At 50.4% G+C, this 135,176-nt stretch overlaps 10 protein-coding genes across 16 annotated transcripts in view; 8 read left to right on the top strand and 2 right to left on the bottom strand.

The window, feature by feature from the left end:
* Positions 1-8,078, top strand: part of SRP68 (signal recognition particle 68) — a 16,540-nt gene extending 8,462 nt beyond the window's left edge. Inside the window, exons 9-16 of the mRNA XM_052807793.1 lie at positions 1,748-1,846; positions 2,166-2,230; positions 2,537-2,696; positions 3,394-3,488; positions 3,731-3,860; positions 4,305-4,380; positions 5,237-5,289; positions 5,767-8,078. Coding sequence (XP_052663753.1) covers positions 1,748-1,846; positions 2,166-2,230; positions 2,537-2,696; positions 3,394-3,488; positions 3,731-3,860; positions 4,305-4,380; positions 5,237-5,289; positions 5,767-5,994 — 906 coding nt within the window. The 3' untranslated portion in view covers positions 5,995-8,078. The remainder of the gene's footprint in view (positions 1-1,747; positions 1,847-2,165; positions 2,231-2,536; positions 2,697-3,393; positions 3,489-3,730; positions 3,861-4,304; positions 4,381-5,236; positions 5,290-5,766) is intronic.
* A 9,938-nt stretch (positions 8,079-18,016) lies between these two features.
* EVPL (envoplakin) lies at positions 18,017-42,931 on the top strand. Its single transcript, XM_052808528.1, has 22 exons — positions 18,017-18,193; positions 24,445-24,544; positions 25,056-25,210; positions 25,844-25,967; positions 26,625-26,750; positions 27,066-27,104; positions 27,858-28,019; positions 28,634-28,741; positions 28,999-29,094; positions 29,568-29,693; positions 30,599-30,745; positions 30,891-31,045; positions 32,578-32,675; positions 33,524-33,705; positions 34,475-34,653; positions 35,096-35,234; positions 35,794-35,987; positions 36,528-36,678; positions 37,272-37,355; positions 37,441-37,551; positions 38,173-38,265; positions 39,109-42,931. The coding sequence occupies exons 1-22, from the start codon at positions 18,120-18,122 to the stop codon at positions 42,556-42,558; spliced, it is 6,093 nt and encodes a 2,030-aa protein (XP_052664488.1). The 5' UTR covers positions 18,017-18,119; the 3' UTR covers positions 42,559-42,931.
* A 3,799-nt stretch (positions 42,932-46,730) lies between these two features.
* Positions 46,731-52,443, bottom strand: CDK3 (cyclin dependent kinase 3). Its single transcript, XM_052808919.1, has 8 exons — positions 52,208-52,443; positions 51,803-51,979; positions 50,758-50,835; positions 50,275-50,395; positions 49,567-49,737; positions 49,037-49,138; positions 48,029-48,232; positions 46,731-47,629 (listed from the first exon to the last, which is right to left on the bottom strand). Exons 2-8 carry the CDS (start codon positions 51,928-51,930, stop codon positions 47,504-47,506), a joined length of 930 nt encoding a protein of 309 aa, XP_052664879.1. The 5' UTR covers positions 51,931-51,979; positions 52,208-52,443; the 3' UTR covers positions 46,731-47,503.
* Positions 52,444-54,631: 2,188 nt separating this feature from the next.
* On the bottom strand, positions 54,632-58,537 carry TEN1 (TEN1 subunit of CST complex). Of its 2 annotated transcripts, none has more exons than XM_052808813.1 (4): positions 58,472-58,537; positions 56,451-56,557; positions 56,172-56,329; positions 54,632-54,848 (listed from the first exon to the last, which is right to left on the bottom strand). In XM_052808813.1, exons 2-4 carry the CDS (start codon positions 56,534-56,536, stop codon positions 54,712-54,714), a joined length of 381 nt encoding a protein of 126 aa, XP_052664773.1. In that variant the 5' UTR covers positions 56,537-56,557; positions 58,472-58,537; the 3' UTR covers positions 54,632-54,711. The 2 variants fall into 2 exon arrangements, with proteins under 2 accessions (XP_052664773.1, XP_052664774.1); XM_052808814.1 differs by lacking the exon at positions 58,472-58,537 and adding an exon at positions 58,358-58,409.
* Positions 58,538-58,571: 34 nt separating this feature from the next.
* Positions 58,572-79,342, top strand: ACOX1 (acyl-CoA oxidase 1). Of its 3 annotated transcripts, none has more exons than XM_052807039.1 (14): positions 58,572-58,756; positions 59,903-60,062; positions 68,902-69,062; positions 70,828-70,935; positions 71,462-71,581; positions 72,150-72,265; positions 72,465-72,634; positions 72,966-73,128; positions 73,856-74,046; positions 74,290-74,469; positions 75,118-75,223; positions 75,307-75,450; positions 76,342-76,548; positions 77,576-79,342. In XM_052807039.1, the coding sequence occupies exons 1-14, from the start codon at positions 58,642-58,644 to the stop codon at positions 77,624-77,626; spliced, it is 1,992 nt and encodes a 663-aa protein (XP_052662999.1). In that variant the 5' UTR covers positions 58,572-58,641; the 3' UTR covers positions 77,627-79,342. The 3 variants fall into 3 exon arrangements, with proteins under 3 accessions (XP_052662999.1, XP_052663000.1, XP_052663001.1); XM_052807040.1 differs by lacking the exon at positions 68,902-69,062 and adding an exon at positions 65,871-66,031; XM_052807041.1 differs by lacking the exon at positions 58,572-58,756 and adding an exon at positions 65,871-66,031 and having other exon boundaries at positions 59,938-60,062.
* Positions 79,343-81,038: 1,696 nt separating this feature from the next.
* FBF1 (Fas binding factor 1) lies at positions 81,039-97,823 on the top strand. 2 transcript variants are annotated; one of them, XM_052807037.1, is made up of 31 exons: positions 81,039-81,167; positions 81,893-82,013; positions 82,349-82,376; positions 83,070-83,111; positions 83,444-83,534; positions 83,971-84,031; positions 84,546-84,596; positions 84,736-84,880; positions 85,436-85,516; positions 86,294-86,413; positions 87,282-87,435; positions 87,662-87,795; positions 88,236-88,338; positions 88,457-88,852; positions 89,519-89,596; positions 89,862-89,956; positions 90,670-90,728; positions 91,494-91,538; positions 91,630-91,764; positions 91,965-92,065; positions 92,506-92,712; positions 93,237-93,344; positions 93,658-93,797; positions 94,080-94,198; positions 94,330-94,452; positions 94,857-95,042; positions 95,793-95,969; positions 96,161-96,298; positions 96,402-96,534; positions 96,906-97,030; positions 97,625-97,823. In XM_052807037.1, exons 2-31 carry the CDS (start codon positions 82,008-82,010, stop codon positions 97,706-97,708), a joined length of 3,465 nt encoding a protein of 1,154 aa, XP_052662997.1. In that variant the 5' UTR covers positions 81,039-81,167; positions 81,893-82,007; the 3' UTR covers positions 97,709-97,823. The 2 variants fall into 2 exon arrangements, with proteins under 2 accessions (XP_052662997.1, XP_052662998.1); XM_052807038.1 differs by lacking the exon at positions 91,494-91,538.
* Positions 97,824-98,390: 567 nt separating this feature from the next.
* On the top strand, positions 98,391-103,091 carry MRPL38 (mitochondrial ribosomal protein L38). The gene is made up of 9 exons (XM_052807519.1): positions 98,391-98,501; positions 98,728-98,907; positions 99,506-99,634; positions 99,718-99,926; positions 100,311-100,383; positions 100,953-100,998; positions 101,380-101,538; positions 101,928-102,064; positions 102,429-103,091. The coding sequence occupies exons 1-9, from the start codon at positions 98,435-98,437 to the stop codon at positions 102,563-102,565; spliced, it is 1,137 nt and encodes a 378-aa protein (XP_052663479.1). The 5' UTR covers positions 98,391-98,434; the 3' UTR covers positions 102,566-103,091.
* A 489-nt stretch (positions 103,092-103,580) lies between these two features.
* On the top strand, positions 103,581-110,045 carry TRIM65 (tripartite motif containing 65). Of its 2 annotated transcripts, XM_052807516.1 has the most exons (7): positions 103,582-104,347; positions 104,842-105,571; positions 106,072-106,167; positions 106,242-106,475; positions 106,966-107,137; positions 107,467-107,547; positions 108,896-110,045. In XM_052807516.1, the coding sequence occupies exons 2-7, from the start codon at positions 105,125-105,127 to the stop codon at positions 109,426-109,428; spliced, it is 1,563 nt and encodes a 520-aa protein (XP_052663476.1). In that variant the 5' UTR covers positions 103,582-104,347; positions 104,842-105,124; the 3' UTR covers positions 109,429-110,045. The 2 variants fall into 2 exon arrangements, with proteins under 2 accessions (XP_052663477.1, XP_052663476.1); XM_052807517.1 differs by lacking the exon at positions 107,467-107,547 and having other exon boundaries at positions 103,581-105,571.
* A 1,454-nt stretch (positions 110,046-111,499) lies between these two features.
* Positions 111,500-121,812, top strand: TRIM47 (tripartite motif containing 47). Its single transcript, XM_052807515.1, has 6 exons — positions 111,500-112,247; positions 114,126-114,221; positions 114,786-115,016; positions 115,606-115,801; positions 116,514-116,588; positions 117,830-121,812. The coding sequence occupies exons 1-6, from the start codon at positions 111,537-111,539 to the stop codon at positions 118,453-118,455; spliced, it is 1,935 nt and encodes a 644-aa protein (XP_052663475.1). The 5' UTR covers positions 111,500-111,536; the 3' UTR covers positions 118,456-121,812.
* Positions 121,813-124,099: 2,287 nt separating this feature from the next.
* On the top strand, positions 124,100-132,332 carry WBP2 (WW domain binding protein 2). 2 transcript variants are annotated; one of them, XM_052808229.1, is made up of 8 exons: positions 124,100-124,233; positions 126,019-126,127; positions 126,678-126,813; positions 128,403-128,495; positions 128,799-128,915; positions 129,142-129,264; positions 130,426-130,502; positions 130,680-132,332. In XM_052808229.1, exons 1-8 carry the CDS (start codon positions 124,175-124,177, stop codon positions 130,731-130,733), a joined length of 768 nt encoding a protein of 255 aa, XP_052664189.1. In that variant the 5' UTR covers positions 124,100-124,174; the 3' UTR covers positions 130,734-132,332. The 2 variants fall into 2 exon arrangements, with proteins under 2 accessions (XP_052664189.1, XP_052664190.1); XM_052808230.1 differs by having other exon boundaries at positions 124,129-124,238.
* Positions 132,333-135,176: the final 2,844 nt, after the last annotated feature.

Below are 135,176 nucleotides of genomic sequence, written 5' to 3'. Positions count from 1 at the left end.
CCAGGTAGAAGGGAGAAGGTTAAAGGGCAGAGCGATGGAAGTGTGCTCCTATCTGGTATTGCCTCAAGGATTCTGTGGTCATCTCTGGTAACTAGGACTGTAGCAAAAATGGGTGGTAATAACTTCTAGGGATGATACACAGTGTTTTAGAACAAAGAAAAAATTAGAAGTGAGCACTCCTAAACTTTCAGAAGTGGGTTCAGTGGGCTTAGTAACCTTGATCTCTTTAAGATGAACCTGTGCTGTTTTATCAGGACACTTGAATCACCAGCTGTAGCACTTGCATCTCAGTTTTATGATATGATATCTCCCAAATCAGAACATGTGTGTATTTATGCATAGAATCAGCTTAACCTTAGGAGGTTTTGCTTCAAAAGGAAAGCCCTTGTTTCATTGCACGGCCCAGCCCTTTCCCTGTTTGTGCTTGACTGATGATCTAGCTATGTCTGTTTTCATTTTTGTGCATACAGTGAAATTGCTGTGCTCCTCTGGGTGAGGTTGAGAATGCTGTCAAACTTGTCTCTGGTTATTCTCAGTAGTTAGTCCCACCTTAAAAATTCTTGCAGCAAATCTTAAAAAAAAAAAACCAACCAACCAACAAAAAACTCCAAACAAAAAACAAAACCAAACCCCCAAAACCACCTTCATCTCAGGTCAAGATACCTGAGGCTTTGTGAGGGACTAAAAATAACATTCCTTAATGGGTTTGCAAACCTGAGAAGCGGAGAGGCAGAGACTGTAGAGCTCTACAGAAGATAAACAAGTGAGCATGTTTTTAGATAGTTTTTTATTCATTTGGACAATTGCAAATTTATTGCAGCAAAGTTCATCTTATGCTATTACATGACATGGAGGTGATATAACACAGTGCTGATACACTTTAATCTCTCCTTTCATTGCTAAGGTTGAGGTTTGTTTCTGGGCAGTTTTCTCTTACTGAATCAGTAAGAGTCTTATGATCCCCATCTGGTTACCTTCTCAGTCACCTGAAATGGAAGCTAAGTTTGCTTTTGGGTGCATTGTTTAATTGGGTACATGATATGCCAGTCCATTAGGCAGAGATCAGGCTTCAACTTGTTTTATAAAATTTGTTTTCAAATTCTGGTTTTGGGGCAGAAGGCCAAAAGCTGCTTAGTTTTTTGACAAAACTTGTGGTGACAGCAGAAAAGCACTCAGTCATTCCTCCTACTAAAATACAGGGTTACTTTAAAAAAATGCTTCAAACAAGCAAATTATTGCCACTGTGAGCTTTACTAGAGTGGGAGTGTGGAAAAGATAATCATCTACATGTTCTTACCACATGAGAAAAGTTAAATCAGCATAACAAGAGCAGTCTGCATTGGTAGTTTGCCAGTTCAGTAATGCTCAGCTCTTCTTCCGTTGCTGGGCCTTTCCCACAGTGCAGTCCAACCTCAGCTGTTCTCAGAGCAATATGGGTGCCATCCTGGAAGGGAAGGCAGTTGCTGGGAAGGTAGCTGTTGCAGGGATGAGGCGGTCAGAGCTGTGTGTGCTAGGCCTTTGGTGCTGGTAATTTCTCAGCACTGACCACGTTTCCCGCAATTTCTGGCAGTTTGCCCTGTAGAACATACTGGGGACAGGTACAGATTGGAGTTGTAGCTACCCATGGATCTTAAAGCCATAATTTGGGAGAAACTTTGTTTAATGTCCTCAGTTAATTCTTGTATCATGGGATGCAAAATACAAAAATTTCTAATAGATATCTGTCTTAACTTTCCTTTTCTCTTAGGCAGAAAATGAGGAGACAAAGGAACGCTTGTTTGAATCTTTACTCAGTGAGTGTAGAGATGCCATTCAGGCTGTTCGGGAAGATCTGAAACCAGACCAGGTAAGCAGCAAACATCAGTGTTCCTACTTTCAACAACATAGCGTTTCTTTGGTACTGATTTGTTATTGTTAAACTTGCTTAACAGTAAAAGTGGCTGGGATTTCTTTAATAAAAAGCTGCAAAAGAGTCTGTCACCTTTGATTTTATTCTCTTCAGAACTGGAGGGAGTGAATAGCGATGTAGAAGCCCTTGTTCTTTTCTCTGGAAGTTTGTTAAAACTTCCATGGTTTACCCAAACCTTGAGTTGTTTCTGATGTTTTCTTCCCTTGGCTGCCAGTTCTAAGTAAATAATACAGTGTTTTGTCCCCAATTTATGCAGAAGCAGCGAGAACACTCTCTGGAAAATGATTCTGGGAAGGTGTCCAACATCCAGTACTTACACAGGTAATAGGCAAACATTGCTGCCTGTACTAATGTGAAGAAGTCATGCTCTTATGTCAAGATTTTATTTTTGGTTTTTATGGAGTTTTTGTTCTGGGCCTTGGATCTCAAAGGATGACTGTATGGATAAGGATCTGATTCATGCAGCTTTGAAAACATTTTACTTAAGACTCACATGTTGACCTTTCAAATGTTTTTTCCCCTACTAGTATCAGCTTAGACTGGGGCAAGGAGTTTTTTCAGAACAAAGAGTAATGTCTGAGTAGTTCTGGCAGTCTGCTAATAGTATTTTATCTTTTATCTTTTTAGTTATTTGACTTATATCAAGCTGTCAACAGCCATCAAGCGCAATGAGAGCATGGCAAAGTCTCTGCAGAAGGCACTGCTGCAGCAGCAGCGGTCAGAAGAGGATGGTAAGCGTGCACCACGGCCTCAGGACCTGATCCGTCTTTATGATATCATTTTGCAGGTAAGGCTGGGAAGACAAATGTAATTCTTCATACCAACTGGAGAACTTTGGTACAAAAAGTTATTGTAGAAAATACAGCAGTGCAAGTGAACTGCCCATGAAGTCTGAAGAGCAACTGAGTACCCACAGTTACCTTGTTGAAGATGTTCAACATCTACATGAAACACAAAAACACGCTTCTAGCTGTGAACAGAAAGTGCTGCTAGAATGGGTGCCCTTGGTTGTACGCTCTAATGCAGTTTTAAGATAGCTTTTCTGACTCTTTTATGCAGCACCCTGATAGCTGCCTTAGTTTCTGCTGGCCAGAGAAAGCAGCTAAAAATACTTAAAAGGCACTTGTTCTTCATAAGCAGCTTCTCAATTTCTCACATGAATTTTCTATTAACTCTGGGAGCCTGTTGCTGAAGCTGTTGTGAATGTGAAAGGGAAATGCCTTATGAAAGAATTACTTCATGTGAAATCTGAGGAGTCTTTGTCCTAATTCCTATTTGTGTCAGGAAATCTGTCCTGAGGGCGAACTTGCACAAGTTTCAATGAGTGTCCTTCACAAGGTTAGCATACTGATAATTAGAAAACTGGAAACTATTTCCATGGGAGTGTACTGTTGACTTGTTAAAAAGGGCAGCTTTCTCTTACTCCAGCAGATTCCAGAGGAAAACAACGCCTGCATTTGTTACTCTTGCTCTCTTTTGCACAGAACCTTGTGGAACTGACACAGCTTCCTGGCCTAGAAGAGGACAAGAACTTCCAAAAAGAGATTGGATTGAAGACACTCGTGTACAAAGCTTACAGGTGACTGAGAAACAGCCAGGTTTTCTTTAGCAGGCATTACATCTTCAAAGCTTATTATTCCAAAGCTCTCTGTGCTGTACAGGACTTTGATGCGGTTTCTTCTGCTCTTTTGTGAAATGAAGACTGGATGCTAAAGGGAAACTGGCCAGTGCTACTTAATAATATCTCCTGTTATCAGTCATTTGAGTTGGCAAAAGGTATGGATAACAAACATGTCAAGGATCCACTCTTTACTGTTGCAGGTGTTTCTTCATTGCCCAGTCCTATGTCCTGGTAAAGAAATGGAGTGAAGCTCTTGTTTTATATGAAAGAGTGCTGAAATATGCCCATGAAGTTCAGTCAGGAGCTGGAGCTTATATGAACAGCTTGAAGGTAGGAACCCAATCCTGTGTGTAGAAGAGAGCTGAAGTTTATGAAAAAGCTCTGTCCTGGTATTTATTGTCAATTAGGTGCCAGGCCATTGCAATTCAAGACTGGTCTTTGGGGAGAAGAGTAATACAAGTGTGACTTCTTGACACATTATAGTAGTGACTTTCTAGTGATGTGGAAATGCTTCAACTGGCCACTTGCTTTGGGGGAGAGGCAGACTTGCTGTAACAACTCCATAACAATTTACCACATTTTCTCACATGTGCATTTTCTGTTATACAACTTCTGTACTGCCTGAAGGGCTGTACTGTAGCTTTTCCCCTTCTGGGTAGTCTTATCAGTGCTAGGACTTAATTTCTTAGTTCTTACTTTGTCAGGTTTTACCTTTGCCCTAACTCTTAAACTGGCACGTTTCAGGCTCTCAAATGATTTTCTTTAATGACCTAGGAGCTGCCTGATGTTCAGGATCTGATCACTCAAGTCAATGCAGAGAAATACTCCTTGCAAGCAGCAGCTATATTAGGTGAGTTGCACAATTATGCTAGAGCTCTAACGTCTCTTGAATAGTGCCCCTGCAGCTATTTCATTCCTTTTATTTAATTTCTGAAGTTCCAAGTGTTTTTCCACTTCACTCTGATCTATGTAGGCTCTGGAAAATGTTTCCTCCGCCCCCAGTTCTAGCTGCTTCTAGCTGTGTGTAGTGTAGCTAGGCAACCAATGAGTAGACATTGGGCATCTTGCTCCCTGCCCAGAGATGTGAAAACGCTTCATGAGGGCGTGTACCTGTTTTGGTAACCTGCACAGAACACTCTGTTTACTGTTTTAATTTTTTTACTGCAAACAAGTTGGCCTTACTCATCCCAGTTTTGCCTAGCTGGGAGAACTACTGAGAAAGGGGAGAGCAGTGATGAGTGAGAGCTCTTCGTCAGTGTCAGCCAGGTTAGCGGAACTTTGGGGGAGTGGATGAACTTTGTGATTTCTTTGGCTGCTGTTTTTGCTGTGCCTGCTGCTGGAAACCCAAGATAAGTAATGGATTGCCTTGTCTTTTATTGCCTTAATCTTGTTTTAACAGACCCCACTGGGATCTTCTCATCATCTGCTGCTTTGTGCTTAACTCAAAATCTGTGCTTCTTTCAGGAGTTTCTCGTGACAATGTGAAGGAGAAGCTTTCCATCACTGGAGAGCTGTGTTGGCTGTAGATGAGTGTGTGTGATCCTCTTAGTCTAGAAAGCAAGTTGATTCTACTGAAAATATTGTCTTGTGTATCCCAGAAAGCAAGGCTCATAGCTACGCTTGGAGGACAGCTGACTCCTGAGACAGTCTTACTTTACGCCAAGATCTAGCCTGTTATTCTTACCGCTTTTTCTTCAATTTTGCAGATGCAAATGATACTCATGAGACTGAGTCTCCATCTCAGGTCAAGGATGGCAAGGTAAGAGCTGAGAGCTCAGGCAAATTCCAGTAGTGTTCTTAATGAACTTTACTTTTAACTTGTTACCTGAGTGTCTCTTGCAACTCAAGAAATGTCATGCTGATTGGAGTTTCATCATGACTAGTATATTTAAGAGATTTTATTAGGCTTGTTTTCATTCTGCAAGTCTGGAAGGTGGCTGACAGAGTGGGGTTCCTTGGGTAGGAGCTAGGCAGCTGCTTGCAGCTTCTAGTATGGCATCTTTTTTATTTTTTTTAATTTAGCTTTCTCCCTGCAAATGGGAAGGTTTTCCAGAGATCCTGCAGCGATGCTTTGACAGGGGTTCAAATAATTTTCAGGGGCCCAAGATGTCACATAAGGGAACTTCAGCTTCTGTTGTCTCAGTTGCTGCTTAATCAATCCTCTTTGCTTGTTTGACACTTGTCAGCTTTGACTCGACATGTGTTTAGTTTGTGTTTCTGCATTGGTCTTTTTCAGCCACTCTCGGAACGGTTTGAGACTTTCTGTCTGGATCCTTCTCTTGTCAGCAAGCAAGTCAGCCTTGTGCACTTCCCTCCAGGCTTCCAGCCCATTCCATGCAAACCCTTGTTCTTTGACCTGGCTCTTAATCATGTTGCTTTCCCACCTCTGGAGGACAAGGTGGAGCAGAAGGCCAAAAGTGGCCTCACAGGATATATAAAGGGCATCTTTGGATTCAAAAGTTAACCAGGACCCCGTGAGGAACAGAGGTTTTATTCTGTATTGAAGGAAAAGCTCCAAGAGGTTCTAGGACGCAAATATCAGCACCTGAAACCAACAGAGGGAAGTTTTACCATCTTCTTCCCTATGTTCTGTGTATATGTCTGTGCACTTATATTATCTCCCAGTGTATTGAAGACAAACAATCTATTCAGAAACATATGTACACTATAAATAGCTGAAAATAACCTGGAGCACAGAGAAATTCCTTTCTGCTTGGAGAAGTTGGAGCTTCCTTTGTGACCAGTGGCCTGTTCAGGGCCAGTACACATCTACTTACCATGGACCAGGGCATAGGCATAATTTGATTCCTCCCTCCGCCCTATTATTTGACACTATAATTTGGTATTTGGGTCTAGAAATCTGGGTGTGATGGGGAAATGGAGGCAAAAGTAGATGCAGAACTAAACCAGCGAGGTGAGGCTGCCTACATCAAGGCTATGAAACAGTAGCCAAGGGGGCTAACTTCTCCTTCCCTTTTGACTCCCAGAAGTGTCTGTATTTTTTAAAAATGTAACATTCAGAAATTACAAAATAGAGCCTCTTTCCTTATTGATAAGGATGGCAAATACCTTACCAAATGCTAATGGTTACCCCAGTTGTGGTAGAGTATAACCTGAATTTGTACTCTGGGCCAATATGATCCTTTATTGAGACACATCTTGTTAAATACCTAAATACAGTATAGAACCTATTCCTACAAGGCGCTTCCTGGGAAACTAGCTTCATGGGTGGCTTTAGAAATATCTACTTGCTCTTCATGGGAAGTTGGGTGTCTCAATGTTTGTTTTGTCTCTGATCTAAACCTTGCCTGAAAACAAGATGATCTTTTTCTGGAGTTCATCTGTTGCTTTTTTCCTCATCCTTGGTCAGTAGATACACCTGAAATGAGGAATAAGCAACAGAAGACCAGTAGGTTCTTGAGTGATAGATCTCTGTCATGCCAGACAGCTTTTTTTTTTATAAAGCGCCCAGGTGCTGTGGTGATAGGCACTTTCAAAATGCGGGTAACTTCATAATTGTGATCATTTAAACAGGGGGGAAAAAAAAAAAAACAACACAGTACATGGGGCAGAACTGTTCCTAAATAAAGTATTTGGAAGTTTCCACCAGCAATGTTTGGGTTTTCACTAAGTCTGTAGCTGGAAGTTGAAACAGCAGTTTGTTCTAGCTGCCTTAACTCTTCTGCACTGGTTGTCTTGACTTTGCATTGTTTCTCCATTTTTAGGCACTGGAGTTAGTAGGGGTGGAAACAGAAGAACTGTTTTAAATGATCAAGTTGTTGTCATGGGAATTTTCCATGCAAGGTGTGCATGTCAGATGAATGCGGGGAATTAACAATTCCCATTATTTTAATATGAATGTTTGCTGCTTTGTTCCAAGTCGATCTGATTTGTGAGTTCTCAAAGTACAAAGCAACCTTCAAGAGGACTCTGTGCTCAGAAAGGGGTAAGAGAAGGAGGAGGAACTTCTTGTTTGTGTTTAATTTTTGCAACATGGAAACAAAATGGGAATTTCTTGTATTCTAGCTAATTCCATTTGCCTCTGGATGCCAGGGGGATTTTATAAGAGAAGGGGAGAGTGTAGAGCTGAAAGAAATGTGGAAGACTATTTATTCGTTCGATGACAATTTCTAGAAAACATGGTCTTGAATGGCAGATTTCTCTTCCCCATAAAGCCTGTTTCCTTTTAGACAAGGAAAGGTCATGCAATAACCGGCACAAGCATCAGCTGGTTGATCTGCTTCATGGTACCTCTTTCTGTGTACGTTAATCTGAGCTTCTCTCTCCTTTTCAGCTTTTATATCAAATCACTTTGAGAACTGTTCTACTGTTTGGTTTGCAAACCAAACTCCTTTCTGCTTTCCTACCACAAATCTATGTGGTGCCTGGATTGATTCCAGTGAAACTTGTACTGCGGCCACTTTCTAATTGGTTACTGTTACAAAAAGCTAAGAGCGATTGGCCTCTTCATGTCAAACACCTTTTGACAGATAACTGATTAGTTGAACGCAGATAAGAAATCTGAAAACAATAAAGTTTTATTCCTGACCTCTGAGGTGTGTAGTTTATGTTGAACATTGAGAACACCAAGCACTCTGCCTCTGAAGCATTCAGAGGATCAAGGTCACGCCGTCACCTGGGGCTACTTAACCCCTGGAGAATGGCCACTTTGTTCTGGAGGAGGATCTTCTGCCTGAAGGCTCAGATAACAACATGCACCACTCTCCGAGGTAACTTGGCTTATTTGTTTTGATGTAATGCTAACGGAAAGTGAGTAGAGTGGGGTTTGTAAGCAAGTGTTGTGACTTAAATAATGTGGAAGGCACCAATGAGGCACTAGGAAAAAACCTAAAAACGTAAAAAAAAAAAAGAAAAAAAAAGTACTGTTATTCAAGTCACCCATATGATGAAAACCAGACTTGCAAAGTTCATTCAGGCTTTTAGCCCAGCACTGGAGATTGGAATGGCAAAGGTGAGGCTTAGATGGCAGCAGTTGTAAGGGAACAGCGCGGGCAAGTGAAGTGTCTGATGTGACATATGGAAGAACCCATTCCCTTGGAACTGCCAAGTGTTAGTTGTGCCTGAAACAGCTGGAGCAAGATGCAGAGTGCTGGTTTGTGGTGCTTGGAAACCTGCTTCCTTATTGCTCTGTTCTTTCATTAGGCTGTACTGTTTGCTTTAAAGTGTTTGCTCTCTTTCCATGAATTAATTGGCAAGTAGGCTGCACGATTGCCCTCAAACAGGAAGCTCCAGCAGAATGGTCAAGATTATTACTTTCAATGAACTTTTCCTATGCAGTATCTTTGGGCTTAGCGCTGGAATTTTAATTACAGGCTGAGCTAGCCATGCCTGGTACCATTGCATCAGTTAAAATAGGAATGAGATGTACATCGTGGCCCTCAGCCCCACCATCAGTGATACACCTGTGTCTTGGGTGATGATCACTTCTGGTCATGCACTCTGAGGGGTCCAGTGACAATGGATAGGTCTTGAGGGACTTATGGGCTATATGAGAAATGATTAGCATGAGACAAACTGGGCAGTTTAAGGAGAGAAATGAGAGGTGATGTGGGACAGTAATAGTCTGGCCTGGGAGCTCCTAAGTAACAGTCTCTGCCTCCTTGAAAACAGGGGAATTGGGGGTATTTTAAACTGAAGGTGTTGTGTTACCAGAGAAAATCATTGCTGTCTAATCCAAGCTGCTTCAGATGGACAGCATCCCAGGTGAGCACTGGCAGCAAGTTCTCTAGGGCCTCTGTGGCTGCCTTATATTGATGAGCTGGTTGCAGGTTCAGCTGGCAGCCTGTATTGGGTGCACCTGGCAGTGAAAGGCTACAGTCCCTGGAATTTCAGTGTTGGAAGTCTTTGTCCAACTACAGTGGCAGTGAGTAGAACTAGTTCTTGGAAGAAGATGCATTTGCTGAGAGATGTGGGTGCTCCCACATAGCTCTTGTCAACTGCCCTGTTAGAGCTGCAAGCACAAATACCCCATGGTCTTGAGCTGGGAATGTAAATTGGGAGTTTGCTCACTTAAAGGAGTGATTTGATGTGATCTTGATTGTATACGGCTGCTCTTTTTCTTCAGGGTGGGATTGCTATTTTCAAGCATAAGAACAGCTGGAGGTAGGTTTGTCGGCTAAAGAAGAGCCCTTTCTGATCCAGGTGGGAGGAATGCATGGTGGGTGCCCCCACTGTGTAATAGGAAGCTCCAAGAGGAAGGATGTAATGCAGCAGAAAGCAGACAATGATCCTGAGAGCTGCTCGGTAGAGGTGGGCTAGCAGCACCCCGTGTGCTCTGAGCTTTCCTGGGGCTGAGGCAGGAGCAGCAGCAGCTCTCGGTGGCTGCTTTGCCTTCTCCTCCCTCCCCTGCTCTGAACTGAGGAAGTGTTGGGCAGCGCTGCGGGCTGCAGCTGCCCGTCCAGCCCAGCTCAGAAACCTGGGTCACTGCTCAAGTCCCTCTTCTTCCCGGGACCTGCTCCGGCCACCCCTCTGGCCCTGGCACTCAGAGGATTTGGTGTGGAGCGACTCGGTGCTCCGGGAGCTGATCACGCAGTGGTTTGGAGGGACACACCTACAGCAAAGGTTCGTGCCGGGCTTTCGCTTCTTGGGCTCACCCAAACTGCGCCAAGGGTGAACAGGTTTGTGAAATGCAGCCGCTCCCTGACCCTCTCCCTTTGGGTGAGGTCTCCTTGGCCTGAGTGTGCTGCTTTGTGTCTGTGGAGGAGAGGCTTGGTCCTTTGCTAGCCTGCTACAAAGTCACCTGAACTGCCGGTCGGGTAACTGCTGCTGTTGCTGCAAAAATCCCATCTCTTGTGGAAGTGGGTCACGGTGGGATTTGGGTGGGGACAGAGCCGGTGCGTCCTTGCTCCCGAGCATCCAGCCTGAATACCTGGAGCGTCCTCACTCTTCGTTTTTGTTTGCATTGGGGATTTGCTTTTTGCAGCAGGGTGTGAATTAGTGCCTTGCTCTGTGCTGAGCACTGGATTACAGTGTTTGGGTTAGAGCTAAGCCCAAGTGCAAATTCCTGTGTGCGAGGGAGGTGGTTGTGTCCATCCCCCCCCCGCCAACCGTGTCCCCAGCCCTTCTCTGGGCTGCTGCAAGTAACCTGGGGTGAAAACCTTCCCACCTCTGGCCTAAAAAGCGCTAATGTCTCAGAGGAGGAGGTTTAAAACCACTTTCAAAGGGCGTAGTTTGCATGTCTGTTGTGCGCACGTGGCCTTGGGCGCAGCTTTCATGTTCTCTAGTGCCATCGAATTCAAATTTGGACCCAGGTCCTAGTGTGTACTTAGCATTTTTAGGCACTGCTGTACTATGATCTTTGGCAAACTCCTCCACAGCTGGGCACCTGTAGTGTTGGAGTTATTAAAGTTAAAATTCTTGCTCTGGAAATAATCATCTTGTCCTTCCCTTGCTGGGCTGTGGGACGGTGGTGTCTGTGCACAGAACAGACACGGCGGTTTGCCCGAGGCTCGCACGCTGTACATGAGGATTAGTGACTCTCATCCACAGCCCGTGGTCAGTCCGGGGAGCGATGCTGTGGCTGTGGTGCCCGAATGACTAAAGAGCAGCATCAAAGCCTCTGAATTACCTTCAGTGCTTGCCTTTTTCCACAGAAGCGGGAGAACATCTAATTTTCTCAGAGCATCAAATTAAGTCAGGGAAGGCGAAGTCTGGCTGCACAGAATTAGTTGTGGCAGACAGATTCATCCCGCTCTGGTCCCTGCCTGTGACACAGAAACATTCACCGCCAAATCATGCAAGAGCAGCTCAAAAATGGAGCTTTGCAGGAGATTCACATCCGATTGAAAAGCACTCAGGGCTTCTGGGCTTGCAGGCTGTGGTTGGGAGGTGTGAGCCACCTTGGCTCAGCAATGCTCCAGGCTGCTGCACCCTCCGTCCCCAAAGACAGGCTGGGGTCCAGCGCTGCCCTCCCACCTGAGAGGTGGTTTGCAGGGGCTGTCACTGCTCTGGCCCCTGCTCCCTGCCTTGGTGGCCCAGGAGGGATTTGTCTCCTCTCCTTGCTAGCCCTGCACCACGAGCGGAGCCTTTCCGTGGGCTTGGTTTGGTTTGGAGGGAGACTGAAAGCATGATCCTTCCTAGCTGGTGTGTGAGCATCTCCTTCCTAATGCCCTTCAGGTCTTGCCAAATGGGGTGCTCCAGCCTGGACCCCTCTTTTCTGAATGCCTGCTCTTTCAGTCACCTCTTTGTATTGAGGCCAGAAGTTTTTTCTCCCAAGCAGGTACACCTTTGAGCGTTCCAGGTATACATGTTTCAGCTGGCCGCCACCTGCAATACAACATCCTGCAGGTATTTTTGCACATTACAGGGCCTTTGCGTTGCAGTTGAGTGTGGAGGCACAGAGGAGAGCAAACCTGTCCTCACATTTAACTTTCCATCACCCCAAAGTGGGCCGATTGCCTCGTGCTTTAGCCCAGGGTTTGTAGGGGACTCTCTTCTCCAGGGCGCTGCCATTTGAGAAAAGCAGCTTTTCTGGGAGACACGAAAGAAACCTACCCCAAAAGCTCTGCTGTCCTACCCTGATTTCATGGGGTGTTTCTCCAGCTGTGCTGTGTGTGTGAAGGTTGCCTTTCCATGCAGGTGTTTAATTACCTCTTATTGCCTGGTTAATGATCTAGGACACATCTTGTTCAGATCCAATCACTGTGTTTGGGGAGCAGCTCCCTTTAGCAGTCACTGGATAATAAAGCCAAATTTGCAGGCTGCATCTTCTAAGTTATAAACAAGTTTTCCAGACAAAGTGTCTTGAGAATTTGCTATTAGCGAATTTCTTTAGTGCTATTACAGCCTTGCTAATCCTCTGGGGAGAGGAAAATCAGGCTAACGCATAGCTGCTGTAGGGAATTGCCGTGATGTCCTGCTCATTAGCCCTAGGGCTTAAACTCAGAAGAAGCTGTGGGATGCTGTGATGAGCCTGGAGAGGCGATGGGGTGGGAAGCAGGCAGGGCCTTTTGATGTCTGAAGGGTCTAGGGATGAGTAGTCCATAAAAGCCTTGGGACGGAGCTGTTAACGAGATGGTGTGGTGCAGAGGTCCTCTGTATTTAGAGAGATAGGACTTCCCATTCGTGCTGGGGGAGCTGTGCTGGATTCGGCCTCCTCTGGTCTTCTGGGGAAAGGTCCCTGTGGCTGAGCCGGCTCTGAAGCCAAAGCCCACTTTCCTCCGCTGACTCTGGCAGGGCACTGAGCCCAGCCCCGTCCCAGGAAGCTTTTTAATGGGTCTTAATCAGACCTGCAGGGAGAAGGGGTGGGGGCCTTTGCACTTCTCCTCTGCTTACCGATTGGTAAAGATAAAGCAAAGCAAAAGAAGTTTTGAGGACTGAGTAATTTTAGACTTAAGAAAATCAAATATCCTATTTTCCCAGTGGGGTAGCAATTTTTTAAAATAGGTGGGCTATTCTGAGGCTCTGGAGTTTCACTTTGGCTTGTATGAAAACTGCTCCACAAGTAGGAAAAAAGGCTGGGATAAAACTGATATGAAAAGGTGCTGTCCTTGGCATCTGTGAGGCAAAGGAGGCTGACCTGTGCATGCACGGTGGGAACAGGCTCTGATACCTCCCAAGGGGGTGAGCGACCAGGGGCCTGCGGCTCCTGACTCCCTAGGGTGCTCTTCATGCTCTGCTGTTCTCCATGGCTTTGGAGACTCTTAGGAGGGTTTCCTTCTTGCTGAGGACAGCCCGAGTCTTATAGCCTCTATCTCCAGTTGCAAAGACCATGTATCCTTTGCAACAAGTCTTGGTCTGGGCTGGCTGTAGCTGCTGGTCCTGTTGCCAGACAAGCAGCATCTCTGCATAGAAAAGCATGTCAGCCTCATGCATCTCTGAAACCATTAGAAATAATCAGATGCTGAGTGCAGGCAGGAGCAGCTGTGGCTTACCTCCTGCTTCTTCATGGGAATGAAGATAAGAGGTGAGATGACAGAGTAGGGAGCTTTTCTCCAGCTGCTGGGCGCTGCCTGTCTGACCACACGGCCGTGAAGCTCTTCCTTTGTCCTTGGGGACGTGGTGGTGGGTGCTGCTGGGCAGGGTGGTTGGTGAGATGGGCCTTTGGTTTTATTTGGTGTAAATACGAGTGACCATTAGCAGGGGCTTTACAGGGCTGAGGAGATGCATGAACTGCTCTTCCATAGGTGGTGTTTTATGAACAAATCAAGGCTGTTTCCAGGTGTATTGAAGACTAAACCCTCCTGCATCTGTGCTCACTGATGGTGCCTACTTTTCTCCTCCCACCTCCCAACTGTTCAATTTGTTGTAAAGGTCCTTCCATTGCTCTGCCACAGGCACCTACCACTTCTACAGGGTCATTTAAGACCTTAATGGTGGAGTTTTCCCTGCAGTGTCTGGCCAGCAGCAGCTCTTGGTGGTGTGTCGTGGGAGGCTTGTGCAGTGTAAGGGCTCTGCTCGTTGCTTTGATTTTAGCACATCGCTTGCCAGGAGAATGATTTCAAGAATGAAGAAGTTCAAAAGCAAGGAGGCTAAGTGGGAGGAAAACTCATCCAGAGTACTAGGTGTGCAGAGGGTGGTCAGGAGGGGAGAGGAGAGGTGCAGAGGAGGCAAGTACATTGTCATCCAGAAAGGCAAATGGTCTTATCAGGTAATAGTAAATCATTTATGGGTCATATTAAGCCATCATCTCCTCTGTAAAAACTTGAGAGGCCTGTCTGATAATGAAGACAAGCCATCCTTTAAACTCCTCTGCCAATTTCTTATGAAAGATTATTCCAGGATTGTTCCTGCAATCTTCCTTCCCTGAAATGTTACCTGTTCACCAAGGTCCTCTACACAGCTGTGCCTGCTATCTGTCCCTGCAGGCAACCTCTACTCATCTGTGTGAGCAGCAAGAAGCATCTGGTTATGTGACTGCTCTGTAAAACCAGGCATCTGCATCCTGGCACAGCTCCAGGCTACTGAGATGAATCCCCAGATCCTCTTCTGGAAAGCAAATAAAATTATTATGATGTGACTTCCCATATGATCTCCTGTTGTGCCTGGAGCCCTGCCAGAGCAGCCAGCCTCAGGTCTATAACCCCAGGAGATAAGTCTCAGCCCCCAAAGTGAGCTGTAGCCTAGCTGGGGACTTGCCTGGGCAAGATGCAACCTGCTCTTGGACTGGCTTTGTCTGTAGATCAATGGCAGTGTTTCAAGGCTGGTCGACCTGGAATGAAAGGAAGGCTGCCCACTCCTGGCCTGTCCTCCCCACGGATGATCTCGCCCGGGCAAGGCAGCTCTGCCCGCTGTGGCAGCAGGAGCTTAGTCCCTGTTGCAGTGCAGAGCGATCTGGTTAGAAATATAGCTGGAGTGGGGGAATGGCCGGGAGGTGGGAGGCCCCGGTAATGCTGTTTTGGATGGTCATCTTGGCCACCTGTGCTTGGGCTTCCAGCTGCAGAGGAGCAAGTATGCTGTGGGGCAGTCCTGCCCAGGGTTTTGGGGCTCAGGTCCAAGTGCTGGGCACAGCTGTATGGGTGGCTGTGGTGGAGAACTGGTTGAACTGGTTTCCTTGCCTGTTGCTTCTTGCAGGGCCTGGGTTAACCATCAAACTCTGCCCTGGCACAGCTGGGGCTGGTCTGAACAAAACCCGCTGAGGATCTGGAATTGACCTGGGCTGAAGCAAGCAGTGCTGGTTGCAAGTGTTCCCCTGAGGATTCTTGCAGCGACATCCCCTTCACCTGCGCAGGTCGTGGTGGTTATCGCAGCATGGGAGAGGCTGGGCCGGCAGCAGGCAGAGAGAGCATCCCTCCCTTCGCAGCATGCATTGGACTGCAGCAGAAACTTGCTCTGGGCTGGATGTGGTGGCAGGGGTGGTGGGCTGGCAAGACCTGCCGTCTTTGGCTCTACCTCCAACTTTCCCCTCCAACTCTTGTTTCCTGAGGCTGGGATGGTGACAGACCCCTTGGGGCTTTGCTGAAGGCTGGGTGAGTCCTGCTCCTCAGGCAGGTGAGCAGGCAGCAAAGAGCTGCCCACTTGCATGGGCTCTGTGTGGGATGAGCACGCTGGCTCTGCCTCTTCTCCTCCCACCATGTCTGCCTGAGCAAGGATGAGGCAGGTCCCTCTGCTGCAGTGAGGCAGGCTGGATGTTTGGTATCGCTCCTGGACCAGGGCTCAAAACCGGGCAGGATCTGGCCCAGTGCCCTAGCTTGTGTCTCGCACTGTCTGCGAGCGGACAGGTTCTCCTCTGCCAAGCACGCTGCCTCTTCTCGCATCAGCCCTGAGATCAGCCCCGTGTTTATCTGTCCCGTCTGCGTATGGCACGGAGGTTGCCACTGCCTGCCAGAGCGTGTGTCTGTGTGTGCACAGGGGCAAGATCAAAGAGTATCAGCTTTTGAAATGCTCTGTCTTTCCGAGGGATCCTTGCCAGGTGGGGACTTGGCCAGGGGAAGGATCACACCTCCGTCTTGTTAAACAGAGGAGAGGAAGGTGCTGTTTTAAAGCTTTGCAAGGGAGAAGCTCCAGCCCTCAGCTCCAGGCTGTGGGTGATGGATAGCTTGGGAAGCAGGTTGTCCAGGGCGGGGGGTGTGTTGGTATGTGCCTGGTTTGCTTTTTGTGTTAATTTTTAGAACTTCTTCCACGTGTGAGCACGCTGTCTTCCAGGGGATTACAGGCAGTCAATCTTGTTCAATTTAGTTTCCTTTGAATTCACAGAGGATTGATCTTCTCCTGGCTTGTGCAAACAGCCCTGCAGAGAAGGGGTTGTCCTGTGTGACCGTGGGCTCCTGCATGCTCCTGTTTTGCGTGGGTACAAACGGAGGTCTACTTGGCCTCGGATGCTCTTAACTCTTGTCCTTGGCAAGGTTTCAGCATGCTTTAAGCCTTTGAATGCAAATGCAGCAGGGTCTGGTCCTGTGGTCTACAGCTGATGTGCTGCACTGGTTTCTCCTCCCTGGGGCCCTCCAGCAGCTCCGTTCAAAGAGCATCATTGCTGTCATTGGTCAACTGGATGTTAATGGCAAAGGGGTGATATCTCAGCAACTGCTTTCCATCCTGTCTCTAGACCTCCACACAGCAAAGACAGGCCCTGCAGCAGGTCTCAGTTAACTCCAGACCCCTTAGAGGAGAGGTCACCCCTCCTCCTAAGGTCCACACTAGCTGCCTCCCAGTGCTTTGAGGTGGGGAGACCTCCTGTCTTCATTCTTCTGAGATCCTCGTGTGACAAGCAGGGCCCAAGCTATGATAGCCCCAGGAAGAGGTAGGGCTTTGCAGCTTGTAGAAGAGCAAAACCATAGCAGAACGCAAGCACCTTGCAAAGGAGTCTTGTCCCACACGCATCTTTCCCTCTCTCCTGAGACAAGTGTGATTTGTTCTGTGCCAATTTAAAGAGGACAAAGATATCACCCAGGAAGTGACGAGGGACCCTAGGCCTTTGTCTCTGGCCACGGGCTGTCCTTGGGCCACAAGAAATGAGGAAGAACAGCCACAAACCTGTGGTAGTATCATGGGTGGCTGGTGCTTACGTAGGGGCTGTGGTCACCGTCCGCTCCTGTCCACTTCCTCCTCCATCCTCTGCCCTCCCTCCCTGGTCCTGCACTGGATAAGATCCCCACGTTGCTGTGGGATCTGTGCTGGATAAGCCTGAAACACGGGGTTCCTGGTTTGTGGGGAACTTTGAACTCTGCTTTATCTGAAACCAACAGGATGTAGACAGTAGCCAGCCCTTGCTGTGGCTTAGGAGAGCTGTGGGGCTGGGCAGCCCCACCATGCAGCACAGCCTGGATGGGCATCCCTAGGAGCCACAGAGATGCCAGGGTGTTGTTGGGCTGTACTGGGAACCAGATGGGACTCTGAACCTTTGCTCCACAGGGGAAAGAGCTGCCCAGAGGCAAAGCCTGCTTTAAGATCTCGCATAGACAGGGTGTCTAGGTAGAGCCTCAGACCCAGGTCTCGGAGGCTTTGCTACCCGAGTTTGTCCCAGAGCCTGAATCCCTCTGACTGAGGCTCCTGTGATGCTGCGCTGGAGCTGCTGACCTTCGTTCTGCCATGAGCCCTCAGTGTTTTGCTGGGACCTAGGGCCACCTTGTGCTAAGTCTGGGCCAAAAGCTTACTGAACTGCAAAATAACATCAAGTTTTGGGAATTGGTGGTTCCCAAACTGCTGCTGCTGCCTTGGAAAACTCTTGGGGCTGTAGGGCTTCTGCTGCTTCTCTAGCATTTTAAACAGCTAATGCAAGAAGTTGCTTTAAAGTGTGTTTCCGTAGTTGCAGTGTACTCCCTCGAAGTCGCGTTTGCAGACTTTTCCTCCCTGCAAAGGCTATGCTCTCTGCCACTCCGTTGGGAAACTGCTGCACAGTTGTGGCTGTGTGTGCCAAAACACTCTCCAAGCCAGGGCGAGGTCTCCCATTCTCCCTCTGGGGCTCTGCTCTTTCCACCCCAAACTGGTTTTTCAAGTCATTTTTTCATATGTGCCTCCATCTCTGCTGCTGCTCACCTGCGTTCGGGGAGGAGCCTCCCAGAAACTGCTCTTTAGCGTGCCGCCAACCTTCCCTCGCTGAGTCTTGTCATTCCATCCCAACAGACCAGAGCAGGGAGCCAGCACCCACGACGACTTTGCAGACTCTGGGAGACCAGCTAGGACCTCGCCAACATGTTCAAGGGGGTGGGCAAAGGCTCCCCGAGCAGAAGTTCCCCCAACAGAGGTTCCCCTGTCAAGCCTAGCAAGTAAGTGCGACTCCTCTCCTCTCTCTATGCTGTCCTGTGGACCCTGGGGGAAGATAAGGGAAGAGCACTCAATGTTTCCTAAGCCACCCTAAAAACTATCCCTCTTTGTGGAGCAGCCAGAAAGTTGAGGTTTGCTGGGAGCTGATGCCAAGATGTGCTGCCCTAGCTGTTGTCCTGGGCTTTGTGCTCCAACCCAGAAGTATCTGTGCAGCCCTTGGGATGTGCAGTGCCTGAAGTGCTCAGAGCTGTGTTAATTGAGCAGGGAGGTGCAAAGCCCCTTTTGGGCAGGTAGGAGTAGGGAGAATAAATGCAGCCTCTTTGCTTGGGTGGAGCAAGACCTGCTTGATGGTGAAGCAGATACCAGCCTGGATTTGAGATCCCAGGACTCGCTGGTTGTGTGAAGTTGGTGTGATGCTGCCCTGGGACCTGGGATCCCTGGAGAAGGATGCTCAGTTTGGTGCTGCTCAGGTGGTTAAGATGGGTAAGGAGAGGGTTTGCTGGTAACTGCTCTAATCCATCCTGGTGACGGGCTGGGTCTCTGCAGGTTGAATAGCTGAGGTTGCCTCTTTCAGGCCTGTCTGAGGCAGCACCAAAAGGATCTGACAGCCACGTCCCCTCTGAAGAGACTCCTTAAGCTCTGGGGAGCAAGATGTGTGATGGGACCAGGATGCTTCCCTAGGAGCCAGGGTGTCCTCTGGGAGGGGGTGCTCCAGAGAGAGCAGAGAGAGCGCTCATCCCTCCCTTCAGCTGCAGTTGCTAACTCAGGGTTATTTTCCACCTTCCTCAGCAATTTTGCATTTCGTAGTGTTAGAGGACTGATTCTGTGGGAATCCCTGTCCCCAGCCAGGGTTAGAGGCTGAGGAAATTGCAAAGGGGTTTGTTCTAAGGAGGAGACGACCTGCAGGGAGAAAGGAGTGCTGGCCCCATCTTTTGGGACCACCACCACCAGCAGCCTGGGGTGGTGTGTGTACAGACGCCTGGGCGGACGCAACACGGTGCTGGCATTCCGCTGCGTCGTTTATGGGGGCCAAGCCCAATGTTAGCAAACAGCCACTGTGGAGGGTGATGGCCCAGTGCTGCTGGGCAGGGCAGCGGGACCTGGTGAGAAGGTGGCCCCCACAAAGGCTGTGGCTTCCCTGTGTGGATGTGGGGAGCTGGCCCCCTCCCATAGGGAGCTTCTGCTTCAGTGGAGCTGAGCACTCACAAACTCATCTCAAAGACAGGTTTGGGGGCTCTCTGAACACTAAGTCTTTGTCGGGACCTGACTGCAGTGAGACACCTCCCCAGAACCCCCTGGAGCTGTGTCAGCCTCTGATTTTTAGTCTTGCTAATGCAATCCATCTGCCTCTCCAGCTTCCAAACCTGGGCTGGGGATTTCTCATGAGGCTTCCTGGAACAGCTCGCTGCAGCACTGCAGGAGGGTCTGGACTAGGTTCTCCCCCGGCGTAAGCCTCTCGGGATAACTGGAGTTGCATCCTGGCGAGACCTCACACCGCTTCCCTGTGCAGGATGGAGGCTAGAGCCAGAAGTGTGGCAATTACTGAGCTAGTTGTGCTTGTTTTAGGAGGCACCAACCATCAGACAAAGGCTAATTTGTTCAGCCATGGCCCGGGGCTTGGTCAGCACCCATATTAGCTGAGAAAATGAAGGTGAATGAGTTGTTGCAGGAGCAGCCGTCAGCACACTCTCTGCAGATGGCCCCGAGAAAATGTTGGTTGCCCATAGCTGCTGTTGGTGGCCCTAAGGCCAGAACCTCAGCAGCACTTGAGGTTCCCCGCCTCTGGGTGTTCACAACTAGCGGGTACCACTGCTGGCACAGACCCCTAGAGACGTACGTCACCTTGGTCCTTGGGACCATAGTGTTGAGCATCGCAGCTCGCAGGGCCCTTTGCTGTGTCCGTGTGGTGGATGCATCCCAGGGAGGCAGTAGCAAGCGCAGGTTTGTCCCTGAGGAGCATCCTCGCTGTGCCCTGGTCTAGGAGGAGGCACATTGTGGGGCTGGAAGGGAAAACTCATGAGGAGGTGGAATTGAATCGGATCTGGCTGGACTGGCTGCCCGGGTGTGATCTTGACAAAGGCTGTGGGTGGTTTTGGAGGTAGATGGCAAATCATCTCCTGGTTTAATCGTCTCCTGGGATTGCTGCTTCTGCCACTGCCTCCTCCTGCTTCTCCCCGATCAGTCTAGAGCAGCGTGGCCCTGGGGGGACAGGCATGGGCTCAGGGGACTAACCCAGCACTGGCAGGGGGTTGTTGGTGGTCCGCTGTGAGCAGCTTGGGCTGGCAGATCAGAGTGTTCGAGGTCTTCCGCGTGTTGGGGAGAACAGACCCAGCTTTGGGGTCTGCCTTGTGGCCATAAAGCAAAGTCCCCTGGAAGGAAGGGACAGAGGGGGCCAGGGACTGAAGTGGGTGGGTGCTGTGGTCCTGCCCAAAAGTGCTCTGCCAGGAGTGACCAGGAGCGGGGGACAGTCCTGCTCCTGCTAAGAGACACTGTCCCTTGCATGCAGTTGGACTGTCTAGGAGGCAGAAAGTGGTATGAGAAATGAACCAATTAATAATGATGGTAATAATAGTGCTCTGCCTCTTCTAGGCATGAGATAGCCCAGGGAGGAGGCCTGCCCTGGCTCTTGAGCAGGACGAGCTCTGCCGAGCCTTGCCCTCAGCCATCTTAGCCAGTCCGGGGCTGTGGCTGTATGCACCCACTGTGCGCAGAATCGGACCCGAGCCCCGGGAGGCTGAGGGATGCCCAGTGTGAGCACAGGACAAGCTCGTGGCTCCTCGTATCCCACCCGATGCCAGGCTGTCTCTCTGCAGCCCAAGTGTCGGCACGTTCACCCTGAAACGTGGGGCCGCGCTGCGGTCAGCTCTTGTTGAGGGAGGGCTTCTGCCCAGGGGCAGGAGGGACAGCCCTGAGGGAGGACCGTGATGCATCCGTGTCACGGCAGGCTGCGTGGATGGGTGTTGGCACGGACGGGAGAAGCTCATGCTCCTCTTGGCACAGTCCGTGGTTGGGATGGGAGGGTCTGTGGTGGTTTGGGCACTTCTCCAAGCGTGCGTGGACCAAGCGAGTTCCTCAGCATCGGTCCCACCTTGACTGAGGGTGGAAGGCTCAGCTGAGGACAGATGGCTTCTCTGCTTGTGTATCAGGCCTTACTCTGGCCCCTGTAGACACCCCTCTCCTGCCAGGATATCCCCTACCTGGCTTCAGTGCTCGTCAAGCATCCAGACTACTCCTTTGCGGACTCTGAAGTGGTTCGGCTGCTTGCAGGGCTGGAGAGCCACTTCCAGCGTGGCTGCTGGCTACAAGGTCTCAGTCTCCTCCTCTGCCAGGCTTCCTCCCTTGGCTGACATGGAGACATCCTGACTCTCCACTCCAGGAGAGACCCCCTTTGCTCCAGAGACGATGTTTTCCAGGAAGCATCAGTTCTTCCCTGAAGATCGGGTTGTTTGCAACAGCACCCTTGTTTCTAACGTCAGGTGCTCGGTGCAGTGCGAAGGCCGTGCAGCCTGGGGATGGGCAAGGCTGAGTCCCCGTGACCAGGAGGTTGCTGAGGTCTCTTCGGTCCATAGTTTTGTTTTGGCTTGACCTAAACAAAACTGATATGTGTGTCCAGCCTCGTGAACCAAGAGATGGGGTGTCCCTGTGTTTCCTTCAGCCAGGAAGGGGGTGCCACCAGAAATAAGCAAGTTTTTATTGGCGATCTACCCTCCCTGGGAAGGATGGATCCTCACTTCTCCCCTCTTGGAGCGGCACAAAGGTATCCCCAGTCACATCACAACGGGGCTCAAACTGGACACCCCATTCACACTCTTCCCAGGCAGGAACTGAATTCAGCCAGACCTCTCAGGGTGGATGGACTCCCCCCGGCACATGGGGAGAGGCGTCCATCCCCTGGGATGGCGGCCAGCCCGTGACTCACTCTCTCCTCCCTACGCAGAGAGCCCGGGCAGGAAATCTGGGTGGTGCTCAAGTATTTGCTCATGGGACACCACCTCATTCCAGGCGTGTCGGGGGATGAGTTGGAGATTGTGTAACCTCCTGGGGAGGGGGGACTTCCTAGAGCTTCCAGCCTGCTGTGCCCGCTCAGGCTCACGGGGACCGAGTCGTGACTCTGCGCTGCTGCCGTCCACCCCGTTGTGCTGGGACTTGGGGCCACTGTTCATCTGCCTGAGGACTGCGGCTTACCCCAGGAAAGGCATCCATGGGGCACAGATGGGGTAGGAGGGATGTTTAACAGGATATAAAAGACAGGTTGTAGCAGGCAGTGATGCTTTGATGATGAGGAGGAATGCCCTGCTTGGGCTCTTTGGCTCCATAATCCCTGGAACTAGACCTTGTAGAAGAGGGCACTGCCAGAGCGCAGCAGTCCCCTGTTTACTTTGCTGACATGCATTTTGCAGGCAGGGAAGCTGAGGCATGGCCAGGAGATGCTGCCAACCCAAAGCCCCCGAGGGAGCTGAGAGGTTCTACGTCGCAGGCCCACACCATCCTCTTGGGAAATCAAAAACAAGGGAGGAGCTGGAGAAAGGGGACAGGAGGATGCTGTGAGCAGGAGCACTGGGGCTGCGCCTTCTCCGGAGTTACACGGGCTCGGCTGCAGTCAGTGGGGACTGAGCTGACTTGAAACATGAGCTCCGTCTGTGGCATCTGAGTGCTTGGCTTGGGGTGACCGTAACACTCACTGGCACTTTACAGTCACTTGGGGCTGTAATAAATGAACATCCCAGCATCTGCTCTAGCCTTTGGTGTGAACTGTGGAATAGCTGGAGCCATGATGAGGAGCTGGAGCAATGACAGAGCCATTAAGGGAACCACTTCCCCCTGTACTTTGCTGTAGTCAGGGGCTAGGAAGGAAACCACATGGCTGGAGAGCAGATGTGGGTGGCTCTGCTGCAGGACATCACCTTTCTCCTACCTTCTTCTCCACCAAAGAGGTACCAACCAGCCCTGAAGAAGTGTCCCCCCCTTCTACTGACCCCCGTGCAATGTCCCATTGTCACTGCTCAAACTCTTTCCTTCTGGTCTCAGACCCCAGAGTTGGCACACAACCAAGCTGAGTCTCTGCTGAACTTTGTCCCATCAGCAGCCATCCAAGGGCTCGAGTCCCTGGATGATACTATCGGTCCACACCCTCCTGCCTCTGCTTGCCCACATTCTGGCAGCGCTGCACTCTCCCTGCCTGGAGGGTAGGGCCGGCACTGTCCTCAAGGGCAGGTGCTATTAGAAACAACAGGACACAAGGACAAAGGTAATACCAAGGCTTATGCTTCCTTGTCCGCAGGGAGGTTTGGGAACCATCCCATGCCTTGCTGCAGGCTCTGGATCCAGCTGTTTCGGCAGGGCTCTTGGCACTCATTCACAGTAGCAGTGCTGGAATAAGGGCTGTGATGGTATCCGACAGCTGTGTGATGGCAACGAGGTGAGACACAATAGCGAATGGTCTGATGGGGACCTTCAGTGAATCTTCACTGGGGTGAGGAGGACTGGTAGTTGTGCTATGGTCTTGAGAAATTTGTCCCCAAGCCCTGAAAGTAGCATGACTGCAACAGCCTACATAGTGCCCAGAGAGGCTTGTAGTCCACGTAGCAAGTCCTTGTCCACTGCAGCCCAGTCCTGGGGTGGCACTGGGCCCTCCAGTATCTCAGTGGGCTGAACTGCAGAGAACTTTGCATGAAACAAGACCACAGAATGGCAGTTCTGGGTTAGGTGAAAAGCCATCTCGCCCACCTCTATCAGCAGCCAAGGGCAGACACCCAGGGAAGTGCCTCCAAACAGGGCAAGCATGTTGTGCTGCTTCTGCAGCGTGTTCTCCTGGCCTCCAACTGTCTGTGGCTTTGGGTCTTCCCAAACCAGATGTGGTTTCGGTGCATTTGGGAGCCCTAGAGCGATTTTTTTTTTCTTCTTTTTTTTTTTTTGGTTCCTCCAATGCTTTTTGAATCCACGTGAACTTCTGAGCATCTGCAGTGTCCTGCGGCAAGGAGTTGCTCAGATGAGCTGCATGGTGCACAAAAAGCCACCTCCCACTCTCCCTCAACACACCACCTCTTACCTTCACTTGGCGGAAAGCAACAGCCAGGCATCGACCGCTTGTGTGCATCTGTGCCCTTGGCCACAGCTTAGACTCTTTCTTTGGAGACCAGGAGGACATGGGGGAAAGGCCTGAAGAACCACACCTGTGTCGGGTCCTGGGCAGTGACGAAGAGGGTGAGAACTGCCTTCACCCACCCATCTGCTTTGCTGTTCCCTCTCTCAGGTCCTCAACAAATGAGCTGGCTGTGCTCATCTCGCGCATGCAGACGAATGCTGACCAGGTTGAGAAGGACATCCTGGAGACACAGTCCAGACTCAAGCAGGTGAATTGTGGCAGAGGGTGGTGGGAAGGTGAAAGGCTTTGCCTAGAAATGCAGTGTCTAGGATAACAGGTCAGGTGTCTGCTCTCTGCATCAGCTTGCCGGTGCAGGTTTGGGAGCTGACTCAAGGCTGGGGAGGAACAGAGCACCCCGCAGAGCCTCCCAGCCCCTGGGGCTGCATACCAGGGCCTCCCAAATTCCAACCTCCATGCTTTCTGCTCAGTGCCTCATGCTTCGCACAGCCAAGGCTGTCTCACCTACAGCAGCACAGTCCTGTGCCTCCCAGCAATCACAGAGGCAGGCAGCCAGCCTGACCCACACTGGTCCCCTGGGTGGGAGAGATGCTGAAGCAGGCAGCTTGGTGGGGCATATGCTCCCCAGCTGTACCCTTGCACCAGGGTTCTTCTGTCGTCAGTGTGTTGAGCATCCAGGCCCTCTGAGGTGGCCAAGGAGAATGTTGTGAGGTCTGTGTGGTCCAACCAGGCTTTTTTTCTCTGTCTTCCCTTGTCTCCAGGATGCCAGCAATCACCAGAAGAACAAGGCTTTCGAGTTCCAGCCAGAGAATGCCAGGAATCTGAAGGAAGCAGAGACTCTGCTGAAGGACCTCTTTCTGGATGTGGACCGTGCCAAGAAGCTGAAACACCCTCAGGCTACTGAGATAGAGAAAGAGTAAGTACAGTGGGAGGACTAGTGTGGTGGGGGCACCAAGCAATTGGCAACCCCCCTAAGATCTAGACCGAGCTCCAGTTGCTGCCATGAGAGGTAGAATTTCACCCTTTCAGAGCTTCTGCCAGCATATTGTAAAGATAGTGGTGTGCAGGGTTGCTGCCAGAGTGATTGCCCAGTCTTATTTGGGAGTTCTTGTAAAAATGCAGAGCTAAAATGTGGCCCCACTCCCAGGGCAAATCCCCTTTTCCTCTGCCTTTCCTAAAATGAATGCCTTTCATTCAGGCAAGCAGAGTTGGGTGTCTGAATGGGAGAACTACTTCAATTGGCCTCTGGTGCTTTGCTCCCCTTTGCTCTCCAGCCCTTCTGTGTGGAAATCAGGAGGGAAGAGTTGTTTCCTAGCTGGGAGGGGACAGCCCTGATCTCCTTGCAGCTTTCTCCTGGGTTGTAATTCCTGAGACATGCCTGGAGACGGAGAGCACCAGGACAAGTGCCTCCACTGCTGAGGGAGGCCAGTGTCACAAAGGGACAACAAAGTAGCCTGGGTCTTAAAGTGAAATCTAGGCTCCACAAACCCCACTTTGGTTCTCCCCCCTCCAAACTGACAGAGACACATATGCCTTTTCTCCTTGGCAGCATCCAGCAGCTCCACGACCGCATGACGCAGCTGTGTGCAGAGTACCGAGCCCTCTATGAACAACTCAACATCCCTGATGTGGGGCCCAGGGTAGACTGGGCCAGGATCCTGGACCAAAAGATGGTAACAGCAGCTGGTTTTAGATGTATCTCCCAACACCTAGAAGGGCAGATAATGTCCGCTATTGCCTGTAGGTCTCTGCCAGCCATCGTGTGCTCAGCATCATGCAGGGACCTTGGGGGTGGTGGAAGTAACTCTGAGTAGGAGGAGGACTCTCCTCTCACCTCTTAAAATCCTCTGGAGGACCCTCTTGATTGACCCCTTCAGATTAAGAGCTATCGGAGGGGGATTAGGTAGAGATGCCCTGCTGTGGGATGAAAGGATGGAGAAGGTGATGTCTTCAAGGACTTTACAACCTTACATCCTAGGGTTTCATGCTGCAAGGTCTTGGGTATGTGCAGTGCCCAGTTTGGAGTCAACTTGGATTCCCTTGGAAGTTAGATGGTAACTGTTCCCATCCACTGCATATCACCATAGGAAGGGTGGCCGGTTCAGCTTAGGTTGGTACACCAGGGTTTTATGGCCTGGTTATCATCTTGGCCCCTGTGTATGCCTGGGGGAATGGCAACCAACAGCACTCACAGTAAACAACAAGATCCCTTCCTTTCTTCCTGGACTGGCATCAGATCTCAGATCTTTTCATACCCTGCCAGTACAACTGGGGTTTCTCACTGAAATAAAGTCTTTTGCTTTAGTCTCTGCCTAACTCCTTTTGCACAGAAACAAGTCAATGCAGGACAGTACGGCCCTGGCATGTCAGAGCTGGAAAAGCAAATAGCTGAGCACAACATCTTCCAGAAGGAGATTGAAGCTTATGGCCTCCAGATCAAGAACCTCCACTCTGGGGTAAGGCACCCTCCATCCCTTGCTTGTTCCTGTCGGCTTCACTCAGGATCCTGCGGGGTCTGCTCGCTGTCTGGCTGCATGTCCCATCTGCTTCTCTGCATGGTGAATATCCACCCTTGTTCTGCAGAGGGCGTGGGGAGACATGAGCTTGGACAGATCAAGCCATGCAAGGGCCACAGAGGTGGTTCCTGAATGGTTTCTAAAGCCACCTTCCTTAAATCAGCTCATCGGCATCTACCACATGTTTTGGTAACGGATTTTTTCTGTTTGTTTTTTTGTTTTTTTTCCCTTGGTCTTGGCCGTGTTGTAACCCAGGATGTGGCAGACTTAAAAAGCCAGTACAAGGACTTGCTGGTAAGCTTCTTGGTGGTTTTCTGGACAGATGGGGTCATAGAGCAGAGTAACACCATCCCTGATGGACAGGGAATGGCCAGCTCAGGGCAGGAGCTACCTTTGGTCCTGCACAGTGAAGTTGTGTCCCTCATCTTTCCTCATTTCCTCCCCACCTTGGAATGGGTGTAAATTGAGACCACGCTCACTGCCCTCAGGGCAATGCTGGGGGTGAGATCTGTGTCTCTCCTCTTCATGGATTGTTGATCTGGAGTTGCCTATGTGTCTGTGAGCGCAGGGTTACAGATGTGGCAGCAGGAATCCCTGTCCCAGCCCACACACTGTTCCAAATCAGGATTGCAAATGTTGAGGCTTGCACTGCTCCCTAACAAGGGCTCCAGAGAGGAAATGAGCAGCCAGAGCAAAGGAGGTGGCTAGGAAGGTCCTGGGTTTAGCCAGCTGGGCCCATAAAAGTTAATGCTGAAGAATGGCATTTGTGAGAAATATAGCAGAGCTGGGCCAGCTCTCAGACTGCCCGAGGCACCAGCCCACACCTGAGATTCTGGTTAGACAAACATATCCTGTCTGTGAAGGAGGGAAAGGGAACGGCAGCCCCATCAGATAAGAGCGAGCGGGCGGCAGATGTCTCACCAAGGTCTCTGGGAATCTCCTGGTGGATGTGCAATGCGAATGGGGTCCTGGGAAGGAGGAGGAGGACAGGAAAGGGGATCCTCAGCCTGAGCACCAACACCGTTTCTCTCCTGTGTGCATGGGCAGAAAGCCTCCGTCTGGCGAGGGCAGAGCCTGGGCAGCCTGTACAACCATCTCCAGGGCTGCACCAAGGAGCTGGGCTACCTGACGGACCAGCAGACCAGGATCCTGAAGCGGGACTGGAGTGACCAAATGATGGACGTCCAGAGCGTGCGTCGGGAGTACGAGGTGAGCTCTTGGGGGATGGTAGCATGTCCTGGCTGTCGCAGGCTGGCCAAGCCCAACGTGCGAGATTTGCAGAGTGGATCCCAGCCTCCTGGACATCGACCACCAGCCCTGAGCCTGGTGCTTTCCCAGGGCAGCCTTATAGTGCTGGGCACAGAAACAGAGGCAGAAGAGACGCTCTGGGTGCATGCTGGAGTTAAGGATGAGCCACTCTGTGTGTACCCTCCTGTTCCCTGAGCTGGCATGTGGGATCATACATTAGAGAGCTGTTGATGAGGCTGTCCATGGTCAGAGGGGAGGGGAAGGCTCAGCGTCATGTCAGCCTCAACGTCCAAAGTACAACACCCAGTGACTGCTATATGCTGGGACCAGGAAAGAGAGGGATAATTGCTTAGGAAAATGCTCTTTGAATGAATGCCCTGATGCTTTCTGAGGCCCAAGCGTGTCTAATTTGTTTTACCTTTGCCTAGCCCCTTCTCTTTTTAAAAACAAACAAACAAACAAGGATGTCTACGCTTTGGGAGCCTTTTCTCTGCTACGTGGGGTTTGGTGCCCCAGGAGACCACTCTCTGCTCCCTGCATGCTCCCACGTCCATGAAGTTTCTCTTCCCCTTCAGGATTTCAAGGCCAATGAACTGCTCAGCCAGGAGGAGTTTGTGAACAATCTTCAGGATGATGGGGATAGGATGATTGAGCTAAAGCACCCAGCTGTCAAGCCTATCCAGGTAGGCAAAGGGGGGGTCTCCTCCGCTGGAGCTGAGACCCCTTGAGAAATGGTGGCTGCACTGTATGAGCCAGGTCCTTGTCGAGCAGTGTCCTTGCTCAGGCTCAGCATCAGGCAATGCCTGGGCATAGCTTTTTCTCTGCTCAACAGCAGTCTTTACTCTTAGTCTGATCTCTGGGACTTCTGGAGAAAGGAGACCAGTGGTGGAGGAGGTAGGACTAGCTGGAGCCCACTGAGTTGTGCTTTGTCCCACCACAGGCTCACCAGGAAGCCTTGAAGAACGAGTGGCAGAATTTTCTGAATCTCTGTATTTGCCAGGAAAGTCAACTGAAAAGCGTGGAGAGCTATAAGAAGGTAAAAAGTAATGAGGAGAGCATGGGTCATAGGGCTGCAGGGTCAGGCCTGAGTGGGCAGTCTGGGAAGAGAGACAGCAAAAGGACGAGGATGGGAGATCCTTTGCTTGCACCTAGTCAGGGTATTTTGGGGAAACACCCCTCAAAACACAGTCCTTTAGTGCTACAGTGAAGGACTGGCTCCCAGCTTGTCTCATCAGCCCTGTTGCATTAGTGTGCTGGCTTGGAGAAGAGGGGTAGGGGCGGGTTTGTTCGCTGTCATCACTTGGGACTTGTCTGTTGATTGGGATTATTTGCCTGTGGCTCAGGCAATGGAGGATCCTTGTCCAAGGATGCACTCTGAGGGTGGTCTGTAGGGCCTTGTGAGCCCCAGACAGGGTGTGGGAGAGACACTGGGAACTGAGACACCCCACTGGACTTGGAGATAGTAATGTCCTCCCATCTCTGTGACTGTTTTCCTACCCACCCCTCCAGTTCCAGGATGATGCTGAGGCTGTGAGCCGCTCTCTCAAGGAGATGAACTCTGACCTGGACACCAAATACAGCAAGTTCAACAAAGACAGCCCTGGGGTGGTGTCAGATCTGCTGCTTCAGCTGGAGGTGAGGTCTTCAGGGCTGGTGGCACTAGCCAGACCTAAGGGGCAGACCAAATGTTACAACCTCCCCAGTAAATAACAGTGGGGAAGGGGAAGAGGTGGGTAAATAATCCTACCCGGACAGCTCATCCCAACTCTGTGCTATGGAGGGGGAAGCCCATGGCAATACTGTGCTCTGGACACTGCTGCTGTGGGGCACTGACCCCTGGGAAGACACTTATCTCCATCAGTGACACACAGCCAGGCCCCAGGTCACCATCAGAGTAAAGGAGAATCACAGGGAGGAGCTGCGCGTTGTCCTAAACTTGAGACACTTGGATTAGAGGGCCCGCAGAGAGTGTGAGCTGCTGGCATCAGGGCAGTGGAGAAAGGTCCTTCCATCTCCTCAGCACTCTCATGAGCCAAAGGCACGGGAGGGAATAAAGAAATCTGACCTCGGGGGTGAGATGCAGATAGGAAAGGAACGTTTACCTGGGAGAGAGGGAGGGGACACATTCAACACGGTATCTTCCCATGCATGCAACACATTTTGCCCCCAAGAGGTGCTGGGATCTTGGCACCTTCTGACACTGGAATGCAGCCACCTCTTGGCAGGTCTCTGTTCCATTTCTGAGAAGAAAAACTTCTCCAGGAGATTTAATATGACAGTGTGGGATCACCTAAGGTTAACTCAGGCTGTGCCTTCAAGGGCAGATCTGCTGTGAGCGAGGGAAACCAAGGAGAGCATTGATAATGAAAAGGGGAGGAAGGGACATGGAAGGGTCAAGAATGGCAAAACTCCTGACTCCACCCCAGCAGTGACCACACAAGGATGGACAACTGGCCCCAGCATACCTACTGTAGTGTGACTCTCCCCTTCCTTCTCATCCAAGCCTGGTCACAACCACTTGTCTTCCCTGTTTTGGCTAGAATGAAGAGAAGGTGGTGAAGCAGGCAGAGAAGAGCATCACTGACCTGAAGAGAAGGAGCAAAGAGATCAGCCCACTGAAACTGCGCAGGATGTGTCCCTCTCAGACCCTTACCTTGGAGACCCTCTGTGACTGGGATGCTGGGGAGGTGAGGGCTTGACTAACAGTACCCTCAGAAGAGGCAGGCAACTGGATTCTTATTTGGTTGCTCTAGATCTTGGCTCCATGATGGGCAGAACTGGCCTAGTGCCAGGAAGCCAAGCCTTTCACTGGGTTTTGTGTCTTTGTCCCAGGTGCAGCTGACCAGAGGTGACAAGTACACTCTGAAGGACAACAGCAACCCGGAGATGTGGGTGGTGCAGAGCAGCACTGGTGTGGTCCAGGAGGCACCTTCTGCTTGCTTCTCCATCCCTCCACCAGACCCCGAGTCTATAGACAAGGTCAATAGGTGAGTCTGCAGGGGAGACCCTGACCCAGAGAGATGTTCAGACCTGCTCTTAGGTCATAGCCAGCCTGACTGCCTCAACTGCAGAGAAATAGCAGCTGGGAACAGACCTCTTGACTGTCTAGTACAAAATCCCTCCCAGAGAGGGATTGTTCTCTGCACCCAAGTATCTCGTCTAGGTTCCTGCCATTCCTCGACAGCACTGCATGCTGCATGGACCTTGCTGTCAAAGAGTTTTCTGGCAGTCAGGCTTGATTTCTTCACCCAAACATGTGACTCGCATAGGTTTGACTAAATTCATTGCAGAATCAGCCTGGAGCTTGGGACTTGCCAAACAGGACAGAGTTATCTGTGGCATCTCTTCTCAGCCAGCCCCAGCTGGAGACTGAGAAATGTTTCTTGAACCACAGTGTAGTCTACTGCCTGGTTGCTTGCTCATTCAGCTTCTGTGGTTCCCACAGGATGGGGTTGTGGTGCAGGGAGCTTCAGCATTACCTTTTTAATCATGTCCCTGAGTGCTTGGATAAATAGGTGCTGCTCAAGTGCTGTGGAAAGGCCCACAGCCCAGATTCAGAGTTACTTGGGCATGCCTGTTGTGATGGGAGCTTGGGTCTCCAGTCACACAGGTGTGATTACTTCATTGTGCTGCTCTTCCTGAGTGCATACCCCTCTTCACATGTCCCAGACTACTGAATCCTTTGGATTTATGGGTTTCATGTGTGTTTTAAAACAGAAAAGCAAAAGTTTGCAACATCCTCCTGGATAACAGCTCTGCAGGTGTTGCCCGGAAAACTCTCGCCCTTTTCAGGCCACATCTGACAGCTTGTTTCATTTCCTGGTGTTTGCTTCCCTTCCTACAGGCGAAATATTTGTCTTTGTTTTATTTCCCAGCCTGTTCCACCATTCAGTCCCTCTGCGTGGAGCTATGTCCTGGTCCCACACAGGGACAGCCCTCGTCTGACAACAGCCAGCAAGCTGGAACCTGCTGGTTTTAGAGCACGGTGTTTAGTTGGAGCAGCCATAGCAGGGATGTGAACTAGCCTGGTCCTTCAAAGGCCCCTCTTCCTGGTTCCATCAGTCTTCTCTCACCCGGAGATTTTTTTGGTCCTTCTGGCTCCTGCTGATCCTAGCTCTAGTTTTGTTAGAAGGGAACCATCCTTACAAATGAGACTTGGCATTTCTAGTGCAACAGCCACAGAAGCAGCTACTTGTACTTGCTTCCTGTGAAGCTGCAAAGCACTGCAAGTGATATGAAATAAATTTCCAGCTTTAATAGCTTCTGCTGAGAGTTGGAAACACTGGTTCCCTTGGGAGAAATCAGCTGCTCAAATCAACTGGCTGCTTTTGCTGCTGTCCCCTTTCCTAAGGGACATCTCTGAGTTACAACAGGCTGCAAGCTCCCAGCCTTCCCCTGCCTTTGGGAACACCCTCCCCAGCAGAGGCACGAAGCTGCTCAGAGGCTGGGCTCTGTCATGACTTGCTCAGTGCAGCAATTTCCCATCCTGCTGGCTGATGATACTCCTCTCTGCTCACAGGCTGGAAGGGGAACTGAACACGGTGAAGCAGAAGCGAGCGGCAATTCAGAGCACCCTGAGACACAGCCAGAAGGAGCAGGTTCCACCCAGCCAACAGGGTACGTCAGCTGGTTAGTCAAGCCCTCTCCAAAGCAAGCCCATGCACCTCCCTTGCAGAGCTCCCAGATGTGGCTGGAAGCAGAGCACCCGCTCTGGCAGGCAGAGGTACCTGCGGGTCAGTGCGAGGATGCCTTCTGCTCTATGGAAAAGAGCAGCCGGTGGGATAACCTGACTCCTAGTGCTGCCAAGGACTCACCATGTGTTCTCGGGCAATTCAGTTATAATATCCATTGCCCTTCTTACACCTCTGAGATTGACCTCCAGCTCCATGAACAGTTGCAGGGTATTTAGGGTTGCAGGGGGATGTGCCTATCCAGAAGCCTTAGTTAAACCTTCTTTGTATCTGGGTCCCTTGCAGTTCTCTTCCCTAGCTGGGGGCTGTGGAATAAGCAGGCAGCCATGGCTAAATCCCGACCCCTGGCTAGCTGTGTTACTCCCACAGCGGCAGTTCAAAAGCTCTCAGAAAAGCAGAGCAGGGATGTGTCTGCATGGCAACATGTGGCTGTCTCTGTCCTTCCTTTGGACCTGAGCTCTGGCTGGCTGGGGCAAAGCTAAAACCATTTTCCTAAGCCTTTGCCATGGGTAGGCACACACATGTGCATGATGCTCTGCAGATTAGAAATGTTAACTGACTTGTTAATGGTTGCATCAAAACCCCATGCTCAGAAGAAGCCTGCATGCTTCAGAGCTGCAAAGCACAAAGGGCAGAGCTTCGCGGCAGGGCTGTCACGAGAGGCAGTTGGAGCTTTAGGGACCACATATGGGAGAGCTCGGGGAAAGGGCTGTGCACCAAGACTGGGATGGCAGATGAGAAATGGGGCTTAACCTAAGCTGTGTCTCACTGCAGCTCTGTCCAGGAGCTCCCCTGTAGTCCAGGATGATCCCCAAGCTGACCAGCTTCTCAGTAGCCTGGATCACATTGGCAAGGACCTGGTTCAGGTAGAGAAAGAGATCTTGAACCGAGTGAGATCTCCAGTGAACTACAGTGACCCCACGGATGACCTTGCCAGGAGGATCAAACACCAGCAGGTGGGTGCTGCTGCGGGCGGGTTGGAGAGGATGAGTTTGGTAGCATTGTGTCCTTGGCCCAAAACAGAACTGACATAGGAATTACACAGGAGATGACAGCTGGTACTTCGAAGGAGAAACCTGTGCTGCAGCTTGCAAGGGTTTCAGGCTGGCTTGAGCCCTTGAAATGGGACAGATTAAGCCAAACCCTAGAGAAATGCAGGCTCTTCCCTTGGCTCAGGTCTGCAGCAAGATGGTCCATTCATTTCAGAGCTGTGGACCAGGTGCCAGTCTTGGGGAGTCCTCAACCTTGTCATAAGGATGCTGTCACCCTTCACTCTCAAGTCTGTAGCATAAAAGACAACAGGATAGAGGGAATTAATCCAATGACCAGCTTTGGCTCACCTGATGAGGAGTACAGACTGGTAGATGTGAAGGGACAGGAAAAGAGGCAGTGCCCTGGAGACCCCTTCCTTTCCTCTGGGATAAGGTCTGGGTCTGTAGTAATTCAGCTTGTTATATCTTCATCTGTGGGTATTTATCCAGCCCTGGCAGAAGGAGGGGATCAGGCAGATAGGCTTCTTCCACCTTTGTTTGGGTCTCTTTCCCACACCCTGCCATTGCCAGACAGCCACAGTCTGGATAGGGCTGTGCCCCAAGGGCCAACACCTTATGAGAGGGCTACCGCACCCTTAGCCCCACAGCAAAATCTGCCCCTGAGGGAGATAACTTTTTGCAACAGCACTGTTATGACTGTGTTGGGTGACTCTGCTCCCATCTGCTGTGCCAGGAAACAACAAAGAAACTTGAGAACCTGGGGGCAGCCAAGGATGCCTTGCAGAAGGAGTGCGAGACCTACCTTTCCAAGAAACCCACCAGCACTTCGGCTTCCCAGCTCCCTGTCACGTTGAATGCCCTCAGGAGCAAATACAGTGATGTCAATATGCTTTCCAGCCTGTACAATGAGAAGTGAGTGATGATGGCAAGGCCTGATGGGGATGAGGGGAGGAAGTCCTTGCACAGAGGTGTCAACACAGAATCATGAGAGAAAACGCTTTTAGTCTGTATGGGCGTTGGTTGAGGTCCATCCAGCCCAGTGCAGGCTGGAAACCTCCCATCCATCATCAAAGGTACCTCTGAAGGAGTTCCTGTATGGAATCTGTGGTCAGATCCCCCCACTGTGGAAAGTCCACCACAATGGATGTGTGTTCCAGCTCTGCTGTGTGTGGTGAAAAGCAATATATCTAACTTCTGGGCAGCATGACAGGGTTGTGAGTGCATATTGCTTGTTCTCTGACATGCTGCAGAAGCTCTGATGTTAAATGAGTTTAAACATGCAAAATCAGAGAGAAAAGGAGAAAAACGGGGTCTTCTGTAGCTAACCTTGTCCTGCCATTTTTCCCTTCCCCAGGGCTAAGGCTTCCCTGAACCTGGAGACTCAGATTGAGAACACAGACAAGATCGTCAGCACATTTGAGGCCAAGCTGGCTCAGGATAGCATCATTCCTGCATCCCCCAATGCCCTGCAGAATCGGGCCAACGATCTGCAGGTAGGAGAACATCAGGCTCTTTGCTAGGGAAGGGAGATCTCTGAGCTCAGGTAGCAATGGTGGGGAGAGCTGGAATTTGCTTACTTGAGCACTCCAAGGCACCAGCGATTAAGCCTTTCTAAAGACTTGTTCTTTGAAGGCTTTACGTTAGTGTTGCAGGCTGACCTGCACTGACTAGCTAGCAAAAAGCTCTGTCCCTCCCAGGGTACCTTTGGGGTCCTTAAAATATACAATGAACCTCTTAGCATCTGTTCTAAACTCTGTTGCTCTGCCACACACCCATCCCTGTTCTTTCCTGCTGCCAATCTCCCTGCCCCATCATTAGCTCTCACCCTTGACTCACGCTGACCCTTTTTTTGCCTTCCTCAAAACTTCTCCTTTCTGCTCCATGCACCATTCAACCCACTTTCTTTACTAAGTCTCACTGTTCTCTCTCTTCCACGTTGCGCGTCTATCTTTGAGAACCTGACTAGCCCCCAAGTACTGCATGGTTAAGGAGGGTATTTCTGGTTGATTCATTGACTGGTACAGACCTGGAGGTGTCTTTTTTCCCTTGCAGAAGATGAAGCGGGACCTGGTGGCCCAAGAGGACTGTGTGCTGAAGCTGAACCGGGGGCTCAAGGATGCTGAGCACAGCTGCAGTGCTGTGCAGAACAACTTCCAGGAGTACTGCCCTGACCTGCCCCGGCAGAAGCGGGAGGTGCAGCTCCTCAATGACCGCTATCATGCCGTTGCGGACCAGCTGGATCAGCGGTGAGGAGCTGTGGTGTCTTCTCCGCGCCTGTAGTCATAGCTTTCTCTTAGCTAGCATGGACCAGCGTCTGTCAGAGTCCCAAGAGTATGTTCTTCATTGCAGGACCCTGATCCTGACCACCCTGCTGTAATACTGGGGACCAGGTCTGTCCTGCTGTGTAGTTGCCACCTTCCACTGCACAGCACAGGCTTTGACCTTCCAGATAGCTGTGAGAAGGCAGTCTTAAGTAGCTGACTGCTGGCCTCTGCCTGACCCATTGACCCTACCCAGAGAGACTCTGGTGCTTAACACTTCTCACAGGCATTGCTGCTGGTTGCCTGCCTTTTTCCTTCTCATGTCCCAAGCTGTGTTCATGCTGCGGTAGCAAACCTGATGTGCACAGAATTGTGCTCCCCACTCAGGGATCAGTTGTCACCCCCTTGTTTTTGTTATCTTGGTGTTTGTTGCGGTGACATTCTCACCATAGTGTCTTTTTAGGAACTTGCACATGAATCTTTGCCCTTCCCCTTAATGTTCCTGTTCACCTTCATGCTGTGCAGAGAGAAGACCCTCAGAAATATCAGTCTCACCTACCAGCAGTTCCAAAACTCCAATGAGAACCTGATGTTCTGGATGAACAACGTACCCAAGCACCAAGTGAAGACCACTGATGGGCCAAGCCAGATCAACTACAAGCTGCAGGCACAGAAGGTGTGTTCCAGGACAAGCGCTGTAACCTGTAACGTTACAGGGATGGGGGACTGTGCTTGTAAACAGTATGCAAAATAGTACCAACCAGCTCCTACTTGTGTGCTCCACCTGTCACAGTGAATGAACTAGAACAAGGAGACAATGGATTGCAGCCCACAGATGATGTATTTTGCCCCACTGCGTTCATCTACAGTGCTGGTGTCCTCATCTGTGCTAGTCACCCCCAGGCTGATATCCTCTCCATGAAAAGGACACATCTAGATCCTGAAAGATTGCACCTTGGGCTGAGATGTTGCATCTGGGTCCTGCATCTTTCTCTCCTTGAGCAGATCCTAAGCTGACTAGCTCAAATGATGAGATGTGGAGGTCTCTGTGTGGGCTGGTATTTACCTCATACATGATAAATCAGTGTGGCAGCTCCTGGGCAAGTGAGAGTGCTGTTGAGATCCTCTAAAGCCCTGGAGACTTTTCCTAAACTTCTTCCTGTTTGCACCATTCCCTCCAGTACTAGGCTGAGCTACTGCTCTTGGCTGCAAGAGTATTACTGGGTTGCTGCATTCCAACCTGTTCTTAACATCATGTGTCTCCTGCAGAGGCTGGTGGAGGAGATCGAAAGCAAGGAGCCCGAGAAGAACGCAGTGGTCAGACTATCCCGGAACGTGCAGTCCACGCTCAATGTATGGCTGGGTTTTCCCATGTAGCACTCCCTTAGCATCTCACCCAAGAGATCCCAACTGATTCTTCTGTTTCTGCTCTGAACAGGACTATGAACTCCAAGCAGGCAAATACAGCTCTTCTCTGGACCCTACCCTGACTGACTTTGCTGCAAAGAGGCTGCGTGTGACCCCCCTACAAGAAAGCATCCAGGCCCAGGTAAAATGTTAAGATGAAGGCATGGAAACCGTTGTCTAGCTCCTTACCCAAGCCCCATGTCCTCTGCAAGGCCTTAATCCACTCTTACAGCCACAGTTGATCATGGTCCTAAACCCAAGGACAAATGTCATCAGGGATCTCTTTGTCTATGGGGCCAGCATGTGAGATCCAGAATTAGGGGTGTGTCTGGTACCTTTGGTTGAGATTGCTGATGATGCCTCCTTCCCATATTGTGTATGCAGATAAAGCCTACAGGGTAGGTGTGTGGGGACAAGACTGAGCCAGAGCTCCTGTGTGCTCTTCCCAGTTACACCTCAGTTCTCCTGTATCACCTTGGGCTATTTGCCAACATCCATGTATGGCCCAAGGTGAATTTCAAAGTCTGGACCCTGAGTAGGCTAGCAGGTATCTAACAGGCATTCAGATAAAGGGGACAGGATCTCCTATGTGAGTCCTTAGACTCTGTGTGTTTCTAGAAAGTCAGATGTGAAGACACTAATCCCTGGAATAGTGCAGTACACCAAGTGCATCCAGGTGAAAGGAGAGGTGGGAGAGCATGCCATCCAACAGACCTGTGTCAAGGTGAGGGGGACAAGGCTTTCACCGCTGTTTCTTTTTCAGGAAAATGATGTAACCAAGCTCTACATGGAGCTGGCAGCAGAAAATAAACAGCAGCTCAGCCGGCTGGAGTTCGCAAAGAAGATTGTTGAGAAGGTACCAGCTAACAGCTCATGGCAAGATTGGGGTACTCTAGACTGGGGGTTGAAATGATCTTTCCAAAGCTGTCAGCAATCTGCTCAGCCTGGGATCCCCCACCCCTCCCCGGATCTCCACATCCAGGTGTGAGGAAGGACAGGAATGGAAACTTCTGTGAGAAAAGACCACGAGTAACCACAGTTTCACTGACACTGTTCTTGGGTTGTGACGTTCATCACCTCTGTGGGCCCTCAACTCTTTACTGAAGCTGTAGTTTATGCTAGGAAAAGAGATTAGGACTCTTAAGTCCTGTTCTCAGCTATATCTAATCAACGTTCACAGACTGAGAATTTCAGATTCGTCCATGGATGTGGCTGGAATTTGGTGCTCACAACATTCTTGCAACCCTTCAAAGCAATAGGACTTCTATGCCTTTCTAGGGCTTGATTCACCTGTAGGAAAGGTCTCTGGTCTGCGTAACTTGTCAGTGTGCTCAGGAAGGACAAGAGATTAAACTGGGGCACTTTGTGACGTGAACCAGCTGCACAGTGGGGACTGGCCATGTTACCCTCCCTCAACTGCAGATTCAACAAGGCAGCACCAAGCACCTTTGTGGGCTGCTGCGGCACCTCCGTGACAAGCGGAAGACACACCAAGTCAGTTGCTTGAGATGATGGGAATATGTCCTCATTTGCCATTTACGAACAGCCTTATTTGGAGGGTCCCTGAGGATTCTGTACCAGTTCTGTCTCCTACCATGCCTTGTCATGGAAAAGACCTCTGCACCAGATTCAAAGAGTAACTTTGTTTTGCTGCCTTTTCTTTTTTTTTTAAATTTCTTTTTTTGTTTTTCCCTTGCAGAAGGAAGTGCATGAAGTTGTTGAAGCTGTACATGAGCAAACGCAGCAATCTGAAAACAAAGCCAAAACAAGCAGGGAATCTGAGGGGCTGAAATCACAGCTGGAGGAGGAAAGGAGGAAAGTGGCCAAGATTGAAGAGGACCTGGAGGAACACAGAAACAAGCTGCTAATGTTGAAAACTCAGAAGCCCATTGAAAGAGTGGAAGAAAAGGAGGTGATAGAATATTACAGAGACCCACAGATGGAGAGCAACCTGTCTAAGATGGCACAGCAGATTGAAGAGGAAGGCAAAAAGAGGCAGAGCCTCCAAGAAGACATTGAAGTGATGAGCCGGAAGCTTGCCCAGATGGAGAGTGAGAAGAAGGTCATACCTGCCCAGCTCCTCACCAAAGAGATCACAAAAATTGAGAAAGATCCAAGCCTGGATAGCCAAGCAGCCAGTCTTCGTCAGGAGATCAAACATCTCCAGGAGGAAAGCTTGGCTGCTGCTTCCGAACTTGAGCAGCATAAGAGAGAGCTGCACATGCTGGAGCGAAAGCAGCCCAATATCCGAGAGAAAGTGGTGGTGAAGGAGCTGATCAAACTGGAGAAAAACCCAGAAATGGTGAAGTCTGTTAGGACCCTGCAGCTACAAATCGATGAGGAATCCTTCAAGAGGAAGTCAGCAGAAGAAGCGATAGTGAAAGTGAAGAACAAGATTGAGGAGGTGGAAAGACTAATTGAAACGGCAGAACCCAAAATTATTGTTAAGGAGGTGAAGCAGGTAGAGCAGGACCCAGAGTTACTGCGAGAGTCTTCCAAGCTTAAAACTCTGATTGAGGAAGAAAGGAGCAAAAACTTGATGCTTACAGGTGAGCTGGGAGAGCTGCAGAGCCAGTACAGTATTGCAGAGAAGCAAAAACCAAGGGTAGAGGTTAAAGAGAGGGTCAATGAGATTTTCTTGGTGGATCCTGAAACGGAGCGACAAATTGCACACCTGAAAAGGGAGCTGCAGGAAGTTACTCTGAAAAGGACAAAGATTGACAGTGAAGTGGAAGAGGCCTTAGCAGAGCTCAATGTCCTCCGGTCACAGAAACCAGTGGTGGAGCTTAAAGAGGTTATAGAGGAGGTGGTGAAACATGAGAAGAGTCCAGAGATTCTCAGAGAAATTGACAGGCTGAAACAACAGCTCAATGAACTAGTGAACACCAACGGCAGGACCCAAGAGCAGCTCATTAGGCTGCAGGGTGAAAGGGATGAATGGAAGAGGGAGAGATCCAAGGTGGAAACTAAGCTGGTCAACAAGGAAGTCATCCGATATGAGAATGATCCACTCCTGGAAAAAGAAGCTGACCGTCTCCGTCAAGAGGTGCGTAATATGTCTCAAAAGAGGAGAGCTGCAGAGGATGCAATCTATGACTTGCAGAATAAATACATGCTACTGGAGAGGCGAAAGCCAGAGGAAAAGGTAGTTGTTCAAGAGGTGATACTGACTCAAAAAGATCCAAAGCTCCGAGATGAGCACAACAGGCTGAGCCGGAGTCTGGACGAAGAGGTGAGCAACAGGCGTCGTCTGGAACGTGACGTGCAGCAGGTTCGTGCGCTGGTGGAAGAGCAAGAGAAGTTGCTCAACTTTCAGGAGGATCGAAGTAAGAGACTTGCTCTGGAGAAGGAGATGAGACAAATTACATTGAGAATAAAGGAGCTGGAGGAGAGCCCAGCCCCTGTGCAAGAAAAGATCATTATGGAAGAAGTGGTCAAGTTGGAGAAGGATCCAGTCCTCGAACAGTCTGCCAGCAACCTGCGCTTGGAGCTGGACCATGAGAAGATGGAGGTGCTGAACTTGCAGAGAGAATGCAAGAACCTGCAGATGCAAGTTGATGTCCTGCAGAAAACAAAATCCCAGGAGAAGACCATCTACAAGGAGGTGATTCGAGTGGAAAAGGACAGAGCGCTGGAGAGTGAACGTGCACGCATCTGGGAGCTGCTGAACAGGGAGAGAGGGGCCAAGCAAAAGGCAGAAGAGGAGGTACGGCGGCTCAGGGAGAAGATTGAGAGAGCTGAAGGCATGAAGAGGACGTGGGCTCGTGAAGAGACAGAGCTGCAGAAAGCCAGGAACCTGGCCATCCAGGAGAGAGCCAACTTGGAGAGTGAACTGCGGGACCTGGAGAGGCAGAAGCAGCAGAAAGTTCTCTTCCTTCGGGAGGAGTCCAAACTGCTCAACCAACGGACTGAGAATGACAGGCAGAAGAAGAAGCAGCTGGAACATGAGTTTTCCCTGCTGGAGGCAGACATCCTTAGGGAGAAGGACCAGATCTACAACAAAGAGAGGTTCATTCGAGATCTCCAGTCAAGGGTCAACCGGGAAGAAATCAATCATGAGACCCAGATGAGAGAGACAAACCTCTCCACCAAGATCTCTATCTTAGACCCTGAGACAGGGAAGGATATGTCCCCTTATGAGGCCTATAAGAGAGGTATCATAGACAGAGGCCAGTACATCCAGCTGCAAGAGCTGGAGTGTGACTGGGAGGAAGTCACCACCTTGGGCCCAAACGGGGAAGTCTCAGTTCTCCTTGACAAGAAAAGTGGGAAGCAGTACTCCATCGATGATGCGCTAAGGCTGAGGAGGATCACAAAGGAAGAATACCAGCTGTACCGGGATGGCAAGATTCCCATCTCTGAATTCGCCTTGCTGGTGGCTGGGGAAAGCAAGCCTCCCCCGTCCCTCTCTATTGGCTCCATCATCTCCAAATCCCCGCTCTCATCACCTACCACCCCCCAAACCCAAAGCTTCTTCCCCCCAGCCTCGCAGAAGGGCTTCTGTGATGACACATCCCCCATCGCCGGGGTGTATGACACCACCACTGACACCAAGTACAACATCAAGACTGCTGTTGCCAAGAAGCTGCTTGATCCCATGACAGCTCAGAAGCTCCTGGAAGCCCAGGCTGCCACAGGAGGCATCATAGACCTAATTTCTCGGGACCGGTTCTCAGTCCATAAGGCGATCGAGAGGGGGCTGATTGACAGGACCTACATGCAGAGACTGCTCAATGCCCAGAAAGCTTTCACAGGGATAGAGGACCCAGTGACCAAGCGAAGGCTGTCTGTGGGGGAAGCAGTTCAGAAGGGATGGATGACCAAGGACAGCGCTTTCCCCTACCTGGAGGTCCAGCATCTAACTGGAGGGCTCATCGATCCTAAGAAAACTGGTCGCATCCCTGTGCTGGAAGCTGCCCAGACAGGGATGATAACAGGCGACCTGGCCAATAGGCTCCAAGATGAGTCCAACTATGAGAAAGATCTCATTGACCCTATCACTAAAGAGAAGATAAATTACAAGGAGGCCATGGCCCTCTGCCAGAAGGATTTGCTGAGCAGCCTCCTGCTGCTCCCAGCCACATCGGAGGGGTATCAGCGGTACCACCAGGCGAGCCGTTCCCCCAAGCTCTCACGGTTCAGGCATTGAATGGATTCAGGCATGTACTGGATCTGGTTCCTTCAGGAGTTCATCCCTTCAAAACACCTCTCCCCACAGAGGCAGCAGCGATCACAGGAATGGAGCATCTAGCATTTAGGGCTGCATACTCTTCTATCTTGGCTATCTGCTTCCCAATGCAGCTTGGCTGTGCGAGGAAGAAAGCGTGATCGTGAGCATGTAAGGGCCTGACACACAGGGGTCCCTGTGGTCCCCCGGGTGCTGCTGTGACAGCAAAGGGGGGTCGATTGCAAGAACTCCACTGGCAGTAGGTTAGATGTGGTTATGCCCAGAAAGGGGGGGAGAGCCAGAGTGTTTTCCAGTTGGGTCATTCTTCTGCATGCAATAAACATAGAAAGTGTGACTCTGTGCCTGTGTTGTCTCTACAGGCTGAGGCTGTGAAGTGGCTGAAGGCATGGCTAGTCCTCCCCTCATGCAGTCCTATGCCCTGCAGCCCAATCTACAAAGGGTTTGCAGACTTTTGTTCCCCCTGATCTCACAGAACTGAACCCCCTAAATTTCTTTCTGCATGTGAGTCCATATTTTTAAAGATTTTGTTGTATTTGTCTTTAAAACTGAAAAACAAGGGGACTTTGCTCCCTCGTCATTTGGACATCTCTGATAGAGGGACTTGGTTGCCAAAGGGTGCAGCTCCATGTTATGTTTGATCCAGTCTAAGTGCAGGCAGCTACCAAGTGAAGCAGCCCCCCTGCCCCCTCCAGCTGCCTATCCCTGGTGTCTCTCTGGCTGCAGACCAGTAATGGTTTTGGCTGCACAATGACTTGGGTCGCTTCACTGAGCTGCTGGCAGAGGAAGCCAAGCCCCAACCAAAACTAAGCCCTGTTGAAGTAGATGAGCTTGGGGGCTTGTCCTGTACCTGTACAGAGGCAGATGTGTTGCAAGGGAAGGGATGACCTTCAGTAGCAGACTAATGATACTTGCAGTCAATGGTGACATGAGACTGCTTTCTATAGCCCTTGGCCTTGGCTGCAGGATCCACCCAGCAGTACTGGAAAACCTGCACTTGCTATTTCTTTAGGTGAGCTTTCACTCCTCTATGTAACTTCCACTGCTCAGCTCTTGCTGAAATGAGTAAGTCTCATCTCCCAAGTGTTCTTCCCTAGTACCTACCCCACTGTGGAGCGTCCCCTGGCTTTGTGGGGTGAGAAAAATTACTTTCTATTGACATGAGCTGCTCTTCCCCCTCTTCCGAGGGCTCTTTTAGCTCATGCTGTTTTGGGAACTCCAACACACCCAAAATAATCCATAAGGGTAGAATTTTCCTCCCCCTCCTTCCCCCATCAGAGCAGCAGCATAGCCTCTATTTTCATATAGCCTAGCTGGGATTTGAAGTCTGGGCTCCAAGAAGAAATTGTTCCCATGCTGGCAAGCTCAGCACAGTCACAGGTCCTGTTACCTTCCTGCTGGTAGGTAGTGCTCAGCATTAACAATCTGAGTCCAGCTATGGAAATGCCAAGTTTCCAGTCCAAGATCTGCCCAGGCTCTGTCGCATGCTCTGCAGGGTCTGTGTCTATTGTGAGGCATATGGCTGGTGTCCGTGGCCATCTCAGCTGCCATGATCAATATGGCTCAATCTGTTGGTTTACAAGGGGGAAAACTGTTGCAGACACCCTGCAGCATCTGTTCCCAGCCTGTTTCCTCTTGGTAAAGCACTACCAGCACATGGGGCACTGCATCTCCCTCCTGGCTGGTCTGGACCAGCAGCAAGGGCTAGAGCCGGGCTGTGATGGACCAGGGGATACATCAGGAAAGAAACTCTGACCTGGCCTCCTGCCAGGGAAAGCCCAACAGCCCTTGGAGCACAGGAACACAGCCAGGTGAGGATCATGTCCCAGTGCAACCAATGAGCCTTGGACCAGTGCGGTTCCCAGCAGCCCTTGGGTCCCAGCTCTTCAAAGCTGCTGGGAGCAGCCTTGCTGTGCTTTGCCTTTGCTCCCCTTGGCTGGCTGAAAGCAGGGAGGATCTGTCAGCAATGGGGCTGTTGCCTTTTCTGCAGCTCAGCTCTGCCCAACAGGTGAGTTTGCTGTCAGCCTTCCCCCTCACCCAGCTCCATGGGGCAGGGTGCTGGGCTCTAGGGCTACCCTCCTCCCGGCTGCTCCCCTTTGCAAATGAGAGAAAACCATGCTTGTTTGTAAAGCAGCACGATATTCACATGGTGACTCTTTCCTGAAGCGTTGATTAAATAGTCTGGGGGAATGCTCTGTAACTAAGGGACTTGGAGTTCTGCTAATTAGGCAGTCAGTTAATAATTTTGGATAAAATGCTCCCTAACTGCGTGGTGGGCGGTATTTACCTCGGGCTGGGTGAAGGCGTTAAGAAATTAGGCAGCTGAGCAGTCTAGCTGGGCTGAGCAGTCTCCCTTGAAGGCTGGCCTGCCTTTTGTTTCTGGAAAAAACCCACTAAAAAGACTTTTCTTTACTATGAAGTGGTCCTCATGTGCAGAAAGCAGCTCGTATCATGTCCTCCTAATGTGTCCATAGGAAGCACCACACAGCCCTGCGGCTTCCCCAGAGCCCAACTGTCTGGCAGGGTTGTGAGTTGCTCAGGAGGAGTCAGGTAGTGCTTTTCCTCCCTTCTCTGGCACAGGGTGATGGTGCTGCATTGTGGCTTTCCCAGAGTGGTTATTCTGACACAGCTGTTGTTGGTTCCCTTTGCTGGCAGTGGGGTTGGGTCATAAATGTTTGAAATTCAGCCTATTGCTTCATTTTGTCAGGCTAGATAAGCTGTAATATTTTTATTTATGTTTCTGGTCTGGATGAATGTCCTTGGTATTTATTTCTTTAATGCAGATCTTTTTAAAAAAAAAAAAAACAACCAACAAACACCTCTTCTGCAAACAGCTTGTCTGGTACAACACAAGCATTTGTTTGAGTAGACCAAACAACGGAGCATTGTCTGTACTAAATGAATTGACTTCAAAACGTATGCAAAGGCAGGGAAATGATTCCATAGCAGAATTCATCCACGTCTTGCAAACGTGCCCCTGTGAGCTGGGTGTTATCATACAGAGGCCATGAGATGCTGCAGGAGTACAGCAGGGCTTCAATTTTCCTGCCACAGGGCTCTCAAGGCTGCTGCATGAGCCCAGCTGCCTGCTCAGTCAGAAAACCATTCCTCCCGAACACAAGCAGGTCAGCTTTTTCCAGGCAGCCACTCCAGCATGACTCCGAACAACAGCTTCAAAAGCAAAGCAGCTCCCACCTGCCCTAAAAAACCTAATCTGTGCAAATTGCAGAGGTGAGTGAGCTCCCCAGGTCCTGGCTGGGGCTTCTACACCTGCAGGGGAAGTACAGCCAGGTGGCGTGGCAGGGCCCAGAGGGAGGTGAGCAACAGGGCCCAGGATTTTGCTGTCGGTGGTCTGTCAGGAGGTACGGCTGCTACAGTAAGGATGACAAAGGTCTTTCTGATGTCAGGAATTAAGCAGAGTCACCTGCTGCCTTTTGTTGGGTGGGAAGAAGGAATGAGTGATGGAGGAAGCCAAAGAACAACAGCTTGGCTTTAGGCAGGCAGGTCTTGTGTTGAGAGGGACTTTTTCAGGAGGCACCTAAAGGTTTCTCTCCCCTGTGCAAATTCTCTGGTATCTAGTAGGTGAGGAGGGAGGTTTGTGCTACAGCCAAGATGTGCAGCCACCTCACTACTGCATTGTTGATCTGTCATGAAACTCTAGGAATTTGATAGCTTTGGAGAGCTGTCAAGTTGTGCTGAGATCACTTCTTAGGATCACTGTTATTAGGAGAGCACGTGTCTGCACGTGTGTGAAAAACAGAAGTGCAGAAGTTTGGCTTCCCTAAGTTAAAAATATCTCTTTTGAGTATTTAAATAAGCAGAACATAACTCTGAACTGGTTTGTGGCAACCTTTGATGGAAAGAAAGCCCAACTTGCCATACCGAGGCAGCACTGGGCTGCAGAACCATCAGCCCCTTGTTCCACAACAGAATTGAGAGTATATTTCTGCACCTGCCAAGGATTTGAGCTGGAAAAGATAAAAGAAAGAGTGCAGGAGACGATGAAGGGAAAAGAGCTCTGTGGAAAAAAGGACCTGCCAGACTGTCCTGCGTCACTAGCCTGATGGGCCACGCCAAACAATAAACACTGAGGTTTCTGAACAAATGAGAAGCCTTTATTTTTTTCTGCACTGAAAGAAAAAAATGAAGATGTCAAAACCACACCAAAAATTAGTGAGAATACTCCAAACGTTTGAACAGCAAAAACATTTCCAGGACAATAAAGCAAAGGAAATAGCAGTACATCTGGACTGATGATGGAAAGCCAGTGTTCTAGCTGTTACTTTTTCCAGCCACATGCAACAAGTGCTTTATGCTGACTGGATCTTTTGGCTTCTTGATCCCACCTAAGGCACAAATTAAGACACCTGATAGTGCTCGTCAGCTTGTGAAACAGCAGAATGTCAGCTCTGTTAAATAGCTCAGATTAAACAAGTTGTCTAGGGCTGACAAGCCCAATCTTTGATAACAGCAGCAAAGGGCTGAGCAGAGAAGCGCTCCCCTACCTAAAGTGGAGCTCCAGCACACCCTGGTGTCAGAAACTGCCATCGACAGAACTGGGGGTGCTCCAATGCTGGAGAGACAATCACTGTGTGTCACTTCAGCTCGCTGACTAATGCAAGGACAACCTTCTGAAAGATGCTCGCTCTTATCTACATTTCAGCGTTTTATGCTGATAAATACACCCCACCGTTTTGCACATGACCTCTTCAAAACAGCTCTACTGGCTGTAACCTAGACAAACTTTCCCCCAGCAACAGGCTGAGAGTCTCTAAATGCAAGAATGTCCCCCTCCAGGCTCCTCAGGAGAAGTGAGAACCTGGGTCCCAGCCAGCCCCTTGCTAAGTCCCCAAAATTAGATCTGCAGTGCTACCCAGAGGTGCAAGTGCACGAGGAGAGCTGTGTCTTCTCATCTGCAGTGTCTCTGCAGCACACGTTGCTCTTCAGGGTTCCGAGGGCTTCTCCAGAAGAAGTACTTGTGATTGAGGGCTGCCTTGGCTGAGATGCGCCTGCTGGGATCATACAGGAGCAATTGCTGCCAAGAGAAAAACCCAGCAGTTTTAGGATTTTAAAACTCAGATGACTGATTGCCCCTGCATGTGGCTGGGCCCAGATGCAGATGTTGGTCCTGCCTTTTCCCCCTCTCTGGGCTTCAGGAGTAACCCACAGCTGAAGTTACTGGGGGGATTATGCTAGAAGGGTTTCTTGACCCGGAGTGTGGTGGTTTCCTAGAGGCACCTGCAATGACAGTCCTGCTTCAGAGCCAGGACTGAGCCCTATTCGATGATGCGGTGTTTCTGCAATGGCAGAGATTAACATTAGAGCCAGATCAGCTAATACACTTCCAGGTAGATCACTCCCAAATAACCCTGTTCTTTGCCCTCTTTGAAAAGGTCCTGTCTGTCCCTGGGTATTGTTCTGAGCCCTCACTCACCACCAATAAGTCTCTACCATCTCGATCTAAGTTGGGAACAATTTCCTTCATCTCCTTCCTAGCCCACCGGGGAAAGTCCCCCTTGTAGTCAGGCATCTGGGTCACCCCAGGCCAGGTCGCTTCGGTGGGAGTGCCCAGGGTGCGAAAGATCTGGAAGAGCTGATCGATCTCAGAGTCCCCTGGAAACAGGGCCTTTCTGGTCACCTGGGGGAAAAAAAAAAGCCAGTTCCCACATTTCCATCAGCTGTGTGCCCTATTTCCTACTGCAAGCAACCCTTTGACCCAGCAGATGCAAACAACTGCACAGACCAGGGCAGTTACAATGCAGCGATTCTGCCAGGCAGTGGTTGGGAAAGTCACGGTTGTCTGACTGCTTGTCTCCAGCTCCTCTCCATGGATCCATGCTCCCCTGAGGCTGTCCCTCTTTCAGCCAGTCCCTTATCCCTCCTTGTCTCCAGTTTCCTAACACCTACTCTGGCAGACTAGCCCCCTCCCCACTACTCATGCAGGCTCTGCTGCTCTGCAGTTCAGGGGCTTTGGGAGCTAGGGATAGTGGTATTACGCTGCAGGGATAACTAGAGCGCTTCAGAGTGGAGTATGGACCCCCTAGGAGATCTGCTCTGCCATGCTCTGAGAGTGCTAGTTCTCTGCAGCCCACTGTGGGGACATCTGCAAGAGAGTCATCTCCTTCCAGGATCAAAATGCTGCAGCAACAAGACTGAAGTTACCCCTTCTGCAAGGAGAGGCATCACATTCCCATGTACCTGGGACTGCAGCTGGACTACAGAGGCTTCTTTGCCTCCTGTCAGGCCACTGCTGGTGGCAATTTCCTTCTGAGCCCGCAGCTAAGGGTCAGCTAACCCTCAGGTTGGACTTCCCATGAAACACACTGCAGCACAGAGTAGGATCACGGTATCACAGATGTTCTGTGTCTTGTTCCTCCTTCCCCACTTCCCATTGCAGCTGCATTCCCCTGCTCATTAAAGAGGCTATTTAAACCCATTCTACCATTTCTGCAAAGATGCAGCCGATGCTCCAGATATCCACAGCAGTTGAGTAGTATTTGCATCCCAGCAGTATTTCAGGGGCTCGGTACCACAGAGTCACCACCTGGTAAGGAACAAACAAACAAGCTTTGTCTAGTTTCCCTGGGTGAAACTAGAGGCATGGGATCCTGTCTTCTCCGCTGTAATGCAGTAACTGTACAAATCAGAGTGTGCCAAAACCATGCTGAATTAACAGACACCTTAGTGACAGCAAGGCTGGGATTAACAGATCATTCTTCAACAGGACACTCTGGAACAAATAAATATACCCTATGCAGAGACGGTGGGAACACAGCTTGCAGACAGGCTAGGGTAGAAGCAGTCAGCACATTTTGTGGGGACATGAGGTAACCCCTTAGCTGCGGGTTATGTTAAGAGCACATGCCTGGGCACAGCTGTGCCTCTGTTATGGCTGTGTAACTTGTGATGCTGCTGTTCACCCACTATGGATTGTGTACCCCACTCTCGGGTGGCAGGGAGCCTCAACAATACCTCATGAGTGTATGTGCGCAGGGGGACTCCGAAAGCTCTTGCCAGTCCAAAATCAGCCAGCTTGATTGCTCCTGCTTCGTTAATGAGCAAGTTCTGTGGCTTCAAGTCCCTGTGGATGACTCTGTGCGAGTGGCAGAAGCTCACACCCTGCAGCAGCTGGAAAAGGTAGTTCTAAGGAGAGAGGAGATTTCAGACAAGGCCACGATGAAACCACTTTGAAGGCTGGATTGTGTGAACCAATACACTTTTAATAATTTTTAGACCTGAATGGGAAAAAAAAGACCTTGCTATAATGCAACACCAGGCTTGCCGGCCACTACTCAGATGCACACAAACTGTTCCCACCCTACATGGGGACAGAGAGACTCCAAACCAAGCAGTGGCAGTCCCTTCCACCTATCTATTACTCTGTACGAAGGCAATTAGCAATAGATCCCTCAGTTGTCCTCTTAACAGCAGTTTGTTCTGCAGCAAGATGGGCTGGAGAGCCTGGAAACAGCTGAGAAATAAATGCACTGAGCAATAGTGCCACGAGGTTTTTCCCAGCTGAAATGTTTGAGATCTGAGAGGTTGAATGCCTCTAGCCAAGGATGAATCTCTTCTAGATGCAGTCTGGGTAAGAGCAGCTCAGTGCTGGCTCTGCCCAGCAGAAGGCAGCAAGGACACATGCTCTCTGCTGTGCCTGTTAGCACTCCTTTCACGCTGTACCTTGACCAAGCTTAAAGGAAGCTCTCCAGTTCTGGATGAGTCCATGTATTTCTTCAGGTCCTGACTCAGATACTCAAACACCAGATAGAGCTTCTTCTGGCTGTGTATGACATCCAGAAGCCTGTAAAAGAAGTGCAAGTGCTCCCTTCAGTACCTTTCAGCACCTTCTCCAAATCTTTGCAAATACCCAAACATCCCTCCTCCCACAGATGCCTCTGTTCTGTGAGTCCCTTGGAGCAGAGAGGCAGCTATAAAAGCAGCATCTAGTATGGGGCAGCAGTGGCTTGGACCAGCTTGTGTTGCTTGAGTGAAGTGGCAGTGCTGTGAGCTATTGCCGAGAACCAGGGAAGTGCAAGTGATTCCTGTGTTTTTCTGTTTATTTTGCTCCTGTCTGCGCAGTCAGGGAAGGACAGGAAAACCCCTCTTGCTCCCTGAGCAGGAGCTCATCAATGAGCTGGTGGGGAGGGTTAATCCATGTCTTACCTGACTATGTTGGGGTGCTTCAGCTCCTTCAGCAGTGAGATTTCTCGGATCGCAGTGCTGGGGACGCCCTCCGTCTCCCTGTGGCAGAGATGGGCTGTATGGCACCATGTCCCCCAGTGGGATCCCACAGCCCATCAGGGTCCTGTGTCCCTTCTCCCTTCCATTGTACCCCATCGCCTGCCCAGGGGAAGGTCTCTAACACTGAGCACCCTGAGTTTGGGATGGAGCCGTGTGTGGGGTGGGCTGGGGCTAGGCAGGGGGAAATGGAGCTGTGGGGAAGGAGAGGGAGGGGGTGACTTAGGCAGTGCAAGCTCTGGAGCAGAGCTTGTTTGGGAGCACCTGAGGGCACATTTGGAGAAGCAACAACGGTTTAAATGTCAAAGCCTCGCTTTTCGGGGGGGGGGGAGATGAAAGCTCTTTGCCCTTCAGGCAGCCACCTCCACTGTCCTAAGGGGCCACCATGGGGTGCAGTCCCACCACCATGGCCCCCGGTCCACACTGACACCCCTCACCGTGGAGACAGCCCAGGGCCGCCCCGGGGGAACAGTAATAAGCTTTTATCTGCTCAGTCCCCCCCACCCCCCGGAGGGGTTGAAGCTCACCTTGCTGGGAGGCTGAGCCCTGAGGGAGAGGCCACCTCCCAAAATGGTGGCTACTTGCCCCTGCCCTGCACCATAGAGCCAGGGCCAGGTAGTGCTGGGTCAGGCCCTAGCTGCTTGCATGAGCCGATAGAGACATTGTTTTCCCTCATGTCAGGCTTTTTTGAGCCTCTCACACCGTTTTGGACACTGGGCTCGGCTCAGGGCCCTCCTGCTCACTCCCATGGCAGGGCTGGGGCACTGCTGGGCTCAGCTGGCGGCCATCTCCCCACAGATGGCACTGCCGGCCCCAGAGGAGCCATTCACCTTCCTTGCCCCCCTCTCGCCTTGGCACCCTAATCCCACTGCGCTGAGGAGGCAGCCGGCCTGGCACCATGGCGGGCCGGCTGGGTGCTGGGCTGGGCCAGGCCATGGCAGCCCCAGGACCTGGGCTCTGCCCCACTCACGAGTCCAAGCGGATCTTCTTGAGGGCCACCAGCTGCCCCGTGCGCTTGTTGCGAGCCTTGTACACAACGCCATAAGTGCCCTCCCCGATCTTCTCCACCTTCTGAAACACCTCCTGGAAGGCATCCATGGTGCTGCCTCAGCCTTGCGATGGCAGCAGGGGCGGCTGGCACTGCTTTCTGAGGTAAAAAAAAAAAAAGAAGGGACCCCCCGCCAAAACGTGCAGGTCTTTGCTCTCCCTGTGTGTCCCCTGAGCTGCTTTAGGGGTCTGGGTCCCCCCTTGCTTCTCCCCCAGCATAGGGACCTGCCTTGAACTGGAGCAGGAGGACAGGGCTGCCTGGGCACACTGGTGGGTGTCTGGGGGTGTGGGGAGTGTCTGGGGGGGTCTTTGGACAGACCCTAATTACCAAACGTGCTGTGCACCAACTACTCAGGACTGGTTGCTTGTGACCCAGGTTGTGTGGTGCGCTGGCTAAAACAAAAATTGAGCAAAATGGATGTGAAGAGATGCTTTGGGCCTGCGGGAAAGGCAGCGGGAACTGTACAGGGCCACTGTTTGTGCAGTGCCTGGCATCAAGGGGATGCAGTGTGTAATTAGGGTTCCTTGGGACACGCTCAGGTCAAACACACAGCAGAAATGTCTTTTTTTGGGGGGGGAGGGGTGGGGGGAGTGGTGGTGGTGGTTTTTTGTTTGTTTGTTTGGGGTTTTTTTGGTTTAGTTTTTTGTCTTGCGCAATTGTCCCTTGAACCTCCCCACCGAGAGCTGCGCTGCTTGGTCAGCCTTTTGGAAGATGTCCTTGGCGGGTGGGATTAATCATTGACTTGACAGCTGACAGAAGACAAGATTAAAAAAAGAGTGTGCATCGTGGCACCAGGAAAGGCCATCATGGCCACAGGAACTGTCTTCTGGAGGGCTTGGGGGCTCCATGTCTCTGGGTGGGCACAGCAGGACATGGCAGCTGACTGGCTGCGTGGGTCCACAGTGCAGACCCCAACTTTTAGGTGATCTAAAAAGGACTGATAAAGCCCATTGCTGAGCCACCAGCTCAAAATCTTTTTTCAGTTGATCCTGATTTTGGCAGTTTTTGAAAAAAACAAAGCATGGTTGCTCTGTGGCTGAAGGGGGATCCACATGGCCACAGCAAACTCCTGTGTGGGTTCTCTGGTGGCTTGCGAAGGTTGAGTTTCCACTCACATTTCCATCTGGGGTCGTTGCTAAATTTGTTCTTCTCTTCCTGGCTGGTTGGGTTTGTGGGGGTTTTTTTCATAAGACTTGTAGGAACCTGGTATTTTGGATATTCCCAGTCCTGGTATCTTGGATATTCCCAACTCTCTGGCAAACATGGCCATTCGGATAAAATTTAAGCACAGGGAGGAAGATAGAACAGACAGGACATGAGGTATAAACATAAACACATCATGACAGAGTCATAGTTGTCTCTTACAAAACCAGGTTAGAATCCTGAGATCATGTCTTTGGACTTGGGCTGAACAGAGAGTGTATTGAGTCAGGGCTTTTGGATCTCCATAACTGCATGGAGAAAAATATAAGGCTCAACTATGATTAAAGCTTTGTAGCAAGCACTGTAATTACTGAGCCATCTCAGGCCCTTGAATCAAGCCTGCTGGTAGCAGGTGACTTTGCCAATACCTGTTGCATTTTGATCTGCTGCTGTGCGTTGTATGGCTTCAGTCCTCATTTTCTGAACATTTCACCAGAGTATCTGAGCAAAAAGCGAAAAGGCTGCAGGTGGCTGAATTCCCCTGCAAACCACAGTCCCAGCTCACTCCAGGTCTGGGGATTCCTGTAGCACAGAAGACTCCTCTCTCTTGCACTAACATTTTACTCTCATCTCACGTTAGTGATTTTCTGTCTTTTTGTTGATGGTTTAATTCTGCTAGGTGTGCCTGGCACCACGTTCTTAAACCAGTGGCTCTGATGTAACTTCATCTCCTCTTCTTCCAACTTTTTCAAAGCCAAGCACTTTGTTACACACCCAGTACTTAGGAGAAGGAAGAAAATTGCACATTGCTACAGTTTCTTACATCATCCACAGGGTCTCTGCAGGGCCTAATACATTTGCCTTAGCAAGAAAGAGGTTTTTAATCAATAAAAAGCCAGGCTGTCTTCTGTTTTCATCTTTATTTAGGGAAATATCAATCAAAACCTTTACATGCTTCAAAAAAATAGTGATTTACGGTCTCCTAAACTTAGTTGTGTCAAGGAAGAAAGTCAAGTGGTGATTCTCAGGGCACTGCAAATACTTGTTTTAGAGCTAAAGTCAATCCCCCCCCTTGGAAACCAGCTCCTGAAAACCCGAAGAGGCCGGTGCTACTGAACATAGTGACTCTTTGTTGTTCTTGTTTCTTTGTTGGTCAGTCCAGGTATGTGAATGTTTTGCCAGGAACGCTCCCATGTGGCAGCTGAGTCATGGTAACCAAACGCATGGACTCATGGACCCACAGCCACACAGGGCTAATGAACTTTGCACCAATGCCCTTTACCTCTGATCTGCCAACAGCCCGGTAATCCGCTGTGCTTTAGTAGTGGGTCTGGGTGTGAGCTGTTTAACTCAAGACTCGGAGACTTGTCCTTTTTCTGACATCTCCAAGCCTTGCATTACAAAAGGACCAGTATAACTCAAGCGCTCCCTTTCCTTAACCACCCTTTTAAACAAACAACAAACCTGCTTCCCAGACTTATTTTCAGTGATGACCTGGCATGAACGGACAACCCACAGTCACATACTGACTCACGGTCTTCAAGTGTTTCCCGGCTTAGTGACTTGACTTTGCTATGTGCCATGGCAAAAAGCAGTATGTTGCAAATGCACCTTCTAAATTTACTTTTAATGTATTTGTTGCAAATGGTAGTGCAAGGACCAGCATATGGCTGGTCTCAGAGCTGCTGTCAGGATGTGCTCTTTCCCATCCGCTCCTGCCTCTCGTTGAAGTATTTTCTCTGCTCCTCTATGGCTCGTTCCAGCAAGGGCACATTCATCCCTTCCACGCAGGTCAATATTCGTGCTTTTACTACGGGACCCTCACCTGGGAATATGAACAGGAAGTTTCTGTAAAAAGAAAAACAGACGGAGCAGCTTGGAGGCAGAGAGGTTCCCTCAGGCAGCATATAGCTCCAGCTGGCCAGATAACCATAGCCTGAGAACTTGCAGGAGACCAGACCGGCCGCATGCTTTCATCGATGCAAGCAGCGGGCCCGGGAGCAGGTTAATTCAGTGACATGCTTTCCCTCTGCCCTGTTGGCTACAAAATGCTGGTGACTGACACTGCACTCTCCTTGCACTGGGGAACACTGAGCCCAGGACATGGTGGTGCCAGTGCCTGCCATGCAGCATCTGTGCACTTTGTGGCTGGATTAAGTTTGGTTTTCCCTGTCTAAAAAGCATCAGGGATGGGCTTAAGCTCATTTCTGAATGCCTCTGTGCAGACAAGAAGAGGACAGAACAAAGCTAGGCTTAGAAGAGGCTCAATGCTGACTATAACCAACAGTTCATTGGTGGCACTCAAATGGTAACACAGAGCTGCACAAAAGGGGCCAAACCTTGGTGACACAGCCACCATCTCAGCCTCCTCCCCTTCCACCCCTGCAAAATGGGGCCAACTCACTCCCAAGCTGTGATGACCAAAACAGCATGTCTTTCTAAAGGAATTTTGCAGCAGAGGCTTAGCAGGTCACTCACAAGATGCCACGTGCAATGTGGCTTTCCACATGCCACCAAGGATTTCAATGGCATGAATGCGAATGCCTGTTAACAGGTGTGGCCAAGACAACACTTGGGATTTTCTTCCCAACCCCACAGCCCAGCCCAGATCATGGCTCCCCATGCAAAACACTGTGCAGGTGCAGTAACGCTCAGCGCACCCCAGGAAAGGACAACAGGGTGCCCTGCATGACAGAGCCTGCTTGCATTCCTCACGCCCCATGTCTGAGGGCAGGGATATAATTAGAGACTTTCAAGGATGGCAAAGACCAACCCAGCCAGCTCGCAATGAGGTATTGCTGCAATCAGCCACGTTTGGAGCAAAGATGATGTGGTGGCTGGCAATGGTGCCAGAAGGCTTTAGCACGGGTTTCACAAGCTCAGTGATGTTGCTGAGGCGCTTCCTGTTTCTAACAAAATCTGTGCCAGAGCCCCAGATTTTCACCAAGATAAGGGTGGCTCTTCTCATGGTCAATGGGGAGAGACAGGCTGCTCCTGCTCTGAATCACCAGAGGCAGCCGTGTGAGACGAGCCTCCCTTGGCCAATGCTAACCTCTGGCAGTGTGTCTCACCATGCACTCGGGGAGCCACGAAGGAGCTGATGAACCACGAACAGCAGCAAAGGGCTGCAGGTTCTGGGAGCATTTACCTTCCCTGTGTTCAACCTCTCCCAGGACCATGTAGAGAGATCCCAGCTGGGCTTGGAATGGCTCCACAAACTTGGTGCCGACACAGACCCGGTACTGAGTTGAGTGGTGCTGAGCAGTGAGAACGGCTTCGGACCGGGCCAGGTCGTAGCAGCATAACCTGGGAACAATTGATTTGGGAAGCTCAGCGGTGCAGAGGTACAACAGTTACAAACACAGGGAGGGTGTCAGCCAGTGAAGGAAAGGCTTGGCTTGCAAGGAGAGTGGGGTACCCTTCTCACCTGCCAAATGTCCTCAGCACCTCCCCCTCTGGCACTGAGCTGTTGATCTCCCATGGGAAGTAATAGACACCAGCACTTGGCAGCATCTCACACCAGCAATGCTGGGCCTGCAGTAAAGCAAAAGATCTGAGTTCATGCCACCCCAGTACCTGATCCAGATACTAGGTGACACTGCCCCAAAACTCCTTCCTTGCCCAGGGTCCCCCATCAAGGGGGCTGCAGGAGCTTCATAGCTTCCCTGCTGAGTCCTGTTTGCAGCTCAGTGCCTATGCCAAGCCCTGGGCATCCTGGCATAAAGAGGGGCTACCTTCCCCCACCGCAATCCAGCACAAACAGCAACAGGCAGCCCACCAGATCCTCCAGGTCTCCCCAGGATATGGATGGGTTGAGAAAGGTTGAGGAAGTGGGAAAAATGGTGACTGAGAAGTTCAGAGAGTGTGACGGACCGAGATGCAGGAATAGATCCAGCTGCTGAGGTGATGGGGTACCATGCAGCAAGATTCAGGGTATGATCCTGAGTCTGTTCTCATGCTGCAGGATAAGAAATTCTGGCAGTGTTTGATCCTGCAGCTGGAGAACAATTACTTGGACACAAGCCAGCCTGGTTTCCTCAGTAGTCTAGTAGGCTTCAGAAGACAGCCATGAGTGAGAATGATTCACCCCAAGAGAAGACTCAGGTGGGACCTGCTGGGAGCTCCAGTGGTGGAGCAGGGCTGGCACAGGCAGGCCAGCCACAGCGCAAAGCACACAGAAAAGCAGGAATGCAGAGCAGCTTCAGCAAGATTTTAATTCTGCCCAGCCAGTGCTGTAGCCAAGCCGCTGGCTGTGCCCCAGAGTAGTTTCTTTTGGCATGATTTTCTCTCCGACCTCCCTTGCAGGATGCCTGTGTTTGGCGCATTTCCATGCTCCATTTACTGCTTTTCTCTCTGGTTTCTTGCACCCTCAAGAGCTGCACGGTGGCCCAGGCAGAGACTCCTGCAATTCAGACAGGTGGGGCCACTCCAATGGGTTCAAGGACCCCCAGTATTGATTATGCAGCCGTGGAGACATGCTGAGCTGCAACCCTGTGGCTTTAATGTGTGGGGGCTTGCCCACCCCACACATTGCTCGGGGGGTTGCAGCCTTTCAAAATGCCCCACCACCATCCCATAGAGGACTGCTATGGGAGGCCACTGAAACCAGGGCAATCCTGGCTGACCTAGTCTCTGCACATGCCTGAACTCCGGGTCTGGCTGCCCTGTGGCCCCATGCAAGGCTGTGCACACCCACGGCAGGCTGCGAAACCCCTCTGGCAGGGTCCCAACCAGCAGCGACAGAATGGGCACTCTGCAACCCCCTGCATCTCTGCCTCACCTAACCCAGATTCAAAGAGCAGGTTCAATTCTGGACTTCCTGAATAGGGCAAAGGTCATCCTGTATCACTCAAGTTTTGCTCCTGAATCACGCCGTGCAGCGGGACAGAATCAGCCAGGAATGCGAGATGCTCAATGTGCATTTAATGCACTTTTTAACACATGCCCAACCCCAGCTGCAATATGCTACGTGTCCATTCAATGCACTATTTAACGCACGTGCAACCTCAACTACAGCATGTTACGTACACATTTAATGCACACTTGGCCCTAAGTGCAGCACATTATATGCAGATTTAGCGCACTACCTAATGCAGTACTTAATGCCTGACCAAACGCAGCATGCTATATGGGCATTTAACGAACTGTTTATTTAATTAACTATCAAATGCCTAGCTGCAGATGCAGCATGTTATGTGCACTCTCAACGTGCTATTCAATGCCCAATTCAATGCATGCCTAACCCCAAAGGCAGCCCGTTATATGCACACCCCATGCGCTACTTAATGCACGCCCAGCCCCAGCTGCAACACATTACATGCGTATTTAGCGCACCGTTTCACGCCCAATTTAAAGCATGACGCCATGCGCGCCCTCCCCAGCTGCAGCCCGTTGCAAGCACGCTTTAAGACAGGCCCGGCCCCAGCTGCAGCCCGGCCCGTCGCTCACCGCTCCGCCGCCTCTTCCCGCGGGAGGTGGTGGTCACGTGGCCGGGCGCGACGTCTCCAGGGCGTGACGTCACGGGGAGCGTGACGTTGCGGGGGGGAGGGCGTGATCGGTAGAGCCGAGGCCGGTACGGGCGGCGGTGGGGTCGGGGTTGAGCGGAGCCGTCGACGACGATGATGATGAACGCGGACCTGCGGAGGGAGCGGGCCGCCGCCACCTTCCAGCCCGAGCTGCTCACCCACATCCTGGATGGCGGAGCCGAGCGCACCCGCCGCCGCAAGGAGATCGGTGAGGGAGGCCCCGGGCGTCCCGCCGCCTCCCCCGGCCCCGTCACCCCGCGCTGAGGGGAGAGTGGGGGGGGGGGTCGGGGGGCTGTAAAGGAGGAAGAGGTTTTAAGAGAGGGAAAGCGGGGGTGTGGGGAGAAGGGGAGACCCGAGAGGGGGCCTTCAGGGGGAGGGAGATCGGGGTAACGGGGCGGGGGGAGCCCCGGGGGAGGTGCGGAGGGAGGAGGTTGTGGGGAGGGGGAGAGCCGGGCGGGGGGGGGGGGGGTGTGTAGACGAGGGAGGGTGTGGGGAAGGAAGAGCTTTTGGGGAGAGGGAAAAGCTGTGAGGAGAGGGCTTGCAGGTGGGGGGGGCTGCCTGCAGGAAGGGGGTTTTGCTTAATGGATTAGAGGGGAGCAGGAGCAGTGTTATGTCTATGATCCCCTCTTCTCCCTTTCCCAGAAAGGATTTGGGGTGATCCTGATAGAACAACATCCTTTTATCTCTCTTTCCCCTTCCTTCAGAGGGTAAGAGGCAGCTTCCTGTGGGCATTTTTCTTGGGCCCTCTCCCCTCCTTTTTCCTTCCTAGTACGCTCTTGCCCAACAGTACAAATATGACCTCTTTCTCACCCACCACTACCATGATACGTGAGATTAATGAAAAACCTCCATCCTCTTTCTTTTCCCAGCCCGCACTAGGGTGGGACTGTCAGAGGCTGCTGGTGTGTAACTTGTGTGCCAGAGGGGACACAAAGTTGGTGGCCTCTGGGTGCCTTGGTTTCCAGTTGGCATAGTGGCAATAATAGCTGTGGCCTTCTGCAAGGAGTTGTATGGGGATCAAAGTTCGTGAGGCAGTCTGGTCTGGCAGTAACGATGGCTATTTGAGGTTGTTGTTGAGGGGGCTGCAGGTCTTGCATCAGTAAATTAACCTCCTGCCAAATCCAGAGTGCTCTGAACTTAGTGTGGTTTGTGTGTGGAACGGGAGAGTGCCCTGTTGCTAGAGTCCTTCCCTCCAAGAGCTTTGACTTCATTCAGATTGCATTAACTTTTATTTTTAATTTTCTGATATCTGTACCTTGAGGTACAGCAAGTGAGATGCTGAATTGTTTCTCACCCGCTGTCTGTTGAGGTTTGTGGAAACTGAGTTTGTTTTCCTCTTCTGTTCTGTCCCTAGAGGGTTTAGTTATTAATGACCCTGACTTCCAGCATGAGGATTTGAACTTCCTGTCCCGTAGCCAACGCTATGAGCAAGCCATCAGGAAGAGCTCTCTGATGGTGGTGAAGTTAAGAGAATATGGAATTGCAGATCCGGATGAGATCTACTGGTTTAAAAGGTACCTAGCTGTGGAGTTTACTTCTTGTATGTACTTTGGTCATCACCAAGGACATTAGAGTTGTGCTTTTTTCATATGTTTGCTGTCCAAAGCAAGCTAAAGACCTGTGTGAAGCCCACTGAAGTCTTGGCTTCAGTGAATTTCAGATGAAACCATGATTTCCTGAATATTGTGTTTTCTTAGATTTTTGACTAGAAATGCACCATTAGTAATTACACTTTTATTATAGATGGTGCAGAAAGTAAAAAACAGGATTTGTAGTCTGATTTGGTTTTTTTTCAAAAGCAATAAAAAATATACTGAAATATTTGCAACGTCATCAGATCTATTCAGATTCAGCTGCTAATGAAATCTCTTAAAGCTGATTACTTCACTTTGCACTTAGACCTAATAAAGTTGCATTACAGGCATACTTGAAAATGTTCCAAGGTAGTGTATAAGTTCTTGTTTATAACTATCTGTCCTGTCTCCGTCTTCCAAGCTCCTGGTGCTTTAGCGGTTCCCTTTGACCTAGAGGCTTTTTGTTGTATCTGACCTTCTGTTTATCTGATAGTATTACCCTTGGATTAAGTTAATAAAAATAAAACTCTCTTTACATCTGAGTTTCGTTCCTTCCAGCTTGCAGGGAACTTAGTTCCTGACTTTGACATGTTTCTCCCCTTAGTTCTATTAAACTCATTCTGATATGGTCAAACAGAAACTGTTTAACAGAGAGATTGCACAGCTCTGGAAATCTGGATGTAATACAATTAACATGGCACAGTAAATGATGCACTGGTAGAATCACAAGCCCCCTCTGACTGGATTTATGGAAAAGCTGTCATTGGCCTCACGGCATGAATATTGGGACTAGTTAATTAAAATCATCTTGTCTGCTCTAGTTTTAATTTCAAAGAAATTGGTCTACACTGACCTGTGTCTTAAATTCTCATGGAAGAAATGTAAATGTTCTTCTGAAAGTTGGCATCAGTAGACAATGATAACAAGAAAAAAGTTCAGTGACTGTATTAGATTATTCAGATACTGCATGGCAAAAGTTAATAATTAATTTTTCCTACACAAGGATTGTTGGAGGTGGCAGGGACGTTTCTTCGATTATTTTTATAGGGAAAATTCAGAGAAGTCTATCCAGTATATCAGCTGGCAAATTTCAACAAAGTCTGCAATGTAAATGCTGTCTTTTGGTAGCATTACTGACAACATTTTATGAAAATAGGACTTTTCTGAAATAGTCAAATGATAGATTCTAGTTTTGTCTTTCCATAAACTTGTTTGGGAGTCAGCAATTCTTAACTTTAAATGGATGAAAGCTTAATATTTCATATAGGTACCAAATAATACATCCATATCTTATGTGATATGAATAGTCAGGTGTGACTAGTCAGAATTCATGATCCAAAATCAACTAAAACAATGGGGAAGGCACACTTTTCAGAGTCAATTCTAATTGCAGACATTCAGGATTTCAAAAGATAATTGCAATTACTTTAGACTGACTGTATTTTCCAGTGTCTTCTGTAATAACATGTAGAATAATGAAGAGCAGTACATATCCTTCTTAATCATAAGTGGTGTGTGTTTGCTCTAAGAACTGTATACTGTTAATATTTAGGATTTGAATTCTTTAACGTCTGGTGTTTGCAAGGGAGGATATTAGCTTACTGCTGCTTAATAAATGGAAGAAATGAAAGATTATTTTTTCATCCTTTGATTTCATTTGCATTTTAACACCTGTGCCCACTTTCTCACCTGCTGAGTGTCAAACATTTTTTAAACTTAGTGAACTCCACCCAACTTGCAAAATTAACTTTATTTCTGTCACATATCCGAACATGCTAATTGGTGCTAACTAGAAGGGACTTCATTTGTGTAAAAGCTGGCCTTGAGAAATTGTGTTTGGGTTTATTTGTTTTTCCAAACTGAAAAATTGAATGGATATGGTGTTGTGACATGCTGTGAATGAAGTTTATGAAATAGATTGAAGTCCTTGATTCAGATGTCAAGTTGTGTTTATTGTGATGGACCATCTGATTTTTACATATGGAAGCTTAAGATCCTTTGGCAATAATCCCTCATGCCTTGTGATTATCCCCAAACAGCAGGGACACGTTTATTTACATATGCAATTTTTGAGAATTTTGAGCTAGTTGTTTTCCTGTAGCTTTTGTATACTGCCAGAACTTCACTAGGTAGCTTTGTATCATGACTGACCAACTTTATAGCTTGATTTATGAATAGGCGAGGAGAAATGCTGCTTCCTTCAGCTGCCCTGGAGATACACTTAAACAGTTGTTGCTGCTGTGACATGTCAAACTGAATGCTCCTCATTCCTGTTTCACAAAGGCTTTGTTGGACTCCACAACATAAGAGAATCTATTAATTAAATTTAGAAGCCATTTTAATTGCTTCTTATCTAGTCAATTCTTCCTGTGTCTTAACATGTGTCAACACTGCAGTTGCTGCTGTGACTACAGCTTTTGAAGGCCAGAAGCCTTACAGTGCCAATATTTAAGATTTCTTTTACAGTCTAACTGCAGCAAAATGTAAGTCAGCATGAAAAATGGGAAATTGTTCTGATGTGTATTGCTACACAGCTCTTTGAAGAGAGCAATCTGGTCAGTTTTAATTCACCTTCAAGTTTAAATAACCTTTATTGAGAAAAATGGGATTAAATAAAGAAGTGAAAAACAGTTGGGAGAAGCTGGGTCACAGAAGAAGAGAAGATCTGAGAGCTGCAAGTCAACACATGATTCTTGTGTTCATAAGCACTGCATGAATGTGCACTTTCCCTGTGAGAATTTGCCCTTACTTCTCATTTTGACACTAAAGCTAGGACCTGGAGTAGCTTTCAGCAAATCAAACCAGGAAAAACTGTAGTAGGGGCCCTGCTAGCCACTGCTAAATTAGTTTGGAGTGGATGAGGCTGACTTGGGTTTTCTGATACAGCTAGAAAAGTGAGTTCATTTCCATAGCATTTGTTAACTCTGAAGCCCAGTAAGTACAGATCAGATATACCTCCTGCTCCTTCTCCACTGAGGCGACCCTTCATGCTTTTCCTTGAGAGAGTTGCCTCAAGAACCGCAAAAAGCTAGAAAAGGTTGCTTGCAGATTTTGCTTTAAAGTTACTGACCCTATTTTGTGACCCAGTTCTGCAGCGTGAGAATATCTTTGCAATTGTTCGTTTAGCTTTGGAGTCTCTGAAAACAGACTTTGCTTTTCTTTTACTCTGTTCACTGATAGATATGCTATCAAACTCATCTGTCAAATACGAGTGTATTTTAGCACGTGGGTGGCGTTGGATGCTGTGAAATGTGGAAAGATCTATATTGCCAGAGTAGCATATTACTACATATCCTTCTCCTGTAAGTGGATTTGGAACTGTAGCCCTCCTCTTGACTGACTGATTGTTGTAGCAAGTCTGACTTCAGACCAACAAGGCAATCATTGGTTGTTGATAAAGGGCTAGTGCTAGATGCAGCTAGCCACGTTCAGTCCTGATGTAGCAAAGTACTTGAACAGTTACACGATGCAGCCTTTGGAGAACAAGCTGTATAGGTAGTGGGAGATGCCAAGTAGGAATGCAGAAGTTGGGAGGGGAAGGAGTAAGAGTTTGAAGAAAGAGAAAGAAGGAAAGAAAACCTGTTGTTCCTCCCTTCACGGCTAGTACTTCTGTTTGCACTGTGTCATGAGGAAAATGGGATTCTCTCTCATTGTTATTCAAGTTGTTAAACGGCATGTTAAGAAAATCCTCATCATTCAGTGTGGACTATGCAGAGACGAAAAGTTTCTGCTGTAAATTAGCTGGCTTTCAGTTCTGCTTTCAGCCTTGTTAATGCAAGAAGCTGTTAAAATGCTGCATGTTTAGTTGGTGAAATAGTATGACCTTCTGACACAGGGATATTAAAGTATCGTCTTACAAAATGTCATTCTTGCTCCTATCAGAGGAGATGCTAGTCAAGCATGAAATATCTGGCACTTGCGATTGAACTTACTGATAGGCAGTGAAAGTTGCTGGTGTGACCTTTAAGAAGACTTTTTTTCTGTAGCGTTGCCTTCAAAGAAGCAGTGTCTGACCTGGTTTTTCTGACAGCAAAGCATGTGTTGCACCTTTTTCACAAGTTTCTCTCAATGGCTTCTGAAAATATGCGAAGAACTGTTCAAGCTCTTCCCAAGCTGCCCTGGAACAGTGTATTTCAAAGTCAGCACTCTTTTTGTCCCTGTAGGTTTGTCCTTTTTGGGCCCAAGGAATAGACGCACAGTAATTTTGCTGTAGGCAGTGAGGAAGTAAAGGGTGCTGCTATTGCTATATGGGTCCTTGACTAAAAGAATAACTCACGTAGGAAACTGTAAGAATGCTGAAAAATATTCCGTCTTGCTGTCCTTGTAGCATTTTTAAGCCCTTGGTTACCCTGATAACTTTGGCTTTGTAAACTTGTGCTGCTGTAGGCAATAGAATGTTTTCTGGTAAGAGAACTGTCTGCCTTGATTCCGAGAACTCTAGGCACTGTACCTGCACTCACACCAGCTTAAAGCACAGTTAATACATTAATTACCAGTCTAGATTACTTGATTACAATAGTTTTGCCTCTGGAAAAATCTGTGGTTCATTCAGTCTTGTCCATTTAAAACCCGTTCCGTTTAAAATAAGTGTCTTCAACGTGCAGTTCAGTGGTGCCAAAGAAGCTTTGTCCTGCTTTCTCTTGCCCTAAGGCTGAGTTTGACAGTTTGTATAGGGATCTGGTTTTGAATTATCAATTATTTACTCTCTGCTCCCACTCATTCCAGGCATGGTGTAAAATGCCAATCACAAATGCTGCTGTAATTTGACAAATTAGGTGCATAGCATCCACTATGCAGTGCAGATCTGTGTTGGCAACAAACTCTTAAATGTGCTCCCTGGGCAGGTATTAATACCTCAAGATGGAAGGTTATATTTCCCTTGTAGGTGTCTTGGGTAGGTGGCAGAGACCTTGTATGTAGGTATTTATGCAGAGTGCTCATTTTTTCCTCCTCCGTCTTAGAGTTTGGATGCAATAAGCATTCATGTACAGTAGATTGAAGATGAAAAAACTGTTCAGACTGCAGAATGTTGAAGGGAAGATGCCGTCATTTACTACATAGCTTTTACACAGTGAAGTTTTCTGGCACGTTTGCGTTATAGAGCTTGTTTTAATTGGGAATGTACTTTGCCTGCCATCATGGCTACTACATGAATAGAGCTTTCTGTCATGAAATAATTTCTGTTGTGATGAAGCACACCTAAAATGTCTGATTTTCCTTGCATTCCCTCCAGCACTAGCCTGTAACAGTAGTTTTAATTGAAGGTGAGTTCCTGATCTCACAACTGATAGAAGCAGCTACAGGTAATACAGAGCACTCCTGACAAGCACTTGGTCACCTAAGAAGCCTTTTCCTTTTCAATACATAGTGCTTCTAGCTAATAATGGCCTAGTTCTAGGCTAGCAGCAGCAGTGGGATTTATTCCCACCAAGCCTGAGAGAAGGGGGGGAAAATAATTTGGTTTTCATGTCCTCAGTTTTAAGTTCCCCATGAATCTTTGTAGAATAGTATTTTTTCCAGTTACATGGCAACAGCAGGATTCATGGGGTGAAGAAAATGCCTGAAAGAAACATTTATTTCCCCATTAGCATTGCTTCTGATGCCTCTATATTTGGAGGTTGCTTGGAGGACAAAAAAGGGTTGAAATAGGCAGAGATTATTTATCTTATGCTACAGTTGGAGAAAAGCCTTTCAGGATCACAGTAACAGTAAGACTGAGATCCAGATCCCTCTATTTCTCTCCTGTAGAATATGCTTGGGCAGTTTTCCTGAACCTTTCGGTCTCCACTTCAGCATGTTTCAAAAAACCTTAGAGACACAAACGACTGATGCTCAGAAGGAGAAATGGCTGCCCCTGGTCCATGGAGTCAAGATAATTGGCACCTACGCCCAAACCGAAATGGGACATGGTTAGTTCCCTTCAGGGATCAATGGGTAACCTCTTTTCTCTAACTCCAGTTTGTAAATTGATGATGCTCCCTAGGTAAATCTAAAAGGGGAAAGGTAAAATAGTTGGGTTAACTGTTGGTATTTCCTGCTCTATAGTCAGACAGCTGCTTCATTTCACATCCCAACAATCATAGAGTTAGTTTTTGTCTTTTCCAGAATGCACCTCTTAGCTGATAACTGACTTTGTAGTTGTTTCTAAGCCCTGGGAGTCTGAATTTCACTTGAACTGGTTGGAACATGTCAGTCAACAGTACTGTGGTTTTTATTTTTGCCTGAATTTGGGGCATGTGTATCTCAGAGTTCTTAGTGCATGACTGGCCTGCATAAACAGGTCAGAAGTATACCTTTAGATGCAATGTAGCATGGTGAGATTGTACATTTATGTTTTTGAAAGTAAGGTATGCTTTGCCCCAAGCACTTTTTTTCCAGATGCTACTCCATTGCAGCTATACAACTTCATGGAATGACCTTGGTTTCAAAGAAGAAAAACATCTTATTCCTACTATTGTTGAAAACGACTTTCACTTCTTCAAATGGAAGAACGTTTAATGGATCAGAAAACAGTCTTTTAGCCCAGAACCTGGAATTATGACGGTTAAATACCAGCAAGAATAGTTTAACAACAAAAGACTCTAGTGCTTGTGCTGGCATCTAAACTTGGAAAGCATGATATGTACAAGTCTGGACAATTGCAAAAGTTAGATGGTAATGCCAATTGCCTGGCTCTTCAGTTACAGCTACTCATGGTAGCTGAAGTGTTTGTAGAAGATGCAATAGAGGAAGTTCTGTCATCTGTTCTGCTTGAGGGAGATGGAGTGAGCAAACCTAGCTCAACACCAGAAGCTGAGAGACAACTGGATGGCAACAATAAATGCCTGCTGACCTTGTTTGCTTTTTCACACCAACTTTAAATCACACACACATCCACACCGAAGTGATTTGTTTTACTTGCTATTTTACATTAGATCATTGCACTTTCTTGCCTGGTGATGGTCTGGTTTACTTATAATTCGCATGGTGTTTGATGGTAAAATTAGTATTTTGACACTTAATAGAACTAATATGGTGATAGTATGGTAAAGTAAATATACTTTCCGTGCTGAATAATTAAAATGCAACTGTTTGGCATTCCTGCTGTGAATGTTGAGTAATTGTCACTGAGCTCTGCTTAATTTAAGCAAAATAAAAATCCTGATGCTTAGAAACTGGTGATGGGGAAACAGACCTCTAGATTATTGAATTGAATCCTAGCCTGCATGGGTAGTTACTCAGTTTTATCTTGGCGAGTACCTACTTGATAGCCTGTGTTGATTTTAACCTATTCCATAGTGAATAAGTCTCGAAAAAATAAAAGAAGGAAAAAGCACGAGTAGCACAGGGCTGAAATGGAAACAAAAATAAGTAATGAAAATACTGTACTGTTTCTACCTGGTTTATAGCTATTGCTAGTAAATAAGGATTTTCTTTCAGTCTTTGACTGTCAGCTGTGTACTTCTCACCAGTACTGAATTCACTTAAAATCTGGTACTCCTGATAACCCATTAGCTCCCTGTTGAGCTTGGTCACTGTTAGTCAAAAAGCTTAGAAAACATTGCTTCTGGGTTTATTAGTTGGTTGAATTTATTTGTAGGTGCCTGAGAATATCAAGGAAAAGAACTACAGTTCTTAGGAAGCTCTAGGGATAGAGCTAGTTCATAGTAATGTGTGTTTAGAGGTAATGCAAGAATGCATTCTTCCCACTTTGATAAGAATGCCAACTGAGTTTGAGCTAAGCTCAGATCAGTGCTGTTTCCATAATGCATGTCTCATTTAAATATATATATTCCTGTTAAAGACCAATTACATTATTTCATACACAAATGGGCCAGATGGATAACCTTTGTAGAGAAGGTACTGATCCCCAGTATTTTAATACTGAAAGTTATCAATATTTAAAAATTTAACAAGCATTTAATTCTTTATATCAAAAAAACTTAATAGACCACTTAACAATCTAACAGTGGTGTTTGACAGAACTTGGAGGAAGAGTAGTTCTAATGAAACATATTTAATTGGAGAGACTTTGTGCTGGTGATGCACAGGTTGAAAAATGTTGGCTTTCTTTCCAAGTTGTTTATGTTCACAGCTTTGACTTACACGTGCAGAGCACTGTCCTTTTAAGAGAGCTTTTAAAAATAGTGAAAGTTGAAGGGAGTTGAGTTGGAATGTAATATACACTAGCTGTGTCTGATCTTTAATAAATAAAGTAGTGAAGCAGATAGTACAGACAGTTAGGACTTTCCTTTTTTAAAAAAAGAAAGTTCAGAGAAAACCTAGCTCATTCAGCTGGATAAACTGGGACTTCTACCAGGTTCTACCCTCAAACCATGGAAAAAAAAAAAAAAGTAGACTTCATATCTTTGGGTGAAGGCTTGCTTCATCCAGCCAGATCACATCTCAACAGACATTCTGACTCAGCCTGTTTAACTTAGGGATGCTCTGGTTTCCAAACCATAGTGAAGGTCTGGTCTTTGGTTTGGATTAATCCTTTTTTTAATCAATCATGGTATGTAAAAAATATGGGAATATTGCAAATGCATTTTATGTCTGATTAGAAAGAAATGCATTGCAGCATGTTTATTTCAGACTAAGTGTAATTTCTTACTATTCAGGCCTGAGAAAAGGACAGTGCTCTGGCTTTCTAAAATACACGTGCTGAATTCTGATTTACACATGAATAATTTTTTTTTTTCTTTTTGTCTCTTCCTGAATCTCCACCATGAATCCTCATGCTTGCTTCCCTCCCATAACATTCCCTTCACGCTCCCATCCCATGACACTTCTTTCACAGCTTTGTTCATCGTGGACGGCCTGAGCCTCTGGACCTTCATCTGGGCATGTTCCTCCCCACCCTTCTCACCCAGGCAACCCCAGAGCAGCAGGATCGCTTCTTCATGCCTGCCTGGAACCTGGAGATCATTGGCACTTATGCCCAGACTGAAATGGGCCATGGTATAGTACATTCACTAAATGCTATTTCTAAGAATGGCTTTGTGTACAAAGGATTCCCTGCCTGGGAAAAATGGTGTGTGTTTACCCCACAGTCTTTACGCGTGCATTTGTGGCTACAGGGAAAAGTGGACTGCCTCTGAAATTTTTAATAGATCATTATGCCACATGCTGCTTGCCCTTTTTTCTCCTATGGGAGAGTTTGATGTCTGTAGTTCTATATATGAGCATACAGAATGCCCCTCTTGTGCGAATCAAACCAGTATAAATTACTGCATATGGCTATGGTGATGTCAATGTGATGACATCTGTTCATTTCTACACTTACCATTCTTTCCAGTGTGATTTCTGCTTTGCTCTACTTAATGTTCAGTGTGAAGACAAAAGGACAGAGCTTTAAGGTACTGAGAGAGATGCCAAAAAAAAAGTAAGAGCTGCTTGTCACCTTGGATCAGAGAATATGGGGATGACTTGGTTCCGATGCTCATGTTTTCTGGGGAGCTTTATTCCCCCAGTTTTTTAGTTCGCTCCCATGTGTTCTTTTTAATTGGACCATGAAATGTCTTTTTTTTTTTTTTCCAAATTCTCTGTCTCAAGTAGACTTTGTTCTTCATTGCTATTCCTTTGCTTTCAAGCTTTGAAATGGATTTTGATAACTCCAGCAGTATTGTGATTGCAACACTTCTAATCCAAGTTTCAAAGGGAGGATACTATGCCCTGGGAAACTTTAATTTTGACATCTGAGAGTTTCAGATGAGAATTATTTTCTGAAGGTGGGCAGGATTCACCTTTTGTGCTGAAGTGAAATGTAGAGACTGTATGAAGCATAAAGTAACTGCAAGTCTGTGGAGAATCTCTTGCAACTAGTGAGGTTTGAAGATCCTTTACCAGCAAAGTAAGTCTGTGTTAAGCTGCCTGTGGAAGTCTACCTTTAACTCCATGCTTTGGAAACGTGGTTGCATCAAGGTGATATCCTTTTTCATGTTGAAGCTCTTGTGTAGAGTCACTGGCTCTTGTCTTGCTCTGTCAGTCCAGACTATCAGGAGTGTTCACAGCTTGTCTAGTTTAAGGAAGTAGGCCTGGTGATTTTTTTTTTTTTTTTTTTAATATGCATGCATGGACAATGCCACTGCCAAGACAGGTGTGTGCAAAGTAAGGAGTTGGGAGCAGAAGGCAAATACTGTTTCTGGAATTGTTACCTTCATCTTTTTGCAATCTCTTCATCTACCTGCATCAGTACCCTAGCGTATGCATGCCATTACTTGCTGTCTTGGAGCTATGGATGATCTCGTTACTGTTCCATCAAGTGAGGAGAATGTAGGCCTGATGAGGGAATGAAGAGAAGATGGGTACTACTTAATTCATCTTGTGGCTGAAAAGTATATGATTTTTATTTTGCAATTTAATCAGATTTCAGTTTCAGTGAAATCCACGTGAGCATGTTTTTGTGGACCCTTTTAAGTGAGAAAGGGCTTCTGGTGTGTAATAGCAGAAAGGTGTCAGATTGGAGGTGCTTGGAAAACTAGTCTTAGACCACTGGGGGAAAAAAACAACATGTTTTCTAAGAACTGGCTTCAGGTCCCAGAATATGGTCTGACTCTCACTTGTTCTTCCTTAATTGATTGATATTTAGTCCTTTATATAGCCTAAAAGCAAAGTTAAAATTTGTACATTACTACTGGAGTTCAACTTTCCATTGTCCAATTCTGTCCTTGTCTCTGTTTTGTGACTGACTTTCTGTCAAAACAATGCGTTTGCTTATTTTCAGGAACTCATCTTCGGGGTCTGGAAACTACAGCTACTTATGACCCTGCTACCCAGGAATTCATCCTCAACAGCCCCACTGTGACCTCCATTAAGTGGTGGCCAGGCGGACGTAAGTGCATCATTGTGTGTCTAAATCTGGAAGATGTATGGAAAAACTTAGGGAGGGGATGTCATGTGTATTATATCTACATAATGATGATTGAAAGTTCATCCAAAGAGTTGGCTGAAAGGCAGTTACTCTTGCACAACAAGTAGCAGACTTATCAGAGCCTACTAAAACTTTGGATTATCTGTGTGCTCTGAATTGTTTCTCAGAATCATTCACACTGCATGGATTTATTGTAATTTTTGATTGGTTGTATCAAAATCTTTATAATTCCTTCAGCTCCACTGGCAGGTTTGCCAAGGACTTGGTATTGTATAATCAAGAGAATCGTATTGTGCAACTTTCATTGACTTGAGCAACATTGTTTGTCTAGCTGTAGAATTCAGCTGATAACCAGTGTTGTAAATCTGGTTTTCTAACACATGATCTGGTTAAGGTAATCTCAGATCCTGCTTTAAGGAAAGACACTCTGTGTATATAAGTGTGTTTGACTGTTTTTTTTTCCTTCTGACTCCCTCTCCTTTTGCAGTTGGAAAGACGTCGAACCATGCCATTGTTCTGGCTCAGCTCTACACTCAGGGCCAGTGCAAAGGGCTGCATGCCTTCATTGTTCCCATACGGCAGCTGGGCACCCATGAGCCTTTGCCAGGTAAAAACGAATGTTAAGGGTTTAGCACTCATGGAATATGTTAGATCTGTTTCTCTCCAGCTATATGCAGCTGCATGTGTCTTTTTACTGTACATGACTTATTTCACTAGCTGATTTCAGTGAGTAGTTGGTAGGTCACAGGGCTTAAAGGAGTATTTCTGATTGAACTACCACTAAATCATCTTTCATGTCATGCTTTCAATGTGAAGGTTAGTTTGCAATTTGATTCTGTCCCAGTGTTTCCCTGCTATGCATTCTGGGAGGCAGTGTGTCCTACTTTCTGAAAGGGAAAGAACACCTTTCATCATTGTCTAGCTAGAAGTGAGCTGGATGATCTTTAGAGACAGCTCCCCCAGTGACTGGGTAGTAGGACTGCATACAAATTATGAAGATCCTCATGTTTTGATGTCCCCTTTTCCATCAAAGAGGTTAAGGTCCTAGTTAGCTGTTACTCCTAACAATGCCAGAACTTGCTAGAAAACTAACCAGTCTCTTTATTGGAGAAGGCTTGAACCTCTTGTGGTGTTTAGTTCCTATTTCTTAACACACGTGGCTTTGTCTGTGGCAGGTATCACAGTGGGTGACATTGGGCCAAAATTTGGTTATGATGAAATGGATAATGGCTACCTGAAAATGGACAACTTCCGAATTCCTCGGGAAAACATGCTGATGAAATATGCCCAGGTAAAGCAGTGAATTTCAGCGTATGCTGTTAGAAATGGACATTTCAAATGCTCTTGTGTGGTTGAATAGCGTGCCAACAAGATTGTATGTTGCTTGTGAGTGCTACGTGATGAGTTTAGAGCTTGACATGTCAACATGTAAAAGGGAGGAAATTTTAAAAATCAACAGGCTGTTTTGGTGGTTTTTATTTTTTTTGTAGGTTGAACCAGATGGCACCTATGTGAAACCGCTCAGTGACAAACTAACGTACGGGACCATGGTGTTCATCCGATCTCTCATTGTAGGCGATTCAGCTCGTTCCCTGTCCCGGGCTTGTACCATTGCCATCCGCTATAGTGCAGTGAGACACCAGTCTGAGCTAAAGCCAGGGTAAGTGCAGTGAAATAAAAGAGCAGCCTTAAGTGCTGAGGGAAAATTCTCAAATACTGGAGGGAAGAGGGACTGTGGTTGATGTTGTTTGCTTTGGCACTTGATAGTTTCAAAACACTGTTCCATCCTGGGAAGTGAGTCATCCTTCATTCTTGACTTCCAAAATGCCTTCCCCCACTGCCAGAGGCTTTTGCTATATGGTCTTAGATAGTCTGGCTTGATACAGATGCAGCTTGTACTATCCAAGTGAAGAACCTATTTAGAGTTGAATGGGACTTCTGCAGCAGTTTGCTAGCCACTGGCATACTAACTCATCTGTATTTTGCTCTAGGGAACCAGAACCCCAGATCTTGGATTATCAGACTCAACAATACAAACTCTTTCCTCTCCTGGCAACAGCATATGCTTTTCATTTTGTGGGAGCCTACATAAAAGACACCTATCATCGTATTAGTGGAGACATCCATAAAGGGGATCTGAGTGAGCTGCCGGAGGTACTGTGTCCTCTGGAAATCAGAGGGGTGTTTGTTGATTTTTATGTAAGGTTTCTTTACAGCATGGGAGAAAAGGCATCAAGCCTTTTTGGCTTTCACTCATGAGACTTCTTGTAATACTTTAGATTCAGAGATCCCAAGCCCAGTATGTGCTGGTGACTTTTACTTCTTTATTTGCACTATTCATTTAGCAGCTCTTTATAAAAAACAGGGAGTAATGCACAGTGAGAAAGCTACTGTGAATATATTTCTTTAAAAGGTGACTTTTCAGGAATGATGGCATATTGCTTGGGAGTGGAGTTAAGACTGGTCTTATGCTTGTGCTGTAGCTTCTTGATTGTTCTTCCAAGTGACTAGGGTAGAACTGCTGTGTTGGTCAAAGGTATCAGTACTATACTGAGGGGTTAGGGTTGTAAAATGTTAGTTTTCAGTTAGGGATTCTGTCTGAGAACGTAATGCGACAATAGGCAATTGAAAACAGTCTTGTACATACAATGTCTAGAAACAGGAAGAATGGGGTACTCAGAAGTCTTCACATGTACAGAGGTTTTCATATAAACAGTTTGGCTCAGGAAAGAGTTCTTACAAGAAAAACAAGACCCTGTGGGACTGTGGAAGGATGGTGTTGACTCTGCTTTTTTCTGGGAGCTGCAGTACTTGGCATGTATGTATGCAAGCTAAGAATGGAAAATAAAAAACCTAAACTGGCTTTGCTTTTGTCCCTCAGCTCCATGCACTGACAGCAGGGCTGAAGGCATTCACTTCCTGGACTGCCAATGCTGGTATTGAGGAATGTCGGATGGCATGTGGTGGGCATGGCTACTCTCGATGCAGTGGCATTCCTGACATCTATGTCACGTTCACCCCGTCCTGCACCTACGAGGGAGAAAACACAGTCATGATGCTGCAGACAGCTAGGTATGGTAGCTTCTGTCTAGAGACATTCTTGCCTTGGCATTACGATCTTTGTAGTTGAAGTGATGAGCAGAAGAGTATCCCGTTACCATGAAACTGGTCTTTCATGTTTCTGTCCCTTGCCCTATTTTTGACAGAAAAGTATGCTTACAACTATTCTTTGCTAGTCTGACCCTAGGTAAGATGACTTATCTCCATTCAAACAACTCATGAGTAAGAGTTGCTATTTGTTGTTTCTATTTTCAGATTCCTTGTCAAAAGCTACACCCAAGTTAGTTCTGGGCAGCAGGTTACTGGCATGGTGTCCTACCTTAATGATCTCTCCAGGCAACGCATTCAGCCACAGCATGTGGCTGCTAGGTCTGTGGCTGTGCGTATCAATGATCCAGTCAGCTTGGTAGAGGCCTACAAAGCACGTGCTGCCCGGTGAGTTCACACTTACAAGACTGAGCCAAGCACCAGTAAAATTGTGTGTGTTGGGAGATGGTAGTGATGCACTGCCCTGTTAATGTTAGATTCTCAAGGTATGGTTTGCAAAGCTTTGCTCCATGTGTTGCTTTCAGGAAGTGACACACTTTACTAGATTGGGGTCAGTGTTAAGTGTTTTGAGGTTACAAGAGGCTACGTACAGCTTATGCATAGCCTAGATACTCTGCTCTGTTCCATTTTGAAACATCTTTTTCTTATTTAAATGTGAAGTATATTTGAGTGTGCAAATACCAACATTGTTCAAAATGCTCAGAGATCTATCTGGAGAGAAACAATCCTGATATTAAAGCCTGTTGTGAAGGAAGTGTGAGAGTAGAACAGATGCCTATGTGTGAGTAGGTATTCAGGCACCACATATGTGCTGTCAAATGTCATCCTACCCTTCTGTAGCAGTGTTCTAGCTGCAGCAGTGGTGATAGGGGTTTTAGAGCCACAACTGCTCACTGCAGGCAATGTATTCAGTCATGGCACATGACCTCTGAGTTCTTCTGATGTGTTAGACTGAAATTCATATGAATTCAGTGCACATAATCTTGTTAATGTGGTGTTACTGCGTAATCTGTTTTTCTTCCTTTTATGAAATAGGCTTGTAGAAGCTGCAGCAAAGAATTTGCAAGCTGAACTGAACCACAGAAAGAGCAAGGAGGATGCCTGGAACAGAACTTCTGTTGATCTTGTGCGAGCATCTGAGGTCAGTGATGTGCCTGATAAAGAAATGTGCTATAAGAGCTGCTCATCTCTTCACGAACCTGATTCACCTTTAATTTCTTGTAGGCACACTGTCACTATGTAATAGTGAAGCTTTTCACAGCAAAGCTGGCTGAGATTAGTAATGCAGCTGTCCGTGCTGTCCTGACTGAGCTGTGTCTCCTGTATGCACTGTATGGGATCAGTAAGAACACAGGGGATTTCTTGCAGGTTGGTATCTTTCTCCAACACTTTAAATCTCTAGAGCCAGAGTCATTGTTTGCAAAGATGCTTAAAATGTAAAGTTGCACAAATGCTTAGGCATAAGGTCTTGACTGTTGACTTCCAGAAGGCCGTTAGCAGTGCAGGTCTGATGGAAGGCTCTTGTCAAGTTTCCCTTGTGATCTGCCAAAAGCGGAGCTGGATGATAAATGGTAACGTAGATCTGTCTAGGTTAGCTTAAATGTTTTCCAGTTGATGACCAGGTGTTGCATGTTAAAAAACAAGGAGTTAATAAAGGACATGTAAGTTAGACATGCTCTGAGAGCTGTATGCATTTGTAAATTAGTGCACAAAAGGGGGATATTGTACTCCAGATCTTAACCCATCCTTCAGTGAATGGGCTTGAATTGTCAGGTGTTAGTTTTCTTCTCTTCGTTCTTTCAGTTTGAGAATGTTGTTTGTGCAGCAGTGTTTTATTTTGTCTTCAGGGAGATGTAGTATGTTTTTTCTTCCCATGTTCCTCTTCGCTGCTTACCAAAAAGTTCCCTGAAACCAGGAAGAATTTAATATACACATAAGTGCATTCTTCAAGAAAACTTGCTACTGAAGTTAACATACAGCCACTCTAAAGAATGAGTGCCCCATCAAAGAAAAAATAGCTAGGCAGTATGGTAGGCTATGCTGGGCATCTCCTTTTGCTTGTACCCTATGGCAAATTGCCAATTTGATTACTTAGCACTTTGAAATAAAAACCTAGTGTTCTATGAACAGCTGCATTTTTGTGTGGAGGAAGGCTGACCTATGTTAGACTGTAGGGGAAGGGAAGGTTCTTGTGACTTGTGTACTCCTCTGATAATCTCTCTTTTTTTTTTTTTTTTTTTTTTTCCCCCGCCCCCCAAGGCGGGTATTCTGACTGATGCCCAAATTACTCAAGTGAACCAGCGTGTGAAAGAGCTCTTAGCTATAATTCGTCCCAATGCAGTAGCGCTGGTAGACTCCTTTGACTTTCATGATGTTCATCTTGGATCTGTGCTTGGCCGGTATGATGGCAATGTCTATGAGAACATGTTTGAGTGGGCAAAGAAATCCCCACTAAACAAAACAGAGGTAAAGAAACCTTATTTCTTCATTTTTAGGTCACGTGTCCAGAGAAATAACCCAATTTAGGGTATTTTTATTTTGATTCAGTGATCTCGGCATGTAATTGATGAAGGGGGGAGAAAAGTCACTAGTGGTAATGGACCAAAACTAGCAACCTACTTCTGCTCCTCTGCTTTCAGCATACCTTCTTCAGTTATTCTCCCATGTGTACCTCACATGCATCCCTGTGGGATACTTTTGAGTTTCTCAGTTGAGGGAGGAAATCATACTCTCCCTAGAGAAATAATTGAATAATCTCATTCAATTTAAAAGAAATCATCGCTTGCTGTTAATTCTGCTTAGTGACAGTAGCTGTGAAAGCCTTACCTGTTTTCTGGCAAATCTTTCGGTGCCTTTAGGCAGTAGTAGTGACTGGAGAAGAAAATAAATTGCTCTCATGTAGTACTTAAGTGTCAGGTGTTGCATATCTGCCCTAAGGCTGTAGCTACAGCTGAGCTAATAAAAGAAACTGAGCTGAGAAGAGTCAGTGTCCCTCTTCCATCAGCCAAAACAGAACTCTAAATCCTGTCTTGGTGGCCTTTACTACCTTTATTTGATTTGGATAGCCTATCTCCTACGACAGGCTGCCAGAGGCTGTGATTGTAGTTAAATCCCACCAGAACTTACTTGATTTTTTTTCTATGCTTATGAAGTCAGTGGGGCTTAGGAGCTTCGTTACAGTCCCCTTAGGAAGCCTCTGCCAGTTTTCTTTGAATTAAAATGCCAAAGAATTATCTGTATGGATATAAAATGTCTTGCATTCTTTTTTCTTACAAGAAAGGTAGTGGGGAAGCTATTTGTTTTGGCTTATATTCTCATCCTTTCTGTCATATAGATGCTCAAATACAGGACTTAGCTGGCTGTTCTTAAATCCCCAAAGTGCCTCTGATTCAAGTTTCCTTAGTATAAAAACACACTGCAAGATGTAAAGAGCTGAAACTGTTTTAAAGCTTAGCCCTGACCTTGTTGTAACCACTGTCTTGTCCTCTTACAGGTTCATGAGTCTTTTCACAAACATCTGAAGCCAATGCAATCCAAGCTGTGAAGCCTGCTGTTTTTTTAAAATGCACACTTTTTCTGACCTGAAAACTGGGTGTTTCCATCCTTTCTTCAGGCACCTAAATCAAACCTTTCAAATCCTGGTAGCTGTAGGACAGTGAATAATTGTAGCCTTTCTTTCCACTTTTATAAATCAAGGAGGTGTTTGGGGAGAGTGCATAGGGATTGATGCCTGTTTTTAAAGTGCAATTATAATGGTAAAATTAACCTTTTAAAAATCTGGGAAAGCTTTATGGATTCATACAAGGATTGCTTTGGTGAAGCTGCTAACTAGAGAGAAGTTACTGTCAACTGGAAAGGTAGCAGGATTTTACTACTAAGTAGTTAACAGCCCTCAGGCAATAGCTTCTAATGAGCAGTTTTGTCCTGCAAAAAGCATCCATGTCTTGATTTTTATTTATTTTTTTTTTAAGATTAGCACCACCTCTCTCCTTGTTTGGCAAATATTTATGCTATCTAAAGCCTCCTCCATAGTTTTGTGCACATGAATCTGCATGTGGCACTACTTTCTTGGTGTAGCTTTGAAGCTCCTTCTCTGGAGCAATGTTTTATTCATCCTTCCAGAAGACATCTTCATGTTTTCCAATACATCCTTCTTTCACTGCCCTGCAGAAACTCCTTTTGCCTGTGTGCCATCTTCAACACTGGCACCTTACTCTTTGTTAATAGGAAGTCAAAGGAGAATATAGTGATGCTGCTCTGAGGAAAAAAAACAACTAGTAATAATCAGCTAGGTGCTGATAATAGATGTTCTGCCCTTCTTTTAACTGTTAGTATTTTCATAGCACTATCTCAAAGCACTTTACAAATGTTACTTATGGTGATTTGATGTGAAAAACCACATGTAGTGGTACAAACTGCAAATTTGACCTGGAATGATGAAGCCAGTATTTGAGGGCAGAAATCAGTTGACCAAGGTCCTTGGGTCTTCAGATTGTTCTGGGATGTTCTTCTGGTTTTTAAAGGCATTCTTCAAGAAAATGACAATCCCAAGTGAAGTGTCCAGATTTTTTTCCTACCCATGTATTTCCAAGGAGCTTTCTCTGATTTGCTTAATTTTGTTTTTATATTGACTTGGGACTTGCACAGTGCTGTCTGGATTTAACAGGTGAAAGATTTAGCTTTTAACAGAACCTCCTGATGCCCAGTGAAATCAGTGCAACTGCAACTAAGCAAAATCATTGCTGTTTTTCAACACCAATAACTCTGTCCAGTAACAATAAAACCTCTCTTCACAACAGATAAGAGCAACTTTGAGCTTAAAATGGTAAAAAGGTTCAGCATAAACCCAAATCCTGCAGTTCTGAGGCAACATCTGAGAAGCAGGTTCTCTGACAGCTTTGGTATTTGTTAGTCTCTGATTTTGGATCGCTTCTCATGGATGAGTTTTTCCTGGCACTAACAATGATCAGACACAACATTTGGCTCCACACATAGTAGCTGAACAGAAAGAAATGTTTAATTTTAAATAAAATAATCAAACTTGCCTTTTGGCTGCTGAGTCTTTCAGGTTGAATGGAACCACTGCTGTTCAGGATACCAAAGGAGGCAAAGGGCTTTGCCTTCTGTTTATTCAACAGAGCAGACTGCTGACCTGGGGAGGGATGTTGGAGGAGCAGGTTAAAAATATGCTAATGAGAACAGTACTAGCTAACTGTATGTACAGATTTAATAAATTGCAAAAATGTGTTTTCAGACAAAATGTGTTTCTTGCATGCATTGCTTTCAGTGGATCCCAAAGTAATGGGTGAAGTAGAATGAAGTATTCAAAAGACCTTAAATTAGTTGGATTTTATTTGTCTTATTCGTAGCCTGACCTTTCTGGCTTTGTTCTGCAGTGTTCTAGGGCAGCCAACCCAGTCCCACAGCTATCCTTGCCTCTGCTGTTGCTCACAACCACAGGAAAAATAAAACCGGCAGAGAGCAAAGCTGTCTGTGGCACATTGCTTGGTAATATTATGGCTCATAAGCCAGCAAAAGCTGGTTGATCACTGGCAACAGCAAAGATTTAACAAGTGTTTGACAGCAGAAGCTATAACTCATAGAAGCTCTTTCTTTAAAACTGTTCCCCCTGGTTTTTTGGAGTAGATAGTGATGTAACAGCAAATGCTGTACTTCCTTACTGTTGGTGAGGATATTGCACACTTTTTTTCATCTTGCTGCTGTTAGTGGTAGGTAATACCTGAATGCCACAACCCGGTATGACTTGCTGTGTCTTGTGGTCAGCAAACAGCATTTAAACTCTGTCAAATGGCCCTGAATCCTCATTAGGACTCATCCATCTTTTGACAAAAAGTGATGGTACCATTTCCACAAGTGTTGAGCCTCTTCTGCTCGAGTAGAATTGATTTCAGTGTCAAGTAATGACACTTGTAAGCGACACCATTCTCCCTGAAGAGTACTGAAACGAGTGGTCTGTGACCATGGTTTCCAGTCTGATTTGAACGATGGACTTTTAGAAATGCCACCTTTTGGTGAAGACTTCAGAAGGAGCCTATGTTGCCACGTGGACTGGCAGCATGCATGGTGAAAGCCACTGGTAGATGGGTCTGCAGGTTATAAAATCTCAAAGGCAGGCACTTCCCCAGGGCTTTTCTGGAAGTAACAACTCAAGTACAAGCAAACAAGGCAGGAGCAGGCCTGGCTTTGTCCTGTACCTGGCTTTGGTAAGCGTGAGGGTTTTTTTAACCTGAACTTCTAATGTTTTCAGTTAGCTGTTTCCAGCAGTACTGGTGCAGCTCGCTGCAGAGGCTGCTGTAGTTGGATTTGCTAAATCTTGTCCCTTTGGAGCAGCGGTCACTAATTAAGTTCATCTAGTAAACTGTCCCAGGTGAGCTGCAGGCAACAGCTCCAGCCGGGCTGTGCCATGTGGCAGTGCCAGGTGGGGTATTCACAGCTTCTCCTGGGGGTCCCTGGACCCGGCCTGTATCTCCTCCTGCTGAGCTGGAAGAGGTGGCTGCCGGCTTACCTGGCACAAGGGCTGTACTCTTTGGAGCTGTAATCCCCCAGCGCCTGGACTCTGGCTGGTGCCTTCTGCTTGAACGGGGTTCTGGGTGTCTCAAAAGGCGGACTGTGATTACTCCTTATCAATTAAACAAGACAGGGCTGTAAAGCCCAGTGGGGCTGATTATTTGTGCCAAAGCCAGCCTGCTGTCTTTGAAGGTAAGTCTTGGGGTTAGCAAAACCCCCGTCCCGGCCTGTCCTCGGGCACCCGGAGTCTCCCGAGGTCCCGTGGGGAAACGGGACAAGCCTGCCGCTGCTCTCGGCCCTTCCTGCCCGGTGGCCGGGGCGGGTGCTGCAGCCGTCGGGCACCTCGCACCGCCCGGGCTCCTCCCGCAACCTCCGGGGGGGGGTGCGGAGCCGATGGGAGCCGCCGAGCCCCGGCTGCCGGGGGGCTGTAGTTCCAGGCCCTCCCCCGAGCCCAGCGGAGACTACATTTCCCATCGTCCCGCGAGGGGAGGGGGCGGGAAGGGAAGGGCCGGGCCTTCCCGGGCCGGGGCCTGCGGCTTCCCCGGGGCGGGCGCCCGGTGTGTTGCGGGCAGGGGGTCGCGGCGCTACGGGTGGGGGCAGCTGCGGGCAGGGGTCGGGAGCTGCCGGGGATGCTGTGAGCGGGGGTCCGGGACACGGCGCCTGCTGGCCCGGGATGCTGGGGGGCAGGAGGGCAGCGGGTGCCGTGGCAACGGGATGCGCGGAGGTGGAGCGTGGGGGGCCTAGCGGTTGGAAACCCGGGGGGCTGCTCTCATCCCGAGAGGTGGGTGCACCCCTCGTCTCCAGCACCACTTCGTTTTCTGCGTGGGCCCCACGGCAGCAGCAGCCGTCCCGCTTGTTTGAGATCCCCCCCCCGGGTGCTCGGGACCCAAAGAGATGAGGTTTCCTTCCCCCCCTTCCCCTCTTCCCTCCCCAGCCCCCCCGGGGTGTTCGCCAGGCTTTGGGCACAGCAGGAGCCACCCCCTGGGCTCTACTTGGCTCCACACAAGTGGGGCAGAGCGGGTGGTATTTGTTCCCTCTCGGGTTATTTTGCAGAGCGATTTCTTGGTGTCGGTGTGACATTCCCCATGCAAACTGCTGCGGGAACGCAAGACTGTTTTGGGGAATGGGGGGTTGTTTTTGAGACTCAGATTGAGCGTTGTTTAGAGTGGCTTGGAGAGGTCCGAGCAGCACGGAGCCAGCCCGGCAGGCTGCAGAGGGAAATTGTTTAAGAGAGGTGCCACTGGCTGTAACAGCAAATCGGGAAATCCTCCTCTCCCTGCAGGTAGGAGGTTGGTGTGGATGTGATCAACGGTGTTGGATCCCCCCCGGCAACTTGGAGGTGGAGGTTGGAAGAATCTGTAAACGGACTTGCTGGAGCAGGGGAAGGCTGGCACGCCATGATGGTGAGAGTGATACGGTACTAAGGCAGGCCTGGGAAATCCAAATTTCATGCTCTGCCACCTCTGTTTGGAGGCAGAAGTGATGCCGAGGGCTGGAAGCTTCTGCCCAGCTGGCAGTCAGGAGGGACTGTGCTCACTGGTGTCTCTAAAGTTGTCAATATCTCTGTGGTTCCCCCGTGTTTCATGTGCCATTTCCCAAACAGCGTGAGCAGGAGGAGGGCTTCACTGTTGCTTATGGGATGCTCTGGAGAAACCTGCCTCTGGCTTTAGCGTGTTTTGAGAAAGTCCACGTCAGACCTGCTTCATTTTCTAATGAGAGAATTTGTCTTTCTCCGTAGGCTACAAAACCCCAAAAGAGTTTAAGAGGTACGTACACTCACATGCTTTCCATTCACTGTCTGTAGATGCTTTGGTCTGCTGGGAATGCATGGGACAGAAGAGGGGGTACACTGGGATCAGGTGGCAGTCCTGGCTACTGAAATGTTTCATGATCCTTATGTGAAAGCTGCAGTTGAGTGAATGGTGTCATTCCTGAACCAGAGATACTCACTTGCCCCTCGCATCAAGTGGATTTGCTTATTGGGGTCCTATATTCCTTTCTTGTGGGCTTTCCCAAATCCAGGGGAGAATATATGCATTTATTTCAGTTCTTCTCCTCACCTAGTCCCTAACTGCTTGTTTGGAGGCCTCTTGCAGCCCCTGATACTGAAGCAGTGCTTTTGGGGGTGCCCAGGGGCGCTGAGATACTGCGGGGTGAGAGCTCATGTGTTAAGTGCTGCCTGTGGCCGGTGACTAAGTGAATAGAAAGTAGCTGGCTCGCTTGATAAAGATATCCCATTTCCGACTAAGTGAAGACAAATCTTTTATCCACAAAATAGTGGATCAAGTCCTGGGAGTTCTTTCTAGACTGGCAAGAAAGGCGTTGTGCTGATGATGCTTGAGACCAAGCCTTTATTCTTGGGGGATTTCAAAAGAGCAAGCCATGTTGAAATTGGGAGCTTTTTTACACCTGCTTGGTGAGCTCACCTGCCTCAACACCTTTAATTTGTCTTATTTCAGGCTCTATTGATGATGTGCTTGATGACCTCCTGCGATATGATGGTAAAATGAACCTTCTTTGCAACTGAAAGGGCAGCATCCTTGTACTCTTACTCCCCTCCTGGGAGCAGGAGGTGCTGGTGCAACAGCCATTGATCTCCAAGGGGCTCCAGTTGTGAGGGGGGGATGAATCAGGCAGCAGAGCGGAAAGCAGGGTATCCCAGAGTCAGAGGCCACTGTATAGGCTGGACATCAGGTTGGTGAGGCAAAGTGAAGTCCATCTCCGATTAAAGGCCTCTGCAGCTCACAGGGAGACAGCAAATCCCCCTTTGGAGTGCCTAGAGTAGGAATATGCCTGTATCTATCAACCTAATCTCTCCCTGTCTTGTTTCCAGATGAACCCCCTGTTACATCTGCCAGAGCTTCCCAGCTGGCTGGGGGCAGCAGTGGGAGGGCCCGGGGCACCAGCTCACAGGCCAGCAAGAAGTGAGTGCCTTTCAGACATAGCCTCTCCCACTTGGAGATCTTTATGTGCGCTCCAAGTCCTTCTGACCTGCCCCATCCTCGGCTTCTCCACCTCGCTCCCTGCCCTGATAGCAATTGCCTGGGAAGGCGAGTTACCTGCGATGCCTTTGGGAACTGGGAGCCCAGAGCCTGAAGCTTTCCAGCAAGAGTTGGGTGCCCCCAGCCCCGTACATCTTCTGTAAATCTCCCTTATGACAGTTGCTTGCTTAAATATAGCAGTGCTAGCACTACTGTCTTTCATCCCAGTGCTATTCTAGCCTCGTTTTCTGTTGTATGATGTGGCTGCCACGGTGTGCCTGTGCAGTCCCCTCCACCTCCCACCACCTGGCCTGGCTGTCCCCAGGGCACCCTTGCCGAGCTCGCATGTGGTGCTGCTAACCCCTGGCTTGTGTCACAGGTCCTTTCTAGAGGATGATTTCTTCAGCGGACTCCCTGCGGAGGACATCAAAGCTGCAGAGGTGAGCCCAAATTTCAGGAGAGAGCCTGGGTGTCCTGAGGGCTGGGGCTGAGCCGAGCCAAGATTGCCCCTGGTATCACCCTGTCCAAGTCAGCAGTGGGATAACAGGGATGAACCGTGAAGTTTGGATGAAGACATAACCCCTCTCCAGCATCCCTGTGGGGTGGGGAAGATGGGAGAGGGGAGTGGGTGGATGGTGGGAGAGGGGCTTCCAGGTGCCCTGGATCAGATGGAGCAAAGCCAGGGGGGCACGTGCTGCTGCAGCCCAGCCTTCCTGGGTACACTTCGGGCAAAGCAATGGCCTTGGGTTTTCCTGATGCTTCTCCCAGAGGCAGCAGGACCTCAGCAAAGAAATCAAGGCACGGGGTTTCCAGCAAGGGGCCCACCAGGAGGAGTTGGGCATGTATTCTTCCATTCCATAAAATGAGGAAAACCAGGGGCTGGAGCATGGAAGTGAGGGGCAAGGTGTTTCTGAAGGCTGCTTGTCTCGGATCTCTGCCCTCCTTGGCATGCAGGGATCCAGTGCCTCCGACGCAGACCCACAAGCTCTGCTGCAGACCCTGAAGGTAAGTGCATAAATACCCTCCATCTCAGCCCCCCATGCACTGCAGCCATGGCCTTCAGCACCAGCCTCCAAAGGGAGAAGTAGCACTGAGGCATTAGCAGCACTCACCCTACTCCCATCCTTGTCCTGTTGCTTTCCAGGACATGGACGACATGGAAGCTGATCTCCTGGGAATATCGAAACGCACTTCTGGGCCAGGGAAGACAACCATGAAAGGTCCTGGGAAATGTGACTCTGCAGGAGGAGCAGTAAAAACCGCAGGGAAGGTGCTAGCTCCTGAGAAAGGTAACAAGGAGATCCTGCTCTTCTTTTCATAGCCTGGTTCCAAATGATCAGGGGGTATTTTCTTCTAGGATAGGGAACAAAAAGTAGATTGGTTCCCTAAAATCCTTTTCCTGGTCCTTTCTGGGGCTGTCCCAGACACAGCGTGTTATTCTGGCCGTGTGTTCTTCCTTGGGAGATCCCTGGCCTAGCCTCTTGTCACGGTGGGGTAACATCAGCAGCAACAACGGCCGGACTGCAGCCTCCCACCAAACACCATTTGGCCATTCCCTGCTGCAGGTCAAAGACCAGGGATCTGCTTGATCTGTGTGGAAGGAGAGCCAGAGGGGTTCCATGCCAGTCTCCAAACTGCCTTGCTCTTCCCCAGACCCTTTTCTCCTTCTCTGCCTGCAAGGAGGCCCTTCTAGAGAGATTCCCACCCTGTAGGGCTGTGGGGGGCCTGTGTGTCACAATACGTGCTTTTAGAGGGCTGCTGCCAGAAACATGACCTTCAGCCGGGGTGGGAGAGGGACATCTCTGCAGCACCTTGTCTCTGAAAACCGCAGCCTCTCTTTCTAGGAGAGTCTGTACCTATGATGGAGAAGAAGCCACTCTCATCCCCCCCTGCTTCCCGACAGTACAAGAAATTTAACTTTGAAGGTAGGATGTTGCTTCACTTCAGCACATAGATGCATGGGGGCAGCTGAGGACTCTGCTCTTGCTCTTTGCCCATAGCTTGCCTGTTCTGTTAACTGAAGGCTTGACTGGTTAATGATATACAGAGTCCTTCACCCCTACGATGCAGGTGCAAATCTAATCCTTCAGAGGTGACCAAAGGAAAAGAAATACAGCTCTGTGTTTGAGTCCCTCCCCAGGACAGGGCTGGGAGACAATTCCTGGGGGCATTTGCATTTTCACATGTGCTTTGTTTTTTAATGACTGTCTGTAACACTTGGGAGCCCTTGTGTCAGGGGGGATTCTGTCCAGCTTCCAATTGAGGGGGGAGGGCGGTTTCCTGGCACAGCTGAGATCTGGTTGTTAAAGCCTGTGCTTTAACCAAGATCAACATCTGTTAAAATCACTAATGGGCTTTAAGTGATTTAGGTGGGCTTCCTTCTCCCCTTTTTCTTTGCCTAAACAGTGTTCAAGCGTTAAAGCACCCAAATTTTGACTTATTTTCTTCTAGGAGAAAGAAAATGTGGAAAAACCAAACAGAAATGTACCTCTTGAGTGTTTGAAGTTCAGGGAGACTCGAGGGTATCCCAGGTCCCTGCAGAACCTGCCTTCATGGCTTTGGGCAGATATGGTCTCCTGTTCCCATGTGCACATGGTGGGGAATAGTGCTTAGCTTAGTGCAGAACTGTTCTTCTAAATAACATTGGTTTTGTTTGTTTTTATTATTATTCTCCTTTTCTGCCCCTATGGGGTAATTCCCAGATTTAGATGATCCTTTGGCAGGGCTTTTATCTGATGAGGAGCAGGATGCTCCCAAGAAACCAGCTCCAACAGGCACTAGAAGCAGCTCTGAGAAAAAAACAGAACAGAGCAAAGAAAAAGGTAAGCAGGGTTGCTCAGTGTATCCTCTTTGTATTAAATGAATCAGCAGCCTGGATTAGTTTATGTGAGGTCCAAACTGATTAAATTGAAAACCACCTAGTCCCATCTCTTACTAACTGGTATTGTCATTTATAGAGCAACTTGGTAACGGGGTTAATTGTGGCACAGGTCACCGAGTGCTTGATATTTCCAGTGTGCCACAGGTTACAGAACTGACCTTTCCTTTCTGGGAATGGAGGCTCAGTTCTTACCTTTGACCTCATCCAGCCTGTTCTACACATTGCCAAATGAGAACAAGTTTTCTGGGTCAGGATTTGGGTGGCTGAGAGTATCACCGGTCCACGCCAAACCACAGCTGGGGCACCTCTGGGTGGGATCCAGCTGCCCTGTGGCTGTCTTACAGGCACTTACCCTCTTGTTCCTGCTGCAGGGATGCTAATGGGTCTGATAGTCCCCTAAAATAGCCTTTCGCCCCATTAAATCCACTCTGGACACAAGTAGCAGCTGGTGGGTTAGGGCAAGGACTAAGATGCATCAGTGGAGCAGGGACTTTGGGCGAAGGGGGACAGGAATTACCTGATTGGAAACTTGCAAAGCTAAAAAAGCTCTTGGTGTTAACCAGAGCTGGAAACCCCAGTGTTAGTGACACCCAGCAATGTCCCATCAGTGGACGCATGGCCACAGACCAGGCAGTAGTGCATTGCCACTTTGTCACTTCCTGTGAGATTTGGTCACTGAAAAGAGTTATTTAAAAATGACTTGTAAATGGTCCTCAGAGATAAAAGCAGGCAGGGCTGCTTTGATCTGTTGTCAAAAAAAAAAAAAAAGCCCTGATCAAACCTCCTATCATGTGTGATCCCATCCACAGAGCCACCCCCACCCCAGACGCCCCTGCACACCGTGACGCCAGTCCGGAGGAGGGAGGAGCTCACGTTTGAAGATGATGGTGATGACCTGATGGATGCACTGGGATTTGGCAATGGCCCAAAAGGAGATGAGAAGCAGGGAAAGACGGCAGAAGAGTAAGGGCAATGAAGAGGCAGTGGGAGTAAAGCAGGGGATGGCTTGTGTGTTGAGATGGTGCCACCATGATGGGTGGGGGATGCTGGAGCTTCTGCCTGTGGGTCCCAGAAAGGGGCAAGGGCAGCCTTATTTCACAGAGAAGAGCCAGAGCAGCCTGGCAAGGCTGTGTGACGAGGGACAGCCCTACCTCTCGGAGAAACCCATCTGCTGCTGTGTCCCCAACAGAGAGGAGCTCCGGCCAGCCCGCTCCAAGCTGGACGAGTTGCTGGGACGAGGCTCTGTGGCCAAAATCCTGGAACAGCCAAGCATGGGACAGCACAGGGAGTTCAAACTGGATAAGAAGTACCAAAAGCAGCCAGGTGAGCACAGCTGGGGATGCGGGGAAGGTCTGCAGAGGTGACAGAGTTGGCTTGGGAAGGCAAGATTGATTTCTAATGCCCTTGCAGGGAAAATACACTTTTTGTAGTAGTGAGCAGGGCTGCTAATGGGCTTTCAGTCAGCGCTGGGACAGGGGGAAGGTGGCTAATGCAAAAGTGGTGTACTCTGCCCTCGTGGAAGCCTGGGAGCATTTGCACAGTAGCCGTAACTCAATTGCCTTTGGACGTGGGCTGATTCCCAGCAAAGAAGCTTTTCCCAGCCACACTGAGGACGCACGTCACAGGTTTCTGGGGAAGATGTTTCCAGCTGTGTTTTCACAGAGGCAGCAATCCCAGTGGGAACTGCAGGGGAGGAGGAGGGCTGGTGTCTTTGCAGGCAGCTGCTCTTCTGGGCACTGACTCAAGGCTGCTTGTCTGAACAGAGAAAGAAGAGGGTCGGGACGAGGAGGATTTTGTCTTTGGAGCGTACCAGCCCACAGTGGCATCCATGCCCGAGGGCCGGCTGGCGAGGAGGCAGTCTGTGAGGTATTGTGCTCTGTGTGTGTCTGTAGCTCCAGCCACCAGCCGCGCTGCCCCTGCAGCAGAGCGGGCAAGGTCCCCGGGGTCCCCTTGTAGGCAGGTATGCCACTGCTTCTCCTTGCAGCAGGTTTTCAGCCGAGAACAGCAGTGAACCGAAACCAGAGTCCCACTCCAGACCTCCTCCTCCAGCCCGCCGGAGCTCTGTGCGGGGCAGCAGGGCTGGAGGTGGCTGGCTGGGCTTGAAAGATGAGGATTTTATGGATTCGGAGCCGACATCTCCAGCAAAGGCCAGTCCTCTGGTGAGCTATGCCAGCCCTGCTGCAGCCGGGCGGGCTGGCCCCACCAGCCAGCTCCCAGCCGCAGAGGAGGCAGCGGCTAAACCCGACCCGCTGGAGGAGGAGAACTGGCTGAGCGCTGCCTTGTCTCGCAAGAAAGCCCAAGCACAGGCAAAGGCCCAGGAGAGAAATGCCAAGCCCTCGGAGGCCCCAGGCAAAGGGCTGGATCCCTGCTCTCCTGTCAGGTAAAGGCATGGTTGATGGCCCCAGTGCTCTCATCTGCTCCATGTGTAGCTGCTCCAGCAGGGCCTCTCAGAAACCCTCAGCTCAGATTTAATTAATTTTAAGCACTGTCTTGTCTCGGGTTGGGGTAATAATGTGGAGCTTTCTCCCACTGATCCAGCCCGCAGTCCCATCACGCCTCTGGGCTCTCCTTCCAGTTATGGCCAAGATTGCACACACTGCCTCGGGTCCCGCGGAGCAGTCCTGGATCAGCACACCCCCACGAGCTCCCCCTGTACTCCTCGTTCCCGCCTTCATTCCCCTTCATTCCTCCTAGTACCAGGCAAACCACCTCCTCCAGCTGAGTTTACACGGACGCAGGTCCAGACTTGGGCCGTTCGAATGGGACTCAGAAGTGAATTGCAGACAAACAGCCGTGTGTCGTGGGCAGGGGTGTGTTAGCTGGGGCTGCTGCTGCCCTGGGGAAGGGGGTGGATGCAGCAAGGAGGAATGCCAGTGGTGGAGGTTTTGAGGCATCTTTGCTCCCTCTGCAGCCAAAAAGCTGAATCCTGCCACAGCTGAGTGGGACAGAGGCTTTCAGCTGCGTGGGAGGAACTGGTGTTGGGGGAAAGGATCTTGGCTTTCACTGCCTCCTCGGCTCTTCCACATAGGATGTGTTTTGCTTGCAGCCAGCCAGCCACCTCCACAGGAGCACCGCAGCAGGCAGCTGCCCTGCAGGACAAGGCAGCGAGTGCAGATGGCTCTGGGTAAGGTCTCCTTCACCTTTCAGGCATCCTCCACGGGAAAGATGTCCTGCAGAAAGCAGCCATGTGTGTGAGATGAGGGAACGGGGAGGGCTGGGACCTCTGTAACTGGGAGGAAAGGCAGCTCTGAAGGATTGTTGGGCTCTTGTCTATTTGATCACAGTGGGACAGCCAAGCTTTAAAGAAATGCCAAGCAGGATAATGTCTGTGCACCTCTCCCTGAGCTGTGACACCGCTGTGCATCATTTGTGTCTCTGTGCCCACGCAGGCAGCTGGTCCCTTGGCTCAGCCCTGCAAAACGAGCCTCAGCTCACCCGTCAGAGGCTGCGAAGGCGGATCCCTCCAGAGATGCCAGCACCCTGGGTGTGTTTCGTGTAGTTGTACAATTTGGGCAGCAGTATGCAGAGAGGGTCCCCCTGCCCTGCAAAAAAAAAAAAAAAAAAAAAAAAAAAGGCAGGAGCCACAGCATCACCCTTGGCCATGTGAATGCTGCCCAGGCTTTGACTGGCCATTGTCGGAGCGGGCTGCCAAGCTGCAGGATCCCACCATCCCCATTTCATGGCACGGTGGGGACATCGTGCTGGAGCACACTGAGCTCCACGGTGCTGCCTTTGGGGTTTCAGAGGGCTGCAAGGGACTTGCTCTCTCTGAGCAATGGGTGGGCGTAAGTTCGTGCTGTCCCTTCTCTCTCCCCCTTCCCTCTTGCTGCCCCACATTCGTCCCACTAGTGCTGTGTGCTCGAAGACCGCCTCCTGCCCTGGGCTGAGGCTGTGCACCAGTTCAGAGGCCATTGAAAGTGGTTTAGGGGACCCAGCCTCCTCCCTAGGTGATGGAGATGGAGGAGGAGCTATGCTTTGCCCCCACACCTACTCTGTAGAGCAGAGTCCCACCATTGTGTGTGTGGTGGGGTAGGTGTGCAGGTATGGACAAGCCAGTCTGACCTTCCGTCCCCATCACCAGCCTCCAGAGCAGAGCAGGACCCTTCTTGCTCTGCCCAGGAGACCCAGGCCCTCATCCTTCTGGGAGGGGATGCTTCCTGTTGCCATATCTGAATCACGGATTTGTTTAATTTCCAGTCCCCACATCCTTGTTCCCAGGAGAGGAGGAGATGCAGAGCCCTGCCCTGCTTGCTCAGGTAGGTCTGCTGGGCCTGTGCCCCTGAGAGGTGCAGGATCAGGGTGGTGATGGTGAGCCCTCCCATGCTGACTCACCATCATCCAACTCTCTCCGTGCTTCCTGAGTGGGAGGAAGGATGTGCCCCACTTTGCATCTCTGGGAGCCTGTGTTCACGGAGGCAAAGTGTTTGGAGAGCCCTGAGATGCCACAAGTTGTATTTATCAGGCCAAAGCACGTGTGCTATGGATGCTTTGTAAATCATGTGCATTTATAACCCTGCATTGCCTGAACAGCATTTACTTAGTTCCCCAGACATATATATATAATATTAATTAGACAACAGAGGCTGCAGTTGGTAAAGGACTTCTTCAGCTGTTTTTCCCCAGTATGGTGGTGAAGATGTTCTGAGATTTGTTTCTAGACAACTGAAGGGGAAGCAGAGCCTCTGACAGAGAGGACAGCTCTTGCTTGGTCTTTGAAGCCTCCATTTCTCACCTAACTGGGCCTCCTCACCCTGCCCTGGTGGCAGGACACATGCTGTCTCCCAGAGGACTCGGTCTTAGCCTTGAGTCTGTCCCCAGAGAAGTAAGAGCCCAGCATGCTTGTGTCTGGGGTAGGGGCTACTGGGTATCACCTGGGAAGAAGGGACCCAGGCCAGCAATGGGGCTGGAGAAGGGTAGAGGAGGGACTGCAGTAGGCTGGGGATGGATCGCCATTCCCAGGCTAGGAGGAGATGTTCTCCCCAGGGCTTTACCTCCCTGAGAGCATCCCTGTGTCTCTGCAGGTTACCACACCCAGGGCACATCTCCAGCCTGCCCCGCAGCTGCAGGTGAGGCATGTGCCTTCATTTGGAGGCTGATGGCCATACCACAAAGCCACTGATCCTGAAGGGCCTCTATCTTCTTTCTCCATCCCTATAGGCAGAGTCTCTAGCCCTGGGCTTGCTGCATGAGAGGAGGCTGCGGGCTCCCACAGCCCAGCTCTACGAGGATGCATCAGGCTGTCAGGCAGCACTGCTCAGCGCCCAGGCCCGAGTGGCAGAGCTGGAGAGCCAGGTGAGCCCTGTCGCCTGCTGGATGGAGGATCATGGGTGACCCAGGGGGAGGAGAAGGGGCCATGCCCATTCCAAATAGCATCAGGGTGACAGGAGAGTGGAGAAACCTTCCTCTCCAGAGATGGCTATGGCCACCAAGTGCTGCTGTAGGAGCTCTGTCCCTGGGACAGCACAAGGACCTTCTCCCCGGGTGCCTGGCAGGTCCGGACGCTGGAGCTGGAGCGGACACAGCACAAACTGTTGCTGGAGAGTCTCCAGCAGCGGCACCAGGAGGACCTGGATCTCCTTGAGAGCTCCCACAGGTACCAGGCTCTTGCCTGTGCTCCCCTCCTCTGTCAGGTCCTTGCCTACAGCCCTGTCCATCCCCTCCGGGGTGGGAGTGCTGGAGCACTTCCCAAATCCATCCGTGGGATGGGCAGGCATAGAGCTGTGTCGATGTGGACCTGGTGGAGGCAGAGAGCAGCCCCATGGGTGAGCCAAGGTGGAGGTCCGCTCTCACCAACACTGTCCCATGGGTGACAAGGAGGAGGGGCCAGTCCCATTGCCAGCATGTCCCTAACGAGGGCACCGCACTGGGCAGTAGCAGGAGGGTTCACGGCTCAGACTGCGGAGAGTCTGCATGTTTCCCTATGCACACAGTGACACTGATCGGCTCCTAGATCCCTGTGTGCACTTTGGGTAGAGAGTGCCGGGTATTGCCATGAAAGCAATGCTTCTTCCTTGCTGTGACCTCTCCGGGCAGGAGCCGGGTGAAGGTGGTGGAGGAGACCTTCGGGCAGCGGGAGGAGAGGCTGCGGCGGGAGAAGGAGCAGCTGGCGGCTCAGCTCCTGTCACAGAGCCAGGATGCAGAGCAGGCACGGGCAGAGCTGCTTGCACAGCACCAGCAGCGTCTGGCAGCGCTGGAGCAGCAGAGCACGCTGGAGCTGGAGCGGCTGCGAGAGCTGCAGAGGTGAGAATGGCACGAGCAGCAGGCATGTGGGGCTAGTACCCCCAGTCTCGGCAAAGGAACCAGGGAACTGTTTGGGGACGTGGTGAAAGGAGAAATCACACTCCAGAAGCACTGGGTTTTGGGCAGCTGGGTGGCTTTTGGAATGGGAATTTGCTTTGTAGGTGGACACGGGGAGATCTGGCTGGAGACGACATTTCAGAGTGAATGCATTGTATTTTGAAAGATGCTGAACCCAGTGTTTTATTTCCCCCAAATCCCTTTTATTCAGGTCAGTGAGTCACTGATGTCCACATAGTTTGGGTCAATGAGAAATCGGTTTCTGGTAGAGAAGCTCATAACCCCCAAATGTTGTCCATTGCAAATGTGGATGCCTGTCAGTGAGATGCCCCATGACAGACCGTCATGCCAGCTCAGCTCCTGGGACCTGGTTCTCAGCCCCACGACCAAGCCTCTCCCATGGTGCCCGTCACGGTGAGCACTGGTTTGTAACAGCCTATGGTGGGCTCCCGCCCCATGTCCCACAGAGTGTCTGTCCAGGAGATGCGCAAAGACCATGAAGAGCAGCTCCAGCGCCTGAAGCGGCTGAAAGACCAGGAGATTGATGCGGTGACCAGTGCCACTTCGCACACCAGGTACCAACAGCTGGCATCATATCCCTACATTGGTCCCTGACCATGGTGTTCCCTGTTCTATGGGGAACCAGCCTCGGACCATGGCAACAGGGGCCATCCCCTCTCCCACCTGCTGCCTCGAGGGACGCTGAGCTGTTTAATATCTGTCAGTACTCCCCTAAGCAGCAGCTACATCTTCCTACTGCTCTGCTATGACCCAGAGAGGTTTGGGGCAGGGCTGCCCAGCCTTTGGCCCACCACACATCCTCCTCTCCATCGCAGTGTGATGGCATGTGTCCCATAGGGGTGAACCTCCCCTTGCTCCTCTCCACAGGTCTCTGAATGGTGTCATCGAGCAGATGGAGAAATTCTCCAGCGACCTGCACGACCTCTCACACAAAGTGGAGGCCACGCACCACACCACCTCCCAGGAGCTGGCCATGGGGGCACGGCAGCGGGACAAGCAGCTCAAGGGTACGTCTGCTATTCCTCTGCACTGAAACGGCTGTGGGGTCTCCCCCAGGGCTGGGGACACCCAGAAAATGGGGAGAAGTTGCTCCAAGTCAGCCAGGGGCTGGGAGCTTTGCCTGCCTTGGTCACTGGACATCTCAGGGTCTCCTCTTTACAAAACAGTGTCCTGGGGATGTGCAGAAGGTGACGACCACAAACGCATGCAGTTTTTCCATGAATATGATGTGGACAGAGGGGGGCTTCCCACCTCAGGCTGCTCATGACCCTGCTGCTGCCTCTCCCCAGTGCTCCAGGACAGGCTATCGCAGCAGCAGAGGGACATGGAGGAGGAGCGGAGCCGACTCCAGGAGGTGATCGCTAAAATGGAGGCCAGGCTGAGTGAGCAGACTCGGCTGCTGGAGCAGGTGAGCCCACGCTGTGTCCTTGGCCCGGGTCAGCCCTCCTGTCTGGATATGGGGCGTATGTCTTGCCCACGGGAGGTCCCTGGCCTGGAGCCTGTGAATGGCATCTGTCTCTCCTCTGTGTCTGAACCCAGGAGCGATGGAGGGCGACGGCAGAGCAATCCAAAGTGGAATCGCTGCAGCACTCACTGGAGGAGCAGCGGCGAGTCATGACCCAGCAGCTCTCCATGGAGCGAGCAGAGCTGGAGAGGGCGAAGGTGAGACGGGGCAGACATCTCCAGGTGCTTTTCACATGTCTCGTGAGCCTGACCGGGGCTGCACTGCAGTGTGTGGTGGAGGAAGGAGCTAGATGCTGGGCTGCAGCATCCTTCCTCTGCCCTCTCTCTCCTCAATCCCACACCCAGTCGCACGGTGAATCACAATCAGACCAACCCTCTGGCACGTGGATGCAAGAGGCTGCTGTGTGCGTGCATGATGCATGCTGGTTCTTGAGGAGCGTGGGGCCAGAGCTCTCCGTGCAGGGTTCACGCCAGGTGCAGTGGGCTTGAACCAGCCTCTAGATGTTGTGTGGAGTTTAGTGGCAGGATGGGTTAAAGGAGAAAAATCCTACAGCGAATGGGACTTAGTGCTTTCTCTTTCCCTCTCTTGTGATGCTCTCCAGAGTGCTTTGCTGGAGGAGCAGAAGTCGGTGATGCAGAAGTGCTCGGAGGAGCGACGGAAGCTGGCGGCTGAGTGGGCTGAATTTCACACCCGGCAGCAGCTGAGCAAGGAGTGGATGGAGCGCGACATGGACCGAGCCCTGCAGATGGACTCTCAGAGAGAGGGCACCATCATGAGCCTGGCCAAGGTACCACAGTGGAGCCCCTTCCTGTGGCCTCCAGCACTGCCTGGCAGGCTCACAGATGGGTCCTGCCCACAGGGGAGACGTTCAGCACTGCCTTCAGGTGTTTAAGACAGAGATGTCACTCCAGGTGGTGAGAATCAGGCTGTTCTAGGAACAGCCTCCACCAGCCTGTTTTAGACATTGACTGAAGCATCAGTCGCCTCTGTCCCTCCCCTTTGCCTGTGAGGAGTTTGGGCGGCCAGACCAGGCGTAGCTGCCTCCATTGTAAGTCTGGTGAGAGGAAACCCCCATGGTGGGTTAAGCAAAACCTCCCTGTGCCGTGGGGACGTGTTCAGAGCCAGTTCTGCTCCCCCCTGGGGCTGTCTAGAGGGGATATGTGGCACAGACAGTGCAGCAGAGCTGCATTTTTAAGGGCTACCAGGGTGGAAAATAACCATTTAGGCTGGCTATTTCCACTGCTGACAAACTGCTGTGCCTTGAGCATGTTTTAGGGTGTGCAACATGATGAGGGGCTCCATCCTTTCTGGGGAAGGAGTGTGTGTCTGTCTGTACAATCCCAGCTCTGCCAGCCCTGGTCCCCAAGGGTGGGTGGATGAGGGCACTGCTTGACTACCTGATGGTGTTGCTCTGCACCCCAAACTGGCACACATGAGAAGCTCAACAGGGGCAGATCTCTCCCGTCACTTGGGAAGACGTGAGATAGTGTCCAGGACAGGGCAGATAATGCACCGGTTTCCTCTGTGTCCATCCTAGGAGCAGGCAGAGCTGAAGATCCGGGGCCGTGAGCTGAAAGCCAAGGAGGAGCAGCTGGCGAGGGACAGGGAGCTGCTGGATGAGGCCTGGCAGGAGCTGAGGCTGGAGAAGGAGAAGGTGAACGGGGTTGCGCTGCGCATCCGGCAGCGGGAGGAGGAGATTAAAAGCATGACCAAGGTAAGCAGAACATCTGCACTGCAATTCACAGCTGTATACAGGCCGGCAGCAAAGCTGGGGTTTCACACCCCTCCTAAAGTCGTGAATCCTCATCTTGTCCTGGGAGGGGAGTAAGGGGATGCACAAAGGAGCCTTGCCCCAGGGCAGCGAGGGTCTTTGTCCCCGGCCTCCCCAGCTGCTCTGCCTTGCAGCTCTCATCCCAGAAGTATGAGGAAGGGGAGCGAGCCCTGCGCGAGGCATGCAGGATAGAGTCTGAGCACCAGACCAGGCTGCAGGTCATGCAGCAGCACTTGGAGCAGCTGAAGCAGCAGGAACAGTGTCTGCACCAGGCAAATACCCCCTCGCCTTCCCTTCCTGGCCTGGGGCTGCCATGCCAAGGGCCTGAACCTTTGCCAACAGCTTCTCTCTCCCTTTCTCCCGGGGACGGGGCAGGAGCGGCTGAGCATGGCTCACCAGAGGAGACAGCTCGAACAACTTCGCGAGGAGCTGCCCAACAACCCCATGATGCTGCTGACTGCAGACCAGGACCTCAGTGCCCCTACGAAAGGCCTCCCCAGCATGCTGTGTAAGGATTCCTGCATGCTGCTGATGGGAAGGGACATGCTGGGGGGCAGCTGCACTTGCATTCCACTTCTCAGGAGGCTTGGGATGTTCCTGGGTGCTGTTTTAGTTCCCCTGTATATGAACTTCAGACGTGAGTTGGCTGCCTCCTCCCCTGAAGGAGCTCAGCGGAGCTCTCTGAGCCAGGGCAGTACCAGGAGGGGGGAGAGGGGGCAGGAAGGGAGAGGCAGGTGGGTTAAAGCCTGTTTGCACTGCGAGGCTGGGGAGGACAATGTTGCAGGGACATGCAGGCAGCAAAAAAAAGGGATGCTCTGTTGTCTCCGTCTGCGGTTCCTCTAACAGTGGCAGCATCACACAGTCGGGCTTTTGTTCCAGGCTTTCCGCCTCCTGTCAGGGTGCTCCCTCAGCACAGCCTGGGGGGTAGCAGGGAAACCCTGGCCATGGCTGGCCCCACCGAGCTCTACGCCAAACTGCTGCTGTTGAAGCACAGGGCCCAGCAGGTGAGCCATGGGAGACCAGGGCTGGAAGGGGCTTCAAACCAGCTGGGTGGGAGCAGGGCTGGGTGAAGCCTGATTTGAGCCTGATAGCTACAGGGTGTGAGGTGTCTCCTAAATAATTACTGAGCCACTGGGCTGGGCAGGCTTGCAGAAGCCATGGGCACCTAGAGGAGTGATACTAGAAGCAAGGACGGATGGATCCTCACAGCTTGTCTTGGGTTCATTGGTAATGTCCTTGGCTTGATGGGGTTACCCCTCTCCTCACCCCGTCCCTGGGTGGGAGAAGCCAGCTCTGCTGGGCTCTGGTTTCATGATGTCCCCATCCTCTCCTATCAGCCCCCTGCTTCTCTGCTGGGTCCTTGCCCAGGCAGGGATGCTCTTTGAGGCTTCCTCTGTGGGTCTCGCTCAGAGTGTGAGGTTATGGGCTCTGGGGGGAAGCCCATACACCCCAGGGGGTACCATGGATGGGTACTTGCCCACCGCTGACTGCATGAAGGAGGGTTTGTGATACTTCCCTCGCTCATGAGTGACACCGTGGACTGTGACCGTGTTTCTGTGGCACTCTGATACCCATCCCATCCATCCCTCTCTTCTCAGGACCGTGATTTCTTAGAGGATGAGCAGTTCTTCCTGGAGACCCTGAAGAAAGCATCCTACAACACTTCATCTCTGTCAGTCTGAGGAGGTGGCATCCCCACGCACTACCCACGGGACGGCTGTGTCCGTCCTCACAGGAGGCTGCTGTGCTCTCCACATGGGGGAGAGGAAAACAAACAATAAATAATCCCAGTTCTCAGCTGAGGAACCGTCCTTCTCTTTAAAAACAATCTCGGAGGGTGAAATCCATCCCCACGGGCTGTGAAGCCACAGTTTGTCTGGCCTCCATCCCGCAGGACGAGTGCCACCGGCCGCCCGGCGGGCACTGCTGGGGGGCAGTTGCCCTCGTAGGGGGGATTCAGTTGGCCATGCTGCTGGCTCTTGGACGGGCAGCTGCCTGCCGCTGGGCCGTGACAACCAAAGGCGTTAGGGAGGGTCACAGAGGTTTGGCCGGGGTTCAGCAGCACCCCGAGGATGTTCCACAGCTCACAGGCAACTTCAGCTTTTCCTTTTTCTGAAGAAACTTGGCTGTTGTGCTGAGCTTTACCACCCCTCCCTCCTGCCCCGGGGTGGCAGCAGGGCCGCTCTGCTCCCTTCAGCGGGGTCTGCCCTGGGGACAGAGGAGCAAGGGCGGAGATGGGGAGGGAAGAGCCCGTCACTCGGGGCGTGTGGGGACGTTTCTAGTCAGGCCCTGCTGGAGACAGCCCCGTTGCTATGGCAGCGAGGGGGCCTTCCATGCCAGGCCCTGCGCGGCGCAGCCCGCCGTCGCTATGGTAACGGGGGGGCCTTCCACTGAGGGCGGCGCGTACTATGGCGGCGCCCTTGCTGAGCGCCGCGTTCTGCCGCGTCCGGGGCGGGCGGGCCTTCGGCACGGCCGGTGAGACACGGGCCGGGGAGCCCCGGTTCCCCACGAGTGGGCAGTGGGAGCCGCTTGGAGGGGGTGGGGTGGGTGGGGGGAGAGCTCTCGGACGCCTGGGTTCCCCAAGCGTGTCTGGCGGGGATGGCACCGGCCCGGGACTGCGCTCCCGCTCTCCGCCCGGCCCGGGCTCCCTCGGCCTCGTTTCTTGCTCTCTGTGTAAAACGGGAACGCTCTCCGCTTCCAGCCGCGCTGTGCAGGCGGGCAGCCCCGCTGGGGCCGATGCCCAACGAGGATATTGACGTCAGCAACTTGGAAGCGCTAGAAAAATACCGCAGTTTCACTCGCTACTTCAGGCTGGCGGAAAAGGAGAGCAGGAAGCCCCGGTGGTGGAAGACGTACCGGCAGCACACCAGCCCCCCGGCAGGTACTCCTGGAAGGAGCTGCGCCTCACGGGGTTTTGCTGCAGAAGGTCAGGGAAACTGTCTTTGGGGCCACGGGTTTGCCCCAAAACCTGCCCCGTAAAGAGCTGCTGAAGTGCTTTGGCACGAGGTTGGCTCTTTTCTGATGTAGAAGTTTGCAGAGCGCAAGTGTCTTCAGGGGAACTAGATGGCAGTTTTCCAGAAGGAGGGAGGCTGGCCAGGACCTGCCAAAAGATGTGGAGCAGAGTAAAGAAGTGATTCCTTGGAACCCCACTAGTATCAGAGAAAGCAGACCAGGACCCAGAGCTTTAGACCTGCAGCAAATAATACAGTTTGGCTGTTCTGCTGAGCAGCCGTAGAGACCAGGCCTGCTCGCTAGCTGGCAAACCTGTGGGTCTGGGAGTGTGAGGAGTTGGGGAAGGAGGAGGGAGCAGAAGGGTGGAGGTGCAGAGGGAAGGCAGAGGTGGTAGAATCGAGTCTCTGATGTCTTGAAGTTTGCATCTCCTTCATACACTCTCTAACATTTTGCAGGGGTTTTGTGTTTGGGTATTTTGGATATTCACATTTTTCACTTTTATGATTTTTTTTTACCCCTTTCTGAAGAGCCAAAGACCGACATCAGCCTGCCGCGTGATAAGCTGCTGCGGGCAAAGGAAATCAAGGAAAGAAAAAAGATCCTGAAGGAGAACCGCCAGAATGCCGAGATGGAAAGAGCAGCGCGGCTCCGGACTGGTCTGTGCCCTGCTACCTCCTCTCCCTGCCCTGGCAGCTCTGGGTGCCCAGCTGCTTTCTGCAGCGTTTCTCTCTCCTTGCAGTGCTGATTCCCCTCGATGAAGTCAGAGCTGAGTGGGAGAAGACCAGCGGCCCGTTCCACAAGCAGCGTGTAGCGGAGCACTGTGGGATATTTCGTGACTTGTTCAAAGGGGCCACATTCACCCCCTGGGTTACCTTGAGGGTGGAGTACAGCCAAGAAGATGAGCACTTTGTGCCGGTCTACTATGGGAACATGGTGACTCCGTCAGAGGTGTGTGAGGGGAGCTGGGAACAACCTCGATCCCATGGGAAGCCTGTGCGTTTCTGTCAGATGCTTCTAACAGGCATTGTTTGTTCTGGGGGATTTCTTTTACAAGGGCATTTCCTCTGTGATGAAGGAAATATGTTTCTTGGGTATGATAAGGACAGAGCTTTGCAACAGGATCATTGTCTGCCGGCAGGCTGGTGTTTATTAACGCTCCGGGGGGCTCTCCAGGTGGAGCTGGATTACTCGGTGGCGGGGCTGTGCCCAGTCTGTGTTGCATCCTGGCCGTGCCCGTAACAAGTTCATGGTCTTTGCCGTGGGAATTGTGATCTGGTCTTAATGGCACCTGTTGTTTGAGTGATTTACATTCTCTTTATGTTGCTCTTCTAGGCTTCCAGTCCCCCTGCAGTGTCATACGAGGCAGATAAAGGCTCCCTCTGGACTTTGCTGCTCACAAATCCAGGTAAGTAGCGAGTTCTTTAAAAAAACATGTTTAAACTGGGTTGTTTGATTCTGCTTTTGATTAGCTCCTGTTTCGTTTGGCTGCACAGCCAGAGATGATGTGATATCTGCTAAGTAGGGACATATTACTTATGCAGGAAAGACTGTAGCCTCCCCAGACCTCTAGCAGTTGAGAGATGAGGCAGTGACACAACATGACCTGTGTCACAGTGTAGAGGAAACAATTCCCTGACTCCCATCTTTTGTTTATCCCCAAACTCCTCTCTCCCTTGGCAGTCTGCCTGGGAGGTAGGTTAGCTGAAGCTGTTCACCCTGAGAAACCAAGGCGGAGTGAAGTGAAGCAACTGACCAAGAAGTCCTTTTAATCTTGGAATTACGTCTGTAGAGTTCCTTGCTCCTCATTTTAAGCTCAATCCTATAAGAATGAGTTACTTTTGTGCTAGGAAAGGAATGCTGGGAGGTCTCGAGCTGCCCTCTCCTTTCAAAGCAGGTTTGGGTGTTTTCACTTTGGGGTTGATGCAAACACCAGGGTGTCCCTAAGTCACTTTTCTCTGTTGTGTGCATTTGCAGATGGACATTTAAGAGACACGGACTCGGAGTACCTCCACTGGCTGGTGTGAGTACTGCACATCAGAGCCACATGCTGCTTAGCTCGGGGAAAGCCCAGGTGGATTGGGCAGAAACGAGTCTTGGGAATAAGAGTTCGCTAAGGCGGTTCTGTGGCTTTCTCTGGTGCTCCTGCCATTGGCTTCTTTACCCCTGTGTTCTGGGTCCTGCTAAAGATGCAGTAGTTCCAGGTGTTGCTGCTGTTTGGCATTCAAATCACTGGGTGTGATTTTTGTTCCAGTGAAAGCAGCCTCTTACTATCTGTTCACTTGTCAAACAGGGCATAAGTCACGTCAAAACGTAGCACGGAGTGATTAGCAATCCTGGGTGTATCTGCTGGTCCTAATGGAGGGAAATGAATATATAGCAAAGTAAACTTCTTTGTGTTCAGGACAAACATCCCAGGCAATGACATCAAGTTGGGTAAGGAGATCTGCCATTACTTACCCCCTTTCCCTGCCATGGGAACTGGCTACCATCGCTTCATCTTCCTCCTCTTCAAGCAAGACTGCCCCATAGATTTCAGCGAGGATATTCGGCCGATGCCATGGTAATTCAGGCTCTCACTGGGCAGTTTCACGCTCGCTTGGCTTGGCTGTTACTGCTTGTTATGATCACGTGCTTGTTACTGCTGTAGGAGAGCAGTTCCTTTTATTCTGCAGGATTCTTCAGGGCTGCTTTGAGTTTGTGTGTCACCTGAAGCTACAATCCCAGCCCTGCAAGTCCTGTGGCTTTAAAACAGGCTGTTAAGAAAGTTGTTTGCCCTGCCTGGGGCAGAAATGTGCACAGAGCTGGAGAAGCTGGGAGATTTTATTTTGGTGGCTTCCTTTTCCACCTCTGTTTTATAGACTCTGGGGTGATGTGGGGAAGTAGTTGCCTACCAGGGTGCTGCAGGAAAAGAGGTTCACCTCGGCTCTTGTGCTTGTGTCTTGTTTCCAGCCACAGCCTCAAGATGCGAACCTTTAGCACGTTTGACTTCTACAGAAAGCACGAGGATGCAATGACCCCAGCAGGGCTGGCGTTTTTCCAGTGTCAGTGGGACAGCTCCGTTACTTGGGTCTTCCATCAGCTTCTCAGTAAGAAATGCAGCGTGCAGGGAGGGGGCCTGTTTGTGGGCTGGGACATGGCCCTGCGGGTAACACAGGGACAGTGAGCAAGCTGTGGCTGTAGGCTCTTGCCTCATCCTAGCACTTGTCTAGGATCTGTTACGGGACAGACTGGGTATTTATTGAGCCATCCTCCACCAAACGAACAGCAGTCTGAGGAAATGACCTCTAAAAGACCATTTTGTATGAGCATTTTAAAATGACACCAAGAGCCTTCACCAGGGCCTGCTTGACCAGCCCTGGTCTCGTGTGCGTGTGGGGGGCCTTGCTGCTGAAGGGGCCTGGGCTTTGGATCTGTGCTGTTCTACTAATGTTCTGCATCGCCCCTTTACAGATATGAGAGAGCCTGTGTTTGAATTCGTGCGGCCACCCGTTTACCATCCTCCACAGTTAAAGTTCCCACGCCACCAGCCTCTGAGGTACCTGGACAGATACCGAGACACCAAGGAGCCCACCTATGGCATATACTAGGGACCTGGCCTTCTCTTGAGGCACTCTGGTGTATGCTGGGATGCCGGCCTGGCAGATGAGGCTGCCAGGGCTTCCCTGCATTCACACAGCCGTGCAGCTGGGAGCTGCCTGCACCTCTGGAGGGAGACGACAAAGTCTCAGCCCCTTGGCTCCCAGTTCCCCTGTGCTGGCAGTGCTGGGAAGTGTGCAGCTGAGGGCAACAGGCGTTCGCAGTGCTGGCAGCTGTGTGGTCAAAAGGCTACTTAAAGAGGACATTCATAGATGAAAGCAAATCTATGGCCAGGCTGAAATCTTGCTACCGATTCTGTAGCTGAGCTGATCAGTAAGGGAGGCAGGGTATTGCCCCTGGAGATGATCTGCCTTGCTTCTCTGCAAGGATCACGGTTCTCTTTTTGCCTGCTCATGGAACAAACAGAGCCAGGCCAGCCTGAATTTCCTCTTGCAGCACTGTGGTTCAGGACTGTGTTGGCTTTCATTTGTGCAGTCCTCTTAAAGAGATGAGTCCGATTAAATGCACTCTGAGCGATGCTGGCAGAGCTGTCTTTATTGGGAAGAGCTTGGTATCCTGGCCAGCTGGCGCAGAGCTGGGGAGCTCAGCACGGTGCAGGGGAGAAGGGCAGCCCTTCACCTGGCCCGGGTCGCTTTCCCCTCTTGGATGTTGTAGGGTGGGAAGTGTGCGGTTAGGCAGGTGGTAGACCTGCACAAGGTCCATGTTTGTGGAGCTGGCTTCTCCCAACAGCTACCCAAGCACGTGGACCTCGGTCTCCTTCCCCTCGCTCCCCGGGCAGCGTGTACCCGATGTGGATAGATGGAGCAAAAGCAGATCTGCAGAGCTGCCGGGGTTGAGGCAGACTTGCGGTGGTGGCCTGGCACTCTGCTGCTGCTGGTCCTGTACGCAAGCTGTGGAGAGACTCTGCTTTCTACTGTGCTCTGCAGGGCTCTTTGTGCATCCCTCGTTCACATCTTTAAACCCCTGAATACCAACATGCTCTTGCTGTTGCAGCTGCCTGTTCCCAGTAACCTTCTGAGGTTCCCATCTTCCTCAGGAAATAAGAGCCTCCAGCAAAGAATGAGATTGAAATGCCCCCTTGCTGCTGTTGCTCAGGGCTGTTACCAGCTACGCCTGAGCTCCCTGAACTCTTCTCCTGCCCCAAAGGGTTCTTGGGTCTGGTTTAAGCTGGGGTGAATTAGCTGGTGGGGTGACCACAGTGGGAGTGCAGGTGTCTTGTGGTTCCAGGCAGACACACAGGTCATGTTACACCCCACTCTGAGCTTTGAATAATTAGTCAGAATTTGCAGATTTGGCCCAAATAAATGTTTTGGAGGCTTAAGATATGCTGGGACATGCAGGCAATTGTGACAGATCCCAAGTCACCTCCTGAATACAGGGGTGGTCTGGAGGGTGGCTTTGAGCCTGCCTGTGATACAGAAACTGCTCTGACCCCCCAGCAGCCCACTGGTGAGCGCCCCAGCTGCAGCACAGACCTCCTCCCCACTTACCCTCGCCTGTGCAGGTGAAAGCAAAGCTGCACATGTGGGGAGGCTGCAGAACCGTTGTAAACCGAGGCCATCCTGCCAGCATTCAGCTGCCTGGGAGTGTGTGCGCAAGAGATAGCATGTCTGTGACGGTAAGGAGATAAGGTTTGGACTGGAAGGTTGGGAGCTTTTTCTCCTGAAGCCGAACTGTATGAAGACAAGGTAAAGGTATGCAGTACACAGACACCACAATTGCCTCCAGGCAGAAGATTCCACCTGCCACCTGAGCAGGGACTGATTGCCCAGGTGACATCTTTCTTGTGGTTTGGAGTACTAGTGTGCATGGGTGTTGTAAGGAACTTAGCAGGAAAAGGAGTGGTGGGTGTGCGTGGGGGCATGTGCAAACAGCAGGAGCTGTAGTTTAAAATGGAAAGATGCAAGGGTGGAATGTGGCCCTGGCCGGCTGCTGGCATGTGTCACAGCCGTTGTCACTGCAGAGGGAGGTGACATGGCTGTAGCAGCAGTGGGTGCCCTTCTCTGCTGGGTCCCAGGCTCACAGATGCCAGGAGCGCACTACTGTGCAGTACTGAGGTCTCTCTGCCAGGGAGGACTGCCATGCTCTGCTTGTGGACCCAGCCCTGGCAGAGGTGAGGATGCCATGAAGTTCCCTCAAAGGGCAAAAAAGGAGTGAAATCAAATTGTACATCGTATGTGTACCTGTGCACAGGCATTAACAGAAATGCACATTGCTCTGAACCTTGTCAGCCTCTTGCGTGTGTCTCCCTGTGCTGTCACTGCAGCGTTTCATCCTCTCCTGCTGTGCTTCGCAGCCCTCCCTGTCCCAAGGGTGGAGCAGCTCCAACCCTCCCCATCTTCTCCCCAGTGTGTGGCACAGCCAGCATGGCCAAGGACTGAGGGGCACCCACTGGGTGTCACTTTAAGAGCATGCCTGGCTGGGAGCCCTGACCCGCCTCTGGGGTCAGCGTCACCGTCTCTTCCTCCTCTGCACAGCTGAGTTTCTATTTCCTCGGCTTCTTTTGCTGGCTTCTTTCCCCCATCACCCCAATCCCTGGCGCAGGCAGGATGGCATCGCCCATCTCGCAGAAGCTGGAGGAGAAGCTGGTGTGCTCCATCTGCCTGGAACTATTCAGGGTGCCCGTGACCTTGCCCTGCGGGCACAACTTCTGCAAGCGCTGCATCAGTGACCACTGGCAAAAGCAAGAGCGGGTGCCCGCTGGGGCCGAGAAGGGCTACACGTGCCCCGATTGCCGCAGGACCTTCGAGCGACGCCCAGAGCTGGAGAAGAATGTCACCCTGTGCAGTGTGGTGGAGGTGGCGCGGGATGGCGAGGCGCGGGTCTCGGGCGCAGAGAGGTGCGAGGTGGCCCGTGGTGAGCTGTGCCCGCAGCACGGGCGCCCGCTGGAGCTGTACTGCGAGGACGAGCGGCGGTGCATCTGCTGCGTCTGCACCGTCCAGCAGTGCCACCAGCACCAGCGGGTGCTCTTCGAGGAGGAGCGCTCTAAAAAGCAGGTGGGGACGATGGGTGGCAGGACTGGGGTGACGGGTGGGGCGAGCAGGGGGAGTTGCAGCAGCTTGGACACGGCATGACGTCCACCTCCCGTGTCCCGTGCACTGCTGTGGGGACATGGTGTGCCTCCATGTGCCGAGCTGTGTCCAGCCTGAGCTGAACAGGGGGCTGGTACGGGCTCTGGCCAGGGAGATGCCACCAGCACCCGGCTGCTTCCCGAGAAACCAGGAGCTGTCTGGAGCAGCAGAGCGCTAGGTAAATCCAGCAGCACTGGATGAACAGTGCCATATGTGTTTGTGACCCCCCTGATCTAGAGGAAACAGCTAAGAAAGGGGTGAAAGACAGCACAGGGTTTCAATTCTCAATGACCCTGGATGCAACCTCTCCCTTCCCAAACCACCTCCTTCCCTGCGAGCCTTGTCCTGCAGCCCTGAGAGGGGTCTCAGGGGCTGGGTGGGCAGCAGCATGCTGCACCACAGGATGTTGGCGCCTTCCTTTGCAGGCCCTTTTGAAAGAGTCCCTGGAAAAAGCCGAGGAGGAATTGGAGAGGATTGAGCAGGCAATGCAGGAGCTGGATGAGCGAACGCGCAGCATCAAGGTAACACTGCTGCTGCCTCCGTGCCGGGCGTACGGGTGGAAGCATACTGGCTCTCATGGCTCTTTCTCATCCAGGATTCCTCTGAGGGGCTCAAATCAGTGATTCTGAGCAAATTCACCTTCCTGAGGAAAGCCCTGGAGGATTTCCAGTGTTGGACGGTGGCCAGGATTGAGCAAGAGCAGGCGGCGGCACTGGGGCGCGTGGGGGAGGACTGGAGCTTCCTGAAGGACCACCTGGACGTCCTCAGCCAGTACAGGGAGAGGGCTCAGCACCTGCTGGCCTGCCCTGACCACAGGACCTTCCTCCAGGTACCATCCTGGCACTGTGTCCCTCCCCATACCTGGGCGCTGCCAGCCCCATGCCCTTTCGGTGAGGGCAGAGACATGGTCGACCCCTTCCCCGGGGGGATGCATCCTCAGCCCGGCTCACAGATGTGATGGGGCTGTGGGGAAGAGTTGCTTTTGGAGGGGGTCCCTGAAAAGTTGGGGGGGCGGTGCTGGATCAGAGTGGATGATGCTGACAGCAGGGCCATGGGCAGCATCCCTCGCCCCCAAACTGTTCAGCAAGGCTCTTCCACCACCAGCAAAACACAGATTCCTGTGGCATGGCCCCTCTGCTCCCCACAGCCTCACACTCCCCTGGCGACTGTTCCCTGACCCCATGCACCAGCCGCAGCTAATGGCAGACGTTTTGGGGATGCCCCCATCACCCACAGGGAGACGTGCCGTGTGCGGATGGGATTTGGAGCTGCCGATCCTCCCCGGGCCAGTGCATGGTTGTCTGTGTGTCTGTCTGCAGGAGTTCCCTCTGCTCCCATCTCCGGAGAGCCCAGAGGCACTGCTCCCCATGGAGTTTGATGTGGCCGCCATGGTCAAGCCCCTTGTTGAGATCCTCACTAACATCTCCAGGCTCCTGCTGGAGGACCTGCCCAGCTCTGTGGCCCCAAAAGCCCCGGATCCTGTTGGCCAAGGTAACCTTCTTCCCACAGGGCCACCCCAAAGGGCTCCAAGTCATCCTGAACCACAGCCTGGCCCATGTCACCGTGCTGGAGACACAGCTGCCAGGCACAGGGGGTTGGGATGGGGACACGCATCTATGGTTCAGCAGATGGGTATCAATGGGATGGAATGAGCTGGGTGGCTACCCTGTGGCCCCTCCTTGGTGGCAATGCCAAGCCGCGGTGACACGTGTCCACTCCCAGGCTTAGATACAATGGACTTTCTCCTTCTCCCATCAAAGCCAGGAAGGAACAAGTTTTTGGGTGGCATCACTCAAAATGCCTGTCCCCATCCTCCACAGGACCGGTGCATCCCCAGGAACCAGCGGTGAAGGTGGTGGCTCCTCTCCCCGAGTGCCAGCTCCGAGCTGAGCTTCTGAAGGGTGAGGAGCATGTGGGGGTCTGGCAGGACAGCGCCCCGCTGGGGTCCCCAGCAGGCAGAGATTTCACTGAGCCGGGCTCTTCCCTGGGAGGAGGGTGGTCGTGGCTGCAGGGACAGGGACTCCTTCCCTGGCTCTCCCAATCCCTCTCCCCTGATGCAGAGAAGGGTGGTGCAGGGCCAGGGCAGATGGGCTGGGGGACACTGCATGGCCAGGAAAGGGCTCATTAGGGGGATTAGCGGCACCAGGGAACACTTTACCATGGAAACTGGGGCTGTCGGTGCCCAGCACTGGATCAGTTGCTGCCTCGGATCTTGTCCTGTCTCCTTCCCTCCTTTTCACCCACCTTGGGTGTCTCGCCTGGGCAGGAGCAACATGCCTGTTCCTGACAACCCATATTTAGATGCAGCGCTTTCCCACAGGCAGGCAATGTCAGCAGCTGGCGAGCGAGCACTCACAGGGAGGTGTCGTGGGCTGCCCCAGCTGCCCCTGCATGGCACCAGTCCAGACCCTGCCTGCAGACCCCTGCCTGCAGTCATTGCTCTCTACCCAGGGATATGTCCCCAGCGCTCCCAGCCACAGTCCTTCGTGTCCCCTTCCCTCCCTGGGGCCATCCCACTCCCATTCCTTTGGGATTTCCTCAGTGCTCCTTTTCCCATCTCCTCCCTGTTAGGAAGAGGGTTGGATAATATTTAGGGTACGTTGGTCATGTCACTCTTGCCAGGGAGGCAATCGATGCCTATGGGACCTGTAAGGATTCCTTTCATTAGGTCCCACAAAGCATTCTCAGAGTTATTGATAGGAAAACAAAATGTTATTTATAGGCAGCAGGCATGAGCCCAGCATAGCTGGCCAGGCCGGGTTGTTGTGGGAGGAAGGTGAGGTGCTGGTGGCTGGCGAGTGCCCGCGGCAGGGAGAGTTATCGCAGCCCGTGCAGAGAGTAGCTTCTCGCAATACCATATTTGCTCACTTAATGCCTGTTTTTCTCCCTCTCTCCCCACCCACGCTCATATTTTTTGCTCTTAAAACCAAGCACATCTCTTCCGAAATGACCATGGAGCCACCGCTGCTTGCTGGCTGTGAGCTGGGCTGTGCAAGGACTGCATGAAGTGTCGTGTCTTGGAGCCTCGCCAGCTATTTCTGGGCTGTTTCCGTTCCTTCTAGCAGGCGGGTGGGCAGGTATCGCATCTCACCCGACTCCTCCTCCAAGCATGCTGTAACCTATTCCCTTCTATTTTGGGAGCCAGTGCTACGCAGTTTAAACCACATCGCTATTGGGGGGGGGTTCACACCAAGGGCGTAAAGGTCTGATGAAGCATTTCAGCCCCATCCATGCCGTTACTCTCCCCAGACCACCGCAACCTGACCTTCGATCCCAAGACAGCCAACAAGTACCTGGAGCTGTCAAAAGGTAACCAGAAAGCCAAGCACGGCCCCGGCGTCGTCTGCGTGCAGCAGGAGCAGGGATCTCGCTTCAAGCCCTGGCAGGTTCTGTGCACGCAGGGCTACAGCCATGGCCACCACTACTGGGAGGTGAAGATCTCCAGCCACTCCGTCATCCTGGGGGTGACCTACCACGGTCTCCCCCGAGAGCAGCAGCAGGGCCACAAGTTCAACATCGGGCTGGACGGGGGCTCGTGGGGGCTGCAGGTGCGGGAGGATTGCTACCTGGCCTGGCACAAGGGCCGAGCGGAGAAAATTCAGGAGCAGCTGTATAAGAACCTGGGGGTCAGCCTGGATTACAGCAAGGGGGTCCTCTCCTTCTACGGCCTCGGGGAGAGAATGCAGCTCATCTACTCCTTCCACAATGTCTTCACCCAGCCCCTCTATCCTGTCTTTTGGCTGTGCGAGGGGCGAGCGGTGACGCTGGGCCAGAGGGACTAAGATGGAGCTGCCGCGCTGCTCCGTTAGCTGGGCTGGCAAGCCCCAGGCTGGTGCCGTAGCTGAGCCGCAGCCAGCGGCTGTCATGGTGCGAGTGCAACCCCAGTGCCGAGGCAGGAGTAGGGTGCGGTGTTTTAATGAGAGCTGATGAGGACAGACATGCAAATTAACCCACTCGAATTTGCATATGCAAATATCACTCTGGTGACAAAAGTTAGGGCAGGGAAAGGACGCAGGGCTCAGGGCTGTGCCCTTGCGGTGGGGATGAAGCCCCCGGTCACTGTGCATGGGGGCACGTGTGGGTGCCCATCTCTGCAGATGACGCAAGGGTGGGGGATAGGGAGGGTGCAAGAATGAGGTTTTTCCTCTTTCTCCCATCCTGGCCCGGGGGAGATTTGGGGAGAGGGGTACCCTGGAGGGGGTTGCTGCAGCCATGGAGTGCTGTGGAGCAATGCGGCAGGAGCCCTGTGCTCCCCCAGCCCCACATGCAGGCAGGTCCTGCTCCCCCTCCCTGTCCCCTCTTGCTGCTCTCGGACGTAGCAGAGCTACTTTTTGGGGTGTCACGCTGCAGTTGCTCTTTGTACAAAGCTGCTTTGCCCAATAAAGCTCTGTTTTCCTACCGCTTTGACCTCAGTGCTGGTGGGAGCTGTGGGGACCAAGCAGCACTGGGAGGGGGTGAGCTGTGTGCCCCTGCTCCCGCACCCATCCCTGCAGGGCCCCATCCTGCCCCTCCACATCCTCGAGGGGCTGGCAGCAGGGACCAGCCTCATGTAGTGACCAGCTGGCGGCAGAACTAGAAGATGCTTTATTTATAGTAGCACTGCGATAAGGAAACCTGGTTTCCTACAGCTCTGCCCCAAGGTTGATCTGGCACAGAAGAAAATCCAAAGCTTTGACTGAAGCTTTTCCAAGGGCGAGGCCTCAGGTCCGGCATCTCCCCCCACTCCCACAGGGATGCCGGTGAGGACTAATGGGGTGAAACTGGGCACTGGCTTCAAAGGTGCTGGGGAGGTGCAGGCATACACATGGGGAATGAATCACATCAGCTTGTTTCCTTTGGGGAAAAAAGGCTTAAAAGGATCAATCCCCTTCTTCAAGGACAGATGCGATTTGTCCTGCCGTGCTTCCTCCTTCACTCCACACCTCCCTGCTCTTCCCAGTCCCATCCTTGGGCAGGAACTTGGGCTGGCATGGATGAAAAATTGTCTGCGTACCTTGCACAGGAGGTGTCCAGAGATCCCATGTTTACCAGGCAGCTCCCCATACAGAAAGCGCTTTGGTGTCTCCCCATCCCTGCCTGGTGCCTGCTGGCTACTGCCTGGCCCTGGAGGAAGAGGGGACAGGGGCTGAGCCAGGCCCCAGGCACTGCAGCCCTTCTTGGCTATGGGAATGGCTAACATGGACCCATGGGCACAAAGGCTGGCAGGAAAGCATCTGCACCTCTGTACTGGGGGGGGAGCTCAGGACCCTCCATGTGGCCCCAGGGTGAGGAGCAGCTCTTAGTGGGCAGTGGGGTGGCAACAGGTTCTGGGGCAGCAGATCCCGGGGGGTGGGGGATGCTCACGGGAGGCAGCAGACCCCCGGGAAGGGGATTGGAATGGGCTGGCAACAGCTTCCCTGGACAGGAGATTTGGGGGGATGTGCAGCAGCTACCCCTGGGGGTAGCAGCACCCCGGGAGGGTCCAGATCCCAGCGGGGCCGATCCTTTAGGAGGTCGTAGACCCTGGGTGGGAGGCAGTACATCCTCAGCAGGGTGGCATCCCCCCCGGGGGTGGGGGCAGATCTCCCAGAAGGCAGCAGATGCCGGGAAGAGGGGCCTGATGCTCTGCGGAGGGAGCAGATCCCCGGGGGTGAGACACACACCCCCACCCCCCGGGGGGCGGGTGATGGAGACCGGGTCTGTGGGGGGGGGTCAGGCCCCCCGGGAGGCAGCAGACCCCCAGCAACGGCGGGGAGCGGAGCCCCGCGCGGCGGCAGCAGCAGCTCCGGGCGCGGGGAGGCGGAGCGGGCGGGCGGGGCGCGGCGGCCGCCCGCCTCCCGCCGGGGCTGGGGCCGGGGCCGGGGCCGGGGCCGGGGCCGGGGCCGGGGCCGGCCGATCGGGGCGTTCAGGGATGGAGACCGCGCCCGGGAGAGCCCCGCCGTCCTCCGCCGAGGCGTTGCGGTTGGCGCTGGCGGCTCCGGGGCTGCCCGACGGCCCCTTCGGTTGCCCCATCTGCCTCGACCTCCTGAAGGACCCGGTGACGGTACCGTGCGGGCACAACTTCTGCCAGGGCTGCCTGGGGGCGCTCCGTCAACGGCCGGGCCCCCCCGACGGCAGCGGCGGGGCGGGCGGGGCTGCCCGCTGCCCGCTCTGCCAGGAGCCCGTCCCCGCAGCCTTACGGCTCCGCAAGAACCGCGCCCTCTGCGAGGTGTTACCGCTGCTGGCGGCCGCCGCCGCCGCTTCGTCCCCCCCGTCGCCGGCCGCCGGGTCCCCGATGGCACCGGGAGCCGAGGAAGAGGATGCGGCGGGGGAGGAAGGAACGGCCGTGCTGTGCGACGTGTGCCCGGCGGGGTCGCGGGTGGCGGCGGCGCGATCGTGCCTGGTTTGCTTGGCCTCCTTCTGCGGAGCCCACCTGGAGCCCCACCGCCGAGCCCCCGCCTTCCGTGCCCACCGCCTGGTAGCCCCGCTGCGGCGGCTGGAGGAGGGTCTCTGCCCCCGCCACCTCCAGCCCCTCGACGGCTTCTGCCGCGCCGAGCAAACCTGCGTCTGCGCCCGCTGCCGCGCCCACGAGCATCGCGCCCACGACGTGGTGCCCCTCGAGCAGGAGCGCGAGCATAAGGAGGTGCGTGGGCTGGGGTGGGGGTCCCCGCGGGGGGATAGACCCGGCAGGGGCTGTGCCGGGTGGGGAGGGATGGGGCGGGCTGGGTGGGGAGGGTGCTGCACCCGTGTCCCCACGCAGGACCTAAGCCTGCCATGGGGGCGTCTGTATGGGGTGCAGCGTTGGCGGGGCATCTTGGGTGGGGTGGGAGGGGTGCGTGCTGCGCCCGTGTCCCCACGGGGGACCTAATCCCCGCGTGGGGGGCGTGCAGGTGTGGCACTGGTGGGACTCCGTCTGTGGGGTGGGTGCTGCAGCCCTGTCCCCACGGGGGATCCCACCCTGGCACAGAGGGACGGGGTGCTGTGCCATCAGGGCACCCTGCGGGGTGAGGACAGGACGGGCATCCTGGTACAGGCATTAGGGGCAGGCCCACTGCCAGCTAGCCCGTGGGGTTTGGTCCCGCTGTGGGGCCAAACTTCTCAGTCCCCGTGGGTGTAGGGCTAGGGGCGAGGGCGCCTGGGACACCCTGCAGTGGCCGCCCCCGCGGTCACGGGGCACCCGTCTTCTCCGTCTTGTTCCCACAGCTTCGTCAAGGCGGTTTTTCTCCATGCGCTGGCAGCCTGCCCAGCCGCTGCTCCCGCTCCACCAGCCCTTTGTGTCCTGGCGTTTTGGCAGCAGGGTTTTTTCCGTCACTCCCATTCCCAGATGCGGCTGAGTCACCTCCCAAATTCGCACCCACGAGCCTCCCCGGGAGCCGGAGCTCCGAGCCTGGCACAGTGCTGCCTTCTTGGGCACTGCTGCCTTGAGTGTGTGGGGCCTCTGCGGGGCTGCAGGCAGATTGGAGCCTGCGAGGCTCATGGCATGGTGGCATCCCTGTGTTGGCATGGAGCATTTGGGGACCTTGCGGGAGTTTGCTTTTTCCGGGGGAGAGCCCAGGGGCTGCAGATGCGCTGGCGAGGAGCACAGCGGCAGCCCCAAGCCAGCTCCCACTCCATCATAGACTCTTGGAGCTGCAGGAAAACCCTTTTGCCGGCATTATTAGTCATCAGGTACCTTAAAATAGAAAGCGCCTGTGATCCCAGCCCTGAGGAGCTGCTGGGCCTCAGCAGGCGCTGCTTAACATCGCCTGCGCAGCCTCTGCGGCCGCTCTCTACCCCTGCCCTCATGGTGTGGGGTGGGAAGGATGGATGGGGAAAGCGTCTGTCCCCCTCCTCACCGGGCATGAGCACCGCAGGGAGCTGGGGCTGAGCATTGAGGTGGGGACCTGCCCCAGTTGGGGAGTGCAATGCTCTCCTGGCTCCCGAGGGACCCGTCCTCGTGATGGGCAATGGCTGGCGCTAACAATAGCACGTCAGGAAACGACGCATTCGGACGGTGCTTCCTTTGCAGCCATGCAGCACCCCGTGCTCCTGAGCTGGTTTGCTTTGCTCCTAACAAGAAATGTCCAGGGGACTCAGTGCTGCGTTTCTGAGTGCTCCAGGTCTGCCTTTCAGCTTCCGCACCAGTCCCAGGTAGATTTTTCCCAGCTTTGGGACGCACACGAAGAGCACGCGGCTTAGCTGCGCTTGCTGCAATTGCTGCCTGATGGTTTTGCTTTCGAATTCCTATTTTGTTTGGTTTCCGCTGGGACTGGGGTGGGGAGCGTGGAGAAGGGCATGACCCTTTGCAGCCTGTCTGCTCCTTTAGTTTTCCATCCGAGTGAGAAAGGATGTTTGCAGGTTGGATGTTGCAGGGGAGGAAAACAACGCGCGTTTCCCCTTGCACCCTTCACCCGAAGCCTGATAGCAAGGTCACAGTCAGAGAGGGGGCTGTGGGTTGAACTTAGGGAGAGGCTGGGTCCCCTGCGCCTCCCTGCCGCCAGGATCAGGGGCAGAGCTCAGCGTTTGTCCTTCGTGTCCGCAGGCCCAACAAGCCAAATTCCTCAGCGATGTGGAGAATGAGCTGGAAGAGCTGGCAGTCACCATCGCGCAGGCCAAGAAGATGGTGGAGCTCATTAAGGTGACTCTGCGGTGGCTTTGCCCCATTAGCGCGGCTCTGCTGGGCCAGGGAGTGGAGGTGAAGGGGCCGTGAGCTTTTGGGGTGTGTGGTGTGTACAGGTGGTGCTCACAGGGGAGCAAGCGCTCCGTAAAATGATGGTGGCCCTGGCAAGGATCCCTGAGGATTCTTGCTCCTCATCTCTGCTAACCCTCACGGTATCTCTGGTTGCTTTCGTTTGCAACCTGGAAGGAGGAACAGGGCAAGGACCATGCCACGGCATCTGCTGGCTCTTGCACCTTCTCTCCCCAGGCTCATGGGGGTTTTGGTCCCCTTTGGTCCTTGTGCAAACACGTCACTTCACCGTCTGGGGACACGAGACGTGGTGGACCAGTAAGCAGCTGTGTCCAGCCAGGTCCCTTGACACCTGGGTTGTAAAATGCTCTGAGCTCTTGGGTGAAGGGGGTTACGGGGTGTCAGGGGGACCCTGCAGAGCTGAGAACTGGGTGCTGGGCAGGGGACAAGGGTGCTCTCCCGCACCATCGCCTGCGGGAGGTGACCCCGACCCCTCTCTCTCTCTGCACTCAGGGTGCTGCCACGAAGGAGAGGGAAAGAGTCGAGAAGCTCTTTGCAGAAGCCTCTGAGGTCCTGGCGACCTTCCAGAAGGAGGTGGCCAGTTTCATCGAGGATGGGGAGCGCTCCATGCTGGGGGAGGCTGAGGCCGATCTCTGCTGGAAGGAGGAGAGACGAGCCAAGCTGGCCCAGTGCAAGCAAAACCTGGAGAACGTCCCCAGCACCGACACCATCTACTTCCTCCAGGTGCCTGGGTGGGATGGGGCGAGGAGAAGGAGCTGATAACATTGTCTTTTTGGGGTTTTGTCCCATTTCACATGGAGCTGGGTGCCAGGAGCCCTGGGAGGTGAGGGCTACAGAGTCTCACTCCTGTTGGCACAGGTCTCCCCTCCCCACTCCCGGGGGGCACTGGGTGCCCAAGACTTTCTCCTCCATCACCCCCACCTCCATCCTGGCCATGACTTGGGAGAAGCTGTTGTGTTGCCCAGGCTGGGTACCTTGGTGTGGGGGGCAGAGAGCGAGAGGTTGGGGTGCCCCACTGCCTCCATCCAGCATCCCACCCTCCCCGGCAGCCCAGCAAAAGGAGACCTTTTTGGGAGGAGATGCTGCTCCATGCGAGGTGGGCATGGTCTGGGTCCAGGTTTGAAAGGGAGCGAAGACAAGGCGCCAGGAATGCACGGCCAGGAAAGCGCTCTCCTCCCTTATGCAAGGCCGTCCTTGGGCCAAGTCCTGCGAGCTGCCAGTTCCCAAATCCTCCGGGGCAGGGTGGGGTTGCGGAACAAGAGACAACTTTGGCTTGTTTGAAACCTCCTGAAACTCTGTCTTTTTGGCTCAGGAATTTCAGGCCTTAAAAGTAGCCATGGAAGAAAACCTCTCCCCGGCCCTGAGCTTCCAGAACGAGCTGAACTTCACCAAATGTACCCAAGCCGTGGGCGCTGTGAAGGATGTGCTGTCCACTGCCTGCAAAAACCAGTGGGACCACTTGCAGGGGAAAGGAATTGATGGGCTGAGTTTCCGGGAGATGGAAGAAGGTTTGTGTTCACCCAGCCCCTCTACCCGCAGGTCATCCCATCACCCTCCATCCTCCCTGCGTAGGTGGGAGATGCCTGCAGGCTCGATGGCTCCTGCGAGTGCTGGCCCCACTCCCTCCAGCCTTGGAAGCTGCCCGGCACGGTTGCACTGCACGTTGCACAATCCCTGTCTGGGCTTACGCCTCGTCTTTGAGGTTTTATGAATTTTTCCACGGAGACCGGAGACTGGAGAGGCAATAAACAGCCTGGGAGTTACGCAGGGCCCTGCGGGAGGGGGCAAGTGGCCAAAGTGGCCTCCTGTGAAAGGGAACTCTTTCTTCCCAGGATAGATGATCCTCTTCATCGGGCAGGCTGTGGTCTTCCAAATCTGCCAGGGTTAGAAAACCACCGCAGCAGCTTTCTCCCGCGCTCTCTCATTTAGCCTGAGCTCTCTCCTCTCTCTCATTTTCTTGGATGCCCGTGGGAATCGCAGCCGGTTCCTTGCCCTCCCCACCCATCTCCCTGGGGTGGCAAAGGTGGCATCTGTCCTTTCCCATGTCCGAGCCGGCCGGAATGTGCAGGGGGAGCTGAGGATGCTGGCTGGGGCCTCGGGGGCCACAGCAGCTGGGTACCATCAGGCTGTCGGCCGGGGGGGGCGATGCTCCAGTAACACCCTTGTTTGTGGCATCGGTTTCTTTGCTGATGACAAACCCTTCTGTCCCTGTCTCTGCAGCGTTGGCTGAGTCCCGATTTCCAGACAAGTCAAACAATCCCGCCTGCCTGGAGAGCCGTGATTACTTCCTGAAATGTAAGCGAGGGACTTTTGCTTTGACAGTTGTTGCTAAGGTCCATCTTCCCTTTCCTCTCTCCCGGGCAGCCGGCTCCTTCCCGCATGCCCGGCTGGCATCGGTCCCGAGCCGACGGCTGGCAGGAGCACTGCCGCCATCGGAGGAAATATTGCTCAGCTAACAAGGAAGCCTCCTTGCTTTCCTGACAACAATCATAATCTGTTTAGGTGATATTTTTTTTCCCTTGTCTGTGGTTCTGTTAGGCCAGCTGCCAGGGAGCCTGCTGCTGTACCGTGTAATTTTGCTGCTTTCCAGCCCTTGACAAATTGGATCCTCTGTTAGATCAGAGTTTGTGCATCAGCCTTGTTTGCTGCAGAGCAGCAGTCTGATGAGGGTCAGCTTCAGCAGCAGCAAGCAGAGGGATAATTCAGTGGCTGAGCAGAGACAGCGGGGCAAAAGGGGCTGAGGCTGGGGGGTGCAGGGCTGGGCTTGGGCTCTAACACCCCACATGTCCCCTCCCAGCCTTACAGGGGATGTGGGGTCACCTACTGAGATGGCCATAGGGGACAAGATCTGCCTTGGTGGCACCGGTGCACCCTGCTGGGAGCTGGGCAGCAAAGCATGAGCTCAAGCAAGGTGTGCTGTGCTGCTGCTGTAGGATTTGGACACGCCATGGGTTCAGACCTGCAACGCAATCGGCAGCGATACATGTCCAGGGCTGTTCCCGCTGGACATGCCCTCTGTTTGGGATCTAGTGGCAGTTTTCACGTGGCCCCACATGCTGGGGGCTGCCTCTGCTCCCATGGGAGCCATAGGGCAGCGAGAGCCGACCACAAGGAGCAGTTGGTTTGTAGCCCTGATGTGCCTGGCTGTTCTCCTGCCTTCTTGGGGTCGCTCCCTGCTGTGTTTGTCTGTGGTTGCCTGAAACCTGCTTTTATATGGGATGTTCCTACTACCACTCTACCTACATTCTCCAATGTCTGATATCATAGTTGGAGCTCACGGAGCAGCTCCTCTGCTCTCTCCTTTGCCCAGTTACCTGTATTCATCCTGCTTATGGGAGTGTCATCTCTTTCAGCTCCTTATCCTCATCAGCTGAAATTGGCCGTGGGATTTAAAAGCATGGGGACAGAGTGATGGTGGAAGTCAGAAAGGATCGTGCTCATCACCGAAGGCTGGAGCAGGGGATCAGAGCGGGGAGGGCGGGGGGATTTCCTCCTGTTTCCCTCCTCATCCTCATGTCCTTTCTTGCCCCACACAGTTGCCTTCATCATTGACCTGGACAGCGACACGGCTGACAAGTTCATCCAGCTGTTTGGCACCAAAGGGGCCAAGCGGGTGCTGTGCCCCATCCCCTACCCGGAGAGCCCAACCCGGTTCATCAACTGCGAGCAGGTGCTGGGCGTGAACCTCATGAACCGGGGCAACTACTACTGGGAGGTGGAGCTCATCGATGGCTGGGTCAGCATCGGTGTCATCGCTGAGGACTTTGACCCCCGGGAGTCCTACAACCACGGCCGGCTGGGGCGGAATGAGAAGTCCTGCTGCCTGCAGTGGAACGGACAGAACTACGTGGCCTGGTTTGGTGGCTTTGAGTCTGTCATCCAACAGCCATTTTTCCACACAATCGGGGTCTTCCTGGAGTATTCGGAGAAGGCCCTGACCTTCTATGGAGTCAAGGACTCCAAGATGACATGCCTGCAGCAGCTCAAGGTCTCCCATTTTGCCAAGGGTCAGCTTGACCCGTTCCAGAACAAGATCAACCACAAATTCGCCTCTTTATTCTTGTGCAAACTGAAACCAGCCTTCTTCCTGGAAAGCGTCGATGCCCACCTGCAGATTGGGCCACTGAAGAAAGATTGCGTTTCGGTGCTAAAGCGTAGGTAACTGCCTGGAGAGTGGGAGCACGGGAAGACCCAGAAAAGTCTCTCCTGCAGTGTATTGCCGCCGTCACGGCTTCTCTTTGGTAGCGTTGTATTTCTCTGTGGCAGCCCTCCCTCCTCGCTCTGTGCTGTTTGTGACCCAGGGGTGGATGAAGCCGTCTGGCGGGCAGAGCCGCGGGCTGGGAGCCAGGAGGTAGCTGGATCCAAGTGCTGGCTCTGCCGCTGGGCTGCTGAGCGAACTTGGGTGAGTCTCTATGCTGCTCCCTGCCCCTCAGTTTCCCTTTCTGGACATCAGGGACTGCAACACAGCCTTTCTTGGTAAAATGCATTGCTCAGGAGAAGTGCCATGTAAATTTGCATCTGTATCTTGGCCAGCTGCCGGGCTGCCTGGTCCTTCTCCTTAATATCTGCTCACACTGCCCTGGCATCTTGCACTGATGCTCTGCTTTGTGCCTTATCTTGGTCTCTGTGTCGCTGCTGCTTTTTTAAGCGCTGGCTCATCGACACCTTCTGCATGCTCCTTATGAAGTGCCTTTGAAGTAGCAAGCCCAGCATGGACTGGGGGAACCCCCAAAGCAGATGCGGTCGCTTCTCCGGTGCCCGCATCACCGTTGTGCCTTGGTGTGGGTGAGCAGGGTGCTCCAGGGTGGCTGCGATGCGGAGGAGCCTGGCTCGGTGCAGGGGCGATGCTGCGGTGACACAGTACCTGTCCTTGCAGGGCTGACCACCCATTAGTACTGCAAATGTGAAATGAGGATCTTTGCCCTCCCTTGCACTGTGGCCGGTAGATATTTTGAATGCTGCTCTGTGGTGAGGTTCATTTGGGAAAAGCCATGGTCCCGCATGTGTTGGAGCCCCATGGCCATGGGGCTGTTCCCCACCACAGCCAAAAATCCCAGCTGGGAAAGGGGAGAAACCTCCTGCCGAGAAGCAGCGGCACCATTCCTGTCTTGAGATGGTGAAGCGAGAGCACAGAACAGTTTTGAGGATGTGCTTTTAGTAAACACGTTCTTTGGGAACTGCTTATCAAAGCTTTACAGCCAAATTCCGCCCCCCGTGTTTTAGATGACCCTACGATTTTAGGGGATTTTAATACTGTTAAACTCCCAACTCTTACAGTACCCTGGCCACACTTGAGCTGTAAATATACCCCTTAGCTTAGTGAGTTTTTTAAGTGACAAAGAGGTGCTGTGAGTATGTCCCAGAGGCAAATGGTCTGTTTTAGGCACAGCTGTGAAAGCATTGATAAAAAGTGCAGCATCAGTCAGTTATTAAATGACTCTTTAGACTCTGGCAGTAAGTAACAATTAACAAAAAATACTCTCAAGCAAGTGTCCTCTCCGGGAAAGGTGGAAACTTCAGGCCGAGAGCCCAAAATGCCAGTTCACGTGTCCTAAGGGAGCTTTTCCAGAAGAAAAATACAGAAATACCGCCTGTAAGGGTGGCACAGTGTAGTCCCTGTCTCAGCACAGCGTGCCTTTCCACAAGTTTATTTTTTCTGGGATTAGTTTGCTACCTACCTCCCGAAGCTTGCTTTACGGAATCATAGTGCTGTGTAATATATACCTAGAGAGAAAATATATTGGGTCAGGTTCTTCACTGGTGTGAGTGAGTCAGTGATGACGCATCAACGGTCAACAGGGATGGAAAATGGCCCATTTAGCTAAATATATGAAATATATATATAGTCCCAAAGGATAAGCTAGAAATCATAGTAGTATATTCAAGGGGAGCCAAGGGAAAATAGTGAGTGTGAATAAAAAGGCAGCCACAAAGCTGAGGCGTTTCAAGTTAAAGCCACATTTACATAAACACCAAGGCTTAAAGAGCTCCTTTACTGTAACTTGTTTGCCAGCGCTGTCAGTTCCTGCTGGCGCGGGAAGAGGTGCCCATCCACAGCAAACGGTCGCTGCTGTGGGCTCTCATTTGAGGGGCTGAAGGGTCCGAATGCAGCTCCCCCTCCCCAGGGCAGGGCTGGTGAGTTGGTGTGGGAGGGGGACCGCTGGGACGTGTCTGCAAATCCCTTCTCTTCCTCCTCCTCCGCATGTGGTGACTCGTAAAATCCTGCAGGCAGTGGGAAAAGGAGAGGTAGGGCTTCCAGAGTGAAATCTTCGGATGAAATCTTGGCCTTTCCCGGCCAGTGGGAATGCTGCCCGGACTTCTGTCCAGATGGGAGTTCACTCCCCGTGTCCTGAGCTCCTACCTCAAAACCGCTTTGTTTGGCTTGTGCCAGTCACTCTCCTGCAAAACTCGGCCTTTGCACAAGATGTCAGCGGTGACATAGCGCAGGCGTTGCTGCTGTTTTGCTAACACTGGAGAGGACTTGGTATCAGAAATGCCTTACCAGATAAGAGAGGTAGAGATGTGCAACAGCCCTTGCGTGGTCACATCCCGAGAGGAAGAGGAAGGTAACCTTGATCTCTGCTGCACGCCAGCAGGAAGAGTTCTCACATGCAGGCTCCCATCTTGGCTCTATCTGCGCCCTCAATCTCATTTATTCAGGCAAAACTCCCACCGTTCGCAGCAAGGAGTTTTGCCAGAGTAAATACAGCAGTTCTGGGCCTTTACCCCATTTCATTTTGCTGTAGGCGGATTGATTGCTCTATGGGGAAACCCATGCTCAATCCACGCATCCCTCCCTTCTCCGTATTGCCCAATGCACAGACGCAAGTCTCTGAACTCCTTCAGGGTTTGGGATGGTTCGGAGGGATTCTATCTTTCCCTTTCCATCCTGTAACCACATGGGAGCAGCTCAGGAGGACATGTCTGGTGTTCGGGGTTTGCTTCTAGTTGCGCCACAGCTTTTGCTTAATCCACCTCTGCCCCGAGAGCTGGGATGCTGATACACAGCTTTATGGTGGGTTTTGAGGGCTCCTGTGGATGCGATGCAGTTGGGAAGTGCTACCCAACCTTCTCCTTCCTGCTGCTTACTTTTATCCTGGTTGGAATCTCTGTAAATCCTTATGGTTTAGGGCATAAAGCAAATTCTAACTGATTTAAGATGGGAGCAATCCCTCCGAGGTGTTGGACCAGAGCTTGCTCTGTGTTGCCAATAATTTGGGATGTAAACTGGAATGATTAGGAAATGTGCACTATGCTAGCTCTGGATTGCTGATTTTGCTGCCAACGAAGGGCTAAATGCGGCGTGTGATGAGTTTAGATGGATAGATAGCACTTGGCAATTTAAACAGCCTTTCTGTGTTCCCTTGAGTTATTTCTGCTGCCACAGAGTGTTCCTCTTTTTAATTAGGATTTTTTAAATATAGTTACTGTAGAGTATTTTACAGTGTGTGAAAAAACTGTAACAGAATAATATAATGATGTTAGAGACTATGATTTGCCATTAAATATTATACAGACATCGCTCTGGGTTGTCTTTCCTTTAAATACCAAACTGTTAGAGTTGTCCCATTATCTCATGTTTACTTTTCTGTGTCCTGTACATCTGGCATAAAATAACACAGATTTTATTTTCCAAGTGTGTCTAAGGGAATTGTGCCAAATACACATTTTTATTGCTCGACTGTAAAAGGAGCGGAAGAATCCTAAAATCCAATAACAATATTGTCAGTCCTGGGCAATTCAAAACAATGAATTGTCTCAGTTCTCTCTTCTACCTCTGTCCTCAGCTTAGAAATAACAAAGATGAACAGATTAGGCACTTTTTCCTTAGTGTTTTCAGTTTTTAGAGTATAAATTTCCAAAGTTTTCTATGTGACGAGGAGGTCTAGAGCTTCCCATGCACGCCGGCACTTACACCGGCACCTTTTTTAAATGAAGGCTGCATTTCTCAATACCAAATGTCAGCTGGAGCTAGGAGAAAAACATTATTCGGCTAGTCTTAGTTCCTGCGAGGTGGCAGTGTTTCAGCTGGGCGCTTTGGTGGAAGCTGAGTGGATGTCGGCTACTGACTTTAATAGGAGAGGAATCAGGACTGTTTGTTACAACCGTTTCTTAAAAGGGAAACTTACAGCTTATTGAAAAAGCGGATATGAAAAGCACAAACTTGCTCTTTTCTTGCCAAGAACCGTACAGATTATGTCACTGCATTTATTTAAATCTGGTTTCCATTATTTAGTTTTTCTGCTTTTCCCCCCACACCCCATCTGGTTCTCAGGCACTCAGACAGGGCTGGGCTGCAAATCCTGCAGGGAAAAGCTCAAATCCATATAAAAAGATACTGTTTAGGATAATATATGCTCTTAATATATAGTTGTATATTATTCATATACAGTTGTCAGTTATTGCTATGAGGAGCCCTTTGAAACAGTTGATTAGTTTTGCAGGGCTCCTATTTTTAATGAAATTATGCAATCGTTAATTTTTTAAGAGTTCCTCCTGCTTGCGCCCCTGGAGGCAGGAGATTAGACCCTTACTGTAGCTCTGCAAATGCCGCAGATATTTTCCTGCTCCCAGATTCCATCCCTCCTTCCAGACAGACAGGGTCCTGACTTGTTTATAGGGTGACTGGTTAGTCCTTCCAGTTTTAACACTCTCCGATGTAAAGGGGTAATTTTAGGATGTGATTGATTCCAGCATGGAGAGCAGCCAATATCAGGCTCAAAAATCTGTTTGCAAGTGTGTGAAACATGAAGCGTGCATCAAACGTCAATTACAAAATTGTTGGAAATGGAGCAAGCATCTTCGCTGTTTAAGGGGCTAAGATTCATTTTATGCACAGTACCACCAGGTATGTGGGATGATTTTTATTCTACTTTACCAAACATCTGAATTCTGCCCTGCCCACCTCCTGAAAGCCCAGTTTTCTCTCCATTTCACTTAATTCTGGGGTTTTCCCTGGGAGATCCTGCCAAACAGCATTAAAGATCACTTGTGGTTGCATGGGATGTGCGAACAGCCCCTTCTTGCGTGCAAAACTGGACAGCCTCCTAGGGAAAATGTTTTACCCGCTAGTGAGCCAGCCAGGAAATGTCTTCAGGATAAAAAATGAGGTGCAAACAGCAGCAAAATACAGCATTTTAAAACAAAACATTGATTTGAACACCGTCGGGGTGCTCGGCGAACTTCCACCCGCAAAGCGCTGCTATGCCGGAGCACCCTTGCGAGCAGAAAAGCCAGAAAAACTGCTGCCGAGATCAGGCAGACTCTAAATAACTTAAATCATTTTATTATATATGGTCAGCAGGACATGTAATGGGATGATTAATGGGTCTATAAACACACTAGAGAGCTCTCCCGAAAAGGAGACTGGCTCTTTGGATTACACCTACACTTATGTATTAGAAAACTGAGGAAGCTTAATAAAACCTAAGCTGGCTTGAGCTCAGTAAATTAATATTGATTATAAATCGGGGGGGGGGGAGCAGGGGCTGGAGGCTGTGGGTCTCCTCAGGGATAGCAGGTCCCAACAGCAGCTGGGCCTGCTGCCCTTGGGCTTTGGGGGGGCAATGGAGGTGGTGAGTGAGGGTTGGGGAGCCGGTTTGGGGATGAGCGGGGCTGGAAGTACCCCTCAAACCGGGCAGTCCCCGGGCCGCCCGCCGGCCGCCATGACACCCCCCTCCCCTCCTCAGCAGCCTCCGGCTGCTGGGGAGGGGAGGGGAGGGGGGTGTCATGGCGGCCGGCGGGCGGCCGGCGGCCTACAACTCCCAGCATGCACCGCGCCCCACGGCTCCGTCACGCCTCCCTCCGTGACGTAAGAGCCCGTCTCCCGCGCAGGCGCAGAGTGGGCTCGGCGCTGTGAGGCGGAGGCGGCGGCGGCGGCCATGGCGCTCAACAGGAACCACTCGGAGGGCGGCGGCGTCATCATTAACAACAGCGAGAAGTGAGGTGCCATCCCCTTCTCCCCTCCTCCGGCCGCAGTCGCCGGGGGGATAGTGGGAAGCTGTTTTTCACCCACCCGCCCCGCCCCCCGTCTTTCTTCCCCCTCAGGGGGAGCGGTTGAGGGGGTGGGGGGTGGATTAACCCTCTCGGTGCCGGCGTGGTTGGGCTCATCCTCCCCTCTTTTCCCTACGGGGGTAGGGCCTGTATGTAGCCCCCTGGGCCTCCCCGGGGGCAGCTCTGCTGGGCCTCACCCGCGGCCCCCCCCCCACCCCGCTCCCCTCCGCAGCCTGCCTGCTCCCCCCCCTCCCCGGCTGCTGGCTCTCACTGCTGTTCCCAGCCTCTCCCCCGAGTGCTCAGTGAGAGCTGGCAGAGCTCAGTCCCCAGCCAGGTGATTCTGGCCTGGACCCAAGCCTCACCCCTCTCTCGCCACCCGGTACTGCGGAAGAGCTCGGATGCTGCACCTGCAGTGTGCCTCTGTCCAAGAGCTGCCGGCTTGGGAAGCGCTAGGCAGCCTGCCCGCTTTAGTTTGCTGGGTTCCTTGCGCACACACCCCCTCCGTGTGTTCGGGAAGGAGCAACAGTGTTGGGGAAAAGGTGCTGGGATATAACCATGGAAACAGAAAGCCTCCACAGAGCTGCCTCTGTCTGCATGGCAATGGGCTGTCCTCACCCTCTGTGTCTGCCAGTGTGCTTTGGTTCTGACGTGGCAGTTGCTTCTGGGACAAAGGAGTAGTTTATTCTTCAGGGCTTCTTTCTGTGAGGCCAGTTAAACATTGGTATAGGAATTCTGCACCTGACTTCCATTTGGGTTGTGACCCTTCTTAGAAGAACTTAGTAAGATCAACTCTGGGGCTTAAATTTGCATTCACTGAAACAAACAACCCTGGTAGCTTAACGTGTTACTGTTCCCAGTTGTCAGCCTGCCTTGGATCAGGGGTTACCTCTCATGCGGCAGCCCAGGCTGCTTGTGGTGGTTGATTCAGCTGATGCGCTGTAGCCTGAACAGAGCTGCTGGCTCCTGTGCCCTTCCGGAGCTTTTGCTGGAGGGACAGGCATTTGCTGGGAGAAGGCAAAGGCAAGTGACTGAGGATGGTAATGCGTAAGCTGCCAAAGATAAGGGTGGTGGAGGTTTCTCCAGCTTTAGGGATTAGAGTCCCTAATGTGGATGCTGTTACATTAATACAACTTACCTGCTGTATCCATGCAAGGGTATTGCACTGGTTTTAATCAGGTCAGTTTCAAATTGAGAATTAAGGAGTCAGTGCAGACAACGTGGGTTAATGAAGTCTAGTGGCAAGAAAGGGGAGTTCCTCTTGATTGCATTTTTGTGACAGAGATGCTTAAGCTGTGGTTAGACCTTCAACAGCCATGTTGCATAAGCCAGCCTGAGCAGTTCCTGCTTCAGCAGTCCTTCCTCTGTTGTGTTACTTGTGGTGAACCAAATTAGGGAACTGATCCAGCAGAAATGCAACACAACTTTAAAAAAAAAAAATATATATATATGTCTTGAGATCTTGATCAGTTCAATTGACTAGATTCACTGCCTGGCTATGCAGACAGCTGTAGCTGTGCCAGCACACTGAGGAGGGAACACAAGGCTGAGAACAAGCAGCCAGTACTACTTAAGTTGCTACTGCCAACAAAAAAAAAAAATGCAAGCCAGACTGATTTTGTCTGCTGAGCGCTGGCCTGAGGTTAAAGGCAGTTTTGGTAGGTCAGTAAACTTGCACTGCTGTCTTGAGCTGTAACACTGTAACACCGTGTCTCATCTCTCATCTTGTTTGCAGTGTTTTGATGACCTATGATCACGTAGAAATTACCTTCAGTGATATTGAACCTATGCCAGATGCCTTCAAAGGGACCAAGAAAGGGAGTGTTTTCTTGACTCCCTACCGAGTAAGTAGTAAAAGGCTTTATGTTGTGTAAGGAGATAAGGGCTCTTCGCGATTCTGTATTTAAATGTCCTCAATGCATGAAAGTCAGGATAATCTACTATCCCTTGATGTATGGCTCATCCTCTCCCTCTGGGGAGCATTGTGAATTCATTGCATATCCTATCTATTTGTCAAAAGATAATAAATCTGATTAGTTCTTATACAGGCAGCTGTTTAGTCCATCAGGCATCTTCAAGATTGGAAATTAGCAATGGTCTGGAAATGCAGAATGCAACAGAAGAGCTACTACATCATAGCTGTGTGGAGCAGTGAGTTCTCTGGAAGCTGGAAGGAGTATTATCTGAGCAAGGGTAGTCTTTCTGGAAGGCTTTATTGCCTTGAGGCTTCAGTTTACCCTTGTGGCTAAGGGTAGCTTTTGGCTTGCAGAGCTGATGAGGAGCTTCAGATGTGGGAGGGAGTTTCAGTCCATCGAAAAGTCTCTTCAGATAATAAATCCGGGCTGTGTTTCCTGTTTGTTTTAAATACTCTTTGTAATGTTCTTTTCTTTTCAGGTTATCTTTGTATCAAAAGGAAAGGATGCTATGCAGTCTTTTGTGATGCCCTTTTATTTGTTGAAAGATTGCGAGATTAAGCAGCCTGTCTTTGGAGCAAATTATATTAAGGGTACAGTGAAAGCAGAGGCAGGAGGTACGTATAGAACAGATGTATATTCTGTATCTTAGTTCAGCTACACAATTCATAGCAAAGTATCCAGTGTAACCGAAACTGGATGCTGACCAAATGGGTTTTTACAGTACTGCTAAAATGTGTTTCTTTCTTTGAAACTAGCAGCTAAAAATATTCCCCTTATCTGCTCCCTGTACGGTTACAATGAACAGATCTGTTCTGCAACCAATCTCATTCCTGCCCTCTGTGCAAAATACTACATTCAATCAGCCAAGTAATCTCACTGAGTAAACATCAGAGCAGAGTCAGCAAGAGCGAGGATGTCATTTTGCTTTGGTCTGTTGGGGTTACCTGTTAATTCTGCATCCAAGTCCTCCTATGCCAAAGACTTGTGATCCTTTCTGGATCTGTTTGGGTTTTCAGGTGCAGATCTCCAGAGCGCTGTTCCCCATCGTCAATTTCTTATGCAATTCAAGGAAAGGCATGCTATTGCTATAGTGCATCTTAGCAGTAAAAATGACACTTGGAAGAAAGTGGACTGTCTTGAAATTAGGGGATCTTCAAGGGGCGGTTTCATACTATGTTTGATGAGAAGGTTGTGGTAGACATTTTCAAGAATAATTTTTTTTAGTCACTATTTTATGCTTCCCCTTCTTACCAAAGGCACATAGTTCAGTAAACTTTCATCCCCAGCTTGATTTAGTCTATTAGTTGTGGCACTGAAATCACAGTGCAGTGCTTAGGAGACTTCAGTCTGTAATCCTGAAGTCAGCATTGTGGCTTCTGTGTGGGAGCAAAGTGGGACCATCCAGTGTGAGAGGAAGCCTGAGCAGTAATGACAAACTCTGTAGACTGTATGAAGGGCAAATGGCTTTAGCTAGATCTTTGTGAATTTTCCCCAGAGGCTATCTTTTTTAATAAGGATGTTGCTTTAACAGCCATGAGAGTCTGGTTTAGCTCAAAAGGCTCTTTAATCTGCATGTCCCTGTTTCAGCACTGACACAGCTTCTGCTTTGATGCATTGTTGGGACTCTGGGCTGTGCATGTTTTTCTTTTTTAGTCTGTAATATGAGATGTCACTAATTTATTTTTTTTTTATTATTATTATCTTGACTTGAAATATCTTCCATAGACTCTAATGGATTTATGCGGACCATGTTTTTCATTAAGCTCTTTCCTTCATTGGGCACTCAAACTCCCAAACTAATTTATAGCTGACAGTTAGGTGTAGTTGCAAAGGCTTTTTAGCAAACGGGATTAACAAAATCCCTGTCTTCTGCACTAATCTTATACAAAGCTAGAGCAAATCCAGCGCTTCTGATAGCTTGGTCTGTCCGCAGCTGGTGGGGTAACAGGCACAACTTTAGAAAGCTTTTGAAGGTCTCCCTCATTGATATTTCTTCAGGTGTCTCTTGACCTGAAAATATCCCAATGTGAATTTTTCTGATAATAGGGTAATTCTGCCACTTTATCTGCATTTTTTTTTTTTTGTGGATTTTTGGGATAAGCTCTTTAAAGAATTATATGCAGGGCATCTGTAGATAACGCATGGAAGCTAAATAGCATCAAAACGGCTTCTTGCTTCTGGATTCTGTTTTTCCTCCCTGCAGGCGGCTGGGAGGGATCTGCCACATTCAAGATGACCTTTTCGGCTGGAGGCGCTATCGAGTTTGGGCAGCGTATGCTGCAGGTGGCATCGCAAGGTACAGGAGTCTGGTGCTGTCTGCCAGACAGTTTTGTGATTTCTGGAGGCCTTGCCTTCTTCTCGCAGCAAGGGCAGTTTTAGGTTGCAGCAGGTTGGATTCAAATCCATGTGAGTTTCAGGCTGTATCTGGAACTTGCTTGCTTTAAAAAGTACTTTTTTCACATCTGGGGAACAGCAGATTTATTGGGATGGAGCTTGTTTGTTTTTCAGAGAAGAACTCTTTAAGTTAGTTGAAGTTCTTGGCCTGCATTTGACACAGGCTTGATGTTTTGATGAGGTCAACTTATCTTTACTTCTCCAGTCTCCAGAGGTGAAATACCCAATGGAGCTTACGGCTATTCCTATATGCCAAATGGATCCTATGCTTTCGCACCAGCTGCAGCTAATGGGGGCTATCCATACCCACCACCTCCTCCTGGTAAGTCTGGGAATTGAGGATGGGGATTATTCTAGTTAGCAAGAGTTAAAATAGGTAAAAAGGGGAAGAAACACAAATTTTACATAGTCTTTTAGATTGGATCTGATGCACTGTGCAACTTTTGTTTCTGAGCTTAATTATATTTGCCTTTGGCTTCTTTTGGCTGTATACTGTGACCCACCCAAAGGAGTTAAGTCTTTTGCTGTGTTATTTCCTTTCCTGACAGAGTTTTATCCTGGCCCTCCTGTGGTGGATGGAGACATGGGTTACATGCAGCTTCCACCCCCACCGTACCCAGGGCCCATGGAACCCCCCGTCAGCGGTCCAGACCTGCCCACCACTCCTGCAGGTAAGAAGTGTGTTCAGGGGAATTAGCTCACAACGGTTTTGTTACCTGTGAAACAGACATTGTTTCTTGTCTGTTATCTCTCAGGGAACTTAGACTCAGCTTAGAAGGTCCACTCAGAAGTCAGAATTGTTTAGGAGAGGGATTAGGGAGCTCCCCTAATCTCCAGCCTTGTATATCCATCTCAGTCTGGAGGTCAGCCTGATTCTCTCCAGTGTAGATACCATTAGCGGATATTTTGCAGCTGGATTTATTCTTCTTGTGACAGAAAAAATACAGTTTGTGATTTTCCTGTTGTGGTAATCCTGCTCTGATAGATGAATAAAAAGAAATTGATGGTGAAATGTGTTTCTAGTCCGTTTCAGTTTAGCAAATATGGCTTTGGTGATATTTGCTCCCCCTTTCCCCATTTCACTCTAACCTGATTACTTCGGCTTAAACAATATGGAACAGAGGAATAGATGATGGAAAGGAGCTGGGGAAATATAGTCTCATTTTCATTTGTTTGGGATTTATCAAAATTATTTTGAACATGATCTTAAAAGGTCTGCATGTGGAGGGGGGAAAGAGCTTTTGCAGTTGGACACAACAATAGATCTCTTGCAGGTAAGGATATTTGGATAAGGATTTAACTTCTCTCTTTGGTTTGAATAAACAACCAATCATCTTTGAATTATTATTTGGAAAGTGGCACTGACCCAGATGCTTGTGCAAGATTTTTGTGTTCTGCAGAAATAGAGGATCTGGATTATCTTCATAAATTACCATCTTTAAAGTATGAGTCCCCTGAGCTGCTATAAACTTGTGCTGATTTTTGTTTTGTCTTGTGTTTTCACTCCCAAGAAGGATGGCTTATTGACTGCCTTTTTAAGGGATATTGTCTGTATTCAGGCAGAACAGCTGTTAGCATTTATTTGTTGGCTAACAGGCAAGTCCTGGGTGACATTTCCAAACTAAATCTTGGTCTGTTTCACTTCAGACTTGACAATCCTGTGGCAACTGGAAGAGATAATGCACAATTGTGTTGTAGCTATTTTGCAACTCAGCATTGGTCAAATAGTGCTCTGTTAGTAACACTTGATGGCCAGGAATATGTGGAGTTTTTGTTTGATTGTAGAAGTTCTCTGTGTGTCACCAGATCTGTAAATTCTCTTTCTGTGACAGCTGAAGCGAAGGCTGCCGAAGCTGCTGCCAGTGCTTACTACAGCCCAGTCAACCCACATAACGTCTATATGCCCACGGTAAGTTCCTGTATTGTCTCTGTTTGCAATGTGAGCCCAAGTGGGTATTTAGCCATTCTTTTTCTCAGTGACACAGCAAAGCTTGTCTGAATTGATTTTGGTGTTTGGTGTTTTGGGGTTTTGGGGTGTGTTTTTTCTTAGCCATGAATTGATGTTCTTTTATTGTCTTTATTTCAGGACCAGCCACCTCCTCCTCCATACTTCCCACCAGAGGACAAGAAAAACCAATAAGCTAACACAGAACTTCTCCACAACTCATTGCTTTCTTACTTCCCATTTTGGCAGAATCCTGGGGCATGGTCCATAGCACTGAGGAGTAGAGCCTTCCCCCAAGGCACATAGCTTTCATGGACTCTAGTGGTAGATAGAGCAGAGCAAGGGGAGAGATTTCAGCAGCCTGGGTTACCTGGTAGAGCTCTGAGGGTTTGCTGTCCTACCGCAGTATTCCCTTCTCCCCGTGTGCGGCTTTGCTAGAACTGGAGGTTCTCTTAATCTGTGATTGTTTCACTTACGTCTGTTTCTTTTGATACTTAAATTATACCTCTTTGGAGTAAGCAGCTGCTCCAAACAGTCAATTAACATGCTCATAGTGTGGAAACAAGGCTTTTGGGGATGGGGTGGGGGGGTGTCTTGAATTTACCTTAGTGTGCAGCTGAGAACATCTCTGGACACAGGGATGTCTCTGGGTATTCTTCTCAACCCACAGTATCACATCCAGCTTTTCCCTCTGCTACTGAGAAAGGACTTCAAAGGGAACCTTTGGTATCTCAGAGGAAATAGATGTCTTACAGTTTTCAGGTATCTATTAAACTTTCTTGGTCTTTTTAGCAAAGTCATTCCTTAACATTCGTAGCAAATAATCCGGTAGCCCTCCAAATTTTCCTGCTGTGCACTGTGTATGATGATGCTGCCAAGCTTCCCTTAAGAAAACATACTACTCTTTACAGGGTTGATTAGTAGCATCTAACTAGTTATAGATCATATGGGAACACTAATTTTCTGTTGTCTCTTTTTTCCAGTTAGATATGTGGGCTTGAGATCACCAAGTCCCAAATATTCTCTTTATAGTCTATAATGCACTTCTTTTTTTCCTTTGCTGTAACCCAAGTTACACTTTTTGGCCAGTGAAGCATCTTACTGCTGTGATTTAACTGGTGAATTAATAGCTGATGGGGAGAAAATAGTTGCTTTACTTCTGACCTGGTAGCACTTGAGAGAATATGCAAAATGTTGGAATAAGCTGTTAGGTGCAACTGAGCTGCTCGTTTGAATGTTGTTTAATGCTGTTGGCATTCCTGGATCAGCTGTGATTTCCTGGTGTCTTGTACGTGGGCTCCTTGGACTGAAGGTTCAAGTGTTTTCCTTCCGCAGCATTGATTCATTGATCTCATTAGCGACAACTCTAGTATGCAGAACCTCTGCAGGACTGATCAGAATCCAGGTTGTAAACCTTTGCATTGTACAAAGCTTTGCACAAATCAGACTTTACTGAATTCTGACAGCTGTGAGAGAGGAAATCCTTCCCAGCAAGTGTGAAGAAAGATCGTGTGCTAGGAAACTGCTGAGACTTGCTGCATGCAGCCTGCTTGGAGAGAAAAAAGGTCCACCTCCTTGTTTTCTTTTTGTTTGAGTCTAGCTGATTAATCAAATTGCTACTGTCTGTGCACTGACTTTTCTAGAATTGCTACTGCAGTGATGTAAAGAAATGGTTATTTAAAAAAAAATATTTATTTTGAAAATGTTTGATTAATATATTAATGTGAAATGACTTTTGAATGCAGATTTGTTTTGCCAAGACTGTGAAGTAAAGAGAAATCAGCTCAAAACTTACAGTGTGCATTTGTCTGTGTGTGAGTGGGGGCAAACTTGATGGTGACTTACCTTTGGGTGGGGAGAGAATTAAACAGCAAAATCACTTGGATTTTGTTCTTGGCTAGTCATTGATGACATCAGTTGCTTGATTTCTCTTGACTGACTTTGTGAAATGAAAATAAGATGTTAAAATCTCCTAACAAACGCCCATTTTGCAATTCCTGTTGTAAACCAGTGAGGCGGCTGCTTAACACTTTACCCAGATGTGTTACCCAGATGGTTTTTCTAGACCAATTGCCCATGTAAAAGTTGTAACCTATTGCTAGAAGAAGTAGTTGAGGGACACAGCATAGTTGTTGCTTCTAAAATATGTCTCTAATAAAAGCAATCCATAATTTTATCTTTTTTTTTTAAGTGTGCTGAGATACCTAGGCAGTTCTGCTCAGTTAGGTCTGAACTCTCTAAGGTGGTGTGGTCAACCTGGTAGCTAGCTCTTCTCCGTGGAAAAGTGGGGAGTTGTTACTCCGGCAGCATGAAGTGCTCCTCCTGGATGTGCTCCAGCAGCAGTGCGAGAGCTGTTACTCCTTGTGTGTGAGCAGCATTAGGCGTGTCAGTGTAGTTTGGCAGGGCAGGAGAGGAGGAGTTCCACGCGGGATCTGGTCCTGTGGTTACTGAGATCGGGTGAGTCCCTCTGGTTTGTGCTGACATGTGTCAAACAGAAGTTACTCAGAATCTACTCTACAGGTAACATCCAAACCTTGCTTGGCTTCATTCCTCTTCCCAGCTGCCACTAGCTGCCTTAATTCTTTTGAACTCCCTGATAACTGGGGTGGACATCTTCCAGATTCTGTTCTACATCACTTTTGAGTCTCATGTCCTCCCACATGGCAGTTTTACTGCATTTTAAGGCTGGCTGAGCCACTTGGGTTTGTTTTCTGTAGCAAGAGGTGGGTGGAGAAGGAAAGCATTAAGAGATAAAATGTTACAGCCTAGTAAGAACCTAATAAATCCTGTTTTGTGAATTAAATTACTTCAGATCGAGGTTTCCTGAATCACATCGGTCCAAGTGTAAGATGCTGCAGAAGCCTCTCTGTACTCTTCTGTTTTAAAATGGCTCCCTCCTAGTTACCCTCTACTCCCGGACAAATAATCCTAGAAAACAGACTGCATGAAGTTTCCAGGTTTCTTGCCCAGCACCACTCACTGTGCAGCTCTCATGCCAACAATCAGCACAAACCCATGAGTTTGGTTTTTTTTAAAATCTTTCCTCAACTAAGTGTGCTTGAGAGGACAAACATTTAGATATCTGCTCTGATGAGAACTTGGCTCCATGGTTCAAGATAACTGTCTCTTACGCTAGTGTGGACAAGTGGTGAGATCTGCAGTGAGACCATGAGGTTTGCTGCCTGGAAAAAGGAAAATATGTTGAGAGGATGAGTCAGACTGGAATAAATGAAATATTCCTCTCCTCGACATGGGTATTAGCAAGCTAAATCAGCAGCTTTTGAGCTGTGAGCTTTTTACAATGGTTTGTTGGTGAATGTCTCAGTTTCTCCAGGCTAGAGCTTGGCATGGTCTATGGGGAGGTGAGAAGGAGCAAGCCAAAATAGAGACTGATTGTGGTCGTCTTGGTGTGTTTGGAGCACGCCGATGAGAAGTAAAGCACATTTTGGGAGTGCGGAAGCTGTGGGACCAAAAAGGCTGGGCAAGTCACAGAGTCAGCAAGGCTCACGCAGGTATTAGGTTGAGTAGAGCAGCACAATTCAGGAGGGTGCAGATTTTGGCCAGAATCCCTGCCTTGCTTGTTAAAACCTGAAAACCCAGATTTGGCTTAGATAATCAGCACTCACTGCTATCTCCCTGATGGGAACTGGGACCTGTGCTCTGCTTTGGAAAGGGCTTAGAGAGGGTGGAAGGGTCAGCTGGTCCTGCTGCCCATGTAGAAGATTTTAAATATTAAAGCAGGGAAGTGCAATTGAAAGTCTGCTTCAGCTCTGGAAGTGGGGTGGGAGTAGGGCAGGAGGAAATGTTGTGCATTAATACATCTCCAGATCTGGTCAGTGCTTGAATGAATGATTAATCAGCTATGCAGCAGAAAGGCTGTCATTTGAAAGCTAGATCGGTACCATTAAATTCCAATATTTGGATGGTATTATACTATTGAAGAAAAAGAGGGGGTACAGGGAACAGTTGGTGTTGGATACAGTTAATCTTTTGGCATAGACAGATTTTCTAACTACCGTGTACAGTTCTGTCTCCTTGGTATGACTGAGGCTTTTCATTTGAGAAGTCACCCACTGCACCTTGTGCCTGCTTCCCCGCTCTGCATACGCGGCTATTTCCCTCCTTCACGGGAGTGTGGTGTAACTAGGTATTTCTAAAGTGCCTTGAGATCTTATGCAAAAAACTGTTAGCGCAGGAACTGCAGGTACTACTTACAGATTTCCTACTATCGGCCCTGAAATCTTTCTGGATATCCCTGGGGGCTGGGGAAGGTCTTTACACTGGAAGGATGGGGCATGTGCGTGCTTGCTCAGGATTGCCTCCAGCCAAAGGAAGAGACTGAGCCACACCGTTCTGCCCAGATTTTACTTTGAGCACTCCCACTTCATGTGACCTATTACCAAAAAAACATTAAAACAAATCATTATTTTGCATTAATTCCTTTATCGCTGGGGGGATGTGCTTAGCGCTCATGGGGACCGTGGTTAAACCAGCTTGGCCAGTGCCTGCCTGCCCCATGTGTGTGTGTGTGTGTCTGTCTCCGGGGACCACGAGGACTCCCCGCTGCTCTCTGAGCAGTAGATGGGCAAATTGCATCTCTGCCACGTGATGGACACCGTGATTTATGAGCTAGGGCTT

The sequence above is a fragment of the Harpia harpyja genome, chromosome 14, assembly GCF_026419915.1.
Source record: "Harpia harpyja isolate bHarHar1 chromosome 14, bHarHar1 primary haplotype, whole genome shotgun sequence".
Classification (NCBI taxonomy): Eukaryota; Metazoa; Chordata; class Aves; order Accipitriformes; family Accipitridae; genus Harpia; species Harpia harpyja.
Note: the sequence above shows the minus strand (reverse complement) of the source record. Positions and strands in the feature narration are given on the sequence as shown.

Coding starts and splice junctions, on each gene's coding strand:
- TEN1 (XM_052808813.1), bottom strand. CDS start 56,536: ATGCTGCCAAGTGCTGGTGTCTATTACTTCCCATGGGAGATCAACAGC. Junction 56,330..56,450: donor GTGCTGAGGACATTTGGCAG/GTGAGAAGGGTA, acceptor AATTGTTCCCAG/GTTATGCTGCTACGACCTGG. Junction 54,849..56,171: donor AGAGGTTGAACACAGGGAAG/GTAAATGCTCCC, acceptor TCATATTCCCAG/GTGAGGGTCCCGTAGTAAAA.
- TRIM47 (XM_052807515.1), top strand. CDS start 111,537: ATGGAGACCGCGCCCGGGAGAGCCCCGCCGTCCTCCGCCGAGGCGTTG. Junction 112,248..114,125: donor AGGAGCGCGAGCATAAGGAG/GTGCGTGGGCTG, acceptor TCGTGTCCGCAG/GCCCAACAAGCCAAATTCCT. Junction 114,222..114,785: donor AGATGGTGGAGCTCATTAAG/GTGACTCTGCGG, acceptor CTCTGCACTCAG/GGTGCTGCCACGAAGGAGAG.
- TRIM65 (XM_052807516.1), top strand. CDS start 105,125: ATGGCATCGCCCATCTCGCAGAAGCTGGAGGAGAAGCTGGTGTGCTCC. Junction 106,168..106,241: donor AGCGAACGCGCAGCATCAAG/GTAACACTGCTG, acceptor TTTCTCATCCAG/GATTCCTCTGAGGGGCTCAA. Junction 106,476..106,965: donor ACCACAGGACCTTCCTCCAG/GTACCATCCTGG, acceptor GTCTGTCTGCAG/GAGTTCCCTCTGCTCCCATC.
- CDK3 (XM_052808919.1), bottom strand. CDS start 51,930: ATGGATGCCTTCCAGGAGGTGTTTCAGAAGGTGGAGAAGATCGGGGAG. Junction 50,836..51,802: donor AAGAAGATCCGCTTGGACTC/GTGAGTGGGGCA, acceptor TCTCTGCCACAG/GGAGACGGAGGGCGTCCCCA. Junction 49,738..50,274: donor TTCCTTTAAGCTTGGTCAAG/GTACAGCGTGAA, acceptor CTCTCTCCTTAG/AACTACCTTTTCCAGCTGCT.
- MRPL38 (XM_052807519.1), top strand. CDS start 98,435: ATGGCGGCGCCCTTGCTGAGCGCCGCGTTCTGCCGCGTCCGGGGCGGG. Junction 98,908..99,505: donor GCACACCAGCCCCCCGGCAG/GTACTCCTGGAA, acceptor CCCTTTCTGAAG/AGCCAAAGACCGACATCAGC. Junction 102,065..102,428: donor GGTCTTCCATCAGCTTCTCA/GTAAGAAATGCA, acceptor GCCCCTTTACAG/ATATGAGAGAGCCTGTGTTT.
- FBF1 (XM_052807037.1), top strand. Junction 95,970..96,160: donor AGATTAAAAGCATGACCAAG/GTAAGCAGAACA, acceptor TCTGCCTTGCAG/CTCTCATCCCAGAAGTATGA. Junction 96,535..96,905: donor AGGCCTCCCCAGCATGCTGT/GTAAGGATTCCT, acceptor CTTTTGTTCCAG/GCTTTCCGCCTCCTGTCAGG.
- EVPL (XM_052808528.1), top strand. CDS start 18,120: ATGTTCAAGGGGGTGGGCAAAGGCTCCCCGAGCAGAAGTTCCCCCAAC. Junction 24,545..25,055: donor CACAGTCCAGACTCAAGCAG/GTGAATTGTGGC, acceptor CCTTGTCTCCAG/GATGCCAGCAATCACCAGAA. Junction 29,095..29,567: donor GCGTGGAGAGCTATAAGAAG/GTAAAAAGTAAT, acceptor CCACCCCTCCAG/TTCCAGGATGATGCTGAGGC.
- WBP2 (XM_052808229.1), top strand. CDS start 124,175: ATGGCGCTCAACAGGAACCACTCGGAGGGCGGCGGCGTCATCATTAAC. Junction 124,234..126,018: donor ATCATTAACAACAGCGAGAA/GTGAGGTGCCAT, acceptor TCTTGTTTGCAG/TGTTTTGATGACCTATGATC. Junction 130,503..130,679: donor ATAACGTCTATATGCCCACG/GTAAGTTCCTGT, acceptor TCTTTATTTCAG/GACCAGCCACCTCCTCCTCC.
- ACOX1 (XM_052807039.1), top strand. CDS start 58,642: ATGATGATGAACGCGGACCTGCGGAGGGAGCGGGCCGCCGCCACCTTC. Junction 69,063..70,827: donor CCAGACTGAAATGGGCCATG/GTATAGTACATT, acceptor GCTTATTTTCAG/GAACTCATCTTCGGGGTCTG. Junction 72,635..72,965: donor CAGTCTGAGCTAAAGCCAGG/GTAAGTGCAGTG, acceptor ATTTTGCTCTAG/GGAACCAGAACCCCAGATCT.